Genomic DNA, 144,179 nt, shown 5'->3' on the forward strand with positions numbered 1-144,179 from the left:
ATATGAATATTTCGAACAAATTTTTCATTCATTGATCACATACATTATAATGTTACCACCTATCAGGTACTTGGAATCTGCAATATCGGTGAAATTCAGAATTCTATAATGCACTGACTGTTCCTTAAGCTTGTTCAGAATCGGGAAAATACCAAATTTTCTGTTAATGGATCATATGCGTAATAGACTGTTCATCTGATCGTGCGGTTTCCTAGACTTATAACCACTATCACGGTTTATCCAGTCCTGAAGGTTTCTGAATTTTTAACGACAGGAATTCAACATATCATTACGAAACTTTTTTTAAGAGAGAAACTATGGAATACATTTAAGAAGAGCGGAAAGAATCAATCACTGTTCCAGTTCTCAAGAAAGGCGACAAAACTGAATGTAATAATTATCGAGGCATTTCTCTTTACATTCTATTAACAAGATTGATTCCATACGCAGATGAAATTATTGGAGATTATCAGTGTGGATTTACGGAAATCGATCAACTATCGACCAGACATTTACTATTCGATAAATACTCAAAAAGAAATGGGAATATATTACCCAGTACATTAGCTGTTTATTGGCTTTAAAAGGGCTTACGACTCGGACAGGAGGGAAACATTGTACAACATTCTTACAGAATTCTGAATACCGAAAAAGCTAGTTAGATTAAAATGTGTTTAAATGAGTCCCAGAGTAAAGTACGAGTAGAAAAATTATTGTCCATGAGCTTCCACATCGAGAATGGCCTGAAACAAGGAGATGCGTTATCTTCATTATTGTTCAGCTTTGTTCCGGAGTACGCTATAAGGAAAATTAAAGATAGCAACCAGGGCCTGGAGCTAAATTTTATTTACCAGATTACGGCGTATGCTGATGATGTAAATTTAATAGGGGATGGTAGAACAAAATAGAAAGAAATGCAGAGTCCTTATTAAACGCTTGCAGCGACATTGGTTTAGAAGTAAATGCAGAGAACACTAAATATATGGAAGTTCACCAGGATTGTAATATGTCAAATTATGGATGCGTTAAAATACCAAATAATACTTTCGACAAAGTGGATACTTTCAAATATCTGGGATCAATATCACCAGACCAAAATCATATCCACAAAGGAATTAAATGTCGACTGAAATCAGGAAATTCGTGTTATTATTCAGTTCAAAGTATTTTGTCGTCGCGAATTCTGTCGAGGAATTTAAAGCTTAAAATATATAAAACGATAATCATGCCTTGCCTGTTGTGTTTTATGGTTGTGAAACATGCTCGCTTGAGGGAAAAACGCAGACTGAAAGTATTTGAAAATAAAATCCTGAGACGAATATTCGGACCCAAGAGGAAGGGGAATGAGGGAAATTTCATAACGAAGAACTGTATAAATTATACGGTTTACCAAACATGGTTACGGTCATCAAGTCTAGGAGGCTCAGGTGGGCAGGTCATGCAGCCAGAACGGAAGAAGGTAGAAATGCTTTCAAAGTTTTAACTGGAAATCCAATCGAAAAACGTCCATTAAAAAGACTTAGGTCAGATGGGAGGACAATATTAAAATGGATCTCGCAGAAATAGGAATACAAAGTAAAACCTGGATCTAGTTGGCTAAGGATTGAAGTCAGTAGAGAGCTTTTGTGAACGCGGCATTAAACCTTCGGATTCCATAGGTCATATATGTATAGAGAGAATATAAGCACAACTGCACAACAACCATGAGTGAGTGATTAGCTCTTGCGCTTCTATCGGGAAGTCCGGGATTCAACCCCGCATTCGACCATTTTGACAAAAGTTTTTCTTAATTCTATCTGTGAATGTAGAGATAATGCATGTACTGTGAGTTCTGGCCGACTTCCTTTCTTATCGTTTTTAAATCGTTATTACTAATTACCAGCAGTGACGGATTTGCGAAGGGAGTTAGGGTGGGGATGTTTTACGGGTGAAGATTGTACCCCGAAATTACAGGATTTCTAAAACAAACGAAATATTTGTTATGCCTTTACTCATAAACTTCAAGCTCTTCTCAAATAAAAATTAGGTATTTTTAGAAAAACTAAACATTAATAAGAAAAAAACCCTCTCAAAATACTTTTCTAAATCCACCACTGATTATCAGTATAAAATGGTCTTCATCCGGAAGGTTATTGCTGAATACACAAACAAAAGGAAATATTTGTTATGCTTGTACTCATAAACTCCCAAATAAAAATTAGGAAATATTAGAAAAAACAAACATTAAGCAAAGAAACATCTCCCAAAATGCTTTTCTGAATTCGCTACTGATTATTTGTATAAAATGGTATTCAAGTTTGTATCCGGAAGATTATTGCTAGATCATTGCACAGCTACAGTATAACAAGAATGTGGAAGTACGCTTTGACAGATATGCTGACAAAAGTACACTCTGACGGATATATTGAAAAACAAAAGTTTAACTTATGTGCTAGAAGCTAGAGTAGGCTTATAAAAAGAAATTATGGAGAAAAGAAAACAAATGTCGATAACTCAGAAGTTAAAATAAAGTTAAATATCTTCTACAGTTGTCCTCAAATACTACGTACTTTATGTTTAATTTAATTCATAAAACATGTGTTCCATCCATCATGATGGTGAATTCCAGAGCGAAATATAGCATTTAGGTCATGAAATCTTATTTAACTTTAGAGTATACTATAAGAAAGCTATTTAAATAGAAAAATCATGAAAATGAAAAAAGCCAAAATTTCCAAAATTCTCGTTTTTTCCCAAAAAAGCCGGCTTTTTATGTGCAAAAAACCATCGATTCAAAAAAGCCGGCTTTTTGCATCTATCTATCTATCTATCTATATATCTATATATCTATATATATATATATATATATATATATATATATTTGCTTCAAGAGTTATTAAGTTTTATTTCTTATTTTATAACTCCCCTCTCCCAAGTTTTACCGTCAAAGTGAAATGATGGAAACACTCCCAGGCCCAAACCTCATATATGTTGAAAATTTGATCGAGATCGGTCGGGTGGTTTAACCCTTCACAGGCCGAATTATTTAACAACATCCAAAAATTCCTTTTTGTGTTTATACGATATAATTTTGTCTCTAGGAACTAAAAAATAATCATTTTGGAAAAAAAAATGATGCACACTTTCCAGAAAAAGCAATGTGTATTGAAAATCACATTGGACGGTAAAGTTACATATACAGGTAAATCTACATATACGAATACGTTCCACAAATCTTCATTTATGCTTGAAAAAGTACAAAGTTTATGTGCTGTAACAACAAATATATATAAACACAGAGACTCAGAACAACAATTCTTTGTACGTTTGTAGAAGGAATATATTCCAGACATGTTCCAGGAACATATTCCAGAAGGAATATATTCCAGACATGTTTCACGAAATAGGTCTTCTTCTTGATGATGGAACACACTGAGCTGTTCCATTTCCTGCGTGCCGGATTGATGTTTCTGGTTGCTTGGTTAATGTACCTGATTACTGGGTTGATATTCCTGGTTTGTTTAAGAAGAATCGAGATCATTAGTTTCGATGTACGAATCTGCAATAGTAAATGAGAACAGGTTATACTTTACATTCCAAAATGTATAAATTTGTCATAAAAAGAACATACAAGCATTTCAAAAATATATCCGTATCTGTTCAGTTTTGTACATTACAACAAATTCCTAATTTTCAATTGTTGCTAACAGGTAGTCCAATCCATGAGTCTTTATCATATTATGTAAGAAAAAGAAATCCATTTCACATCTATAAGCATAAAGCAATGTTTACTCGTATAATAAATAAGGTATTGGAAGAACAAAAGAGTTCTTCACAATCAATTTATATATCTTATCGAATAATTCCATATATACTATATACATATTTATTCAAAAAATATTGAAACAAGTCACAAACAGTTTATGTGATTTTCAAATCACATACCTAAGTTGAGTTTTCTTCGGCTAAGATCTTTCTCTTTATCATCGAGACTTGGTAACATTGGATTTTGGAAACTGAAGTGAAAAATCAACACACCCTGCTACAGCGAAGGAAAACATGTTTTTAACGCTCTGTGTGACTTTAAAATCACAAACCTCATTTCAATCAATTTCTCAAATGCTATTTATTTTTATCAAAATACAAATTAGGAATTCGTGTTCTTTAGATACATACCTGCAACAGCAAATTTTCTTCCCTTCCGCTATTCGTTTATAACACCAAAACAACGCAACTAAAAATCACAATACTGCTGGTCGCTATGCACGGTATAGACTCTGCAACAAATGACCCACCTTTTGAGCTAATAGTTCATTAGTAGTATAGTAGAGGCGCTGACTCTTGAAGGGAAGTCCGCACATTCAAGAATTCATGAAGAACCGCAGCAAATCCACCAATAACACCACGTCAAATGTTATGACGTAGTTTATGACTTTAAATACTCTGTGGCCGGTACAGGGTTAAGAGATTAGGAGTCACAAACATGGTCACTTTCAATTTTATAATATAGATTTATTGTTGTGGTATAATGTTATATCGCTTAATCCTCGATGTGCCGCATACCTAAGGAGGCTAATTGTTATCTTGATAAACAATTATTCAACGTAAAGCATCCGCACATGAAATCAAACTTGCGGTCACATACACTAAGTTTTAGTCAATGTGATGAAAATGTTATTTCGATATTAATTTTATGAGCATACATTAAAAATTACCAACGAATGCTTGAGTCTCGGAGCCAAGGCCATACCCATGTAGTCGGCACTTATGGTGTACGGAATTACCGATGTTAAAACTACATTTGTCTTTAGTTTTGGAAGGAGAACACCACTATTCTTTGAAATGAAATGAAGTATCCAGCTTAACGTCCCATGATTATGCACCAAGGCTAAGGGAAACGGTGATGATGAGAAATCACTGAAATGGTAGAATGAAAAAAGTAGGAGGAAACGGAAAAACCGAGAAAATCCACGCACACGGTGTTTGTCCACCAAAAAAGATCTTGATTTGAAAACGAGTGATATCTACAGAAAATGCAAACAACCAATTCAGAAAACGACATACTGTAGTTATATTGCTTGTTACACGTTGCTTAAACTACTGGGAACACATTCACTCCAGCGACATTTTTACTGAACCCAAGATTTTTAAGTAAAAGGTGTAATGATTTCCCCCCTTCTTTTTTACATTCTATAAAAAAATTCAAGTAGTACTGGTACTTGTGCAAAACTCTTGCGAAAGAGTCTTGGTCTTGGTCTTGCATCCTTTTGGTCTTGGTCTTGCATCCCTTGGTCTTGGTCTTGCATTGGGATTCCTGGTCTTGGTCTTGGTCCTGCATGCAAGACTCTTGCAATAACTGCAAGACAAAGACTCTTGCGCTCATCATTAATTTTCATCTATCACTGGTAGACTACTTGTCGGGGAAAAAAATTAAAATTATATATAATATGATTCTTAAGTAACTTCTTCACCTTCACATTCCTACCGGTGAATTCTTGCGCGGTGTTCTTAAACGCATTTGCAGTAGTGTAGTTTTATAGTCCTCATATATTTTGATATTTAGGAAACAAAATCTTAACTCTCTGAAAGAAGTCTTACGATGGCATTTGATTTGATTGCGAATATCGAATTTTTGATTTTCATTCTTCTGCTGTATTCTTAATAAACTCAAAAGGTATATTATCTACCTTTTTGTTCTTCATTTCGCTGTATGTTTTTGAACTTGTCCAACGAACCATCCTCGTTTAATTCGTTTTCCGTTTTAATGTCTAAAATGTACAGTTTATTCTTGCTATCAACCGGCTCCTCAATGAATTCTTTCCATCTTCCTTAAGCTCAATTCATTCATTAAACACTTATTTCCATCTTTAGTTTCTATATTGTCATAGTAGTTGTCCCTTGCTGCCCTTCTACAGTATTCGCATCGAATTTACTCTCAACAATAATATTCAAATTTCTCTATATTTTAAAATTCCTTTTGTCACCTTCGCTTCTATTGTATATTTTCTTGTCTTTGTAATTTCCCTTCTTAATTCGCAGATAAATTTTCTATACATCCTTTCCTACCCTTCTCCAGTCTTCCTTCGTTATGGAAACCAATTGTTGCTGGTTAAGCAATGAAAAAATGTGTGCCTGCAGCCAGTGGCGGCGATTGGACGTTAAAAGTAGGGGGGCAAGACATGATCTGAATATTTGTATATCAATGTTAGTTTACCTGGTTGATACTAACACTTTGTTTGACGAAAGGTTGTATAACTAATAGGATACTATCTTTTTGAGTTAAAATACCGTGTATCGTATTTCATATTTTATTAAGTAAATTGACAAGAGCAACGGAAATAGGTACTAGCCCTTAGTGATGAGCGCAAGAGTCTTGGTCTTGCAGTTTTTGCAAGAGTCTTGCATGCAAGACCAAGACCAAGATCAAGGGGTGCAAGACCAAGACCAAGACCATACCTGCAAGACCAAGACCAAGACTCTTGCGCAAGTACCGGCACTACTTGCATTTTTTTATACAATGTAAAAAAGAAGGAGATGGATTTCTTGGCTTCAGTAAAAATGTTGCTGGAGTGAATGTGTTCCCAGTAGTTTACGCAATCCGCGTGAGTCGATCTGTCCCTGCAGCGTATAGCAACAGTATGTCGTTTTCTGAATTGGTTGTTTGCTTTTTCTGTAGAAAAAAATAGATATTACTCGTTTTCAAGCCACACAGGTGTCATCTCGCACCATGTGAGTTTTTTTTGCGGACAAACACCGTGTACGTGGGTTTTCTCGGTATTTTTTCGTTTCCTCCTACGTTCTTCATTCCACCATTTCAGTCATATCTCATCCTCACTGTCTCCCTTAGCCTTGGTGCACAATCGTGGGACGTTAAACTAGATACTTCATTTCATTTCAAAGCATATTAGTGGTGTTCTTCTTCTAAAACTAAAGAGAAATGTAGTGCTGAACATCGGTAATACCGTAATCATGGTTGTCGACTACATGGGTATGGCCTTGGCTCCGATATTTCAAGCATCCGTTGGAAATTTTCAAGGTGTCCTCTTAAAACTAATATCGAAATAACATTTTCATATTGACAAAAACTTAGTGCATGTGACCACAAGTTTGATTTCATGGGCGGATGCTTTACATTGAATAATTGTTTATTAATATAACTTTTAGCCTCCTTAGATATACGGTACATCGAGGATTGAACGATATAACATTATACTACAACATTAAATCTACATTATAAAATTAAAAGTGACTATTTTTGTGACTCCTAATCTCTTGAACCAGACGACCGATCTCGATCAAATTTTCAACATAGATGAGGTTTGGGCCTGGAAGTGTTTTCATCATTTCACTTTGACTGTAAAACTTAGGGGAGAGGAAAGAGGTAGTTATAAAATAATATATAAAACTTGATAACTCTTGAACCAAACGACTAATCTCGATCAAATTTTTAACATAGATGAGGTTCGAGCCTGGACTGTTATCTGTCAGTTCACTTTGACGGAGCAATGCAGGGAAGAAGGAGGAGGGAAAAATGAAATAAAATGAAATTTTTGAGATTTACGTCCCATGGTTATGCCGGTTAGGCTAAAGGAGACGGTGATTATGAGAAATGAATGAAATGGTGGAATGAAGAAAGTTGGAGGAAACGGGAGAACCCCGAGAAAACCCACGCACACGGTGTTTGTCCACCACAAAGTTCACTTGGCGGGAGCAGGGTTTGAACCCGCAACCCCATGCACCAGAGGTGAACGCTCTACCACTGAGCCACCGCGCCCCACATAAGGAGGAGGAGGGAGAAATGTACAAAAATCAATATAAATAAAAATAAAAATGACTAAGTTTGTGACTTAATAACTTTTGAACTACTTACACAAAGTTAAACTATATTACATTTAGAAACATGCATTGTATTTCGGTTACTAATGGCGCATTGTAGAGTTTATTATCCCTTATATCCATAGTAAAATTTACCTATGAAAAGCTTGAGATTTCTTAAATGCAAGACTTGCAAGACTCTTGTATGCAAGACCAAGACCAAGACCAAGGGTTCCAGTACAAGACCAAGACCAAGACTGCATGTGCAAGACCAAGACCACCCCGGTCTTGGTCTTGGTCTTGCATTTGCTCATCACTACTAGCCCTTTGTATTTTTAAACAACGAAAGTGTAAGAGGTTTGATTTCTTGTTCATGAACATCTTAAAATTCTGTCTGGAAAATTGTGTGATCTTATTATTTAATAACAAATTTGCAAAACAAATAAATAGAAAAGATAATATTAATCACAGTAATGAATAATGAGGCTTGTTTTGCAAAAGTTACATTGAAACCGGGGAATAATGAACAACTTATTTTTAATTCCCCACATGCTATTAAATGTATATTATTACTCTTAAAGACAGTAAATACTACGAGCGTATGCTACGACATTTAAAGAAACACTTTTGTAGTTTTCCGAAACATGTTCGTTGCCATTAGGTGGTTTTCACTTTCTTGGAATACATCTAAACTCAACATACTTAGAATCACTCCAGTTATACGAAATAATTCTGAAACCCAGAATTATGTTGAATTCACTAAATTTAATTGTATATATACTCGTACACCCCTAAACACACCACTTCTTATTACTCTGCTTTTATTCAACATTCCTTACTATTAGAAAAAAGAAAATACATTTTAGGAAATGTCAATTTTTATGCAATTAAAGAATAACTTGTGAAAGACTTTTTTTTTTTTTTGGACGAAATGTTATCTCAATTAGTTTCAAAGCGGCTGAATAACATTGTAAGTAAGAAATGAAAGTACGCTGCAATTATTGCGCTCCAATAGGTTAAATTTTGGACCTTTTTCCGTGGCAATTAGAACTCAATTCCTGTAGCTTTCTTAACACCACGAGAAGAGAAATAACCAATACGTACTCTCGCAACGGCAAATAGTATATGGCATCATTCTTTTCTATGAACCAGTAATATATACAATAACTTCACATTTCCAAAAGAACTATACACATCAATGGGTCACTTCAGAAAAGTGGGGGGCAACTGCCCCCTTTGGCCCCAAATCGCCGCCCATGCCTGCAGCCGAGACTACTTTGGCTAACCAAGAAGCGTAACACACACACACACACACACACACACACATATATATATATATATATATATATATATATATATATATATATATATATATATATATATATATAAGGTGACACACCTCATGCATCATTCTAAGCACAATAAGAACAGACATAACTTTTTTAATAGTTCTGCCTATGGTTTTACTTCTTCCATATAGATCTAAATACTTTTAGCATTCATTCAACTACTCAATTACTCATTCAACTACTCATTGTACTCAAAATATTTGGGGGGGCGGGTCCCCCTGTCCCCTCGTCAGAGACGCCTGTGCTTTTAGCCTATCTCATATCCGTGGGATGAAAAACTTAAAGATTTTCGAAGGCTATTTATGAATTGAGTTGTTGTTGTGTTTAACGTCCCGTTCAGCAGCGAGGCTATATGAGACGTGAACCTACTGAATAACGTGGAATCCGAACCACATGAGCTCCCGCCGGGAATCGCACCCGGGTCTCCCACGCCAAAGGCAAAGCTACTTATGGATATATAGAGGATGGATAGGCCCTATCACAAAGGTGTAGTGCGTACTTGATTGATAACATTTTCAATAGAGTGTATCTTAATCATTCTTCCATGCTGGGGGACTTCCTACAGCCTCATAGCTAACACATTCACTCTCATTGTGCGAGGCTACAGGTAAGCATGTTCTAACTGCTGGGAATAATATGTTGCAGATAATATTCAAAATTATACTTTAGATTCTAATACATCAAAGATCTCTCATATATTCGTAGCCTTCGAATAACGTAAAACAAAATCATAATAACACCAAGGGCGCCGATTACGGGGGGCATGGGGGGCCGGGCCCCCAAAAGCTCATGTGACCCCACCTCATCGTATTTGTGAATATATATTTAGCATAATTTGAATGCAATTTGTCTTAAAATCCTCATATGTGCCTTCTGCATCTGAATGCCTCCCCCCAAATTTACAGAAAAATCGGCGCCCTTGAATATCACTCACCGTTTCGCCCATCACAATCGTTAGGATGCACAACAAAGCGCATTGGCAGTGCAGTTCTGGTATTGCTAAGAAATTCACTTCATTTGCATATGTAGAAAGCTAGGAATTTGATATTCGTGAAATTTATAAATAGAATAACAAACCATTTTCTCATTATGTACATCATGTAGTACACAACTAAATAGCTAATTGGATGCTTAACTCTCTATCAAACTTTCCGCTTGAATATTAAACCCTTTGCGTTCTTATTAACAATATGAATATCAACTAATTTGATAATATTGTGTTCATTCTGACAGGTACTACGAAAGGTCAAAGATTAAAAACAGAATGCACATGAATAATTAATTATATCTTTCTCTAAATACTAGTAAACAGGGTAATTTCTTTCCCTGTAAAGTGTAGAACACTTGCTTTGCAATGCGTGCATACTGCTTTAGGTTTTTTGTCGTGTTATATTGTTTCAAAACTGACATTTGTGTCACGTGATACCTCCTCCTCCCAAACAATCAAGAATCGAGGTTGGGTCGGTCGACCTAGGAGAAACGAAGCTCGTGGCTTTGCCGAGCCAGATGGTAATTTCAGATAACGTGTAAAATGAACCACTGGATAAGTAAATAAAGAGAAATAAAGATTTCTTGTTTCCAGGTAAGTAAATGCAATACGTTAGAGATGATTGTCAGAGGACAGAGATAGATTATTTTTAATTTTAGTGTTCTAGTCACATCTTGTGTAATACGAAGTATCCGATTTTCAACATGGCTGACAATTCTTTGCATCGCGCGTTAAATTTTTTATACGTTGTAAGGAGTACTTGATGCATTAATGTGATGGACAACATAAAAGATCTTTTTGCTGGTAACTGTGTTTGTGATTTTCACAAGTTGAGTTAGTAATCATGTGTCATATTGCACTATAAAAAATATAAATGTATGTACGCTACAATGTTTATTATGAAGAGTTATTCCGCAAAACCGTACTTGAAATATGTAAAAATTCTGGTGGCAGCTGAAATTCAATAATAAACATATTTTAGAAAACAGATGTGGAGTGCAGCTTATAAAAGGAGGGTGTAAATCAAGTGATTCAGATGTAAACAATATTTGGTAGCTTTTAATGTTTTGTTTACGTTAGAGATAAATGTCCTTGTGCCATAAAACATTTCGCACGGTTGTCAATATAGCAACTAATTTTATAAACTCTATAAAGTTCTTGTTTTGTAAAGGTGAAAAATAGTGTGCATAAGTATTACCATATGTAATTACAGTCAGACTTTAATTTTTTCTCTTAAATGTTAACTCATCCTAGTTTAGTAACAATTTTACATTATCATGAAGTTAGTTTAGGTTAATGAATATAAATATAACCTATTGTTGCTTTGCAGTAATTCTTGTAATGCTTTAACACGTCATATTTAGTGTTGATCGTGCATTATATTGTCATGTTAGATCAGCTTAGGCTAAAATAGCTTCGGTTGGAGTACGGCAACTTCCATTACCTTTCTATAAAGAATTCAGATTATTACTCTGCCTTGCAAATTTCTTTCTACACTGTATATACATGTCCTTCGGAATTGGAATGAGTATGAAGTATGGTATGGATTGAAGCAAGTGCTGTACGAAATGCTTAGAGGTGCGTCCATTTTACACGAACTTTTTCTACTTTAAAATATACTTTAGTTACAAATTATTTATCTATTACTCTACTTGTGAATCAACAGATTTTGCCTGTAAAATTTCTAAGCTGCCCATTTTTCTATTCAACTCCCTAATTTACTGTGAATTGAAAATCAGTTTTTGCTTCTGTATTGGAGTAACACAGGAAACGAGATTTTCTCAACATCTATTTTGGTTACAGTTAAGGCCAATGTTTAGTTGAGGGGTACCAGGTTTTTCTCTTTTCGAATCGAATCTAATTATGAATTTATATATGCAAAGTTCAAACCTTTTAAAATATAGTAGTGTTTGAAATTAGAAGTTCCAAGCACACACGGATATTGGATATTGATATTTATGATTATTAATACCGTTTGTTCTTCCCTGTCTTCTTATGGCAGACTAAATTCTAAGTCGGAATAAATACACAAAGGGGAGAAGAGTGCTGTTTCAAGGTAGAAAACAGACAGAACAGTGTGCAAGTTCTATACGTACTAGTTTACTTTTGGCGCAACAGTAGGAAGAATTGTTGAAAAATTATAATTTTTTTCACTTATTTCTTTCTTATTGTCCCCTGAAAAGTTTCCGCTGGTCGACAAGAAAATATCTCTGCGTAGATAAAATTCAAGGGGCCACCAGAAGTAATTGTTGGAAATTTACAACTCGGATTTGTGCTTAAATACGGATTTTGAATGTGTGCCGTAAGAACAACAGTGCAAAAAAAAACACATTAATCTGTGCTAGGTGGCCACAAGGAAGCACGAATGCCATATAACCGAGTCAGCAGGACGAAGCTGGTGGGCCCGCACGGGGGTCCGTTCAAAGGAACTGGCACATCAACGTTGATGGGTATCCGCGTAACTGAGGGTAGTGAAAAGAAGTGGGTTTTGGCAATGATACGAGTTTCAGTAGCACTTGTCATAGTTACATACTAGTAACGCTCCACTTGTAAACATAAAATAAAGGTTCTATACATTCTGCAGAAATATACCGCCAGTGGAAAATAGATCTAATAGAGTCATCTTTCATATGGAGCCACTTGTTTTATGTGTTGTAAGGCACTTGTAATAATTTTACACTAATAACGCTACACTTGTGAACCTAAAATACAGCTGTATTTGTATTTTATTCTGTCGTCTCTAGAAACTTGTTCCTTATATCTTTCCATGGAAAGTAGGCCTATTCAGTTTTTCTAAAATGTGGTGCGCCAAAACTACACCAGCACCGTTCTGCATGCAGGAACTAAAACCCTGCTGGTAGCTTATACCTAAACATCAGGCATAATCGAGATGAATTCAGACAAACAGAAAAAAATCTTACCTTGATGTCCCAAATTTTATTGATTTTAACATCGTAAAGTTAAGAGGTCAAAGTAAGAAATTCCCTTTTTAGTGCTTTGTGGATATTTGGGAGTATTTTGTTGGTACGGGGATAGGTACTTTGTGTCAATGATTTCTTCCAGTTTCTGATAGGTGTATTCGCGATCATGGCTTCAGCACGGGCTCATCATCAAATATTAAGTTTTAACAGGGATATAAAAGCACCGGATTCGAGTTAAGTTCATTTTCTGTAAAGTTATTATTATTTTATACCTTTTGCCCCCTAAAAGAATCTGGCCCGATATACGGGCCAGTAAATGTGGCAGCATGACAATTTCGGGAAATTTGAAAATGCTCTGTCTCTGGAACGGTTCAAGATATTTTGTTGCTTTTTGTTTAAAAGATACTAATTTATTGATTCAAATCATATCCTCCTTTTGGAAATACATGTTTTCGTGCTGTATCCTATCAGTACCATACCTAACTGCATGCCCTGAAAAGAACTTCCACCTTTGACTTAATGATAAACAATTTAAAATTTTGCAGACATTAAGGCAGTTTCCATTACCACATTCTCATATTTTTCTCATGAAATCAAAATCTTGTTATATTTGACATGGCATTTTAATTCTTCATAAAGATGTATGTAACAGATAAAGTTTTCAAACATTTAAGCTTCCAAAATACGTGTGCAAGTTTCAATTCATATTATAGGTTCCAGAATATACTAGTTCTGTACACTGTGCTTAGAAACTAAAGTTAGCAATTCAGTGAACTAAAATGTGTTTAATTGGATCAGTATCTTTCTTTAATATTGAATGATACCTTCCTGTTAAACCAGTGGCAACTGGGGAATCCACAATCTTTAAAACATCGCGTATTGGAAGTTAGCGCTGGTGGTGGTGTTGCTGCTACCCTTCAGGTGGAAATCGATATCTAGCAGCCGCTCCATGTAACATTAAGAAGTTCACAACGATTTAGTTTAATTTCTGCAAGCCACCAGTCACAGTGATACACGCGTGCTGCAAACATCTCTGTATAGGTTGTGAATCGAAATATTCTGCCGTTTCTGGGTTTTGTCGGACAAGTGAAATTTCTTCTTTCTTGCTCTTTTGAAGTTCTGCAATTTAAGGCGCTCGTCACTTTGAACCCAGACATGTAACTACAGAATTCCGTTCACTGGAATAGTTTGGTTGGGCCATTCTTTCATTTTCTCGTGCCGGAATTCTTCAATTTTCTCTTTGAGCAACAGGATAAGGGCTGTTAAATACGTATGACTTCACCATGCTTGTAAAATCTTCGGCATTCTCAATTGCATCTGTACCTGAGCAGGAAAGATTGTGTATTGTAACGTGATGCTTCATCAGGCCCTCTACACTATCACAAGGCCCTTTTCCATTATCAGCAGCACTGTATACCCACTCCATTGGCACAAGCGACTTCGTCCATTTAAAGAATTAGTAACGATTTTTGAAGTGGCTAGAGTCATCGTCAGAAATAATGATGATCTTTTCTGCCTGTGATTGCAGCTATTGAAGAACTTTTCATAATACCGACATTGCACATGTCGAGTCATATTCTCTGTCATTACTTATAACTGCAACACTTGTCTTGTTTTGAAAATATGTGGCCTGTGAAAATTGAAACGTAGTCATTACCCCAGTGACTCTTGCACTACTTGTGGCAGAATCACAGACCACTTCTTAGCAAAATCACAGAAGCACTAAACAGTTATTCAAGCTCAACACATACCTTCACTTCTGCATTGCGTTGTTGCATTTTTTTCAGATGTTGATGTACTACTGATTTCACTGCTCCTTTTCCCAAGTTCGTCAATCAAGGTATCGATAGCAACGGTTTCGTAATGAATATATTTTTCTCCCAAGTTGCATATGTAATCTCAGAAGAGTCATCTGCTGTTTTCGATACCAAATGTCTAGAAGGTGAGTCCTCGTTTTTCAGGGCAGTCACCACATTCCTGAAACAAACAACCCTCTCGTTGTGTAATACAGACTAGTAACGACTTCACACATTCAACCACGGTATCATATGTCACGCCTTCAAGTAAGTTCTTCAAAGTTACGACGCAGAGTATAAAACTAGCACAATACACATATACATACGTCTCTAGGTGGATCTAGAGCCACTCATCTTCCGCTGTGGAACACTGAATGTTCATTCTTATATATGGTAAAAGTTTCTTTGATATTGCGGATCGTGTGTCTTTTCACTTTCATCACTTTTTCTTTTGCAAGTGTTAGTGATACTGCCTTTATTGGCACTTCAGTGAGAAAAGTCCCATTTATTTTCCAGATGAAATGACTGTAATTTGAACATGTGCTTCATTCGCAGGATGACCATAATAGGGATCCGGTTTTCCAAACATTTTCTTTTACAGACCTCACATTCCTTGTTATAGTCCACCAAGTATTTTGTTGCAGATAAAACGTAGTGCAGAATTTTTACCTTTCAAAGGGACATTGGGATAATTGTTAGAATTTGCAGTTTTGGTTTTAGGATTCATAGAATTCAACAGCTGAATTGATGTTTGATACAAATTGCCGGCAGGTCGTACAAGCTTCTTTGGTTAATTTTCTTCCGAAGATGGAGTTTCCACTTTGAAGAGTTTGATCAGTTTTGATCTAGTGTACTCACCCACAGCTGCAATTCAGATGCGTACAGCTTACTATTCACTGATCATGGTTTCTTAACAGAACTAACACTGATTCAGGGAATGTAATTTTTCTGCAGATAGAAAATCATCATCCAGACCTTGGGAGACTTCTTTTTGTACAACGAACATCACTGTTGATATTATGTCAAAGCATTTAGAAGACAGAAAGTCATCACTGGAAACATCTTGACTTTGAAAGAGAGTCGTGAAATGAGCACTTTTATTCCCAACCTGAAGACAGACTGTTGGCTTTGCTAGTCTCATATCACTCCTTTATGGATATACAAATAGTACACTTCATTCTCCTGTGACTCCAGTCAAAAAACAATCATTTCATAGAACACCGTACAACTCAGTCAGTAAGCAGGATCCTGACAGAAGCTTAGTTATTGTTCGACTACAAATTTGGTATGTTGCTCTCTTCGTTCGCCTGTTGAAAATTGAAATTTGAATTCATGTGTCCTCCCTTGTACATGCTAGACCAAATACACATGATTATCGGGATGGTTCCAGAATGTTTTAGGTTTTGTTGCCTTCTGGAAGGATCCAGATGGTTTCAGAATGTTCTAGAAGGTTCTGTTTCATTCTAGAATTATCTGGGTGATTCCAGACTGTGCTACAAGGTTCTAGTACGTTCTGGAATAGTCTGAATGCTCCTACATTGTTCCAGAAGACCTTTGATGATGTGGAAGGTTCTGTATAAAGAAAATCCAGAAGAATCAGAACATATCACCAGTTCCAACAATGTTTAACGTTAATTTATTGTCTTTATTATTCTGTTACATTGACCTCATCTCCTGAGTGTAGATTTTTTTTTTTCTTCGAGGTTAAGTGCTGTATCGCCGGACCGAGTTCAGGAAATTTACCGGGTCAATTTGAGAATTTATTTTGGTTTGTGAGGAAGAGTAAGTGAAAATCAGGTGAGGGGAGTTGTTGAATTTAAGAAACTGTGTGTTGTAGTTGGTTGTTTTTCCTGTAAGCGGGACTGTATGTAAAGGCGGAAGGCACTGCTTGGCGCAGAGGTACACTTGTTACGATTTAGTCGCGGGAAGGGCAATGTGGAAATTGCGCATATATTTCTACACGATTTTCTACTCATAATTGGAAAAGTTTACACGCCTCTGTTTTGAAGGTCTAAACTAATTTAATACATTTTGTTATTTGTTTGGACGGCCTTTAGTTTCTCCTCCAAATCCACACATAAGAAAAGTGTTTTATGCCGTATACTATGTTTTGAGTTATCCTTGTATGTGTATATACCCACCGTCGCTGATGCACCTGTTCCCTACTAACGCACCCTCCCGCTACCACTCGGGCCCCTCTGCTGGGCTCGTGTTCTGATTCGGTTAGCATTCGTGCTTTTTAGTGGCCACCTAGCACAAGTTGGTTAGTGCCTTTTGCACGATAGTTCATATCGCGTATGTACACTGAAGTCATCTTAAAATGAATCTGCATAGAAGAATGCAAGTCTACATCCTCATCGACGCCTCCGAAGCCGCTACTTGAGCCAGATTCACTACCAAGTGATTTGGGAGATATACTAAATGATGTTTTTTTTTTCTGCAAAAGTTTATACGCCTCTGGTTTGAAGGTGTAACCTAATCTAGCCTAACTAACCTAATATAACATCATTTAGTACTTTTTTTTTCACCTAATTTAGTACATTTTGGAACTTTTTTCGATTTTTCGTATGGTCCGGCGGTACAGCACTAATGCCAAAATTACAGAACGAAACTGACATGTTCAACTTTTCACGATATGTAGTACCTTTAGAGATACAACTCTTGTACAGTTCTTGGGATCGGTTTCTAAGACACTTCCTCACCAAACCCCCCCCCCTTCCCCGCAAATAAAAAATACAGCAATCAAGACGTTAGACATGGAGGTTAAATCATGAACATTGTTTATAAAAGGGGTTAAATTCAAAGGTTGAAGTTCTCGTTCTCAGAGAATGTACTGTATGGTGCTGATTAATAGGGGAAAAAAATAATAGTTTGGAGTTGACATTAAAAAAAAAAAAAAAAAAAAAAAGTAGAAGACTACAGTACGAGAACTTGAACACACATTCAGTAGATTCGAATCCAGGTCTGCCTCACCGTGCCGACGCTTTAATCACAATGCTACCTAGCCCTCTTCCCTAACAGCCATACATTTTATTATTTTTATAGTGGGTGATCAAGTACTCAGGCCGCATGAATAGTACACAACTACTGTTGTATCTGGACAACCCAAAGAGGAATTGGTGTAATATAATAAAAGCCGTTACTCCTCGTTTTATGAATAGAATTTAAAAAGGGTTAATTTTCAGGCAGTAATTGTGAAATGGTGCTTACAGTGAGATATTTTCTGAGTTCCATAAAGAATCTCAACTAATATCAGAATGACATATATTGAGATTTAAACTGCTTACCGTGCAGTTCATTTTCATTTTTTTCTTTCTTATTTGTAGGTACATAAATGGTAAAGCAACACTGAAACAGTCAAAATGCATCGTACTACAAGGATCAAGATAACAGATTTAAATCCACATCTTATATGTGTACTGTGTGGCGGTTACTATGTGGATGCCACAACTATTATTGAATGTCTTCATTCATGTAAGTACTCTGGACAAACGAAACAGTAAATGGGACATAATGTTTGGGCCTTTTCGTGAAACAATGGTTAAAATTTAAGTCGGAAGTGAATGTGTGTATTTTCCTTTTGATTTTTAATTACCAGGGTCATATTGTTTATTATAGCAGGCTTCACAGAATTTCTTGAATTGTGTGAAGTATAACATCCATCTAATGCTTCTGTAAAATTTGGTATTGTGATAATAATAAATAACGAAAATTTCCAGATAAATGTTTATAATTTTGAGCTTCGGCCATGTTGTTCTTCAGCAAAACTCACCATAGGATTCTTTGACATGAACTACAAGATATAGAAAATCTGAATGGATATTTATTTAGAAAATTAAAATATGCTTCACTAAATGTGTATATTACGCACCGGTGTATGTAATACATTATTGTCCATTGTCTCATAGATTGGTACTGAATATAAACGTATCTTCTAAGTGCCCCTTCCTGTTTGTGAGAATATTTTCTTCAGTGCGTGAACCTCATTATGTCGCTGCACTACACTCTTAAATAATTGTTTGAAGATCACATATTTGGATGGATGAGATAAATAGAATAGGAACTTAATTTTTATAGTCATTAATAAATTTTATTCATTAGGTGCGTTTTATTGTGTACAGCTATCATTGAATCGTCCGAGCTGAGTGTTTTGAAAGTCAGCTCGTAGCTGTAGGTCTGTAGTACTGATGTACTAGCGATAATATATATAGTATATATGTTAATGGAATCGAAAATGAATAAATTTTGAGAAGATACGGCATGCGCTTTTTGCGTGAGATATTTTGCCTCACAAATTAATAACCAAGTAATAGCTAGAAACACCAAATTCAAATTCACATACAAGTAGTCCCGGAAAGCGATTTGCAATGGTGGCAAAGCAGTTACGTCAAATTATCTTACAGAGAAACTTCTCTGTACAACATACGAGTATCATGATTGGAAGACTATGCTCTGTACAACACAGGGTTGGCAAAAACCATGGTTTTTATTAAAAAAAACCAAAAAAACCGGTTTTTTTGGTTTAAACCAGGTTTTTATGGTTTAAATGATTTGCTCTATATATTCATATCATATATGGACAGAAATAAGTTTGTTTCGCCTTGATGTTATTATGCAACAACCGGGTTATGCTGGAAGGGGTCACATAAACTTAAAGCGGAATAAAAACCGCTTCTCGAGTTACATCCGAGAGAAATTGTCCTCCATTTGAACTCGGAACCAGGACTAATTGGCCACAAATGCGATACGTCTGCCGATTCACACTCACTCACGAAGGAATCCTGATATATAAAAAAAAAAAAAAGATGTACTGATCTTTACATGCTTCTTAATATAACTGTCAAGAGTCATTTCAGAAGGACAAAAAGATAAACAGTTGCACAAGTGAAACCATTACACAGAATTACATATGAACAATTTCAAAGTACGACAGAGTACAGAAGAACTAATTTAGTTCAAGTTAGTTAACAACGACTTTTATTGGTCCAAATTAAAGAAATACACCGACTTAATCTGCATATCAATAAGAAAAGTGAATAAAGATACGAATTATTTGAGTCCACTTTGGCTCAGACTCATTTTACCAAAGATACTATTTCACTAAATGCCTCTCGCGGGGTCTGTATGACCCCCCCCCCCACACACACACACACACAAAAAGTGCGGAATTTTCGATGTATTTTATCAATAGTAAACATTGAAACGAAACAATATTTAGAATTTTTCTTCGATTGCAATCAGGGTGGAAAAAAATCATGATTTTTTTCAAAAAAATCATTTTTGTTGATTTTTTTGATTTAAATCGATTTTTTTGATTTAAATCAAACCCTTTTCTTCGTATAATACAAGTCGTGAACTGAAGAAAAAACATTAGGAATTAGTATTAAATGTTAATTATACCATTTAAGTGAAAGTATGGCGTTTTAATTTTGAATTAATTCCCAATCGTTAACCTATTTCAATCCCAAACAATGTTTCTTAAGCATTAAGGAAAAAGTACAGCAATGTATATCAAATGACACTTTTCTTTTCACGAAAGTTACTGATATTTGGCAGGGGCATATTTTTAAGCAATTGGAACTAGCTAGCGGCACGAAATACATATAAAGTATAAAAATTTCGCCTAAAATTAATTAACTCACTCTATGACCTATGGGAGGTTCAATGCCATGTTCACAAAAGCTCTCCTGACTTTCATCCTTAGTCAACTGAATCCAGTTTCTACTTTGTATTCTTATCTCTGCGAGATCCATCTTAATATTGTCCTCCCATTTGCGCCTATGTCTTCCTAATGGTCGTTTTCCGATTGGACTTCCAGTTAAACCTGAAAGCGTTCCTACTTTCTTCCATTCTCGCTACATGCCCTGCCCACCTGAGCCTCCAAGATTTGATGACCCTAACAATGTTTTGGTTAACGGTATAAATTATGCAGTTCCTCATCATGAAGTTTTCGCCATTCCTCATTACCGTTCCTTTTGGTTCCGAATATTCGTTTCAGGATTTTATTCTCAAATACTTTCAGTTTGCGTTCTTCCCTCAGCGTAAGCGACCATGTTTCACAACCATACAGCATAACAGGCATAATTATCATTTTATATATTTTAAAGCTTGAAATTCCTCGACAGAATTCGCGACGATAAGAGATTTTGAACTGAATAATAACACGAATTCCCTGCTTTTAGTCGATATTTAATTTCTTCGTGAATATAGTTTTCTGATCCTATATATTAGCCGATGGCAGAACTTTCTTTGTCTTTATGCGATGAGTTTTTGTAAGTCAAAAATTTTCTGCAGGAATTCCAAAATAAAAAATCAAGATGACCAGTTCCAGAAGAAGAAACACTTGTGATAGTTAAAAATATGCTTTATGTGACGTGAAAAACAGTTCAAATGCGAGTTGTCCGTGCATTTAAGACATCTATACACAGCAGGCACGTTTTTATACTTTTCTGTTAGTTATTTTATTTCCTCTGACAATTTTTCCTGCACGGGCACGACAAATTTTCTGCGATCACATCGCAGATCGCAGCATGTTCTGCAATGAGGTCAAATATCCACTTTATCAAAAGTATTATTCGATATTTTAATGCATCCAAAATTTGTCGTATTACGATCCCGAGGAACTTCTATGTATTTAGTACATAAATTTCGCCCAAAATTTTAAAATCTTTTTTTTTTGTTTCGGAGAGGGGATCAGACCCCTCTAAATACGTCCCTATTATCTGGAAACAAACAAATAGACGTGGACACAAAAGAGTTTTCATCTTAAATGTCCATGGTGATTTCCCCTTTGGAATAGAAATTTTAAAACCCTGTATAAAAAAAAGAAGAAAGTAGGGTTCACCCGTTACCCGTTCAGACGGGATTTTCCCTGATCGTTCTCTACATGATACTCGTTTTCATACTGTACTTACATACATTTGAGTCTCATTGTATTATTATTATTATCTTCCATAATCGAAATAACAGGACAGAAATGGGATTTTACTTACTTTCACTTCAAATTAATTCATTTCGGAATTTGATTTAAATCAACGATTTTTATTGAAAAAATCAAGTGATTTAAATCTTGATTAAAATCGTGATTTAAATCAGACTGATTTAAATCAATCCACCCTGATTGCAATTACATAACAATAATAACAACTTCAAGAAAATCACAAAATAAACATCTATAAACTTGTAAAAAAAGTTGCTTTTGTAGTATAATCTTTTTGAGTAATGAATGGGGAATTTAGGTCTGAATATAATACGAATAATATACGAGAGTGAAACGTGATAACCCACAAATGTGTGTTCATCAAGATTTTACAAACACTTACACTTTTACGAACATTTTTTTGTTTTTTGGTTTAAACCAGTTGGTTTTTTTTGAAAAAACCAGCTGGTTTAAACCTTGGTTTAAACCAGCCAACCCTGGTACAACATACGAGTATCATGATTGGAAGATTATGTATGTTCCAGGAGAACTGTAAACCGAACCCTACATGAGAAATTACATCTCAGGAATAAATTCAAAAGGCATTCACTCACCTTTTTCTTCTGTATCCTGTGTTATAATCATTTTTAAAAAATCGAATTTTCGTGAACTGCTGTCAAGATATGATTTTAGTGATGATATGGTGAAATTGATTAAAGAAATAACACTGTTCTACAAATTTTAACTTTTTTTTTCTTTCCAAAACGAAAGTAGGTGTTCTTTATGGTTTCTGACCTGCTGATCACGAATCTGAAGTCAGATATGCTGTATCAGGTCTACCTTTTGAGAAATGTTTAAATGAAAGTTAGAATCAAACTCTATATTTGGTGAATTTATGCATTTTAATAATATTATTACTTTTATGTACAATAGAAACCATTTTTTAAAAAAAATGTAAGCATGGCATATCTGGATATCACAAAGATAAAAGAATGCTTATACATTAGTATTTCATGGAGTTTTTCATTAACAATAAACTAAAATAAAGTTTAAAAAACACTAAAATTCCACATTTGGATTTGAAATGCCTTTATACATTGCCACCCAAACAAAAGTCATCTTTTGATTAAAACGTAGAGATAGATTGAGACATCGTAAGAAACGAAATACCTACGAAGATTTCCTCTTGTGTGATGTGGGGACAGTATCACGGGCCAATGTCCAGCAGTAGTCTGCGAGCATTGAAACACCAGATTTCCCTTTGTATCGCTGCTCCAGGATCTGAATTGATTGATGAAACCTCTCACCATGCTCATCAGACACATCTCCTAGGTTTTCGGGAAAGAAAGACAGGTGACTATGTAGAAAATGCACTTTCAGCGACATATTGCACCCCATAGTGTGTAAGTTTGACAACAACTCCTCAACTAGTTGCGCATAGTTCGCACTTTTGTTGTTTCCTAAAAAGTTTTCTGAAACACTCTTAAGAGAATTCCAGGTTTTCCTCTCCACTTCAGTTAGTTTTCCATCGAATACGTCATCTTTCATCAATTGGCGTATCTGGGGACCAATGAACACACCTTCTTTTAGTTTAGCATCTGAGATGTTTGGGAACTTTGTCTGAATATACTTAAATCCTTGTCCTTCCTTTTCCAACCCTTTAACAAATACCTTCATAAGCCCTAATTTAATGTGGAGGGGAGGCAAAAAAATCTTCTTGGGGTCTACAAGAGGTTTCTCTTTCACATTCTTAACTCCAGGAGTGAGGGATGCACGGGTAGGCCATTCTCGTTGTATGTAGTGCATTTCCCTGGCTCTACTGTCCCACTCACAAAGAAAACAGCAGTACTTTGTGTAGCCTAACTGTAACCCTAACACCAAACCAATCACCTTCAGGTCCCCACATATGTTCCACTTATGCTCATCATACCTCACTTTTTGCAAAAGGAGTTTCAAATTTTGGTAAGTTTCCTTCAGGTTTACGGAATATCCAATTGGAATCGAAGGGTAAGTATTACCGTTGTGGAGGAGAACACACTTCATGCTTGCTTTCGACGAGTCCAAGAATAACCGCCACTCATCAATTTTATACGGTATTTGTAATGCCTGCATCAGTCCTACAACGTCAGTACAATATATGCAGTCATCACTACTGCTGTAAAATTTAAGAAAGTCATGTTGTCTTTCACGGTAGAATGTAACTTTGGTTCCTTTTTGAAGAAGGTTCCAACCTTGCAGTCTTGAAGCTAGAAGCTCAGCTTTTTGTTTGGGTAAGTTCAAGTCTCTAACAAGGTCGTTCAGTTCCTCTTGAGTTATCAAATGTGGTTCTGTGACACGTTCACTGTATGTAGGATCTTCATTCTCACTACTCACACAACATTCATTCTCATCATCACTACTGTCTACTGTCCATACTGCTGGCGGCACAGGCACAGGAAAACCTTCGCCATGTGGGATGGGTCTTCTAGCTGATTGTAGATTTGGGTATTGAACCGACTTTTTACCTTTGGACGTTATTCCCTTTACATTTGAAAGACAAAAGTAACAGTCATGTAAGTGATCATGTGATTCAAACCATAACATTGGTGTAGCAAATGGCATACACTTATGAGAACCACGTAACCACCCCCTTAGATTCACAGCACAGGATTTACAACAAAATTTCGGTGCCCAGGGCTTCCCTACGTCGACCTTTGATGAGAAATACAGTTCGTATGCTTTCTTAACAATAGGCGTTATCTTGGTGAGTTTCTGTTTTGGAGTTATTCGCCCACACACATAACAGAAATTGTCACGATGATTCTTACATTTCCTAGGCATTTTCAAAATTGTAACACTTAATTTCACAATACCAAACGTTTCCAAATGTTAACTACTTTACAATGAAACATCTACCCGTTACGGGTCACAAAAACACACCTTTCAATGTTCTTTGTCTGCTATAGCATTCAAGAGGAAATAAAGCTCACCACACCAACAAGCAAAAAGTAAATATTGATAGTCAGTTGTTTCACCGTCATCCGGTGTTGCCAGGTCTATGTGGGGAAATTTCTTTCCGACGTCCAATTTTCCACTTTTTCCGCCAAATTTCTTTACCTTTTGTGTGTGAGAAGGGGTAGTCATGCGTTTTATATTAATAAAGGCTTGCATTTTATACATCAAGATGTATGAATAATGTATAGTGTCTGAAATATATACATATAAAACATTATTATAATAAAGTTTTTAAAATATATATTTCCCCGAAATAGTTCCACAAAATAGAAAATTTTAACTACATTTCCCCATTTTTCCAGTAACTGAGACCTGATACGCAAAAATGGATATTATTTTCAGATTCAGCAGAAAAAAATCTTTAAGAATCACCTATTAGTTTACAGGAAAGAAATTCAGTGTTGAACAGTGTAATAAGATATACACCAGCTTATCAACACTTGTACACACAAACACTTTTAAGTTTCTAGTTCGAGCTTTTCCTGTGTACAAATTTTAAGTCTTTTTTATCTTTGGTTGTTAAACGCCGAGAACATTACCAGAGTTCTGTCGGTGTAAAAAATAAATAAATAAATAAATCTTCCTGTCTAGGTGTTGTTAAATTCGTCATTGCGTACATTGTGATTGTTGAGATACTTTCGTGAATTCATCCGTGACTGCAAGGAAAATTTGCAGGGTTTGAAAAAACCCAACCCACCTGGGCCCATGTGGGTTTTTTCGGGTATTTTCGGTTTTAATTGGGTTTTTTCGGGTTTAACGGTTTTTTCGAAATATCTCAATGTCTTTGGGGTAAAAATGTTAAAATATGATTTACATTTCAAGACTGTCATTGTCACAACTTGAAACAATTTTCTATTCACTGCTGTTTTGAAAAAATGGCCGCTATTTTGAAATTTTATATTGGATAGCCGAAAAAATCTATACAGCAAATTTAGAATGTCTTGTGCTTCTACTCTCAAAATTTCAACTTAAGAAGTCCGAAAATTGCACCCTGTAGCATGGATACCCGATATTTTAAATAATGGCCGCCATTTTAAAATTTTATGCCGCCAAAATATATGCAACTAATTTAATATCTCGTGCTTCTACTTTAAAAATTTTAACTTGAAAGACCGAAAACTGCCCTTTGTAGCGTGGATATCCGCTATTTTGAAAAAAAAGAAAGAAAGGGCACCATTTTGTAATTTTACGTTGGTATGCCGAAAAAATCTATTCAGAAAATTTAGAGTTTCTCCAGCTTATATCCTGAAATTAAATTGACCAAAAGTTGAACACTGTGTGGTACAGGCAGACAAACGAACAAATGTAGAACGAGTAATCCCAGGAGCCTGTGACGTTCGCCAAATATGAATACCAAATAGCTACATCAATTTAAAGGAACAGTTCGAGTTAAAAACAAGTTTGGTGCAATAGAAAGAGTAACAAAAAATAAGAGACCCGTATTTTTTTATATCTTGATAGGCCGTCTCGTTCAGCTTCTACAGACATTTGTTTCTGATGAATCGTAACTGCTTACGTCATTGGTGGGATACGCGAGAAACTCAATGTGAGTCAGCAACCACTCCCTTGTACGCAGCTGATAAATCTTTAATAGTGCATTGGATTTAACAGATTGTGTTTTGGATTTGTTAATTGCTCTGTGTTGAATTGTTGAGGGAAGTTTTTGTAAGTTGTTTTTCCTATAGCATTAGTATAAAAAAAAAAGAGTAGAGAGAGAGAGCAGTAATTACGTTTGTTGTGCGAAACAGTGTTTCTTCCAGACATGTTTTTATGGTGGCACTGTCTCCCGGAGCTCTGAGAGATTCCCCCGGAGGAGACCAAAATAATACGTGTATAATGTAATAAATATAATAGTACTGTGTAAAAATAATGTGTCTCTCCGAATACTAAGTGTTCCTTCCCCCCCCCCCCCGGATTTTTTTTCCTGAAAAGAACACTAGTATGAAGTAGAAAACACGTGTTAGTACAGCGCGTGCTGTGTCTGTGAAGTGAAATAGAAATGCCTAACACCTGCTGTGTTTTCGGTTGTAATTCTTGTGCAATTGAAGCTAAGGACGTAAAGTATCTTTTGTTACGTTTCTAAGTCGTGAGAAATCACCAGATCGATATAAATTATGGCTCAAGAAAATCAATGGGGAAAAATGTACCAAATAAAATCACTCGTGTTCCAAACATCTTGAAGAGCCTGCCTTCGAGAAGTCAAGTTTACTGAAAGAAAAGTTAATGCCAGTGGCGGATCTAGACTGGGGCTGGGGGCTTAGGCCCCCCAGTTTTTGAGTGACAAAATTGATTTAAGCTATTATTTAGATATTTTTGAAAGTTTTTAGGAAACATGATATACATATCATAGTCTGGGTTCTGCCTCTCCCCCCCCCCTGAGTTTTTACCGTCTAGATCCACTTCTGGCTAATGACAGGAAAATTATTTACATGCAAACTGAGAAAGAATGCTGTTCCAAGTATATTATTGAAAGGTTTAAAATCCGAGCCATTGAACAAGCACCGATCTATGTCCAGTTACCAACGTACAAATATCGTACAAGACGCAATTGACGGTTGTAGTCAAGACGGGGCATTAGAGGGTAATAGAGACGATGTCACTCATGATTCTGAAGATACTGCTTTAGAAATAAGCTATACAATGTGAATTAGGGAGTGAAATATACCGGCTTGTAGAAGGAATCAGTGACGATGACTGTTCCTCAAGACATTGATTCATCGTTTAATTTCTCTGTATCATGTGACAATGATGATGAAACGGGTGATGAGAGTTGTTCCGCGGACAGCTCTGAGAATAAAAGAAATTTAACCGGTGAAGTGTTTTTCGTATTCTGGCAAACTTTACAGATGTTATTTCATTTTTGCCTCATATGTTGCGCTCCTGTACATACCTTGAAGCACAAAATTATAGGGTCAGCGTTAAAAATTGCAACAAAATGTGAAAATGAACATACTTATGTTTGGGAATCGGAAGAATGATTAAAGAAAAGGTACTTAGGTGTTGCAGCAATCTCGTCCGTCATCTATTTACATATTGGTTTCGATTTTTTTTTTTTTTTTAACGCTGAACTCATGCTTTATAGGATACGTTTTATAATATTATAAAAATGTTTGTACAGACCACCATCAGATATCATTTTCTACATGCAGATGATATTTGTAAGTCTTTGCATCCAGTTCTGGAAAAGGAAACCGCACTTAGAACGTGCCACCGCACCTCTCACAAACGAAATGCTTGGCACTGTGTAATATGTATTGTAAGCCTGCTCTCGCTCTTTGCCCACCTATGACGTCGTCACAAAATCTTTCTTCCTCTGTTACTCGCTAACGACTGAACGTATCGCGATCAAACAAACACCATTCCTTTTAGAATTTTCAACTCTACAAATGGAAATAAATTGTAAAAAATGAATTTCTAAGTCGAACTGCTCCTTTAAGACATAATTCATCAAAATGTATTATATGCAGGGTTTGAAAAAACCCGGGTATTTTTGAAAAAACCCAACCCACCTGGGCCCATGTGGGTTTTTTCGGGTATTTTCGGGTTTTATTGGGTTTTTTCGAAATATTTCAATCTCTTTGGGGTAAAAATGTTAAAATATGATTTACATTTCATGTGTGTCATTGTCAGAACTTGCAACAACTTTCTATTCACTGCTGTTTTGAAAAAATTGCCGCCATTTTGAAATTTTATATTGGATTTCCGAAAAAATCTATACAGCAAATTTAGAATGTCTTGTGCTTCTACCCTCAAAATATCAACTTTAAAAGTCCGAAAATTGCACCTTGTAGCAAGGATACCCGCTATTTTAAAAAATGGCCGCCATCTTGAAACTTTAGGCCGCCAAAATATGTACAGCTAATTTAGTCTCTCGTGCTTCTACTTTGAAAATTTCAACTTGAAAGACCTAAAGTTGCGCTTTGTAGCGTGGATATCAGCAGCGGCGGAAATTTGTCTTCAACATTGGGGGGACGGGTAAGACGGTATATATACATGGTGGTAGGTAACTCCACCGATAAACTTTGGGAGGTGATTCCTTATATGAAACGAAAGATAAAAGTTCTGATAAACATAGGTCGAGAAACGTCTCCTTTCAAAGTTATGAACCGCCGAAAATTCGAAAAATCATGTTTCGAAAGCTCTGCCTTAGAAACTATAGGACCTATCCCAAGCGGTTTAAGGAATTACACAGGAACTAGTATGCGATCTATCTAAATATCCATGTTTTAACATCCTCCGTTATCGGCGAAACGAACGCGCCATTAGTACTTAAAGGATTATCCCTATACATCAACTTCCTTTTTACAGTTCGTTTTGCCGATAACGGACCACGGTAGAACATGGATATTTAGATAGAGCGCATACTAGTTCCTTTGTAATTCCTTAAACTGCTTGGAATCGGTCGTGTAGTTTCTAAGACAGAGCGTTTCGAAACGTGAATTTTCGAATTTTCGGCGACTCATAACTCTGAAAGGAGACGTTTTTCATCCCATGTTTATTACAACTTTTTTCTTTCATTTCATATAAGGAATCGCCTCCCAAAGTTTGTCGGTGGAGTTACCTACCACCCTATATATATATATATATATATGCGATGTACAAAATATTTACGAAGGCGAAAAACAATGCTGAGGAAGGATTACCCATGTCGGTCCCGGCGTCCTCCACAGGGGACATAAAATACGACGATATTATTATTGCTTTACAACTTTAAAATCAGACTGGCAAAATTGAAAACTGTTTACAAGGGATGATCCAAATATGATCATTCCCTGTAAACAGTTTTCAATGTTGCCAGTCTGACTTTAAAGTTGTAAAACAATAATAATATCGTCTATTTTGTCCCCTTTGTGGGACTCCGGGACAACATGGGTAGGGGATCAGAGTTGTCTTCAACACTGGGAGACGGTCAGATTTGAGGCTTATTCTGGGAGGTATCAATTTCATCTCACTTTCCTTTGTGACAGTTGGACATAAATCATCACATTTCTTCCTAAAAGACACATTTCCAATCGGATTATTGAGGGGGACAGTTTCAAGATTGTAGGGGATATGTTCCCATCACCCCCCCGGGATTTTCGCCAGTGGATATCAGCTATTTTTAAAAAAAGCGCGCCATTTTGTAATTTTACGTTAGTATGCTGCCAAAATCTAAACAGAAAATTTAGAGTGTCTCTTGTTTGTATCCTGAAAATTTAAAAGACCGAAAGTTGAACACTGTGTGGTAAAGGCAGACAAACTAACAAATGTAGATTGAGTCATCCTAGGATCTTCAGTGACGTTCGCCAAATAGCTATATTAATTTAAAACAAAGACATAATTCATCAAAATGTCTTAAATATTCTATTTTTCTATGTCTATTTTGTTTATTTTTCAACATAAAATAAATGGTCTTATTGTTGAAGTTCACTTTCGATCCTTTGCGTTCAATTGCGGGAATTTCCCGAACACTTCTTTCACGACGGGTTTTCCCTGAAAATGCAGCTTGCTTCACTGTACATCGAAACTTCCGTTAATATTGAAGTTTGAATGCAGCACTTGAAATAGTAAGCGTTACGTAGTCTTCGGAGCTCCGAGCATTAAGCTTCTTAATTTTGACAAGAATTTTTACGTTATTGCTAGTGTTGATTCTACAGAATGCTTATTTGAAGGCTAGCAACAAATGACTGAACTTAACTGTTGTTGGAAAACCAAATTTTACTGAATACTTTTGTTACCATCAAAGGTAAGAAATAATATTAATAGTTTTACTAATGTATTTACATATTTACTGTTAGTACCGGCACCTATGACCTTAAACCCGTCAACGTATGAGGGATAACGTCCCTCGGCGGCGCCGAATCAGGAAACACACTATTCACGGAAAGTATTTTCTAAAATATACAATCGCTTACTTTACTTCAAATAGGCTATAAGCATAATCCGCACATTAATTTGTTCTACAATTATCTCAAGGTAAGGTGAGTTTTTTTATTTATTTATTTATTTATTCATTCATTCATTTAATGCATTTAGAGCTTTATAAAGTTCTTATGTTGAATATTGTTGTCTATCTTAACATGAAAGCGTATAATTCGCCCAAAGAAGGTTTAAAATCTGATAAAAATAACTTTCAATGTGATCACCTTAGTTATACCAATAATACACTAACAAAAAAGTCAAAAACCCAGGTGGGTTTTAAGATGGGTTTTTTCAGGTGGGTCCAACCCGAAAAAACCCGGTGGTTTTTTTCGGGCTGGGCCCACTTGGGCGAACCCTGATTATATGAAATAAATATTTTTCAATGTAAAATAAATGGTTTTATTGTTGAAGTTAACTTTGGGTGCTTTGTGCGTTCAATTAAGGGAATTTCTCGAGCACTTGTTGCAAAATGGTTCTTTCCTGAAAATTAACCGCTTAACTTATAATTTTCTTCGCAAAAGTCGTTCCAAATTTTATATTTTTTATTGTTTTGTACGTTGAAAGTAGAGGTACGTGGAAGCAAACATTACTAAAGCTGTCTAAAATTTAGGCCCGAATTAGGCACTTGAAAATCACCAATTTTAAAAACACGAGTATATTCGTTCGTAATAAAAACAGATGTATCTTGTTAATTTTACTTTTTTGAATATTTTTTTTGTATACATGAAGCGACAACGAATCTTTTAGAATGTTTTATTCAGTTCGTTCAATTTATTTGAACTACAAGCTGATCAAAATTGAGATTTAAATTTTCCCTCAAGAAATATTAAAATCCCAAATATGTGCGTTCCACAATAAACATTACCAAATTACACTAGCATCTTGAGAAAACGAAACAGTGGGGAAAATGAGTCCAGTATAAGTAGATATTCCATTCAATCTACTACGAATTTTTGTATTCTTTTTCTTTTTCTTTTTTTTTCTTTTTTTTTTTTTAATACCATTATTGCAAAGAGAAATAACAGACAAATAATTTCTCGGTACAATGTAGATATGCTAGTTCAGTTCCGTCATTTAGTCAATAAGCATTGGCCTCCAATGCAAAATATTAGCCGAAAATAGTTAAATGAATCTTACCCAAGGGCGCCGATCCTGGGGCCGTGACTCCCCCCAGCTCATGTGCCCCCCTAGTGTATTTATGAATATACAATATTTGGCATAATTTGAATTAAATTTGTCTTAACATCCTTATATATATACCTTCTGCGTCTGAATGCCCCCCCCCCCCCCGAAATTTACAGAGAAATCGGCGCCCTTGATCTTACCCACATAGCGGACACCCATATACTTAGCTGCGTATGGCGAACGTAAGGAATCGCCGTTTAAATTTATATTCAGATCATTTTTCTTTGCACGAATATATTCGTGATCATAATTTTAGGGCAAAAAAGTTATAATTCGTGGTTTTAAGTTAAGCGATTAATTTAAAACAATTAACAAAGATAGGCGGCATAATTCATATTTTATAAAGTAAATGTTTCTGAATATCTTAAATGAAATTAAATATCTTCCAGCGTAAAATAAATAGTTTTATTGTTGAAGTATTTACTTCCGATGCCTTGTGGATTCAATTACGGGAATTTCCCGAACACTTCTTTCACGACGGGTTTCCCTTGAAAATGCAGCTTGCTTTGATGTACATCGAAACTTCCATTAATACTGAAGTTTGAATTCAGCAGTTAAAATGGTTACGTAGTCTTGGGAGCTCCGAGCATCAGGCATCTTAATTTTAACAAGAATTTTTACTCTATTGCTGGTGTTGATTCTACAGAATGCTTATATGAAGGGTAGCAACAAATGACTGAACTGTTGTTGGAAAACCAAATTTTACTGAATACTTTTGTTACCGTGAAAGGTAAGAAATAATACTAATAGTTTTACTAATATATTTACATATTTACTGTTAGTACTGGCATCTATGATCTTAAACCTGTCAACATATGAGGGATAACGTCCCTCGGCGTCGCCGAGTCAGGAAGCAAACTATTCACGGGAATTGCTTATTTTACTTCAAATAGGCTATAAGCATAATCCACACATTAATTTGTTCTATAATTATTTCAAGGTTTTTTTTTTTTTTTTTTTTTAATTCATTCATTGAATTTAGAACTTTATAAAGGTCTTATGTTGAATGTTGTTGACTACCTTAACATGAAAGCATATAATTCGCCCAAAGAAAGTTCAAAATCTGATAAAAATAACTTTCAATGTGATCACCTTAGTTGTACCAATAATATACTAACAGAAAGGTCAAAAACCCAGGTGGGTCCAACCCGAAAGAAAACCCGCTGTTTTTTTCGGGCTGGGCCCGCTTGGGCAAACCCTGAAAATTTGTCATAGGATTTATGGTACAATGGAGTGAAGGTACAACAACTGGATAATTTGTGAGACGTTTAAAAGCTGCAAAATAGTAGTATCAGTAACTCGTGCTTTCACTTGTTTATATTGAAAACTTCACTCATTTATATAGAAGATCCGTGAACCAGTTTGTTTCTCCAAAATGTGATCTCATTATTACCTCCAAACTTCCGGTTAGTCTCTGCAAACATAAAGAACAACAATAGCGATCAAGATTATTGTATGAAGGGTTACAAGGTTTTCTCGTTTTCAAATTTGGTCATATATATACGCCACTCAGTCCTATGTGGAAGATCCGCAAAGAAGTTAACGATGCTGTTTACTTGCAAGACAGGCTCTTCGGTGAGGAATTTGTTTAAATGTTAGACGGCAGGGAGGTCAGGCCACAATAGTGATGCATTACTAGTAGAGAACTCCAATCTATGTTTCAAGGAGTTTGATTGATATCAACTTACCATTGTTTTCAGGTCCGAAATTATACAAGATAAACCGCTACAATTTAATATAGCATTCGAATCACTGAAAAGATGTTATAGAAAGGCTGATCCATTTCCACGCAAATAACTTGCAGACAACAAATGTCAAAGCGGGTTTCGTCGAGCAACAAAACTATCCATACGCGTGTATTAGTCTCTCAGCTGTTGTATAATTGGCAAGTTGTATAACAAAATGCCGCCAAAAATATTGTCTTGGGAAGAGTACGTCACGGCCCTTTTTCATGCAAACTTCCGCGTTTTCCACATAGTAAAATAGTGTCAGAACAATGGTTTTGTGATAGGACAGGCTACTGTTAGCGTTATAATTAGACGTTATGACAGCCGTCTCCTCCAGGATCCACATAACAAACGAAATGGTACCTAAAGAGTGCATCAATGAACCTCACAAGACCTGTTCTAATGAAGCTGCTTGTGACGATCCATTACGTCAGAGTGTTATGATCAAACGATTACACGTAACCCAGTCAACAGTGAATCGTGCAATCTCGGACAAATTGAGGCTCCAAACTGTCAGGGAGGCCAGCGTGCGTACGTTGACAGCATAGTGAAGCGAAAGCTGGTTGTTGGCTGTTGGCTGCTGGAAATTTGTTGAGAGTTAATGAAGCATAGATTTACCTAGGTGATTGGAAAAAGGTGATATAACTTTGTGGGCTACTAAGTTTCAGTGACTGAATGACGACTTTTATGTAAACCATTCCATCATAATATATAGGAATGGGATAGGTTGAAGTGCGAACTCACCTAAGAGAAATCGTTAGGATAAATGAAGTCGCTACACTCTTTTGAAGCGCCTCCTGAATCGCCTTTGCTTTGTGAGACGGTAGAAAGTTTGCTGGAAGATCACTGTGACTTAAAAACTGTATGAAGGTTCATGGTGACCATTTTGAAAAGTGACTAATGCTAAGTGCTCACCAACTCCCAGATAACACACATTAAAAGGAATTTATGACATCTGGAATCGTTTTCGTTTATAAATGCATCATGTCACAAATTATGATACAATTAGATTAGAGTAGATATTAAATAGGGTTATCAGATCGAATTCAGTTTTCAATTACAATTTTCTCGGTCATCAGGGTTTCCTAGTTCACTGGGTTATTAAACAAATACAGGATACAGTGTTATCTTTTACAGAAGTTGTTTAATTTATATCGGATCGAATTAGGAACACCACTTCCATCTGAAGAATGACGCCAGAACAACGCGTCTGTTGTGCCAGATGCCGCCTGAATTAAATCGTTATAGGGAAGTTTTTTTTCCCCTTCCTTGTTTTTGCTACATACACGTAGTGAAAGAGTGTCGAGAGAATGGGGAAAAAAATTGTTTTGTCCCACGCTTATGCCGTGTAAGCTAAAGGAGAAGTTGATGAGAAATGAATGAAATAGTGGAATGAAGAAATGGGAGAAAACGAGAGAACGCCGAGAAAACCCACGCACATTGTGTTCGCTCACCACAAACTTCACTTGGCGTGAGCAGGGATCGAACCAAGAACCCTACGCACCAGAGGTGAAAGCTGTATCACAGCTGCCGCCGCCCCTGTCGGGAGAATGGGTTCACACTTGGGGTAATTACTGCAAAAGCTCTTTTGTAGACCACAATACAAACTAGGAACTTGTGGCGAAACATTTGCCCATGAAAAGCGCCAGGAATTCTGCAGGAGCCCCGTCGATTGACGTGCCAAGAAATGCACCGAATCAACGTCGGATGGTTCATCGATTCAATTTGGCACCATCAACTGTGAAACAACCATTCGTAAGTGACTCCGGCTGAGGTGCGTTCGTAAGACCCGCGCCACTTGCAGAACAACAAACTACAGGAACTGTGTGAAATGCACTTGTCGAGTTCCAGATGCCAGACAGTCGTCACAATGAATAAGGTATAAATCTATCACTGCTAGTGGATACATTTGTACGCCGATGTACGGTGACAGTAATATCAAGTCCCTCTGCAACTTGGGTCAACACTATCGAGAAAGTTTTCCACTTGGTCTTATGGTTACGGGATTCAGTTCGCATGGAAATTGGTGATATGCAAGGTTGATAAAGACGTGAATGTGAATGCAAAATGCTTCCAGGAATCCATTATGGCACCTATCTTTCGGATCCACATCCCACAACTATACGGTGCGGACGTCAATCAGGTGAGGATTCATATGGATAAAACTTCGAGTCATACTCCAAGAACGTCTGTTCCTTTTTATTAGAAAATGAAACTGGAATTAGAAATCGGGTTATTTCGTTTCAAGTCATCCCTGCGAAGCGGCTTGATGCCAGACCAATCGATCTCTAGAGCTTTGGCTTGTTGAAAAGACATCTACAACATCGGCATTCGCGCACCGTCGCGGGTCTCTGGAAAGTTTGCAGGGAGGAATGGAAGCGAATTCCCTTGCTTGTGCTTCGCCGGAGTTTGGAAACTTCGATGTTGGGCAATAGCCCACAATCGCGGAGTTCCAATAAAACATCCATTATTGGCGGTGAGGTTTCTCGTAAGCTGAGTATCGTTTAAATAGATCCGGTATAAACTGAACCATTTTCTGTATATAACTTCCACGAGTGAATTACGTGCTGTTCTTACTAAAACTTCCTGCAATAAATACTTGTGAAAACCTCGATCCCAAATTCCTTTTGAAATAGATTCGTTTTGACTGTACACTTACTTCAGTGCTTCCATTGTAAAAAGCAAGTTTGAATTCAACGTTTGGCACAGCGAAATGATATCTCACTGTATTCATTATCCCCTTCTACCTTTGGAAAGATCCACCCTTCATTGAAAACTTCTACCAGAAGAACTGTCAGAATTTGCAGAGGTTCTTGTATAAATAGTAGTGTCCGGATCTGTGATGTTTTGTCAAGTCTGGATTAAGGTGAGCAGATTTGCGAAATCAGTGGCGTAAGTTTTTCTATCAGCGAATCAAGTTTCCGACCACCCTCTTCATACCAAGTTCTCACATAAAAGTCCATAACACTAAACAGAAATAAACACCTGTCTTTCTGATTGATGCGGATCGTTTTATATATAGGCGCGGATCCAAGATATGATCGAGGAAGGGCTAAACCATAGTTTGCCGCTTTATCCAGTGTAAAGAAATTAGGATAGAAGCCCATTTTATCCAGTGTATACCTGAGTGTCAAGCGGGGGGCCCTGTAGCCCTCCCCTTGGATCCGCGCCTATATACATATATATATATATCCCGATGGCAGAACTTTCTTTGTCTTTCTGCAATGAGCTTTTGTAAGTAAAAAATTTTCTGCAGGAATTTAAAAAAAAAATGTTACTCTCATATTTTTATTACAGCGTCACATGAAGCATGGTGAATAGTTTTTAGCGGTATTCCTAGTTATAGTTACAACCTGTGAAGTCACATTTTTTGAAAGAGTTTTGCTAAAACAAGCATATTTAAAATATTTATGATGTGGTACACCGTATTTTGTAATGAAAACAGCTTTAAGGAATTTTCTTGTTTTTCTATATCCTGATGGGAGTCCATTTAGGTAAATGTATGTAAGCTGGTTTGTTGTTCCAGTATCATCTCTAAGTCCATCCTTTGCTACTAGTAACCATTGAACCCCACACATTAGTAACCATTGAACCCCAGCATTCACATATGGCCTCAGACAATAGTATACTCAAACAAAACATCATTAACTTTACTGCAAAAGAGTATTTGTCTCGGAAATCTGTTACTGCAACTTTAAAGAGAGTCTTCAATTGAAAGAAAGAAAAAACTTCATTTCTTGAGCTGGTTACCAAGTTCACAGATTTAATGAAAAGCTTGTATTCAAAAATAAATAAATAAATAAAATAAAAATAAATAAAACAAATCTATCCTGATCTATATCTATCAAAAACTGAAATTGGAATATACTCACACTCAAAGATGTTTGAAAGAAGACGGAAAGTCCTTCTCTGCTTGCTCAACGGAAACGTTACTTCTTGGAAAAAGTTAAAAAATGCAAATTAAACAAGAATTCTGACCTAGACACTATCTGTTTCAAGAAGCTTGCGTCAGCATCAGGCTCATGTGTATAAACTTCAAATTGTTCCGGAAGAGAATTTAAAAACTTTTGGGTATTCTTCGGAAACGTGTGTTATTAAAGCAATATCTTTTTTTTTGCCAGATCTCAGAATTTTTGTACTGATGGGTTGGCCCATTAATGGAATTCTATAGAAATTACCAGTTTCCCATATAGAAGCGATCATTTTTGTGTTCTTAGAAACTGATCTGGTAACACCTTTATGTTGTTTTCAACACTTACAAGTGTGCTAATTTCTGAAAGCTTGTTCATTTGAAGCTTTAAACCAAACTCCACGAAGTCCATGAAACAGTGTCCCAAGGTAAATAATCAGTATTCTGCACAAATTTTGATACTTTACTCAACAATCAGTAAGTATGACTTAATAATAAAATAACACAGATATTGTATCTTGAGAGAAGTCGATCTCTTAGAGCAAAGTGATCAGGACTTTTTTCACAAGCGCTGACCAAAGCTTCATAATCTGCTTTTTCCTCTGGCAATTTTTCTGCTATCACATCGCAGATCACGACATGTTCTACTATGGGGATATATATATATATTTGTTTTAATAGAGATACACAGGTGTTGATGGCCCAGAACAACGTTAATCATTGTTCACCTTGAAATCTGTTTTATTCCTACATTTAAACTCTCCAAAACACGATGACACCTTCTACAGGAATAGGCAAGAGTCTTATGTACACTTGTGCTATTCAGCTTTTCGATTTCACAGTGAGATGCGGATAAAAATATCGCTGGTTTATTGTCATAAAAATAAAGACGTAAATACCCACTGTTTTTTATTTATTTATTTATTTATTTTATTTTAAGGTTCATTTTTGCACCCATGAGTGCACTAGTATGTAAAAAGACATTCCAAGAAATAATTTCTTTGTTATCTGCAAGCCTATATGAAAATAAATATACATGAATGTTCTGAGTTTACTTTCATTTTATATATCAGAAAAAAAAAAAAAACTCATTCCTCGAATCTAGATATCTTTAATAGAAGATTTTCTTTTTTCAGTTTGTAAAACCTGCATAGTGAGATATTTGGAAACAAGCAAATATTGTCCAATATGTGATGTACAAGTTCACAAAACAAAACCTTTGTTGAATATAAGATCTGACCAGACGTTACAAGATATTGTATATAAACTAGTACCTGGATTATTTCAAAGTAAGTATTTTAGTATTTAAGTGTCTATATCATCGTAATTTTTAGTAAATATGTGATGGTTGGTAAAAGAAAGGCTTTTACATGTGGTGTATTTATTTAATGTTACTTTTGAAATGTTTTTTCTTTGATCTCCATTTTGCTTTATTTGTTTTAAATGAAGAATGTTAAGATCATGGACACCGCAACAGGAACCTCAGTCCTGTCCCCTAATTTGTACCAAAGTAGCTCGAGTTCTTTATTAACTTGTACTGGAATATATTGTAATTCGATCTCGCGATATTCAAGTGAGATGCCGAAGAAAAATCCAGGGAGGATTTTTGAAATTACAGAGTTCTCACCACTTCAGTAATACGAGTTGGTATGTAGAACATTGTGGAGATTTGTATAAACTCTTGTGGTTATAGGCGTAATGGACGAAATTCTGCTGAAGTATGTCTTAATTCAACACCGAACCATCAACCTATTATATTTATTAATTCAGGGAAAATCCCCACCCGCGAGTTACCGGCACCTTTGAAATCTTGCATCAGTCCCTAGCAACAACGCCGTATGTTGTGTGCATGTGGTGGTGGTTTCTGATGCTGATACTGGCGTCTAAATTGTGTTTGGATTGTAATCACTGATTCGTGTTTCACCAGCCATGACACACACACACATGGATCTTATTATTTTTGTTTATTTATTTTTTTTGCAAGGTTTTTATCCAGGTTCCCACAGACCTGGAAAATCAGGGAAGCTAGTGAAAAGTTGATTAATTTCAGGAAAAACAAAGCGGTCGTTCTTGATAATGAAGCAACTTTGAAGTAATAAGGTTATTTGAGATCTAGAGATCAACAATATCATAATGTAAAATAATGGTTACAGAAAGTAATATCAAGGTATGTTGTGCCATGGTGTCTGGTTAGGTTTTAACTGAAATCAATTGAGCTACAGCATCTGGCATCCCTTAATGTAGACAGAATGTGGCGTTTTTTACCTTCTGAACTGAGATACATACCAACCGTCTTTTTAACCAGCTTGGAAAAAAGGATGAGATTCTCAATTCGACCCGTTTATATATGTGTTGTGCGTATGTTCAAGCATAAATCTTCAACACAGGTCTACCGATTTTAATGGTATTTGTTTGTTTGTTTGTTTGTTTGTTTATTTATTTATTTATTTATTTATTTGAAAGAGTATTCTTTTCCGGTTATTCCACATAAATTTCATGAAGTTCTAACCGCAGTCCTCTGAGCTAGACCATGAAACTTGTAAATGTCTGACAGTGTTCATGCTATAAGTGTGTATATGATCACGCACAATTTCGACATAGCTGTACCAGTTTTATTGATTCACATTTTGTTTGTAAAAATGTATTCTCGTGGGTTGTTTCACGTAAATTTCATTAGGTCTGATGATAGTCATCGGAACTATGCCATGAAACTCCTCAACGGTTGATATTGTGAATATCGTAATTAAATGACTTCATTCTGTGCATGCTCACGCATAACTTCAACACAGATGTACTGATTTTGATTATCCTTATTTTATTTTTTATTTATTTATCTATTTATTTATTTGTTTGTTTATTTTTTTAGTTTCAAAGAGTATATTTTCTCTCAGGTTCTATATAAATTTTTATCAGGATTTAATGACAGTCTTTCGAGTTGACCGTGAAACTCCTCAACTGCTGATTGTTTTAATACCGTGTGTATGTTCATATGTAATTTCGTATCGCGCAGACCGATTATATATAATCTATATAGTTACTATAAAGTGGAAAAATTAAACAAACTATTGACAGGAAAATAAGTAAACCTTTGTAAGGGAAAATAGTTTACAAATATCTGTGGGAACAATGTTATCATCCTCGTTCATGAGTACTCTTCCCGTACACTGAACGTCACGTAGTACACGAAGTTGCTACTTAATTCACTGATAACAATGAACGGTACGCCAATTTCGTGATCATTCAATACTCTGCAGATCTTTTAGCTTGCGTTTCCATTTGCTTTGGAAAATCATCGCACTTCAGCGCTCCGTGCTCCCCCTACAAGCCGTTCATGACAGCAACAAACCATTTGAGTTGCCAAACAGTGTACAGTTCAACCACCCAAGTGTCATCACTCCTGCACATCAACTCCACGAAACCCCACCGTTCTTCCTCGAAAACTGTATATGTATTTAAGTTCATCGTGAAGAGAAGCAGCGAAGAAAGACGTAAACAGGATGGGACGTTCAAGATGTGTAATTTGTATTCGTAAGAAATGTTAAAACGTGAATGACCAATGTATGCAATGTAGATTAGAGTAGGTTCAGAATCCCAGCACTGTAAATACAAAAGGATAAAAATATCAAAACGCGAAGTTGCTCTGGGTTTCAGGTGCAAAAAGAGGGAATACGTTGAGAGGTAAGATCTCGGAAATGTAAGAAAATAGCAAAATCAAAAATGAAAAGGATCTGTACAAAGACATAGGCGTACTTACAAAATGTTTTAGATAGATGTTGTGGTAGATACTAAATATACACGTGCAAAGGAAGGAAAACAAGCTGTGAAGTACACATTACTGAATGGGGTCCCAGGTTCAAACCCTGCTCCCGCCAAGTGAACTTTGTGGTGGACAAACACCGTGTGCGTGGGTTTTCTCGGGGTTCTCCCGTTTCCTCCAACTTTCTTCATTCCACCATTTCATTCATTTCTCATAATCACCGACTCCTTTAGCCTAACCGGCATAACCGTGGGACGTAAAACTCAAAAATTTCATTTTACACATTACTGAACCTTTGATTTGAGGAACTGTCACTTGTAGAGATTGAATCAGTTCCTAAAATATTAAAGATACGTAAATCTCCGAAAATAGATTCGACTCCAACCAAACTTCTCAAGCCGAAAAGAATCTCAGTATGGAAGAGATCTTAACAATTTCAATTTCATGTGGCAGATTCCTCAAACATGAGTGGAATCGATAATAATATTGAAACGACAAAACAGATAGCTGGAATTATCGCGGAATGTTACCTTTACGAATGTGTTACAAAATTGTGTCTAACATTGTTGTATTAGTTTGGCGTGAATGAAATGTGCGCTCCAAGCGTGTCATTTCCAAAGGTCAAAGAACTACACTGCCATGTTATTCACTTTACAGATTGCGTTGAGCCGCCGAAGGACAGTATATGTGTGTTTAATTCATCTGTAATGGCACACACTTTTCTAAGGAGTTCATCCTAACATGACATTGGTTCGTGACCACAGGTCTCATTTCGCAATGCTGTGGCACCAGAACGAAATGTGACAATCTGAGGACGAATTGTGCGTTCGTTCGCCGTTCCTGACTCAAATGCACTTCTAATATTTTTTGCGACCTGATGTGCAGAATATCTCAGTTTGAAGTAAAGAAGAATCATTCGCAATAGTATGTTCTCCATGATGCTACTAAATAGACTCTCTTCAACAACATACTGCCTTCTGGCTACTGTAGCTCTTTGCCGAATATGTACGAAGTTTATGACGTTGGACGCATAATCTTAATACATCTCTGTGTTGTGTTGTTGAGGTGAGTTTCCAACCAAACGTCATAGCTGACATCTTATTCGCACCAACGTAATAGCTTGGTTAACCATGTATCTAGACCTAAAATTGGGGATTATCTATGTGGACACAGACATAATAAGCTTAGCACTGAGTAAAATATTTTCGGATGGATATTAGAGAAGAAATGGCAATATGAGAGTGTGGTTCCCCAATTACTCATAGATTTAAAAAAAAAAAAAAAAAATGTTAAAAGAGCGATATCGTTTAATACCTTGAGAAATTCATAATAGAACAAAGTTATAAAAAAAAAAAGCGCGAGTAAAATTAACAAATAAGTTAACTTAATGAGTTGCGCGGAATTGCACAATAACTGCTGTCACCTAATAAGATACGGACAATAAATCTGAGCGTGTAAGGTGGGAGGCTGGACGAGCGGAGTCTATAGTCATAGTATAGAAAAGACTTGGTGACTTTTCGGTTGATCAAAAATAAGATGGGAGAATAACATAAAGCAAGATTCAGTGGTAATGAACGACCCTTCCAGTTTTTGTGCTTTCGATTTTCATGGAATCTAGATCAGAAAAGATATTCAGAGCCTTGAAAGCGTAGAACAGTTTTCAACTCTTTGGTTTCTGTTGAAATCATTGTACTGCCACTAACGAGACTCAAGAATATAACATTTTCTTTAGTTGAAGGGAAAATACAGAAAAGGAAGCCACATACGGTTTCTGTCCATTATAGAGGTTTCAAGTAGATTCAATCTATTATTAAGATCTGATCTTTGTTTTTATTTTCTCTATCAGATGTGCTCTCACAGGAAAGCAATTTGGTATCCTGTGAACAATCTTCTTGTTCACCTCAACCATAGGTTGGGGGCAATATGGAAACTTTAAAACTTCTCTCTCGCTTGGGAGAGCTGTTTTATACTTAGATAAGGCCTCTTCTTCGTAACTGCATTTAGATATTCTATCCTTGGTCTTCCTCTTCCTGGTTTTTCTTCTGCTTTTCCCTCTATCAGCACAATGATCCAATCGGAGCGTCAAATAAGATGGCCAAGCATGTTGTTTCTTCTTTTTCCTATTATCTTCATAATCTGTCGTCGATTAGTACATCTTCATTCCTTTTCCTTTCGGTTCATGATATGCCAGCATTCTGCGCCTGTGAACAATAATAAGTTATGCCCTGCATATCGACCAGCCACTTTCATATGAGACATTCGTACTTACTGTGTGAACTTCTGATGATTTATCAACCTTCTTGAGTATTCAATATGCTCCCGTAGTTTTGCCTTTCAAAGGTTTTCCGATTCATTCTTCGTGATATGTGAGTACGAGGGGTGACTGGAAAGTTTTGAGCCTTGGGGAAACTATAAGAAGTACAGATTTGGTAATACCTTTATTTTTCAACATAATCCCCTTGGACAGCAACATACTTGCTCCAACGGTGCTGCAGTGCTATTATCCCAGTAGGAAAAAAATCCTTGGATTGTGACCATAGAAACTCACCACGGCTGTCATGACGTCATTATCGCTTGCAAAACGTCGTCCTGCTAGAGCCTTTTTTTAGATTAGGGAACAAATGGAAGTCTAGGGAGGGGGGCAGATCTGGAGGATAGGGTGGATGAGGAACGCGTTCAAAGCCGCATTCGTTAGTAGTAACCATGGCCACTGCTGATGTGTGGTCGGGAGCATTGTCATGATGGTAGAAAACGCCTCTGGACATCATTTGTGGCCTTTTTCTGGAATTTGCACTCGGAAGTTTTTTTTTTATTTTTTATTTTTATTTATTTATTTTTTTTTTTCAAAAGGTCACTATAGTATTGTCCTGTGATGGTATGACCTCTTTGCAGATAGTCAATGAATATTACACCTTGGGAATCCCAAAAAACTTTGCCAGCAGAGGGGTTGTCTTCTTTGGGGTAGAGGAGGAGGGGTGCTTCCATCGTTTGGATTGTTTTTTTCCTGGCTGGTAATGGTGTACTCAACAATCGTCTATAGTGATGGATCGACAGAGAAAATCATCCACATTACATTCTTACAGTTTCAAATTGTCCATGGATAGGAGGTACCGATACAGTTTTTGTTCGGGAGGCAGAAGACGTGGAATCCATCGAGCAGGAACTTTCGATAAACCAAGTTCATTCTTCAGAATACGAGCTGCTCGCTCCTGTGACATGCCCAGCCTGTCTTCTGTCTATCGAGTTGACAATCGGCGATTTTCCATGATCATATCAAGTACCAGGCCAATATTTTCAGTGGTGGTAGCACTTGATGGTCTCCCAGATCTCGGCTTATCTCCACTCTGCCTACCACGCTTGAATTTCTGCACCTATCTTCTGATGGTGGCATATGATGGGGCAGATTCACCTGCGGTACTGATCATATCCTGGTGGATCTCAGACGCCGACATTCCTTTTAATTGAAGATACTTGATGACTGACGTGTACTCGACTTTTTCCATTTTCTCAACTTCTGCCATCTCACTCACCTCAAAAGTCTGTAAGAGACAAAAGAAATTACTTAGAACTAAGGGCTTGATACAAATCATCAAAGGTTGTACTATTCTAATACATATAATTATTCTATTCTAGATTCTTATTTTCTCTGTCGGACTCACAACCTTTCAGTCACCCCTCGTACTCTTCTAAGATTCCGTATTTCATTCTGACGAATTTTTAATCGTTTTCTGTGTACTTAAAGGATAATTTCAGATGTTAATTTATATTTTCATCAGTCTTTTACTTTTTTCTTATCTTATTTGCTTTTTTATTTTACTTTGCGATATTTCATTTTAACTTAGAAATGCATTCTTGTGTTGTTCTGGTCCTTGATCTACATTTTGATGGGTGCAAGTAATATTGCTACTAACACCTCTGTTCAACCGTTAATCAATCAATAAACAAGAAGACAGAAAATCTATGAAGAACAAAGACAAAAGTAATAGAAAAAGTCTACTTTTCAATTGCTTTTTATTTTATTTTGTCATAATTTTCGAGAAAAAGAAATGATATAACTTCAGCTTTCAACATTATTGGAATAAAATTACAATGTAGTAGTATGTTGTTAGACATGACAAAACTATTAAATTGAAAGCAATGTCAAAACGTTTATTCATTAAAATGTGGTGTTCCCTATCAATATTGTAAAGAATAAAACTAGTGATATTGAATTCGGAAGGTTGTTTAAAAAATCTGTCATTTGGTACATTCTTAACACTAAGTTGTAGATGAATTATTGTAGTACAGTAATTTCGTCCTTTTTTATGTATAATCTTTGGTTCTTTTTTAAGATGAAATGAAAAAAAGAAGAGAATTTTATGCCAAACATCCGGAAGCAAAGCCAGTTAACAGTGAAGATAGTGGTGAGGCAACAGAGCATACCTATATCTATTCTCCTGATGAGTCAATAAGTCTTTCTTTAGAATACAATAATAGGTTGGCGCATCCACAGTTGGACGCATTAACAAAGGTTAGTGCTCAAATTCAGTATACTTCTGGATAGTGTAGTAGATGACATTAAAATATAATGTGATTTTTCTATTCGTGTAACTTTTGTAGTTATTCTTCGTCTACAGGTTTCAGTCTATTACGGCAATTAAGAGGAAATTACATACTTTTAAAATATATATATAATAGGCGCAAATCCAGTACAATAAAACATCGCAGATATTCTTAATTAGAGGTTCTGTTCTGGATATTACCTTTTTGGTATTATTCCAGTAATTAATCCTCTTATCATCACTGATCAGTGATTTGTTAATCTTAACAAAAGTATGCTAGTCTTTATCTGTTCCTTTGACTTACAAAAACAATTACTTTTAGTCCGGAATTAATAGAGAAAATACAGATGGTGATCAGAAAAATGGAAACACTGAACGAAATTGCAACTTGTCAGATTAATATGGTGTCGGGCCACCTTTCGCCTTTAGAACAGCCTTGTTGCGACGTGGGATGGAGGCATAGAGTTCGTGAATGGTAGCAAGTGGAATTTTACACCATTCCTCGTGCAGGGCATCGGCCAGTTCTGAGAGAGAGGATGGAGGTGGAAATCGTCGCCGGAGTCGTGTTTCCAAGACGGACCACAGATTCAATTATGTTGAGATCTGGGGATTGGGCGGGCCAGGGGAGGTGTTGAACTTCATCCCGATGTTCCTCAAACCACGCTGCAACAACGCCAGCTGTGTGAATGGGTGCATTATCATCCTGGAAGATGGCGTCATTGTCCGGGAACAACAACATCGGGACCATAGAATGCAAGTGGTCTCCTAAAATTGCGACATAATCGTTGGCAGTGATTCGTCCGCTAAGTGTGACCACAGGACCCAATGAAAACCATGATATGGCGTCCCACAGCATCACCGAGCCGCTGCCATGTTTCACAATTGGGCGGAGACACTGCAGATCATAAGCTTCTTTGGGCGTTCTCCACACATAAACACGGCCCGTGGTTGGGAATAGGGTGAAGGATGACACATCCGACCATATCACACGTTTCCAGTCCTCAACGGTCCAAGTTGCATGGTCGCGGCACCATTTGCGGCGTGCGAAAGCGTTATGGTCTCTAATGAGCGGTTTGGCCCGTGCAACACGACCCCGTAAGTTCATGTCATGTAATTCGCGGCGGACTGTGATTGTCGAAACAGGGTGGGGGAAGTGCTGATTGAGTTCCTCCGCCATTTGCTCCGCAGTGGCACGACGGTTCTGCGTGACAATGCGCTTTAATACCCGGCGTGACCTGTCACTCATGATTTTCTTCCGCCCACTGTTCCGCTTCCCTGATGTGGTTTTCCCGTGTGTTATGTAGGCCGTCATCACCTTCGACACTGTCCAACGCGACACACCTAACACAGTAGTCACTGCCGTCACACTCACTCCACATAACCGCACACCAACAATTTGCCCTCTTTGAAAATCTGAGAGGTCTCCCATTTTACACTATCTCCGTCTGCTGCAGTGTAGGCCGTCATCACCTTCGACACTGTCCCACGCGACACATCTAACACAGTAGTCACTGCCGTTACACTCACTCCACATAACCGCGCACCAACAATTTGCCCTCTTTGAAAATCTGAGAGGTCTCCCATTTTACACTACCTCCGTCTGCTGCAGCCACTGGACACTGCTGTTCCACTGCGCCTGACGTAGTATGGAGACCGACCTAACACACCACCACCAGCGGTCCGGCGTTGCGGGCGCCACGACACCACTGCCAACCCATACATCTGACGTGTTGCCAACTACAGGTGTTTCCATTTTTCTGATCACCATCTGTATATGTATATTTTTCTGATAGCAAACTTCTGTAGAAAAAGAGAGGGGGAAGCGTTATTTTCATGACCTTGTTGAAAAAGGCAGTAGGTATGTTTCTTGTACGGATGATATACTTGCCTAAACATTATTGGCACCCCGTTAGTCTTACAACTAAAGTCTGGGTCATTCCACGTCACTTCAGCCAGGATTTTTCTCATATGATACCCATTTGTCGCTGAATGGAATGAAAAATTCATGTGCTTATGTAGTTTTTGATGCTGAATCCAAAAGTGCAAACCGGTTGAAAATCAGTCCATTGGTTCTAGACTTATTGACCTTTGAAGCTGAAGCCTGTAACGTGCGAAATAGTAGTTGCGAGAGCTAAGGGCACATTGAAAAGAGGGCGTAACTTTCTTCAAAGTTAACATAGAAGCATGAATTTTTGTTTGTTTGTTTCCTCTGTAAGTGTACTTTACAGATACATAAGAGTTATTTTTGAAACGGTAGAAGGAAAAGCAAAAAAATCATAAGTAAATTAAAAAAAAAGACAGGTAAAAAACACCTTACATTATAATTTCAAGAACTCATCGGCTCCATTTCAATTCGCATGAAATTTTTGTGTGAAGAACCGTAGCAACATACCCATTCAACAGTAAAAATGTCTTTCTCCTTTATCTGATTGAAGAAAACGTTCTTGGACTTCTTGTAACATTCGATGTTAACTGTTGTCTGGAACATTCGAGTATAATGTTTATCTGGAGCTCTGTAGATAGAATGTGTATTTACCTGTCTGGAAGTATCTAGAATGTTCTTTCTTTGTCTGGAACATTCTAGAATGTTCGTCCTTGGCCTGGAGTGTCTACCAGACAATGGAGCATTGATACTGATGAACTTAAGGGAAATTTTTTCCTGTCATTCAAGATGAAGCCCAGGGACTCCACGGTCCAATTGCTGTTGCCCACTACATGCTTGTTTTCTTTATTTCAAAGATGGCATTCTGCAACACAGGAATTTTTGTATGTTATGTGATGATCTAGATCACGTTGTCCAAGTGGTATATGGAACACAACAAGTTTTGACAAGTTTCATAAAAAGCAGCATCCCAAAAATGACAGAAATTATTTTACTGACAGTTGTGCATTACAGTAAATCCTTGAATTTCTGTCATCATCAAACCAGTTTTCAGTAAAAAGCCTGGTGGTCGTGTTTTTTTCAACGAGCCATGACAAGTCACTCTGTGATGGTATTGGTGGTACCATAAAGCGAACTGTAACTAAAGCAAGCCTTCAGAGAACTGTTAGTGGACACATCATAAATGCACAAGCAATGTACAGCTACTGCAGACAACTTCGATGGTGGCATTCGGTTTTATTTTGTAGCAAAAGAAGACATGCAAACTATTCGAGAACACTTAGCAGCAGACAGGTTTTTGGCTGCAAAGACAGTCCCAGGTACGAGGTGTTTCCATTGTTTCCAGCCAACTGGACAACTGGAGATTAGTGCCAAATTCGTGAATGTGAACAAAGAATTCTGTCAGCCGGTTTTTCAAGGGATGGCTCAGTAACTCCAATACCATGCAGAACATTACCTGTAATCAGAGTACATAACTATATAGCGTGCAAGTACTACAACAAGTGGTACATTGAGCTAATAACAGAAGTGTTCTCAGAAGAAGGAAATGCTGCTATGTTCATGCACCTTCATGACCCTTCTGCGTCATTTTAGTGACCACATAACATAGACACTTGTTTGGTGCCTTTCAAGAATGTTCTCTGTCAAGTAGATGTAACCACTGCCACAGGACAAACATACAAACTGTTAGATATTTCAAGCAATTTAGTGACAGAACAGTCCAGAGTACATATGCACAAGAAGATTTTCAACTGTACGTATTGTTAACAGTGTTTTTATGTCTTGATTTTACGCCAATATTATTTTCATACCTGTCATGACGAGGACATATAGCCTCGTTGCTGACGTCCCCATTAATCCCCCCTACACATTTTATTTGCATACCTGGGTACTTCACATGTCACAAGCTCTGAAATAAATCATTCAACTCATCACAAATTTATTTTTTTTATTTTTTTACGGTTCTTATGCTTTTTTTTTTAATAATTATTGAATGGGTATGTTGCTGTGGTTCTTCCCAGTAAATGTCATGCAAATTGCGAGGGGAGCTGATGTGTTCTTGCAATTATAATGTTAGGCGTTTTATTTTTATTTTTTATTTTATTTTATTTATTTATTTATTTTTTATTTTTATTTTTTTAACTTACTGATGATTTTTCCCTTTTCCTTCTTCCGTTGTGAGAATAACTTTTACGTATCTGTAAAGTACATTTATAGAGGAAACAGCAAAAAAAAAAAAAAAAAAAAAAAAAGTTAATTTTGAAGAAAGTTACATCCTCTTTTCAATGTGCTCTTCGCTCTCATGACTACAATTTTACACGTTATAGACTTCAATTTCTAGGGTTCATAAGTCCAGAACCAGTGGACCAATTTTCAAACGGTTTGCAGTTTTGGATTCAGTATCAAAAACTACATAAGTACATGAAATTTCATTCCATTCTAAGACAGGCGGGCGTCAGCCCCTGTGTCAAGTGATGTGGAATGACCCGTTTGAATTTCTAATCAAATTACCAATATAAATTCAGTGAGGATTAAAAATGGTAAACGATGTAAATAGCATTATTGAAACTTTCGAGAAAGAAATAGGGAATAGTTGAAATTTTTGACACTACGTCATTTGCCTATTTTTCTTTACTTTTAGATCACATTTTTGTCTATTTCTTTATACAAGTTAGGTTTATCAACATTACGGATCTACTTGCGTCAGTTAAGTCAGTAGTTGACTCATTTTTGTTAAATCTAAATCAGTAAAATTCTTCGTTTAATCTAAAAGCATAACAGCATGAAAAAATAAACATTTTCGTTTTACTGAATATACCAAAGATGGTATAAGAATTAATGAAAATAATAATGTAGGTACTGAATAGGAAGCGCAGTTTTCTTAATTGTACTAAGCAGAATGGCAGTAGCTATAGCATGTAGGTCGTCTTCATTTTTCTGGGTAGGCCCACAGTTTCAGAAGGTCATTCGTCAGTTCATTATTTTCTGTCATTTGTGAAAACAAATTTCTCGAGAAAGTTCAGCAGGCTTGTAATTTAGTACGAGAACACTAGAGTACTATAATATTACACAGATCGTTGATGTAAACCGTAAGTTGAGTCTGGATAAACCCCAGAGTCATTGGACCCACTGATTTTGGAATCTTTGGAAACATTCAGTTTAATTTTTGATTTCAGTTCAGTTGAAGCATCTGACATGGCAATGAATCTAAGAAATTCTAGGCCTCATGCGAGCAGCCTGCAGTGGCTTGGATGGTGGTTAAAATGATTTGCATTAAGATTTGTCTCTGTTGATTTTCAATGAATTCGAAGTCCATTACACAATTTGAGACTGTCAAGAGTAACAATTCTGTGCTCGCTGTGACCTTTGTAGATTATCTACTCATATGTTGAAACGTTGTTCTTTATTGTGTTACTATTATTAATATTTAAACCCTGTTTGTTTACTCACCCTACATTATATATGTATTTCGTTGCTGATCGATTCATTATCGTAACATGACACCGAGAATACAACACCCGTAAATACATTAGACATAGTACGAAGGGACTTACAAGAGGTCCACAAACTGTGTAAATTCCAGAAACCTATGAGATAAGCATATCATATCTCATTTGCATTGTGATTCCTTTTACTTTTGCGAATGTGCAGTTATGAAAGGTTCCTTGATGTGACAGTGGGCTTTCTTTCTTAATTTCATTGTGGCATTAAATTGTTTACACTGGTTACAGCTGTGTCATTTGTGGATGTTTCTCCTCAAATGATTCATTCTCGAGGATGTTCAGCTGACTTTTTGTTTAAAGGGATATTCCTAGAAAAGTAGGGTATTTTTTAAAAAAGCCGTTAATGTAAATGTAACGTGGGGCGTCATTAATGGAGACTGGTCTTGTAGTTTTGACATTTGTCAGTTAATGAACGAGCAGATTTTAACTTACCTGAGTGTTGTTTGAAACGGTATACAATCTTTCCGTGTTAGCTTGTTGTTTTAAAACTCTAAAAAATCTTTGGAAGTTGGGATTGAAGTATCCGTTTTTAGACACTTTTCTTGACTATCGTACTTATCACTTGCTATTAAAAAAAAAAAAAAAAAAAAAAAAAAAAAAAAAAAAATCATCATTGCATGCTTGTAATTTTCTTTTCATTTCTTCAAATACGAGTTACCTTTCATTAGTTCGTGTTGCATGGTTTTGCAGATGTCTTGGTATTAAATTTAAAGTACTTCTAAATATATTATAATTACAATAAACCTGAACATGGTGCCGTTTCTACAGGGTTCCCACCAATTTGTCTAGTCAAGAAATCTTAAATACGGATTTTTACTTCTCAGAATTCATTTCGTTTCTTGCCTTAGCTGGCTATTTGGTAGGGGATATTTTATAAAATAAATTAGTTTGTTTGTTTGCATGTTTTGTATACAGGTACATGCGTAGTACATAAGGAACCACCTAGTCGGAAAATATATAGTTGCTTTATTACATTACAGATAAACTGAAATTTCTAAATCGTGACCTAGAAAAGGCAGGGAATTCGTGCTCGTCAGATTAATGGGAACCCTGTTTTTAGTTCGATCCGTTATAAAATACATAACTTTGAGCAGAATCTTTGTATATCTCATGCTTTTATTGCTTGACTTTACCCCCCTCCCCCCCAAAAAATCAGTTGTACATCCAACGGTTATGCTCTGCATGCGGAAGAAGACGAACAGTTAATGAAGGTGAAGAATTATGACAGAAAATGATTGAATGGGAATGTGGGAGGAAACGGGAAAGCCTCGATAGAACCCATTAACATATTGTTCTTCACTACAAATTCACATGGCCTGGAATTGAACCAAAGACACCTTCCGCCAGAGGTGAGCGCCGTGCCACTGAGCCACTCCTGTGACTTCACTGACTTGTCCAAGTTTCATCCTGTATAATGTAGGTTTCTTGTTCCTTATTTATGATTGAAAATAAAATTCCATTTTACAGCAGTTCAGAAGCCATTTTGAGCACAAAATGATAAGAACTAATAATTGCCTACTAGCTTAATTATAATATAATGGATTATTTTTTAATATACTAATTCTTAGGGTATTTATTGTATTAGCATATTACAAGTTTGTGTTTCACAGATTGTTAAGATGTAAGAGGGCAAAGCTTAAGAAAAAGAATCCAGACGATTTTAGATCATAAATTTGCAAATGAAGATTTCGTTGTTAGTTGAAATATTAACAATCAACGTCATTAGAAAACTCCATACATGCTAAATCATTGTTCTTTTAACTTTTCAAGAATTCATTATCTCACCATGTGAGAAGTGAATGCTTTAGTAACAAATTATAAGAAATATAAAAGAATTGTCTCATAGTTGTTAAGGAGACTTTTAGTGTTTGCCTTTTACCCAACAAATATCGGTGTTGTGTTCAAATTCCTTGTAAGTACCCATTTAACCTGAAGTTGTCTAGAGTTATTCATTATAGACTTTTAGCCTGTACTCATTTTCTCAAATATTTCAAACAAAATGCATTCAGTATAAATGTGATATAAATCGTCTGGATAGTAAAACTAAATTTAATCTTTGATATAGTTTGTGACCTATCAAACTACTGAAATGAAATACAGGGTTATTCAAAAAGAAAGAACAGATTTCAAACATTTATTTCTTCCAAACTACAAAAGATAGAAATATGATTCGAACGTTACTTGATTAAGAAAAGTTTACTATTTATTGTTAGTAATTATGGTGTGCATTCAATATGAGTACCGTGTGTTACACGACAAATGTCAAAACGGTGGCTCATTTCTTGCCACACACGAATCAGCTGGTCTCTAGTTATCGAATTCACAGTTTGTATGGCTTCATGTGCAGACGATGTTTTAGAACTCGCCATACCGTTGGTTGAGGAGTATTAAGTTCTTCGGTTGCTCGTGATGTGGATTTCTTTGGGTTCCCTTCGTAAAGTGTACGAATACGCTCGACATTCTCGTTCGATGTGCGTGGACGTCCCATGCTTTTCCCTTTGCAGATGCAACCATCTTCTACGAATTTACGATGCCACTCGTAAATTTGCTTATGATGCGGCGGTTGTTTATTAAATTGACCGCGAAATGCTCGCTGAACTGCAACAATGGACTCAAGTTTTGCCAATTGTAGCACACAAGAAGGTTTTTCCTGTGGTGACGCCGCCATTTCACTACAAACTAACAATAACAAACAACAGCGCAAATGCAGCCGTCATTGGAACTTCTTTCCGGGCTGTTTAAATTGTAAACTTTTCTTAAGTAACGTTCGAATCATGTTTCTATCTTTTGTAGTTTGGAAGAAATAAATGTTTGAAATCTGTTCTTTCCTTTTAAATAACCCTGTATTAGATGTTTAAGATGTGTGGCATAGATGGACGTAATCATCTCACGCTGATTCTTAGCGATTTGTTTAAATTTTGACTCAGTCAGCTATGCAATATTGTAGTGGTGAAATTTGTGAATCCTTTTTATTGAGAAATATTACTTGTTACCTTATGTTTTAACAGTTTATATTTAAGCATAAAATTTGACTTTTATTCCGTTTTTATTACTAATAAAGCTTTGGAGTGTGTGTTCTGAGCGTTGTGAAGAGGAAACTGGAAAATAATAAACTAATGAAGTTAATTTTATTGTAGGACACCAATAGAAGGTACTTAAGATGCCCTGCAGCTGTGACGGTTTCACATCTCAAGAAATTGATTCGTGCAAAATATGGATTAGGTCTGGAACACAGGGTTGATATTTTATATGGAAACGAAGTTCTCGTTGATGAATCCACATTAATGGATATTGCATATACTTACATGTGGAAGAGGGTATGTATACTATTCCCCTTTTTGTAATATACAAATATGATGGAGTAGAGTAACAGACTGCTGATATTCTCACTTTATATTTTCGAGCGAAGAAAGGAGAGAAAAAGTGATCGTTGAAAAAATACAATTCGAGATATCAATGGATTTACACGTTTCATAACCTTACGTGCCTAAAAGTTACTTTTGAATGTCTGTCCGTATGTTCATTCTTGCAATGTATGTACGCTTGCTAGAGCTCATAACCATTCAACATACCTGCACCAGGCTTTAAATTTAAGGCTTTTATAAGATCCTCAGGTGGATATTTCGAATGACGTTCGTCCCCCAAAATAACGGTTGTTTCCTGAAGGGAGAAAAGCTGTTGAAAGTAATTCTGAACGATTTCGTTTATATTTCATACATCAATACGAGATCTCTCTAGAAAGAAACCGCTCTCTAAATATAATGGGCGAAACGATACAAATTTATCTCCTTCAAAATAGTTTCTTCTACTAGTAATACATCGTTGCCATCCTATCTTCCACTAGGGGTACGCGGTGGCTCAGTGGTAGAGCGTTCACCTCCGGTGCTTGGGGTCCCTGGTTCGATCCCAGCTCGCGCCGTGTGGACTTTGTGGTGGACAAACACCGTGCTCGTGGGTTTTCTCGGGGTTCTCCCGTTTCCTCCCACTTTCTTCATTCCACCATTTCATTCATTACTCATCATCACCGTCTCCTTTAGCCTAACGGGCATAATCGTGGGACGTAAAACTTAGATTTCATTTCCTATTTTCCACTACTGGAACGCACTTTTTATAATAGTCTGGAGGTCTCGTAGCGAACTGTTTGTTATCTCTTCTACGGAGTGGAAACTGCGACTATCACCAGGATGAATTTCAATTTGAAAAATAGAAAGAAGCCTGCATGTGCTAAATCAGGAAAGTAGGATGGTTGGGGTACAACAGTTGTAGTGTTCTTCGCAAAAAAAAAAAAAAAAAAAAAAAAAAAAAAATGACAAGCTCCGAATGGCTAGGAGCATTGTCATGATGTTGCATCCATGTTCCGTTTTTCTAGGCTTCCGATATTGTCTTTGTCACAGCCTCTCGCAAACGCCTCATGACTTCTCAGTGATACTCTTTGGTGATACTTTGACTACGTGGGACGTATTTATAATGAACAATACTACAAAAATCAAATAAAACATGAAGCATCACTTGTAACGTTTGAATGACTTGGACATGCATATTTTCCTACTCTTAGGGATGACCGTGCCTTTGTTTCAATGTCATAACCATAGACCCTAGTGTTGGCACTTGTTGAACTCCTTCGCGGCTATATTGTTAGCGTACGCACTTTTGGAGCGGAACACGCGAGTTTGATTCTCGGTGGGAGCTCATGTACTTCGGATCCCACGTTAAGCTCTAGGTCCACATCTCATATAGCCTCGCTTCTTGAAAGGGTGATGCTAAACTCAAATCAGACCCAAATCGTAACCTGTCATAATTGTTTTCAAGAAGTTATAGTCTTCGTTTGCTCGATTAAAAAATTAAAAAAAAAAAAAAAAAAAAAGAAAAAAATCCAAATGTGTTTCTTTCTGTTCATGTCTTACCCGTGGGTTGAATTTTGCAGCAACTGATGCATATTCAGTTTTTCTAACTAAGATCATATTAAATGACAGGACAACTTACTCAGCTATTTCGCGGGGAGTGAAACGAAACCGTACAATGTCGCTTATTTTCTTAACATGAACGTCATTACATGATGTTGATGGGCGTCAAGGCAGAATTACGTAGTGATCGTTAAAATTTTGAGAAGAATCCCACTAACAGCGCTGGCAAGCAGAAAGTCAAGGATAGTTTCGTTGATTGAATTTTTTGAAAATTCAGTTTCTCGTATTTCAAGAACAACCTGATACAGTGATATATATGTAGTTTCTGTGCGAAATATCCAGAAGGGGGTAGTTTACTTTTGAAAGATAAGTTATTTTTGGATGTACTTCATAAATAAATGTTTATTAGTAATCTGACGATATGGATAATTCATTTGTCCAGATACAATCCAAAAGGAAGTTTACTCTTGGGGGTGAGTTCTTTTGGGACGATTTTTTTTAACGCATAGGCGATTGTTCATATTTCATTTAAAAAAATCCACAAGGGATAGTTTACTGTTGGAATTAAGTTTCTGTTCGGACGATTTTGTCAAAATGACAGGCGATTTTGTTCATATTTCATAAATAGATATTTCAGTAGTAACTCTGTGATGTTGCGAAAATTACTTATGGAAATATCCAAAAGAAATAGTTTACTTTTGGGGTGATTTTCTAAAACAATTGTCTCAAATAGACTCATGCTATTTTGCTGATATTTCATAAACTAATATTTCATCAGTAGCCCTAATATATGACATACGTCATTTCTCATTAAAAAATTCACAAAGGCTAGTTTACTTTTGGGGATGAGTTTCCTCTGGACTAAGTTTTCCGGAAACTCCTTTCAGTGTTTCAGTAATAACTGCAGCATAACATGCTTTAAGAAACTGGAGCTAGAATGTTTAGCTCGTACCTTTTGTTTAAGTATTTTGTGGTATTGTTTTCACCGTTTTGTGGCAAGTTAATTCGTTTATATATACACAGTATCTCGGAGTAATAACGAAACCTCTTAAATTAAACAAATCGAATTAGATGTTTTTTTATTCAGAATACAACTTTTTCGCATCAATACACCGCTGGACACGTTCAACCAGTGCTAGCATAAGGCTTTTAATGTCCATTTTCGGAATTGCCTCAATGACCCTCGTCCCGGCAGACTCCACGTGTGTAACATTGTCATAAAATGTTCCTTTCATAGACAATTTAAATTTTGGGAATAGGAAATAGTCACACGGCGATAAGTCAGGCGAATACGAAGACGTGGATATTTGTTTGTTATCCAAAGAAGTCACGAACTGCGACGATTCTGTGACATGGTACATTGTCATGTAATAGTGACCAAATCAACATTGTTTTCTCACGTGACTTTTGGAAACTTTTTTTTTTTCTTTCTTTCGGGGAACTTCCACGTAGCACTTCGGCGTTTTGTTTGCGGGTCGTACTTGAAGAACCAAATCTCATCGCCAGTTACAATCGATTCCAGAAATGTTCTGTTCCATCTGGCTGTTTAATCAGGTCCTTGTACGGAGTGTCTATCGGTCACGAAAGTCATGAAATCAGAAAACGGTCATGAAAGTCAAGAAATTTAGCTTTTGGGTCATGATTTTTTTCATTTGTACTAATATAAGTGTAGACTGGAAAATTTTGTTTTATAAAACGTCAAAATTCACCACCAAAAATGTCTATGGTCGGCTTCAGACGCTGCCAAATCGCACGCTTCTATCGCATGCATGAAAATTCGGCTCAGTTTGCACCTAAATTTGCTTTTCAAAATGTTACCAAATTTTATGGTTAGGGAAAGAAAAGGTCACAAAATTTCATTTTGGAATTTTAGTAGACACCCTGTTGTAATGTTCAACGAGAGGAAATTTCTGGTCGTCAGTTATGGTGTGCGGAACAAATCGACCACAGACTTTCCGTTGAGTCAAATCCTTGGTCAAAATTTCGTGAATAATGTCTTTCGTTGTATTTAATTCTTCCGCCATCCATCTCACAGTCGAATTTGCATCGTGGGCAATCATTCAAGCAACTGTTTCACCAACTCAGCGATTTTTATTTTTCGGTCTGCCTGGCTGTGGGTCGTCTTCCAAGGACTGAAGACTGTCCCGGAATCGGGTATACTACTCGGAACACACGTGTACAGATAAGCACTCATCACCATACACTTGTTGCATCATTTCCAATGTTCGTGTAAAATGTTTTACCTAGCTTGAAACAAAATATAATATTGGCTCTTTGCTCCATCGTATTTTTGTGACGAGGTGACACCAGATAGACTCATTTTTCTTGCTATAACTTCATACTCCGTTAATTAGTTCTCATGATTGTGGTCTCGTTTTGTTGAGCAGATATCCAGCTTTCTGATGGATGATATGTTACTTCAGTAGATGGATAAGCGGTTAGCGTACACACCTTTGGCGTGGGAGACCCGGGTTCGATTCCCGGCAGGAGCTTATGTGGTTCGGTTTCCACGTTAATCAGTAGGTCCACATCTCATATAGTCTCGCTGCTGAACGGGACGTTAAACTCAAAATCACCTCACCTCACCTGAGTAGATGGAACTAGTGGTTTTCTGTAAAGAAAAGAGGTCCGTTACTTCTCCGACATACTGTGTTATGTACAACTCGAATTTAAGCGTTCTCATAACGGGCCTAATTCTATGTATCTCTGTCTCAAAGGTGCCACCCAATTCTCAGCTGACATGGGACAACAACAAACATCATGCATTTCTGCGTATATTGCCCTCTGAAACTATGTAAGAGTCCCAATAAGTCTTTGTAGTGATTATCAATCTACCATTTTTTTTTTAATAGCCTGTTTCTATTTCTGTTGAAAACGAGATATTATTGTATTTCACATGAAATCAATAAACACACCCCGTTGAGTTACAAGATTAGGTGTACAAATTAACTTCTTAAATATTTCTATACGTATATTCAAGAACATACTGAATCACACATGTCTACGTATTTTTATCCAAATCAAGTCTTCGATTCGTCTTTCCAGGCTAAACCTTCAACTATGGCTAAATAACCAAAATTAACAGCTTCGAATAAATTTAAAACTTATAACACAGGCAGTCTACGAACAATAAACAATCCTTGACCCATTAATGCATGTATCCGGAAACTCAGATGGCGTGTTTATTACTTTTAAATTCATTATAATCACACATTCAGAACTTTAGGGGACAGAATATTGTTGCGCGAACCTTTAACAGTCTTGACAGGGTTATTCTCTGGTAGCTTCGGGTTTACGGAGTAAATGCTTCAAAAAATACTATTGTTATTGAAGGGACAATAGCGTTTTAAATAATGCCAATTTATAGTCAACAACTGAAACTTGACCAAAATAGCCAAGTGTTATTTTTTTATGGAGAATAAAGTAGTATTTTTTATTATAAAAATATTGGTAAAATATATTACTCCCACATATTTCTGTGCATGTGATCAGATTTTTCGGATGGTACATCCCGCCCACTCTCAATCAAAATTTCAGGTAGAATTCGTTTAAAGTATTGTAAACTTACCTTAAAATAACAAACTGCACACAAAAATTACATATAGGAAACGATGCACTAATGGGTTAAAATATGAAAACATCGTCCTCATATAAAAACACTTCCCGCCCATTTGTTATAAACGTATACTTTTAAACTTCAATTTAACTATCCCAACAGTTCTACAGAAGTGCTTGGAAGTGCTGATCTACTTTCATTTTTGATTTTCGTGTGTTGGTGAACACTTGAATGAGAAAAGTAACATGTCCCCATGGCAGCGGTGTTTCGTTTCCAGGTTTATTGGAGACAGCTTACAACTCGGATTGCACAGTTCTATTTCACGAATACGAAAATTGAATGAAATAGCGAATATGTGAAATAATATAGATATCTGTGTAACTTACCATTTATATACTACCATTATCCAGCAACTTGGAAAAAGAAAAAAAAAAAACTATATCTCAGAATACTTTGTACTCATAAATACTCATGAATTTTCTTTTAGTTTTATATTGGTATTAGTTTTTGAGAAGTAAAATATAAGAATACTAATGCAGTATTTCATGAGTGTAGTATTTCATTAATAATATCAATAATAATAAGATTATTTACTTTTGCATGTTATATGATTTAGTGAATAAGACTAAAAAATTAATGGTACCGTATTTTTTTTTCTTTTTCAGAAAGGGCCATTGAATTTATATTACCGGATTTTTGAAACTCCAAATAAAAGAATTAAGTTGGATATTGAAGAAAAAGTAACGCAAGAAGAGCAGCAACAGCCAATGGAAGTAGAAGAAACTCCCCCACCTCCGAAGGTGGAAAGCGAAAAAGAAAGTGAAGTGAAACAAGCGACAGAAAATGAACAAGCAAAGGAAGATAAGCCAACGGAGAGCACAAAAGAAGAGAAAATAACTTCTGAAGATTCTGAGAAGAAAGAAGAGGGAAAGGATGCATCAGAAGAATGGAAGGAAGTTCACCTACAAATCAGTGAAAATGGTGTTATGAGTGTGACGAATATAGAAAGTATTCAATCACCGAAGGACACAACAAGTCTGCCGTTTAAGGAGACTGTAATAAGTTCAGGCAAAGCAGACGAAACGCCGGGAGAAGGGAAAGAAATAGTGACGATGGAGGAAATAAGTGATTCGACAACAGTTGTGTCAGAAAAGAAAACTGCAGCTGAAACATCAGAAAAAGCTGAAGTGAAACCTAGTGAACCTACATGTGATACTGTTACTGAAACCAATAATGCAGAAATATTACCAGCACAGAAACCTAATGAACCTGTAGTACCTGTACCTGTAAGTGTGGCAGCGCCGGTGGAGGAACCTCAGCCGAAAGTAGTAAAAGACGTGAAAAAAGATGTGCCTAAAGTTCCCAGTTTAACTGTGACAAAGAAAAGTTCTTCGTCTCCGATGGGTTATAAGACACTGAAAACTCCGCCGAAGAGTTGGAATCCCAGTATACCTCGAACGACAGTTCTTTCTAATCATTCATTTCCAAAACCTGCCATGGGTAGCCTCAAGCCAGATGGAACTTTGGCTGATCCTTCGAAAGCAGGACAGTCGCCTACGAAACCTCCGCGATTTTTTAAAATGCGAAACTTGCCGCGATATTTAGGCAATCCCTCCTCAGGCGTAAAGCCTTTGTATCAGGTTCATGACACAGTTAATCATGGTTGTGGGCAACCCAGGGCAGAAATGGTTATGAAAATTGACCCGAAAACATTGTGTCCAATCCCAGTGACTTCGCCATCAAGTGCTACCGCCACACATACGTCAGCGATTACGACAGGAACCAAATTACAAGCAAGAACTACTAAAGTGCAAATGACTCCCAGTACAACAGTGTGTGATCTGAAACAGTTAAATGCTCCTATTATGAAAGGGGTCCCTGACATGTCCCATAATAATAACATGCCGTCTCCTGCTTTTATACCAACCCAACATACCACGACGCAAAATTCTCACGTTTTATATAATTACTCGTTCGTTAATCCTTCTAACAGATCACCTGGACCACCACCTCTTATCAGAGCATCTAATATGCCTCCCATGTCGAACCCCTCCGCAACTGTTGTTGCTAGCAGTAGTAACAATTGCACAAGCACCTCTGCTTTGTCGATTTCGTCAGTTCTTCCGCCAGTGTCATCCGTGTATTCTACAGCGCCAGGATATCACTCGTCCCTTCCTCCCAGCATTAGTATGATACTCAATCAGCACAGACCGCAGGATCGTTCGTTTGTTCAGGCGCCACCTACTGTGCAGCGTGTTCCTGCTAATGTTCACTCCCAGAAATCTCCGTCTCCAACATTACCTGTTGGGTTTTCGCCACATTTGCCATATTCACGCCTAACTAACCAATCAGCGCCAGGCAGCTTCTTTCCCGTGAGTGTAAATGTGAGATCGCAAACGACAAAAGTTAATGGTGAGAGTAGGGACCAACAGACGTTAGAAAAATCCACAGACGTGAAAAAAACAGAAAAAGTCGGTCCGATACAGGAGAGAGAGAAAATAATAAACAATCAGCCTTTAACTGTAAATAGTGTAAAGTCTGTTAACGAAGTCGACAAAAAGGCAGAAAACATTTCTGGCAGTACTGAAGGTTCAAAGGAGCCAATAAACGGAGAAGTTGATACAGTGAAAGACAAATCATTACCTGAAGAAAACAGTGTGCCTCAGAAGCAGCAATCGTGAATTTTTATATACGTGCATGTTGCCTTCCACTAGATTTCACGTATAGTGTAGTTGGTGATATTTTCATCTGTGATTTTTCCTGCATAAAATAATGCATTCCCTTAATCCCTTTTGCATGAAAGACTAAGCATTACACCTCTTGTTATATGACAGAAAACTATAGTTCTTTTATCTGTTAATATGAGAAATTGGCAAATGTAAAAAAAAGAAAAAGTTTTGTTTATATAAGATTTCTAGTCTCTCGACTTGTCTATATATTTTGATACAGATGTAAAATGTAAAAAAGGAATGAATCAAGTAATTAAGGATCTGTTGATTGTTGTAAATTGAAGTTTGAAAATTTTAATGAGATTTCAGAGTAAGATGTAAATAATGTTTTAGTCTCAAAGAAAAATGCAGTTATTTTTTTGTGTAGTTAACTGCTTTCTTGTTAATGAAAACCAGTACGTTGTACAGAAGATCTTATTAATAATGTTTAAAAAAAAGAGACACTGATTAAAAGATCTATAAAACAGTTATTTAACGTGACTTTTTTTATTATCAGTTCGTGTATTAGCCATCCCAATATGTTGAACTTGTTAACTTGTTTGTGTAAGCACAAAGCTGTACAACATGTGGGCTACAGTTTAACGAGGAATCTAATAGCGTATACTTACTGAGTATAAACTTGTAAGTGTATCATTTCAATTTCTTGTTCGAAGATTCAATTTTAGTGAAAATCATTACTCTGTAATAGTTAACAAATCTTAGAGGAATAATACGGAACAGCGTATGCAAGTTTTTCCTCTCAGTATACCTTAGCTTCCACTTGTAAACTCTTTAGTACGCAAGGAACAAAATACATTCGGTTAAGATCAAAACTGCCAATCAAAATTCTATTGCTAAATGAACAAGTATTTTTGTCAGAATCTTCTCCCAAGTAATAAGATTTCTCGTCCGTAAGACTCCTAAAACCCAGGAATACAGAAGGTCAATTCACCTAAGGTGGCCAATTTTGTAGAGCTGCTGACGAGCACAGCGTAGGAGAAGGAAACAGAAGTCAGTAGCCCGTGAATCCAGTAGTGAGTCACGTACAACGCTGTATGGAAGTTGTGAACAGCTGTTATGTCTGTTAACTCTTTGCGGCATAGTGATGCATAGTGATTTTTTTGCATCACCGTTTTATTAAACGATGTTGCATGGTGATGCACTTATTGCATCACATTAGTGAACGCTCAGCTGGTACTTGCCCAGTGATGCAGATTTTGAATCACTTATTCGACGTAGTTACGATGTTTGTTACTAGGTGGCTCGTCATGTTATTTTCAGTCAAATTTCATATTCCCGCGTTTTGTGATTCTGTGATGATTTTGTTTGCACGTAGTGAATCCGGGGATAATTAAATTCGTAATGTTATTGGTAAGCATGCTAATTTATGTATTTTGTCTATGAGTTCTTGTATTTTAGATTCTTAAGATGTAGTGCAGGTGATGTAGAAGTCACCCGGGTTAATTTCTTTTTGTTTGTTACGTTATTTGTTGTGATGCAAAAGTTGCATCACTGTGCAACAAGCTGATAAAAACGATATTGGTTATTTGAAAGTGTGTATCTCATACGACCCAATTTATGTATGTTAAGAAAATGATAGAATACAATAACCAATGATGTAATCCTGGGGAAGCTCCGAGGGCACAGTCCTGCCTCAGAAATTATTTTATATGAGAAGATTCCTTCCGAACCCGAATCACCAAATGAAACTGAAGATCTCAATGTGAATATTTCGCAAACCGATTCATGTGGTCCAATTTCAGACGCCGAAGGTGACAACAATCCGGAGGCAACAATACTACAGCCAGTATGCTCTTCTATAAGGGACCCACCCGACAGGAAAGACGTCAAGACCTCACCTTATAAACTTTTCACACAAGCAACAAATATTGTGCAAAATTTAAAAGATCCATCTCCAGTTAACTTGTTCAGACTGTTAGAAGATGAGTCTATTGTAGACTCAATAGTATTTCAAACAAATCTGTACGCAGAGCAGTCCAATACGGTATATTCCCACTACAAAGGACGAAATTGATACATTTTTAGGAATTAATATTTTGATGTATTTTAAGTATCAACTCTTCGATCATCATCTTCACCAACACGAACAACTCAACAAAAGAAAGTGAAGCCAAATGTTCCACTAGATTTTCGACGATCTGGGTCATCACACCAACCTAAAAGGTCTACTCGAAGATGATGTGCTTTATGCAGTACCAGAGCTAAACCAAGACAGACGTTTTGGATTTGTGCTGTGTGTGACGTTCCTCTTTGCTTAGGAAAGACGCGAGACTATTTTCAGAAGTACCACAAATGAAGGTTAGCAAAGTTGTCACGAGAAGAAAAGTTATGTAACATATATTTCATACAATATTTTTGTTCAAACCTTTGTATGGATAAATATATCTTACTTAACAGTACGTTCTATTTATATCATAATACGTAGTATATAACACATAGTAATTCGTGTTATTTTAAAGATTCAGTTTTAGAGTTTTAAAGTGCATCCTATTTATGCAAAAGCATTAGTGTTGTTGCACAGTGATGCAATAAATGCATCACCCCATTTTGGTGCCAATAATTATAAACTATGATAAAATATATTATCACTGTATTTTCTAGGGTCTAATATATTCAAAAATACATGCGGTTTATATTTACTAAAAAAATTATTTTTCGCGTGCAACATGGGGGTATAAAAAATAGTTCGTGCCGCAAAGAGTTAAAGAGGCACCTTATTGGGAAGTGTACATATGCCCACTTTCCGATGCACAATTCAGTGCGTCAGTGATCGTGAAAATGTGCGGGGCAAGGGGCAAAAATATCAGCAGGCGTACAGTAGCAAGGGTAAGCCAGCACTGTAAAAGCACCGGTCCTAAATATCAAGTCGTGAGAGTGAAAAGGAAACGGGCGTGTTCAGCCAGGACACCACGCATTGTGAGAAACATCAGGGCATTAGTTATGAAGAAAAACCCATCTACCCAGAGCAACCTTGCCACCTCATGCAGGATAGGTCACAGTGTGTCGTGTCATAAAGGACAATTTGGGATTTAAAAAAACTTCATAAGGCGATGGGGCATAAATTTATCACCAAGACACATTCAAGACAGATTTGCGAACAAAGTTATATGAACAGTACCTCTCAGGTGACAAATGGCAATGGGTTGTCACGCTGGATGATGCCTGAATTACCTTGATACCAGTAAGCCCAGGGCCATTTTTTATTCGCCACATGATGCGAACGGCTGCGGCGAGTTCGTCCGTGAATGTCAGAAGTTTTCGAAAGGCTTCATGGTGGTGGCAAGTTTCTGCGCCCGTGGGACGTTGCCAATGCATCGTGTGGATACGAAGGCCAAGGTGATTGCAGCCTACTTTCAAACAAACATCATGGAACCCTTATACACAACGCACATCCAACAGTTGTATGGTAGGGACACCCGGAAGGTGTGGATTCACATGGACAAAGCATCCAGTCACACTGCTCACAGTTCTGATGCGTATTATTGGCGTATAGCCAGAGAGACTGGTGTGTCTGTGTTATACCCTTCTCGTCCATACCTGTGAAGTCACCAGATTAATCGTCAATGGATTTCTGCACCTTTGGCCTTCTCAAACAAGGCCTGACGCGAAGGCGTCCCACCACCATAGCGGGGCTCTGAAAAGCTTGTCAAACGGTGTGGTCTACAATTCCCCTTATACACCTTCGACGTGCACTATTACAGTGGAAATTGCGTTGCAGGGTGATAGTCCAAGCTTGTGACCACTACATCGAGCACAATCATTGGAAGAGGAAGGGATTGTCGTCAGCATGTGAGCGCACAAACTTTGGCCATCTTAGGTAAATTGACCTGTAATTATTATGAGATTTATAAATGCATATCATTATAATCTGTTTAATTCTTGTAGATGATTTGGCCGAATTGAAAGATGGCTATACTCAATTTGCTTCCAAACTCGTTTAAGGGCATAACGTTTAAAGGAACAGGACAATTAGAAAATAATAAATATTTATGAGATTGTAATAACTTCGTCTTTCATTTTCCAAGAGTTGAACCAACGAATTATAATGAGAAAAATTAGAATTATTCCGGGCTTCCTATTGTATACAAGTTTTGATATATTTGAAAAATAGTAGAGGTTATTTACATTTCATGGAGTTTTAAATTCTTTGCGAAGATGATGTCATCTGCGAAACAGATACAGTTATTCCTTTTGTTCTCTTGAAGAGTAAGGAAGATGGTTTGAGAATGAGTATGAAAAAGTCGAATGTGGTGTTCGACAACTTCGCAAGAATGCGAAGGATTGAAGTAGAAAATATCGAATTAGAACTTAATATCTATGTTCGTCTGGGACAGGAGATATTCTTGAATGGCTGGCTAGATTAGAGAAGAAATCAACAGACGTATTAAGCTTGACAAGTGCATTTGAAAGAACAGCTTCATCTTGAAAATAAAATGTCAAAAGTGCAAAGTTTTCAATGTATGTATTAAGTATGGATCGGGACGTGGAAGCTAATAGAATAAGACATGCACTGTGTGCAAACTACACAACGAAGCACGGACAGACGTATACTAGAACTCACCCGCAAAGGTAGGAAAAGAATAACACGAATCAGAAAGATGACAGTAGTAACAGGTATTATAATGAAAATAAAGGCATTTAAGTAGCGGTGGGCTAGGCATATTACAAGAAGAAATAATTGATGGAAAAAGCAACATATAGAGACAAGAAATTTCCATATTCAAGGCTAAAACGGTACAGTAACATAGAAGAAAATTAACCAAAATAGAGGGCAGTAGAGAAGAATTGAAATAAAATATATGGGTCGGCATCCCACGAATATGCACCGAAGCTAATGGAGACGGTGATGATAACTGAGGAAGTGGAAGAAGTCCGAGAAAACCTACGTACACGATGTTTGTCCACCATAATGCTCACTTGGAGCGGGCTGGGATTGAACCAGGGACTCACTCGGGGTGCCCTATGACAGCTCCGCGGCCCCTTAGAAAATTGGAAAAATTCTTTCTCCAGCAGTGGTTGACTTACAATGGTGATAATGATGATTTCCATGTCATTGGAATCGAAGATTAAGAGGTGACGTTGAGCAGCTTAAGAGTTAAAGATACCTTGGGAAGAATTGCAGCAAAAGAAAGCGCGTTTTTAACTTGGGATTCAGGCATTTTCTCTATTCCTAATGAAACAATTTCTACAGTATTAATTTAGAAACATAACATTTGTCATGTCTATCAGATAATAGCTCAGTTAATTTTCTGATTAAAAAATGATGTTGACATAAAAATTCACTCAACAAATTTCCAAAATTAGCAGGAAACTACTTTCTTTATAGACTAACCATACCAACATCTGATTTCATTAGTTCTATAGAATTTTCACTCAGAATTCATCTATAGAACGAAAAGAACCATCATTCAGATTCAAAATTTCAACTTCTATCCCAGCTGCTAATCCTCTTAGGACATCATCTAATTTCCCAATATTTCAGTCCTTCCTGGGATCGTGTTTACTCGCAGGTGTAACATACGTCGGAATCTCTGTAATTACATTAGACATAATTTTGTAATCTAAAAGGTAACTCCAAATATTCCATAATGCACTCATGTCAGTTCTGCTCAACACTTCTAAATTGTGTGTGCAAACATTCCTGGAATATTATGCCCTGAAGAGGATCGGCAGCTGGACAGGGGAGGGGATACAAGATAAGGACCTGAGTTTTGAATATCGTACCCATTAGCACATTACCATATTTAAACCATTCGGATTCTTTAGGACGTCTACCACCATGTTACCTTGTGAAGGTAAAGAAATACTAAAGTTTCAACAAAGAATCGAACTACTACTTGTCGGTTCTCGATATGCCTTAACTCTTTGACCAGTTGTTCGTATAATATTGGAGAAAGGAGCAAAACAATAAAAAGAGAACGTAAAACACATACTGAGGGCTAAATAAGTTTTAATGGCATCAACTATTCGCAACGCCGTCCTTAAGATGTGAGAGAAGAAATTTGAAATTCTTCAGAAAATGCATTGTAATTCTCTGCTACTAAGGTAGATCTCATAGGCGGAGTCATGACATGGTTTGCGTAACTGTTAAACTAATAGAAAGTCTCCAAACTTAAGAGTAGTTAACTAAATCCGAAGGATCTTTCTTACAGTGCAGTAAATGAAGCTCAAATTTTAATGAAGAAAGGAACAAATTAGTAACAAACTTAAAATTGGTATAAATGTTGGGAATGATGTTCTAAACAACATACTAAAAGTCCCCTGAAATCCCACCATATTTGAAAATGGCCGCTGGAAGTGTCAAATGAACAATACCCAGATGCAGGGTGACAATGAACTTTATGAAATAAAACCGTCATAATTTCTGAACGGTACAGCGTGCATCAGCGTATAGCACTTGTGAAGACCTATTATATGAGCAGTAACAGTTCGGTTGCGGCGCAAAGGAAGTTCGCTCCCTAGTACAAGTTAAAGAAGACAACCAGTCCAAGTGAGCTAACAATCAAGAATTTGATTTGCAAGTTTGAGAAAACAAGGTAGTGTTTGTAATGACAGTGTTGGCCATGTTGGTCGACAAACAAGTGTGCTGTGTTTCAAACTAGTCCACGGACATCGATCAGACGAGCTGCAAAACAGGTTGTAATCAACCAGGAAACCCTGCGACAAATTGTTTAAGATTTGCATCTCTTCCCATACAAAATGCAAACCCCTTAGCCATTAAGCCCCGTCACCATGGTACAGCGATAGTTTTTCGCCGACACTATTATTCAGAGAATTGAGGACCAGGATTTGATGTGAATATGATTTCGTTTAGCGACGAATAGGCCCGTATCTAGGAGGGCAGTCCCGCCCCATAAATTTTTCTCCCCCCTCCTAAAATTTTCACGGTAGGCTTGCAAATGAACTATAATATGGTGATGAACTATCATATGGCTGGATCGGGCTCCAAGTGCTCCGTAAACCGTTTTCGGTTCCTGTGTGGTGTTCATAGCCGTAAAAGTCTACTCGTTGCGCGTAGTCTGCTCCGGAGGAACAGGTACTGGAACTTGAGTCGGAACTGGAACAGGAACGGAACAGTTTGGGCATGCGCAGTGGGTCAAAAAGTTCCCCCAAGTGTCACCACCCTACTACAGCGAAACCGTTCATTTCGGAAGTACAACGTATCAAAGCAAAAAGTGTTGTCTCAGGTTCACCCTCAGGATCCCAGGCGGGGACCAACTAAAAAATTAATGGTACGGGGTTCAAGTAGCATATTGTTGGAGAGCTGTTGGGAAATGAAAGAAGACTGAAGAGGTCTCGACTCTAAAATTACCCTGTGCAAAATGGCGGCTGGTCAAAATATCAGCAAAAACGTCATTATAAAATCTCTGACCCCCCCCCCCCAAAAAAAAAAAAAAAAAACTGAAACGGTGAGACAGATGTCAAAACAGGAAAACACGTTTGTCATTTCAGCAGTAATTGAAAGTAAAAATATTTGTCCCAGGATTCCAGACGGGGTCCTACTCATAATTTTCAAATGGCAAGGAGGATCAAGTAGCATTTAGTTGAAAAGCTGTTGAGAAATGAAAGAAGACGGAACAAGTCTCGACACTCTAAAATTACCCTGTACAAAATGGCGGCCGGTTAAAATGTACATCTTAATTTCGGTTCTCCGAGCGCATTTGCTTTCCATTTTGCAATCGGCGCTTGTTGTCACTGAGAGGCACTTATACGCAGTGTGCGAATTGAAAAATTTTCCCAGGGGGGGATGAATTTCACCCATAAGCGCACCCAGTCCTCCCCCCATATATATATATATATATATATATATATATATATATATATATATATATATATATATATATATATATATATATACACTAACAAGTACAAAACAGTTGAGATGTGAGATCTTTCAAAAATTTTCACTCAAGTAATATTTAGGTTAGCTACGCAAAGTAGACCTACTTATCTTTATGTCCACTTAAAAATACTCCAGAGGGGGAAAAAGTTATCCCTGCCAGGGATAAAATTTTTCTTCTCCAGGGTGGGAAAGATTTTTGTCAGGGGGGGAAATCCCTGGCATCCCCCCCGCCAATTCGCACCCTGCTTATACGTATTCGCTGTTCCTGGTCCAAGAAAATTTTTGTTTGAATCATACGAGCATAAGTACCACTACTGTACATTATATATTAACTAGGAGTCCCATACTTAAAGATGTCAAATGTTACTTCTTTTCTTTATATCTTAATTTGTTTATACTTTATTATATTTATTTATTTATTTAGACCTTATTGGGCCCAAAGAGCAGAATCTCACAGTAGGGCTATTTTCTTTCTTTCCGTTGAGTACAATAATTAAAGTGAAAACAAACTACGACTCGACTACAGAATTAAAAACTAAAAAACAAGATGTAAAAATGAAATGAAATATTTGAGTTTTATGTGCAATGGTTATGCCGGTTAGGGTAAAGGAGACGGTGATGATGAGAAATGAATGAAATGAAGAAAGTGGGAGGAAACGGGAGAACCCCGAGCACGGTGTTTCTCCACCACAAAGTCCACATGGCGCAAGCTGGGATCGAACCAGGGACCCCAAGCACCGAAGGTGAACGCTCTACCACTGAGCCACCGCACCCTCTTTAAAAAACAAGATGTTTGTACAGTGTTATCGTAGAGCGTCCAGACTTACTCCATCTGCTTTAACAACAGCTTTCAAACGATACTTGATCCCCCTTTGCCATTTGAAAATTGAGTAGGACATCGTCTAGAACTCTGCAGAGGACCCTGGGACAAATATTTTTACTTTCAATCATTGTACTGTTGAAATTATGACACGTGTGTTTTCCTGTTTTGACATCTGTCTCACCGTTTCAGGTTTTTTGGAGTGGCCATAGACTTTATAATGATGTTTTTACTGACATTTTGACTGGCTGCCTTTTTGCACAGGGTAATTTTAGAGGGTCGAGATGTGTCCCGTCTTCTTTCATTTCCCAACAGCTTTTCAATCCCCTGTTATGTCCATACGTTACTTGATCTCCTTACCATTTGTAGTTTTTGAGTTGGACCCCGCCTAGGATCCTGTGGGTGGCCGTGGGACACTTTTTTGTTTTGATACGTTGTACTTTTAAAAGATCAAACACGTGTTTGTTTTGACATCTGTCTCTCCGTTTGCGATTTCTAAGGGTGGCAACGGACTTTCTGAACACACTGTATATTCATATAACTCGCACAGTATATGCATTCGGAAAATTTTTATTACAATTTCGTAATAGGCGTCATTAGTGCTTTCAATTGATGTATAAATCATCTTCCACTTCGATATATAATCTCCACCTCTTCCCTTGTAAGTTGTTGAGCACGGCATTTGCAATTGACAACACATCGTCCTTTGACAACCACAATATACCACTTTTAAAACAGCTTCTGGGGCGCATGGAACATGACTTAAGATAGGAAAATAATCAGTTCTGCTCTTTTTTCACCCAAACGTGGATGGGCAGACATACAGGTGTGGAAGATTAGCCCGTCGCCAGTCCATCAACTGGTAGTGAGGTCTTAATACTTCTGTATGTGTTGATGTAAAAATGGGCTTGTTGGCGGCAAATTTTCACTTTGATCGTCTTTTTTGGTAAACAGTCACCACCGGAAGTTACCAATATCTGATTTTTATTTTATTTTTATTTTTTTAAATTTTTTTTTTTTTTTTTTTGGCATTGTAAATACATGCGACAAATGAACCCTTCTATCAATTTTTCATCCTTAGATATAAAACTTTCTGGACAGCCTAATATATTAAATGCCTCTAGAACATTTGCTTCAGAAGACTCAAAAACTTTCCAGAAAGATTGCTTCCCTCTGTTGTTGAAGTAACCTACTGTGTCGCACCCAGACAAAGCATGAACTTCTAATAATGCCTTAAATTACTTGTTATTCGGGCAAGAGTAAATACGATTAAGATCTATTGACCTCCTATTAGCTCTAGTCTCGGTCACAAACACGTCTGTATCTGGTGCGTAGATGTGAAGGATAGAAGCACGAGTAGATACATGTAAACGGTGTAAAATAATACTTGCATCAGCTTCCTTGTGACGGCTAGCAAGTTGTGTAACATCATTTCCAACCGAAGACTTTGCCTCGTTGCTCCAACTAACAACTTAATTTTGCTTTTATTTTCTGTGCATGCAATAATATCTTATGAGTGAGGTAATCTGTCAACATCTTTAGTCCTGTGATGAGGCAGTAAGGATCTCAAGATTACTTTCCTTATATTTGTGGTATGTGATTTTATATTCAACAGATGTTGTTTGACTAGCCCTTTTCTTTCTCACTGAGTTCTCCAGTGAGTGTTCGACGTACGTGTCAAACACTAAGTGAATTTCCTCATATTTCGTTATATAGCGATCCGTCTTCTTGAACTCAATTGAAAGGTCCCAACATGTCTTTACACTTGAATCTTTTCACGTGCATTATACCTCTGCCATGCCATCAATGCTTACTACAGTGTTATATGGGAGTGGTTTGTTTTGACTGAGCTGTTGGTTTATTGTAGGTAGGTGAAGTTTGTTGATTTGCATTGGCAATATACGACTTCAAGAATTTTCATCAAATTGCTCTTGTTGGAAGATAAAATCATTGATCTGTCTAAATTAAACTTCATCGAGGAACTCATAACCACTAATACATTGCTGTAGATCAATATCGGATCGACCCCTCGAAATAATTACTGACCTAGTGAACAGAGAACTATCTGCCTTTAACTGCAATACAGTATCCAACAATTTCGTCAATACAACTTTGTGGACTTTACTACACAACTGAAGATTTGCTGTTTTCGTTGGTGCCCATAGACTACATTTGTCTAATTTAATCCTTTCTTGTTTGAAAACGTAATACATCTGAGGTCCCTTTTCAGACATTCTTGTTGTGTCATTCTGGATAAATTCTGAAAAAACAGGTTTGTTGAGATGGTAATTAGTTCTTGTTCTTCAAAAGTTAGGGATTTGTCATTGTCGTAAGAGAATCTTTTGAGCATTTTTATTCTCGACGCTCTTATGCACTTAATATACGTATGTATTATCGCACACGTAACTCATAAATAAATAAGATAATGATTCAGGCCACTGTGTGTTTAAGAATTTAAATACTGTATTTCTTATAATTTTATTATGTAACTAAACATGTTTATACTAGAAAATATAAAGTTCATTAAAAAAGGAGAAGACGGATTTAGACCATCCTACATATATTTAAAACTTGTACCTATATTTCAGTTCGTTCCTGTACACGAGACTATGTACAACGATGGTATCTTTGTGCAAATACATTTTCTTTTGTGGAATGACTAAACCCAGACAAATATTTTCATACACAGTGTGTTCAAAAATTGACGCAACCTTATGGGGAAATCTCATGAATTGTTTTTACTTCATTATATGTGCTGAATAACAACAGACACGAACTATGCATTGCTATATCGTATAGTTACCTTGACAGAATACATCCGCACCAGGAGTTACGCTTTGACCCAGACAGCCTATACAGAGAACTACAGGAACAGATGCTCCAAGAACTACAGGAATTCTCCATCGAGCGGCTATACAAGTCCATAAGACAGGTAGTACTGTAGTATGCGCTGAGCAGCAGTCAACAAAGGTTGTTAACAGAAGAGTAACATGCAAGGATCGATGTGCAAGCTACATAGAATCCCAAAATAGTCAGTACGACGACTTTCAAACCAACCCGACTTCTACATTAGCAGTACCCACGGGGTCTTGCGCAAGTGTTTGAAATCGTACCCCTATAAAGTTAAAGATATCCAGCATCTGCTGTCTAAAGACATGGATATCCGAAAAGATTAATGTCTCTGATTTATGGAATCTGTAACGCCAGGAGAGAAGGAACTCGACTGATCGATACATTAATGCCCATAATTCTCGGTATGGGCCAGTGACAACCCATATGTACTGAAGGAGTTGTCCCTGCATTTACAGAAAATTGACGCTACATTACGTATATTGGCGTGTTCATTATTCTTTGAACAGACAGTGACCTCCGAACGCAATAATGAGGAATGTTTTCCCATAAGGTTGTGTAACTTTCTGAGCACCCTGTACTAGTAATAAAATACATTAAGAAGATTATTAACATTTTGGAAATTATTACTTAAAAAAAAAAAAAAAACCATAAACATACGTATATGAAGTATTTTTTATTAGATTTATTTCACATGATAAATAATGTTAACTAGAATGCCAGGCTATTGATAATATTAAAGGTTATTATAAAAATGCAATTTATTTGTGAATGCACTGAAAGGAAAATATGGTTTGTGTTTTAAATTTTCACCTGGTTAAATTGTTCACATTAGAATCTCCTATTAGGCGATGATTCTTGAAAACATCTTATACGAGGGTTAGAAAGAAAATACTAGCAATACTGTCGCGACATTGCTTCCTAGTATGTACCGGAGGTATCCATCGTACCCAGTGTCGATCGCGCAGTGTGTCTGTGTGCTTACAGGCGAGTCACTGATGTAAAACTGGACCGCCATAACGGCATATTTGCGAAGTTGGAGTAGATTCAGAAGGTTCAAGACAGACATGCGAGAACACCTTACAGAGGTTCAAACGTGGACGCATTATACTCTTCCAGTGATTATTTGGAACGTGGAAAGCAACTCGTTTGCAGACCTGTATCATCGGCATGGACAAAACCCTGGGAGCCATCACACGAGCCACAATTGAAATGACATTCCAACGAATGGCCTGATAAATTGTGTTAAGAACTCGTGATTCTGAAAGTAATGCTGATAATGGTGCACAATGTGGAGGATGTCATATTCTATCACGGGGTTTCTTCAGGCCAGAAAATTAATGCCACATATTACCGTCAATTAATAAAACATATTTTTATTCTATTTTGGGAAGGAAATGGTAGCGATTCAAAGCACGTCCACGTATTGTGTTGTTATGTGTCACATTACTGCTTTTGAAGAGATTTACCCCAACGATGAGGACGTTCTTGAACATCTCCATACACTCCAGATATGAACACTTGTAACTTTGATTTCTTCTCCGGATTGAAGAAATTCTTTACAGGACAGCGCTTTCCTACAAGATATGCCATTCTACAGGCGATAGGGCATTCTGTCGTAAACGTCAATAAAACCGAGACTGTTAATGTTGTCCAGTGTCTTCTGGTAGTGAGACAGCGGGTCATAAATATGGCTGCGGATCACACTGAATTAATATAAATGTTCATACGTTCTACAATGAAGGGTTTGCACTCTATGAATGTGTTGCTATGACTTTCTTTCCAACCCTCGTATATATACTCACTGCTGAAGCTTTATACAGTAGTAACTTAGAAGATCATATAATACGAAACATCCATTTCAATTTTTCTTTATCATTAGTCACCTCTGAGACAAAGTTACACAAATATATACATGTATCAAATAATAAACTTATATACAAGACGTTACAAAAGTTGAAAACAACTAAGAATTTGCCACTCTTTCCACGTGTTTAACTGCATCTCTTAATTTTCCAACAAGGTCCTGTAACTCTTCTAGTGAGCACGAAAACTGAATATGTTTTTCTTTACCCTCTGCTTCCTCTGTGTGCAAATCTATCAAGTACTGGTATGACGTCACGTGTTCCATACTGCTACCCTGCAAAGAAACGAGTATTTTATTGAGAAAATACAAAGAACACATAACGGCATTTGTTTTGATGTGTACGACTTTAATCAGATCTATATGACCTTGACAAGTTTTTTTTCTCGCTTAAGGTCTAAAGGCGCTGTCCTCTGTTGACGTAACGTCTCTTTAACGTGAAAATGTGTGCGATAGTCGCAATAGCTGGAAATCGACATAATGCCTTACAAAAAGTGATTATCTAATTGACAAGCGTTTGGTGACTTCGCTGTGAATCCATAAGCGTCATGGTCAATTTTGCTGCGCGGACTGAGAAGGCAACACCGACGTAGAAGAGGTTGCAACGAGAAAAGGCTTTTGAAAATAAACAGCACAATTTCCAAGTTCCTATGCTGAAATGAACATTATTATTTTTTCCTCTGATGATTTTTTCCGATTCTTACCCGGAGATACTAAAGGGAGAATATTTTCCTCAGGAAGAATCATCATTATGTTTATTGTCCTCATTCGTTCATCTTGGAGAAAAATAATGAGATAGTATTCCTATTACCTTTGCATCCTTCATGCCGTAGAGCACCTTGTGGTTCATCTGCGTTTACGACAATCTCCCTTCCTAAAGACATGATGGTACCTAGACCTCTACCCGCTCATCCGCTCTCTGAGGTTGTTGGCCCCTGGTACAGTTTGACTGACTCCTTAAACCAGGAGTCAATCGTCTCCATCAATCAAAGCCAGGTTTAAGTTATTTCATAAATAAAGCATACTATGGCAACACTGCAGAGTGGATGATCAAATCGAGGTAAACATTTCGTCAGTTGAAGCTGAGGTCTTGAGGCAGCAGAACGTATGCTTGTGCGCTCTCCAGTATACCAGTGTGGCTGTGACAAGTGTTGGAAATGAAAGCGGCAGGTGTCTCGAGTAACGTGTCTCTTGAAGATCAGAGGTAGTACATAAAGATTGAAACTTTACGTGGCAAAACCCACAGACATTCACAGTGCTCGTTGGGCTACTCGTTCCTGTAGTAGTCGTGTGAGCATAAAGGATGATACAAGACCAGGAAGGCCGAAATAATCAACCAATGAAAGAAGTGTGCAACTTGTGGCAGATGCACTTCAACAAGATCGTCGTGTGACATGTGAGTAACTTTCTGATATCACAGGAAATCCATCTGCGTCAATATACAGAATTCTGACAAGTGATTTACGGAAGACAAAAATTTCGGACCAATGGATCCCTCACTTCTTGACTGCTGAACAGAAGCAGACACGTCTGGACAATGCGACGGTACTGAAACAAAGATTCAACGTTGAAGGTGGATACCTTCCGAGTCACACTATTGCTATTGATGAAACGTGGATCAGAGACTATGAACCAGAGTTAAAATCACAATCCAACGAGTGGAGAGCTCCATCTTCTCCAAGACCAAAAAAAGTGTCGCTGACCTCAATCAAAGGTCAAGCAAAGGATGATTTTTGCTTACGACTACCACGGAATTATAATAACGCACAGAGTTTCCTGTGGAAGAAGTGTCACAACAGTGTATTATTGTGAATTCCTGCTGAAACTGCACAAAACCCTTCCCAGTTACTCAGGGTGGGTCCACTGATTCTCCATGACAACGCTCCCGCACATCGCTAGTACTGTGCATCAAAAGCTTCGCAAACACGGTTGAGAAATGTTACGTCATGCTCCTTGCAGTCCAGATATGAGTCCATCAGACTAAGACCTGTTCCCAAAGTTGAAACAACGTATGCGTGGACGTTGGTTTCCATGTCTGGACAAACTTTCTGCACCCGTTCCCAGAATCATTCGACAACTTCACAAAGAATACAGAAGTTATATGGATGTAGGGATTCCATCATTGCCAAGCATGCAGATTATATGGAAGGCCTGTAAAGATATTCCCTTCAAACAATAAACGAGTAACAACAAGTCACTCACTCTCTCTCTCTCTCACACACACACACCCACACACAAAAAGTGTACACTATTTATGAAATTACTTTCGCCAAGTGGAAACTGGCTCATTGGTAATTCAAACAACTGCACGATAGCCTTCATGACATTACTGATATGTATAATTCCATTCTGCAGAATTTGGCGATACGATGTACATAAAAGTGCTAGAGTTTTTGAGATTAGGATAAAGTTCGCTTTTCGGTGAAAGTTTCTCACTAGCTGGCAAACCGCATTGTTATACCAGTAGCAAGTCTGTTATGTTGCCGCATCAAATTCAGAAGAACTAAGTTATACACGAAACATACTCCCTACAATAAACGAAATTACAGGAAGAAGTGAAAAATTGATTTGTCTTTCCTTCATTATTTTCATTCTCAAATGATTAAGTTTGTTAATTGTGCCTTATAATCTGAATTGAGAAACTTTCTTGTAGGTGCTGGTATCAAATACGCTCATTCTATGATCTAAAAAATCAATAGTTTCATAGTAACAACAAAACCTAATAATTTGTTCCTATCCTGTACGAAGACATTCTAGCCAGGTTTGAAACCACCGCTCAAAAATCCTCCTTTAAACTGTCTTCCCATCTTTGTGGTTTATTTAAAAATGTCGTTCCCAACGTTTCAGAATCTTATACACCATTTCACATGCGAATATCGTATTCTCTCATCCCAGGTGTCTTAATTATATTAGCTGTATGCCATTTGATCACTGTGAAGTTTTAGACAAACTTTCTTTAGTCACACATTCGTTTCTTCTTGCTCCAAGTATCTATTCAAATGTAATACTTTTTAACAAATATTGTTATTCTAAACATATACAATAATGAATAATTAAATATTCTGATATCCAAACCTGACGAAAGAAGTTTGTTTCAGATCCCACCCTGTACTACAGGTCGACGTCTTAGATCCATGGTCAGAAATGGAACATCAACTTACTTTTTTCCCATTTCTTTTTTTATATATTTATACAAATGATTGGTTGGTTGGATTGGGGCTTACCGTCTCTTTTAGCAGCGAGGCTACATGAGACGTGGACTTCCAGCTTAAAATGGGATCCGAACCGCATGAACTTCCGGCGAGAATCGAACTCGGATTTCTCGCGCCAAAGACTAGTACGCTACCCACACAGCACGAGGGAGCTCTCTATATAAATTATATATATTGGTATATACTTACCAGAAAACAGTGCAAACATTATCACACAATAGTAAATATGTACATTTTAACAAAGAGCTTTTAATAAATGCTTGATCATATACAGAAAAAGGAAGAAATAGCAAAGAAAAAATGAAGATGGCTGTCTGTTGAAGTTTAGAGTCCTTGTATGAGACGTGGACAAATGCTTTCCCACCGGAAAATCGGACCTGAGAGCCCGTGCGCCACACACTAGTCCAGCGCAAAGGGCAAAATGTAGAAAAGTTGCTATGAGGCGCTCAAATAAACATCCGATCTATGCGTACCTTAATGCAATATTCCTGTCTCCAGCTCGCATCGATGATATGTGGAGGGTGCACCCCAACAGCACTAAGAGCGGCTTGAAGTCTTGGCTTGTGTTGTTGATACAATTTGACCACTTTCTCTGCTCGGCTAGGTTCGAAATTGAATTCTTCTAACGTCGATGTTAAAACTGAAGGTTCTGTGTCATTTCGTGCCGCTTCCACAAGGAAACTCATTAACACTGCATAAGCCTCTTTCATAATATCTTGCTTTGGTCCTACTAATTGTGTTGGTCCTAAAATATTGAGAGAGAAAGGAATCATCATGAGATTATCTATTAGGCAGTCAAATTAAGCAATTATAAACAACATATTTACGATAATTAAACTTTTCTTGATAGTACTTTCTAATACTTGACCGTTACGGAACTTAATTTTGCATTTGTCTTTTGTCTCCGCATCATTCTGAAAATTGTGAAAATACACTCAATCCACAAGGTATCATTTTAAGGGAGAGAGAGAGGAAAAAATCACTGGCTGCAATACAGAAAGGTCACTCTGCGCCTAATTCAAACCTTCAGGCAACACAAAATAGAGGGGAGACTGCTGGAAAGATGAAGAAGCAGGAAAAGTGGATTTAGTCTCTCTGATTTGGCAAAATGCTACTTAAAAAAAAAAAAAAAAACTGTTTGTCCTTGGCCTATGCCCTGTAAGCTAAGAGAGACGGAAACGGATTGGGAATTATATTTCTGAGTTTTCGGTATCTATGATCATGTTAGCCCGTCACATATGAGGGATGTCATTCCTCGGCGATCACACTACCCGGGAAACTAGGGAAAAAAAGGAAGCGGTCTGGGACCATTATGTAAGGTATCATCCCGGCATTTGCCTGGTATTAATAAAGAAAATTCAAGAAAACTCCACTCAGGATGGCTGGCCTGAAAAAGCTTTTTACACTTTGTCGATCGTGTCCCCACCGGAATCGAACTCGAGACCATCCAAAAGGAGATGGACTATTAATGAAAGAAAGTAAGTGATTATGAAATAATAATGTACCAGAAAGCGGAAAAATCTCGAGAAAATCCATGAACACAATGCTGTATACCACATCTTACATGGCCTAGGATCAAACTAGGATTCCTCGCATTAGAGGTGTGCGCTCTACCTCAGAGCCACTATGCATCCCTCAAAATGCTACTCATACAAGTTCCAATTATTGATTATCTTGGTGCCAAAAAATAACTCTCATTATTTTAAAAACTGGAAAGGGTATACTTCGTTAATAAATTTACATTATTAAGAAAGAAAACAAAGGAAGTTCAAGATGTAGTGCTGGAAACGAATGATGATTGTATCTTGGACATAAGAAAGACCAAAAAATGGAGGCATAAAAGTAATAGGAACTCAGCTTGCCCTCTAATCTTCACTGTGCTCAATTGATCTGAATTTCTGGAATATTTCGTGTTTAATTATCAAGGAAGAAACACTTACATAATATTAATAACAACTATGGGAACCCGAAGACACACGAAATACTGAAGCGAAATGAATAAAAGAGATTACGAAACTGAAAACAAGGAAATCAATGGAAAACTACGAAATAACAGACCAAGAAGTAATACGAGAAGACACAATTGGAAAGTGCCATGAAATGATAAGATCCTAAATTATTGGTATAAACAACTCAAAACACTACACAAACACTACATGAACAACCTCACAGAAGAAACCCAGCAGAAATGCTGAAATTTCTTACGAGAGGAAGGACGTACCTAATTCAAAAGAAACAAAAAGACAACAAGCCTAATAACTACAGACCATTAACGTGCTTGAACACCATATATAAATCAACGACAGCATGCGTTGCGAACGAAATAAGAAAATACCGAAGAGAACAATATAATAGCACAACAGCTGAAAGATTGTAGAAAATACTCACAAGCATGTAAAGAACAATTAATAATAAACACGGTAAGAACAATCCACGCTTATGATAAAAACAGAAACATACACAGAATCCATAGATTATGAGAAAGCATACGACTCAATATCGTATTCTTGGATCCGCTACTGTTTGAAAACCTATGGACTAAACAAGAAACTGATGTACTTCGTACAAAACAATATACGCAGACGGAATACAACTTTTATATCTGAAAGATAACCAGATAGAACTAAAGATAGAGGAGAGGAATTTTCCAAGGAGATAGCATAAGCCCACTATTCTGCTTAGGGCTCAACCTACTGTCAGAATTACTGGACGAGACGAAACATGGATTCAACATAAAAGTAAACAAAGAAACAGAACTTAAAATAACGCATCTGATATATATGGATTGGATATATCGAACTATACGCAGGCACGGAAAATCAACTGAAGATCACCGAAATATTCTCAACAGACGTAAGAATGAAGTTTGGAACAGAAAAATGCCAAATAATGCACGCTAATCGAGTAAAACAAATAACCAAAGAATATAAGTTAGCCACAGAAGAGACAACAGAAACCATGAAGCAGAAGGAAGTATTTAGGATTCAATCAACCCAGAACACTAAAAGGTAAAAGCAGAAATACCACAAAACTACCAACAGAAACTGAAAAATATATGCAAAACAAACCTCAACAATAAGAACATTAGTAAAGCCATTAATACATTTGCAGAACCGGTTCTCACACACTCGTTTGAAGTAAGAATAGAAAGAAAGAAAACAGAATATTATACCCAAGAGCTGCTAAAGAATGTCATTACCACGAAAGGGAGGAGGACGAGAACTAATCAACATCCAAAATCTATATTACAGACAAATTCAAATATTAAGAAATTATTTCTACACAAAACAAGAAAATCAAAATTATGCAGATCAATAGTAGCAGTAGACTACATATATACGTACACCACTTCACCTAAGCTAGACGAGAAAGTAGAATCAACATTACAAACAGCACAGCACATAAAGAAGCAATGGAGAGAAAAACACTCCATGGGCGATTTCCAGAACAAGTCAACCAGAACATGTAGATAGAAAAATGACATTTCAGTGGATGAAAATAGGAGATTTGTACCCAGAAACAGAAGGATCCATGTAACGAATACAAGACCAGGTAATAAATACAAAAAGCACATTCTGAAAAACATCGCAATATAAGATGATAAATGCAGAAGATGCCTAATATATCAAGAAACAATACAACATATATCAATTGGATGCTTAATGATAACATAAATCGAACCCAAGGAAAGACACGACGAAGTAGCAAAAAAATCATACATCACGAAATAACAATAAAACAGAAAATGATACCAGAAGAAGTATCGTATTAAAAAATACCAAATGGAAGCTATACTAGAAACAAACTTTACTAGGACAGAACAATACTAACAGATAAAGAAATACATCATAAAGGCTAAACATCACACTAATAAGAAAAGAGAAGGGATAGATACATCTAATAGACATCACAACACCAAACAAATCTGCAGAAGGTACAAAGGGACAAAATAGAAAAATACAAACACAGGATTTATAGCGGTCTGGTCTCTTCTAAATAGTTGAAAAGTGGTCAAAACCACATGAAAAAGTGACTAAAATCTATCAAAAAGTAATTTTAAGCCTTGATGCCAAACTTGGGCATAAATTGAATTTTACATTTTTTTTTTCCAACCAAAATACAGATCATAGCTGGACCATAGCTGAAATACGTAACGTGTTAAAACATGTTACGATTAAAAATTGTTTTATTTAAGTTTGTCAGCTAATAAAAAAAATGGATTACTTGTGTTTAGAGGTTCATTAATTACGTACTTCGCACGGTTTTGTATTTCAACTTAGATCTGGATGGGTTAAGGCCAAATTTCTATATTTTCATTATGTCCAATAATACAACATTAATGTAATTAATACATAGCATCTAGATTACCATTAACTGGTAATAAGATTTTGTTTTGTACAATTGGTTTGTTACAAAGTTTGTCTTGGTACCACATGATTAATAAACATACGTATGGCTTCTACCAACATTCTGCATACAATGAAAAATAAACTGTAAACACTTAATATATGTCATTCTCCTTTAACACAATAAGATCAAAGCAAATACTTTGGATTATGTTTATACCCTTATTATGAGCTTTTAAAATGAATTACAAATGTTAACTAGAAGAAAGAACAGACACAGAAGGGCTCTCAAATTCACCTTGAGAGCTTAAGCACCCATCAACCACCCATTGTGCTTTAGAAAGAATAAAGATTGAAGTGAGAATATAGCTGACTTGATTTACATGTGGCAGCACAGCTACACATGGCAGCAAGTACTGAAGTTTTCAGAAGAGTAATAAGTAACAAGTTTCTGCCTTTTTCCATTTATTTTTATAATATTTTTCTTAGAAAACTGCCGATGCAAAACATAAATCACAGGAAAAAATTACTTTACCCCCACAAAAGTAACTTTTAGTGACTTTTTTTAAAAACGTAACTTTTAGTGACCGACTTGAAAAAAGTAACTTTTATTAAAAAAGTGACTCGCTATGAGCCCTGCAAACAGCTAGCCCAAAACATAAAAGAACAATGGAAAACCAAAAATGTAAAAATAACACGAGTAGTAATAGCGGATATCGGAATGGTCCACAAGACGTTGAATGTACTTGAAACAACTGGAATTGAAGAAAAAGTCATAAAGAAAATACAGAAAAACTTAATACTAGATACATGCAGAATTGTAAGAAACTTCCTGTAAACCCCAAAATAAAGGGAAAAACAGAGAGGAAAAGAATCGTACTTGAGTAACCCGTATATTTCTATAGCGCCTGCTCAGACAAGGAGTGGAGAAAATAAATAAAAACAAATCAAAGGAAGGAAGTAGGTCTTCGAAGTTTTCTCCTAAACCGAAAGTTGTAAGCAATATGGAAGAAAAATATTTTATCTATTTGGCGCTAAGATATTTAACATGTAGATACGGCCGTCCTTTCCTACTATTGTCCAGATATTTTGTCCAGTTTTCCCTTCAATTTTTTCTTCCAGCATATTTTCATTCGCACTGAAGTTCAAAATTACGTAGAAGAATTTACTATGATGGATTCCAAGTCTTATCCAGAGCCGTCCCATGTCAAATCAAAGACAAAATTTACCTTACCATCTCAGATTGTCATGAAATTTTGCAGAAGGGTACCACTCATATAGACTAAGAAATATATCAAATTTCATCTTTATATATTAACCATTATTACAGATAAGGCTATGTAAAGTTTCAAAGAATTGCCCAAAATAGTATGTTCAATGTATTTTGAAATTGGAATTGCAGCTCCCCTAACTGAGCTAGAGACCTGGTTGAAGTCTCATTTTATAGTATGTTCCATGCCCTTTCCTGTGATATACAACATCGTATAGGCTTATAGGCTGATACAGAATTGTTTTTTCAAAATCAAAATCAAAATTTTACTGCAAAATTTTTCAAAAATACATATTTTAACATGTAGATACGGCCGTCCTTTCCTAATATTGTCCAGATATTTTGTCCAGTTTTCCCTTCAATTTTTTCTTCCAGCATATTTTCATTCGCACTGAAGTTCAAAATTACGTAGAAGAATTTACTATGATGGATTCCAAGTCTTATCCAGAGCCGTCCCATGTCAAATCAAAGACAAAATTTACCTTACCATCTCAGATTGTCATGAAATTTTGCAGAAGGGTACCACTCATATAGACTAAGAAATATATCAAATTTCATCTTTATATATTAACCATTATTACAGATAAGGCTATGTAAAGTTTCAAAGAATTGCCCAAAATAGTATGTTCAATGTATTTTGAAATTGGAATTGCAGCTCTCCTTACAGGCTATTGTGATGGATCTTCTTCAAAGTAATCCCCTGCTGAATGAACACACCGATTCGATTTAAAATTTTGAAATTAATTCCATGAATAGATAGTATTGTTGTAAAGCACGTAGCAAAGTATGAATTTGGGATGACAATGGGTTCATTGTTTAAAAAATTCAAAACTGAGTTTTCATTAATACCCTGTACCTAGCTAAAAAATACAAGTATGAAGGTGTTTTTTTTTTTTTTTTTTAATTTACTTATGGGAATAAATATGAGGAGTAGAGTAATGGTTCTAAAACATATCATACAGACTTGTAGTCTACCGATTACCTCATTCTCTAAGATTTTTAACTTAAAGCTAAGTTAAAGTGATGATACAAGGTGTGATTGGAAAGTTTTAAGACTGGGTTTGTAATTTAAAAATGGCAGTACTTACAGGCTATTGTGATGGATCTTCTTCAAAGTAATCCCCTGCTGAATGAACACACCGATTCCAACGGTGTTTCCACTTCTGGAAGCATTCCTGAAAATATTTTCCGTGATGGTGTGAAGCACTCTCCGTATTTGCTTGAATGTCCTCAATTGAGTCAAAAAATCTCTTCCCTTTCAATGACAATTTTAATTAGGAAAGAGGTAGAAGTCGGCCGGAGCCAAATCTGAGGAATACGGGGGGTTGCGGAAGCACAGGAATGTTAAATTTGACCAAAAACCTGGGTCGAGAACGCACGATGCGCTGGTGCATTGTCGTAGTGGAGAATCCAATTCTTTTCTTTCCGGAGGGCAGGCCTTTTCTGCCGCACATTTTCGCGCAGACGCTGAAGGACACTTTTGTAGTATTCCTGGTTGACTGTCTACCCTCTAGGGGCTAATTCATGATGCACGATACCCTTAGAATCGAAAAAAAAAAACATCAACATTGCCTTCACATTCGACCGACTTTGTCGCGCTTTCTTTGGTCTTGATGAATCTGGGCACTTCTAATGAGAAGATTGGGCCCTTGTTTCTGGGTCATACCCATAAACCCATGATTCATCACCTGTTATTACCCTATTCAAGAAATCTGAGTCCATTTCAGCTGGATTAAACAGTTCTTGGGACACTTCAAGTCTGTGTTGTTTCTGCTCGTGTGACAACACTTTTGGAATGAATTTCGCGGACACTCGAAACATGTTCACATCATCAGTTAAAATTGACTGAACCACATAGAAACTTAAATTCAGGTCTTCAGCCATCTCCCTAATTGTGAGTCTACGGTTCGAGCGCATTAAATCGCCAACTTTCGCAATGTTTTCGTTAGTTTTTGATGTTGAAGGCCGGCCCGACCGGGGTTCATCCTCTACTGAAACCAGATAAACACGTTTGACCGGCTCAGACATTTGTCTTCAAAAGCTGTTTTTAAGAGTTCGTAAGTCGCCGAAGGAGATTTCGCAGTTTTAAAACAAAATTTCACACAAACGATGTTCCAATTTTTCATCCATTTTACGCACTTAAAAATCCGCCAAGACACACACACGCCAGCACTCAACTGGTTGCTACGCTGTACTGAATAAAGATATCTCGGTGCATGTTTCAACATGTCTCAAAAACACATCAAGCCAACACTTCCATGCTAACGGACGATTATATCTACTCCTCCTGAGCAGTGTTGCCAATTGTCTTAAAACTTTCCAATCACACCACGTACTTTTGAACTTGAGTTTTATAAAAGTTAATAAAATAATATTAATACGTTTCACGAAAGTGTTACTGTACATAAACCTGGTTAGTAAAAAGTGTACATCTAGCACTGGTACAACAGCAGGTTGACTTGTTTAAACCAGGTGTTTTTTTTATTTTTATAAAAAAAGGTGTAAACAAAAAAATGCCACAAATCGTGTGAATTTCATAGTGACCATTTCACATATCTCGAATTATCTGTGTTATTAGAATCTAGTTTTCGCCTTCTAATAAAGAGGTCTCGAAGAGTCCACAAAATTTCTACAATCTGGAAACAGAGTAGCGGTTTAGATGCCACTTTCAGTAATATGTCTAATTCTTCATAACCTCGCTCTTACATATGGAAGTTAAGCCTAAACAAACCAAACGAACTGAAGCATCTTCATCTGTAGGCCCGGGCTTACCCCAAAATTTTGAAAAATATAAACGTCTAAACGATACTGCGAAGAAACAAATTCTATACATTTATATTTTTTTAAAGAAAATAAAAAAAAACATTGCCCTACTCAAAATTAAAGCCCTGAAGCCGCCCGGCTAACGCAACAAATTCTATCTTATCTATCTGCTTGCCTGAATGTCTGTTTCATACTTACCAATATTTTTAACTTTGCTTAAATATACTGATAAAAAGTAGGCAACTTTATCGACTACATCTGTAGCTTATTAACTGGACTTTCTAATTTTCTTCAATGATATCTCATACTAAATTTTTAATATGAGCTAATAAAATTCCAGCATTCATTGTTTGTATAATGCCATTTTAGCGCACTGGTTATCAGGGACGTATGCAGAATTTATTTCGGAGATCCACATCTTTTCAGGGGGAGGGGGGTTCAAATTCAATATGAGGGTAAGTGCAGGGTTAGGGAAAGGAAGTGCCAAAATATCCAAATAAACTTCAATTAGAGGACATATCAGGCTATGTCACTGCTGTTTATGAAGGAAATTTGTGGCTCGGGTATGTTTTACAGAAAAATTAAGAACTTGATGAAGGAAAAATAACTTCTTCATCCACCTGGGTCATCTCCATCATTCTCATATCCAAGAAATGCTGATATTCTGTGGATGTTAGTAGTGGTCGTTCTGATAAAAGTGAATCCTGTAACTCCCATTGGAAGAGGTTATCTTCTCTTTGAAAGTGATGTATACAGAACAAATGTGGCCTTTTCAAACTTCAAATGATAAACATATCCTACTACTCATTGAAAAGTTTTACTATTGACTTATCTCTACTCTTTCTTCAAGTAACTGTTCATTTTTATTTTCCCAGAAGTGTAAAACTTAGCATTCTTGTGTTATTAACCTGCGTACAGAGTATTCTTGAAAAATCAAGTGTTATTGTCGATTTTTTTAACAATGAACCCATCATCATCCGAAATTCATATTTTGCCATGTGCTTTGCAACAACAGTATCTATTCATGAAATTAATTTCAAAATTTTAAAACATGTACTTTTTGAAAAAAATTTGAAGTAAAATTTTGATTTTGATTTTGAAAAACAAATTCTGTACTATTATATATGATGTTGTATATCACAGGAAAGAGCATGCTGTAAAATGACACCTCAATGACAATATTGGTAACTATGAAACAGACATTCAGGCAAGCAGATAGATAAGATAGAATTTGTTGCGTTAGCCGGGCGGCTTCAGGGCTTTAATTTTGAGTAGGGCAATGTTTTTTTTTATTTTCTTTAAAAAATATAAATGTATAGAATTTGTTTCTTTGCAGTATCTTTTAGACGTTTATATTTTTCAAAATTTTGGGGTAAGCCCGGGCCTACAGATGAAGATGCTTCAGTTCGTTTGGTATGTTTAGGCTTAACTTCCATATGTAAGAGCGAGGTTATGAAGAATTAGACATATTACTGAAAGTGGCATCTGAACCACTGCTCTGTTTCCAGATTGCAGAAATTTTGTGGACTCTTCGAGACCCCTTTATTAGAAGGCGAAAACTAGATTCAAATAAAACAGATAATTCGAGATATGTGAAAACGTCACTATGAAATTCACACGATTTGTGGCATTTTTTTGTTTACACCTTTTTTTATAAAAATAAAAAAAAACACCTGGTTTAAACAAGTCAACCTGCTGTTGTACCAGTGCTAGATGTACACTTTTTACTAACCAGGTTTATGTACAGTAACACTTTCGTGAAACGTATTAATATTATTTTATTAACTTTTATAAAACTCAAGTTCAAAAGTACGTGGTGTGATTGGAAAGTTTTAAGACAATTGGCAACACTGCTCAGGAGGAGTAGATATAATCGTCCGTTAGCATGGAAGTGTTGGCTTGATGTGTTTTTGAGACATGTTGAAACATGCACCGAGATATCTTTATTCAGTACAGCGTAGCAACCAGTTGAGTGCTGGCGTGTGTGTGTGTGTCTTGACGGATTTTTAAGTGCGTAAAATGGATGAAAAATTGGAACATCGTTTGTGTGAAATTTTGTTTTAAAACTGGGAAATCTCCTTCGGCGACTTACGAACTCTTAAAAACAGCTTTTGGAGACAAATGTCTGAGCCGGTCAAACGTGTTTATCTGGTTTCAGTAGAGTATGAACCCCGGTCTGGCCGGCCTTCAACATCAAAAACTAACGAAAACATTGCGAAAGTTGGCGATTTAGTGCGCTTGAACCGTAGACTTACAATTAGGGAGATGGCTGAAGACCTGAATTTAAGTTTCTATGTGGTTCAGTCAATTTTAACTGATGATGTGAACATGTTTCGAGTGTCCGGAAATTTATTCCAAAAGTGTTGTCACACGAGCAGAAACAACACAGACTTGAAGTGTCCCAAGAACTGTTTAATCCAGCTGAAATGGACTCAGATTTCTTGAATAGGGTAATAACAGGTGATGAATCATGGGTTTATGGGTATGACCCAGAAACAAGGGCCCAATCTTCTCATTGGAAGTGCCCAGATTCATCAAGACCAAAGAAAGCGCGACAAAGTCGGTCGAATGTGAAGGCAATGTTGATGTTTTTTTTTTTTTCGATTCTAAGGGTATCGTGCATCATGAATTTGCCCCTAGAGGGTAGACAAGCAACCAGGAATACTACAAAAGTGTCCTTCAGCGTCTGCGCGAAAATGTGCGGCAGAAAAGGCCTGCCCTCCGGAAAGAAAAGAATTGGATTCTCCACTACGACAATGTACCAGCGCATCGTGCGTTCTCGACCCAGGTTTTTGGTCAAATTTAACATTCCTGTGCTTCCGCAACCCCCCGTATTCCTCAGATTTGGCTTCGGCCGACTTCTACCTCTTTCCTAAATTAAAATTGTCATTGAAAGGGAAGAGATTTGACTCACTTGAGGACATTCAAGCAAATACGGAGAGTGCTTCACACCATCACGGAAAATATTTTCAGGAATGCTTCCAGAAGTGGAAACACCGTTGGAATCGGTGTGTTCATTCAGCAGGGGATTACTTTGAAGAAGATCCATCACAATAGCCTGTAAGTACTGCCATTTTTAAATTACAAACCCAGTCTTAAAACTTTCCAATCACACCTTGTATCATCACTTTAACTTAGCTTTAAGTTAAAACTCTTAGAGAATGAGGTAATCGGTAGACTACAAGTCTGTATGATATGTTTTAGAACCATTACTCTACTCCTCATATTTATTCCCATAAGTAAATTTAAAAAAAAGAAAAAAAAAAGAAAACTTCATACTTGTATTTTTTAGCTAGGTACAGGGTATTAATGAAAACTCTACTGTTAGTTTTGAATTTTTTAAACAATGAACCCATTATCATCCCAAATTCATACTTTGCTACGTGCTTTACAACAATACTATCTATTCATGGAATTAATTTCAAAATTTTAAAATGTGTATTTTTGAAAAATTTTGCAGTAAAATTTTGATTTTGATTTTGAAAAAACAATTCTGTATCAGCCTATAAGCCTATACGATGTTGTATACCACAGGAAAGGGCATGGAACATACTATAAAATGAGACTTCAACCAGGTCTCTAGCTCAGTTAGGAGAGCTGCAATTCCAATTTCAAAATACATTGAACATACTATTTTGGGCAATTCTTTGAAACTTTACATAGCCTTATCTGTAATAATGGTTAATATATAAAGATGAAATTTGATATATTTCTTAATCTATATGAGTGGTACCCTTCTGCAAAATTTCATGACAATCTGAGATGGTAAGGTAAATTTTGTCTTTGATTTGACATGGGACGGCTCTGGGTAAGACTTGGAATCCATCATAGTAAATTCTTCTACGTAATTTTGAACTTCAGTGCGAATGAAAATATGCTGGAAGAAAAAATTGAAGGGAAAACTGGACAAAATATCTGGACAATATTAGGAAAGGACGGCCGTATGAACAAGTTAAATATCTTAGCGCTAAATAGATAAAATATAATTCTTCCACATTGCTTACAACTTTTGGTTTAGGAGAAAACTTCGAAGACCTACTTTGTTTTCTACAATCTTAAGATTGGAAACATTCTGTTTTGGAATAGATTTCCTGATCTTTGTTGGATGCCAGGTTAAGGCGTCAATACCTACATCACATAAAAGACGAACTCTTTGTTTTACCCACGAGGTAAGATTTTTTACATTTTCAGATTTTTTGGGAGCAGTTAGTGCAACTAATGGAAATAGAAACATGCTGATCCAATCTCTTTCGTCATTTGAAATAGTTACTCTATGTAACACATCGGCAAGTGCATCAGCAACTGTAGCTCGAGCACCTCGAGGGACACGTCTTAAAATATGTGTTGAGGATCTTAACGATATTAATATTTTGCCCAAGTTAGACAACGTCAAATCCTCTGTGCTTTTATTGCGGTTAGAGATGTTAGTTCTTCTAGTTTTATAATCAGGATAGCTATTATTATAGATATGACAACATTCTTCGTCCCCATTTATAACCTGATGCTTTTTACCTATGTGTATAGCTAATCCTCTGGAATTCACATAGTGTTTTCCACATTGAGGACATGGTAACAAATTCTTAGAGTTAGTAGATAAACGGCCATTACTAGGCCTGCTAATGTTGGCAACTGAATCAATCTTAAGTATATTAGATTCACCTGATTCGGCTGATTCAACCGATGGAACACTTGAACCGTCACTTGATGATTCCATTAGTTCATTCTGCAATTTGTTTAAAATCGTTGAAACTTATATCATTTTAAAAAATATTTAAAATATTGTTCAAAACTCTTCATTGTTGAAAGTTGCAAAAAGAAATTACGTCATAACGTTCTGTTAATCCAAGATAGTTTATGGAAGTTTATTTTACTAATACTTAACGGATATGGAAACCGATTTCACAACTTTCTCTTCTTAAATCTCATGATGATGCACATTAAAATATTTTTTCACTATTTAAAGTTAATCTATCACTTTTTGATTGCAACCTCAGAGTCGATCTTACCATTAACTGAATACCTCAACAATACTGCAACAATTTTTATTTTAAAAAATCAAGTGATTTAAATCTTGAATTAAATCGTGATTTAAATCAATCCACCCTGTAATTTAGATAGGGGTGCGGCCTATTTCCCACCGCACACAATATACTGTTCTACGATTATACACAAACCCTACACGTAAGTGTTCAACTATTTTATGTGGAATTACTAGAATTTTGCCGAGAACGGTAAGAACACAGACACATGCATATGTATGTATTATTTTAAAAATTAACTGATTGATTGTATTAGCTTTCCCCATGCTACTATTTCATTTTAAAAAATAAATAAAATAGAAAAAAAAAAAACTAAAATACACTAGTTTAACCAACTCGCACACCTTAGTTTTCATACTGTCTAAATCTATTATAGAACAACCTAACAGTACTTAATTCTTGTTATTTATAGTATTACCTTTATCTCTGATATTGGTATGCTGTATGGATAAATCCAAACTTTCACATACGCTGGAAAATACAATGTTTTACGTACTACCCTATTAAGAAATTGAAGTGCAACAATACGCCAAACTCTTTCTCAACATAACCTCTGTTAACGGCGTACAGGTCCGTATTTAAGCACAGGCAACAGACGCTCAGGAGAAATGAAGAGAGAGATTAATGGAGGTCTCGATTTTGAAAAATATGGTTAATGTATTTGCCAGTACCAAAGCAAAATCATAATTTTGTTAATGGAATTATAGGTATTGCTGGACAGATTAACTGTACTTGGAAATTTATTGGCAATACTATGTTATATTTTTCTGTAGACCACAACTAGTTGTTTTAGTAATTTTCCCTTTTATTTGTATCCTGAGCAGGGTTCGCAAAAACCATGTTTTTTATTGAAAAAACAAAAAAAAAACCAAGTTTTTAGGTTTAAATCCGTTTTTTTGATTTAAACCAAGTTTTTTTGGTTTAAATAATTTGCTCTATGTATTTATATCACATATGGACAGAAATATGCTTGTTTCGCCTTGGTGTTAGTATGCAACAACCGGGTTATGCTGGAAGGGGTCACATAAGCTTAAAGGTGAATCCAAACCGCATCTCGGCTTTCCAAGAGAAATTGTCCTCCATTTGAACTCGAAACCTGGACTAATTGGCCACAAATGCGATACGTCTGCCGACTCACTCACGAAGGATTCCTGGTAAAAATACGTTGGGCTAATCTTTACATATTTGTTAATATAATCGTCAAGAGTCATTAGTACAGAAGGACAAAAAGATAAACAATTGCACAAGTGTAACCATTATACAGAATTACATATGGACAATTTCAAAGTACTACAGAGTACAGAAGAACTAGTTTAGCCCAAGTCAGTTCACTACAACTTTTATTAGTCCAAGTTAAAGAAATATAACGACTTACTTTGCATACCAGTAAGAAAAATGAATAAAGATACGAATTATTTGAGTCCACTTTGGCTCTGACCCATTTATACATAAATAGTTACCAAAGATTCTTATGATTTCGATAATTGCCTCTCGTGGGGTTTGTATGACCCCCCTCCCAAAAAGTACGGCATTTCGATGTATTTTATCAATAGTAAACAAAATTAAAATGAAACAGTGTTTAGAATTTTCCTTTAGTTGCATAACAATAATAACAAACTATTAAAAAAAAAATCACAAAAGGAACATCCATAAAGTTACATAAAAAAAAGGTTGCTTTTGTAATATAATCTCTTTGAGTAATGAATGTGGAATTTAGGTCTGAATATAGTACGAGTAATATATGGGAGTGAAATGTGGTAACCCACAAATGTGTGTTCATAAAGATTTTGCGAATAGTTACACTTTTACGAACATTCTTCGTTTTTTGGTTTAAACCAGGTTTTTTTTTTTTTTTTTTTTTTTTTTTTTTTTTTTTTTTTTTTGAAAAAACCAGCTGGTACCAGCCAACCCTGATCCTGAGACACTCCCTACGTTTTGTCTTTTGTCAGTTGTGTGTGTGTGTGTGTGGGAAGGTAGGGGGGGGGGGGGGAAGGTGAGAGTGTTGTTTCTGGTTACACATGATTCGGCACAATTTTCTTGGACCCAAAGGAATATCTGAGTAGGAACGCTTAGCGAGCAAGAAAGAGCGTCTCCCATGATTAGAAAGAGGAAAATATTCCGTAAGATTGCATACCATCAATTAAGAGGCCTCATCCCGGCAAAATTAAAATACCGCTAATTTTACAGTAATTATGTGATATCTTCAAATAGATAAAAGATAATTGAAATGTGGAACAAGAGCGCTCTAGACAATATTATTTTGCGTGAGGTACCGTTATCACAAGTCACCTAGTGGCATTCCGTTATCAGCCGTTTAGAAACGCGAAAATAAATGCCGATTTTCAAAATGGCTCGAAATTGAAAGTAGATAAGTGAGTCGTGATAACGGTATCTCATGTAAAATGATATTGTCTAGGGCGCTCTTGTTTCACATTTCGATTATCTTTTAGCTATTTGAAGATATCACATAATTACTGTAAAATTAACGGTATTTGAATTTCGCCGGGATGAAGCCTCTTAATAGTTGGATTTACCCTTCTTTATGACAAGAGTATTTAAGACAATAATAGAAGAATATCCCTTTCTCGCCCGGGAAGAAAAAGCTTTATCAGGGTGTCTATTAAAATCTGATTCAAAATGAAGTTTCGTGACCAATTCTTTACCAAACGATATTTCGAAACATTCAAAAACTAAGGCTGTTCCCTGGAGCGATAAAATAGTCTTCTCATAGTTAGATAAACTACTTAGATGCATAGATGGTTTCGACGATGCGATGCGATTTGCATCGCCACTGCTCAATGATGCCAACTGAAGGACAATCTCAAGAGCGAATTTTCATGCATGCGATTTGGTAGCGTCTAAAGCCGACCACAGACAATTTTGGCGGTGAAGTTTGAGGTTTTATACAACAAAAGTTTCCTGTCTCTACTTCTATGTGTAAAATAAATAAATAAATAAATAAATAATAATAATAAAAAAAAAACCTGACCCAAAAACTATGTTTCGTGACTTTTAATTCACTTTCACGATCGTTTCCTGAGTTCGTGACCGATAGACAGTGACCGTTTATGAAAATTATTTGAAAGATAAACTTCTTTCTCTGGTTTCAAAATACTAGTTGATGCGAGTTCACTGTTACTGGAGTTACACCGCTGACGTTTTCCAACTTAGGGCCATATTTTATAGAACTCCCTTACCGTTGACCTAGGATACAAGGCGAATATTTATAAAAAATTACAAGGTTTTACACCAAATAGTTTCAGATATCGGAAGAGCGGCATAAAAACTTTCAAGTTCCCCTTTCACGGTCACACTTGCGAAATTTCGTCTTACCTGCATCCGAAAACAAAGACATTATTAACATAGAATTTCAAATTCCATGCTTAATGGTTTTGGATATCTGGAAAGCCTGAAAAAATCTTAAGTCACTATTTACCCCTTGGAAGTTATATTTCGCAACACTCCATTGTAAATTCGGGACGCGGATAATATTTATACAAAAATTTCAACAACTGGACTAGTTTATAACTTCTTACCTTTCCACCACTCCAGTTTTTATAAGACATGCGTTGTTTATAACGAAACTACACAATGGCAAATTGTCCGCTTGAAGTTAATGTTGTAGCAAATTGACCTACACTCTTTTATGTAGACACTAATTTGCTAAATTTACAGAAGAAATATATAATGTTTTTTCACAAGAGCAATGTATAACTACTAAAAATATATAATGATATTACCTGTAACGCGATAAATAATGTAGAAAAGCGTAATGCAAAATGTATCCTTTTAACCGCACATTACTGTATAAGGACGCCATGATGAACTGAAGTCTATGTGAAGGCAACATTGGGGGCAATGCACGCTCTTAAATTTCTTCTCATATGCGACACTAGGTTTTTAGAATTAAAATATAAAGAACTATCTTCGTTTACGCGTATACCCACAGTTGCTAACGCTCGTGCTCCCTCAAACGAACCTGCTACGTACCTGGATTGACTCGGTTAGATAACATCCATGCTTATAAGAGGTAACCTAGTTTTTTTTTTCTTGGGGGGGGGGGGGGTTAAGTGTCAAAGAGTATGTCCAGAAATATGTAAAATACGTCCAATGGTGAAAAGAAATGGTGAATTTGTTATTTTTCGAGAAATTTACGCTAACTATACAACTTTAATGTGATAACTATTTTAACATGTGAAAAGCTGCGTGTTTTTCGTATTATTAGTTCCCTGTATTCAAACAAGATGCCTCTCCTACGTAACATTTCGATTTTGAGTCTTATAAGAACGTATGTTAGTGAAGAAGGGTTACTGTGTTTTGAGGAGCGGCACGGATTATTGAAACTGAGCAGAAAGTTTAACAAATGTATGAAGGCACTGGAACTAAAGAAATGGAGAAACGTTACATATTCAAGAGTGGACATTGTGTTGATGCTGTGGAAACATGGCACGTTATGAAATATGGCAAAGTGAGAACATGGAACGTTATTTATCAGAGTACTTATTCAAGTCCCACACCGAGCTTTTCCGTGGCTAAGCGGTTAGCATACGCGCCTTTGGCGTGGAAGACCCGGGTTCGATTCCCGGCGGGAGCTCATGTGGTTCGGATTTCACGTTAATCAGTAGGTCCACGTCTCATATAGTCTCGCTGCTGAAAGGGATGTTAAAATCAACTCAACTCAAGTCCCATACTAAAACGAGTCAGTTGTCCATAATTCCTTGAATGCAGTGTAGGAACTATATAAACCGAAAACTTCAGTAATTGCAGTGAACGTATTAAGAAAGGAACTAACCTAACGTAACGTCGTGTTTACAGTGACATCATCGTTTACGCAGATACCAGTTTGAAAATACCTGGGTATTTTTGAAAAACCCAACCCACCTGTGCCCATATGGGCTTTTTCGAAATATTTCAATGTCTTTGCGGTAGAAGTACTAAAATGTGATTTATATTTCAAGATTGTCATTGTCGCAACTAGCAACAGTTTTCTGTTCACTACTGTTTAGAAAAAAATGGCCGCCATTTTGAAAATTTACATTGGATAGGCGAGAAAATCTATACAGCAAATTTAGACTGTCTCTGGCTTCTACTCTCATATTTTCAACTTAAAAAGTCCGAAAATTGCACGCTGCAGTGTGGATACCCCCTATTTTGAAATTTTACGTTAGATCACCGCTAAAATATATATATATATATAGCTCATTTACAGTGTCTCGTGCTTCTACTCTGAAAATTTCTATTTAAAAAGATCAAAAATTGCGTTTCGTAGCGTGGATACCCGGTATTTTGAAAAAAGGTCGCCATTTTGAAAATTTACGTTGGTATGCCGCCAAAATCTATATAGGAAATTTAATGTGTCTCGTGCTTGTACCCTGATATGAATGTGGACCCTGTAATATGTATGTGGTAAAGACAGACAAACGAACAGATATAGATGGAGTCATCCCAGGAGTCCTAGTAACGTTCACCAAATATGAATACCAAATATATTAATTTAAAACAAAGAGATAATTCATATTTTATAAAATAAATGTTTCAAAATGTCTTAAATGAAATTAAATATCTTCCAGATTCGATGCTTTGTGCGTTCAACTGCGAGAATTTCCCGAGCACTTCTTTCACGACGGGTTTTCCCTGAAAATGCAGCTTTCTTTACTGTACATCGACACTTTCACTAGGACGGAAGTTTAAATTCACACTTGAAATAGTAGTGTTACATAGTCTTCGGAACTCCCAGCATGAAGCTTCTTAAATTTGACAAGAGTTCTTACGCTATTGCTCGTGTTGATTCCACATAATGCTTATTTGAGGAGTAGCAACTAATGACTGAACTAAACAACTGTTGTTGGAAAACCAAATGTTACTGAAAAATACTTGTGTTACCATTAAATGTATTAAATAATACTAATAGTTTTACTAATGTATTTATAAATTTACTGGTTATACAGGCACCTATTGCCTCGTCAAATGTATGAGAGATAACGTCCCCCGGCGGCCCGAGCACACTATTCACGGAAAGTATTTTGTAAAATATAAAATTGCTTATTTTACTTCAAATAGGCTATAAACACAATCCATACATAAATTTGTTCTATAATTATCTCAGGCTAAGGTAAGCTTTTTTATTTATTCAGTGCATTAAGAACTTTACATAGGTCTAACGTTGAATGTTGTTGTATACTTTAACATGAAAGCATCTAATTCGTCCACGGAAAGTCAAAAATCTGATAAAAAATCACTTTCAATGTAATCACCTTAGTTGTACCAAAAAGTTTATGTTTTAAAGCTATTCTTCAAAGCCTTTGTATTTTAATAAGCCTTCTCCAAAATCAATGCAAATGAATTGTGCTTTAAATGAATTGTGCCATCTTTGGAGTTATTTTAAACCATATGTTTGTGGCCAATCCTTTCGACACTTGAGATCTCGGAAATTACAGGCTCTAGAAAGATGACGTTTTCACTGATGGATTGCAAATTTTACATAGACTGTTCAGTTCTAATTGAATATTTAAAAAAAAATGGCCATTATTTCTTTATTACATTTTTACGGGTACACTGGAGGTGTTGAATTTAAAAAAAAAAAAAAAAAACTAAAGCATCATATCCTACGCATTATACATTCCAACACCACATTGTTGTATATACGGGTTGAATGTCTCAGGCATTTGTTTCCTGGCTATATAATACTGAAAAAGGAAGGATAACCATTTCTCCAGTCTAAAATGAATCTTTATTTTTGGAGTGTTCTGCCCAGTGAACACCATATATAACACATTATAATTAATTATGTATGTAACGTATTTGCTCATTACAAACTGCATGCAAGAAAGAAAACACTGGTCATACATGACTTAGAAACTCCAACAGGAATTAGGCTTAAATTTTGCAAACGGTGGAAGATACTGAGAAAAAAATAATCGAAAAAATCTCCACTTTGTGATACTCCTTGACATCTTTCACTTGTGTCTGTAAAGGAATATCTATAGATGTTGTGAGGAATGAGATTTATGCTCATATGTGAATGATGCGCTGTGTAGAGAGCGCAGGTTCAGCTGGTATATTAAGAAAAAACTCAAAAACCCAGTTGGGTCCGACCTCACTTGGGAAAACCCCGGAACATACCCACTGTCGCTGACGCGCCTGCTTTCTTTGGAAGCGCCCTACGCTGCTCCTGGAGCAATCCTACCCAGCCTTAGTTACATAACATTGTTGCTTTTGTGGCCTAGGTGGGTTTGTGGCTTTATGAGATATTTCCGGACGCAGTATTTACACACAAAACAGTGAAGCATTCATAAGTAAATGTGCACTGAGGAATTTTTGAGAAATACTTTCTAAGGTAGTGAGAGTGAATTTCCTGATAAATGAGAAAATTTTACCGAATTTAATTCTGAAGATTCTACACACTGCGGCATAAAAGCCGTTTGGCTTGTGTAGAGCCCGCTCCCCCCAGTTCTTTGTCACCGGAACTGGAGGAGTCACTACTACTACTACTTTACTACTCTACTACTACTACTACTTATATCGAGAACAGAACCCAACCAACCCCTGCGGGGCTTCTAACCCGTTCCTACTACTACTACTACTACTATTGCTACTAACTACCACTACTACTACTACTACTTATACTAAAGCTTCCTTACCACAAGATTTACATCTTAAATCTCTATAACATGCGATTCCGATTCATTATGAACTAATACGAATCGTTAGAATCACTATGATTCGTTAAAAATCACTGGGGGAGCGGGCTATACTAAATCCAGCCGTTTTTTTTGGAATTGCAGTCACTGTATTTATACCCGTAACAGTTTTACCTCCTAAAGTGAATCAGCACCAAGGAATGTAACTCCTTTCACAAGAAAAAACCTATTATGTACTAGGAATGCATTTCTTGATGGAAGACCTACATAAATAATGAAATTATGTTTACCTGAAAGAAAAAATGAAATGAAATCTTTGAGTTTTACGTCCCACGCTTATGCCGGTGAGGCCAAAGGAGACGGTGATGATGAGTAATGAATGAAATGGTGGAATGAAGAAAGTTGGAGGAAGCGGGAGAACCCCGAGAAAACCCACGCACACGGTGTTTGTCCACCACAAAGTTCACTTGGCAGGGGCTGGGATCGAACCCAGGACCGCAAGCACCAGAGGTGAACGCTCTACCACTGAGCCACCGCGGCCCCTTGTTTACCTGAAAGAGAATAAGGCAAATCTTTAGTTTAGGCAAGGCAGTGACAGGAACTGATTGCATTAAGTACAAGGGCAATATTGTAGTAAATTAAAGAACCCTTATTACTGCCTTTTTAAGGTCGTACATAGTCTATGAATAATCCCTAGCAACAGAAAGGAACCAATGAGACCTGTGATTAATACTAACAGTGACGGGATATCACTGCCTTGCCCAAAGTAAAGAGTTACCGAGAATAGTACAAGAAATGTTCTTAGTTGTGGGAGTCGAACTTATCCTACACTAAAATAATTTATTCCTTATGATTTGTGTTTTCCTGTAATGACCTGTGTACGTAAAAGCACATGAAATTATACTAGTTTAGGTTGGATTCAGTAGACCTATTTATTGTTTTCCACTTTAACTGTGAGGCCTTTGGGCTGCAAATTAAGTCCAAAATGTTAAGGTTATAAGTTTACCCGTAAAATCTTACTAAAAGGACAAAAGGTACCTTGCAAAACATTGTCACTACAAAGACAATTTGTGGTACTTTCTAATAATTTCATAAAAGATTCTTCAGATATTTTTGACGAAGATCCTACTAAACGTAAACCACTCATTATATTCTCCGCCATATCCATTTTAATTTTCTTCTTCTTCTTCTTCGTCATTGTAAAAAAAATTTAGTTGCAAAGATGGTACGAGCTCGCTATAGTAGTCATGCTCTCTATTACGCTGAGTATTGTAGTGTCAAAAATGTGTTAATTACAAAAACGTGGCCTTGCCTCAGCAGGACCAAAATGGAGCGGATTGCAAACCCGAAGTCGCCTTGTGATAGGCAAATGGTAATGAAATAAAAGAATTGTAGAAAAAGTAGTTTAATTTCATACATAGAAAAAGTAGAATTAAACGAAAAAGCACCAAAACAGCACTGTAGAAAACGAACACATAAAGCCCTGTATTCACTTGGTCGACTTGGTCGCACGACTAAATCGACTCTCTACATTTGCGACTAAATCGAAGCGACTAGGCCGAATCTGATCGTTGAACGTGTTCAAATATTTCAACCGAAATTGAATACTGCTTGTCGACTCGCTCTCCTCTGGTCGATTGGAAATCGACTGGCATATTCTAAAGATGTCTAAGCAAAAAGTAATTGATACAATTTGCGGTGTTATAACAGAAGAATTAATGCACGAAATTAAAATACCAGTGACAAGAAAAAAAAAAGAAGAAAATGGTGTTGGATAAGGGAACTTTTATTAAGAAAACAATATTTAGAAGCATAGTATACGTGTACTTTGGTGAAAGAATTTTCAGTAGAGAATCTTTGTGTAGGTTTAAGCTTTTGTCATGGTTCCACAGTAATAACTAAAATTGTAAACATAAAATATATTTTCCTACATTATAGAGAAAGACTCCCGCTGGTGAAATTAATATATTACACATTCGTCTTTCATATGGAGTCACCCATTGTAACTGCAGTATACCACTTGTTAACATAAAATACTGCTTACTTCATTTTGCAAAAATGTTCCACCAGTGGAAATCAATTTCGTATTAATCTACTTTCATATATAGCCAAAAAAGCTCACCGGACATAGCTCTACGTTAAGGACCTACGTTAATACAAAAGCGGACAAATGCTCCCAGACATAACCTGACCACTAATAATTGTACACCCATATTATAAGATAATTAATGCAATAAAGAATACAATAATGATACCTAATTACAGTTATAGGTTAACTAATTTAATTGCAAAGGAAAATAAACCTGAATAAAATAAATAAGCAGCAGAAAAATGACAAACTGAAAATATGACAAAAATGAAAAATAGTCTTTGAATATTAATATGAAATAGATTTTGAATATAAAAATATAAATTGAAAACAAATTTGGACAAATAAAAGAATACTACTTTCTTTTACTGGAGAAAGTAATGTAACCCCCTCCCATGTGCTGAATTTTCAAACTAAAAATTTTTAAACAAATAATTTTACGTTTCACGGTTAAAGGCGGATTTTCATGTGTCCTTTACCTCCGTGAGTTGCGAGCGATTGTGCTAAACAGCCAATGAAATCACGCATCGGAGATGGCGCGCTACACTCGCGTCAGAGTAGAAATTTGTTCAATTCTGACGGAAGTAGCGCGCGTACACTATTGTATTCACTGACTAACATGGCGGAGGTAAGAACAACGTTTGAAGAACTGCTCGTAGAACAAGTAAGAGAAAACAAAATTTGGACAACCTTAAGTATCCGAAATACAAGGATTCAGTATTAAGGACAAAAACATGCCATCAAATTGCTGAAAATATTGGTATCGATGGTTAGTACTTTTATATTTGTGTAATTAATTAGTTGTATTACCGGGAACAATAGATAGTTCATACAACAACTGGTATGTACAAATTATCAATCCCTATATAAAATAAAAGCAATGTAATTTGAAACATGCTTTAGTATGATTTATAAATATTTTTATTTGTTTTATAAAATTTATCCGGATCGGATTTTAATTCAAAGAAAAGGTTCCTGTATATTCCGTATTCTCGTCGAAGCTGGAAAATGGGGTGAACCCACCACATTTTCCTAACATACTTCTGACCAGGGGTGGATCCAGAGGGGGGCGATCGGGGCGATCGCCCCCAGAAGAGGAAACTTTCTTATTTTATATATATAAATAAAACCCATCACAAAGTTTGGAGCCCTTAAAAGTAGCAGTATGGCAACCCATCGCCCCCCCCCCAGAAGTCGGTCCTGGATCCGCCCCTGCTTCTGACGGCGGCGTTTTGAAATATAATATATTCCAGCTAAAACGATAGCTCTCCTTCGGGAATCCATTATCACATACTAAAGTCGCAAACTTTCTATTTTACGCATGCGCATTAGCTAGCGAGTAGTAATTTGGCGCAATATATGCACGGATGTATGAAAACGAAAATAATTTACGATGAATACGCTACATGTGATGCTTCCGTTCTAACGCGGGCATGAAAATCCGCCTTAACAGTCAAATTTTATCCGGTTTTTAACTATTCGATTAACAAATAAACGATTTTTGATCATGTTTATCAGTGAGTGCAAAATGTTGAACGTAAATGTTCAAACCAAGATTTTTAAACAATAATCGATAAATGTTAAACAAAACTTAAAACTGAATGCAGCAAAAATTTGAAAATCATCAACCAATCAGATTGCGTGAAAGATAGTGATCAACCAATCAGATTGCACGAAAGATAGTGATCATCCAATCAAATTGCATCAACAATAACTTTGCCAGTGTCAGATTACATCACCTTGTGACTAAATTTCAGTGTTGTAGAATGTATTGCCTTTAGACTATGAGTCAAAGATTCAATAAGGTTAGCTATCAGATTTCTAAAGCTCAAGGGTAAATCAACCACCACCAATGATCTTAGACTATGAGCTGTGACTAAAGTTCAAAGTATTGTTTCAAATTTCGCGCCTTATGTTAAATTTCTGTTTATCACAATTCCCAAATTTAAAGAATGGTCCTACGTACCTCTCTCGATATGCCTGGCTTAAAATTAACCATATCATTATATGTTCAATAAGGTCAATAATGTCCGTCAATTGTTTTCCTTAGCAGAACCAACTGTTTTCTAGAAGTGTGTACTCAAACTTAAGAAGTAACACAACATAGGAAATGGTTCCCTGTATAATACCTCATCAAAGTCAATCACGTTGTACATCGTATTGCTTACGTTTATATTTGATCCATAGGCGAGAATAATCAAAACTAATCACGTAATTTCATTTTGACAATTCTCAAATTATCCTACAAAGTTTCAATGTACCAATGTCCTGGACTTCTAATCCCATCATAGGTCAATAACTGACCACGTGATCATACTAATATTTGACAATGATTTACCCAAAGAATGAGATACCACCCAATTCTAAGAACAACTACCAATTATTGATTTAACAATAAGAAATATAAGACTCCCAAAATTTAAGATTGGTATACAAGTACACCTGTGTCTTATGAAAAAAGTAATAAATCCTATACTTATTCAATGATAAAGCCGTATCAAAGAAGATAAAAATAGGTCAATTACCTTCGAAATTTCAATATTTGGCCATAAGAGGGGCACCAACATTTTTCAAAGGGTCCTAGAAAACGCTTACCAAATATTGTTATTTGATAATTCCCAAATTTAAGGAATGGTTCTATGTACCCCAACAAAATTTAAAAGGGAAGAAAATTTTAAATCTGTACATACCCATATAACGTGCTAAATCCTTATCAAAGGGAATAAATTGAGTCAATAATCGAACACGTGGTCATACTAATTTCTGGTAATTTTTACCCATGAAAGGGAACGTAATTTATAATGGTATATATTAAGAACCTATATTATTATACCAAATTGGTCAATTTCCTAACTTTAAGGGTGAGCCAATGTACATCTACCAAATTTTAAGTTGAAAGCATCGATGTTCTCATGCCTTATAAAAGAAAATAAACCCCTGAACACATTCATATGTTCGTATAAGGTAATAAAACCGCATCAAAGGAAGTCAAAAACCTCCGAAATTTGAATTTTTAACATTTTTTATCCATAAAAGGGAACAAAAATGGACCACCCAAAATTTATACTAATACATATTAGGGTCCTATAGTACTATATTAAATGTTTACATTTGGCAATTTCCAAAATTTAAGGTGGGTGGCCAATGTACTCCTTCAAATTTTTCAACGGATGTACCAATGTATCTATATCTTAAGAAATAGAATAGACCCCTAATCAGCCCATATAATCATATAAGGTAATAAGACCACATCAAATGCAATAAAATGGGTCAATAACCTCCGAAATTTGATTTTTGGTAGTTCTTTACCCATGAAAGGGAACGTAATGGATCACCCAAATTTATAGTGATAGATATTGATGTCCTATACTATAATACCAAATGCTTATATTAAACAATTTCCAAGATTTAAGGGTGGGCGAAAGTACCCTTCCCAAATTTTAAAAGGGTGCACTAATATACCTTTGTTTTATGTAAGATAATTGACCCCTATACATACTTATATAATCATATAAGATAATAGGATCTCATCAAAGGGTATAACTTAGGTCAAAACCAACACATGGTTATACTAATTTTCGACAATCTTTTACCCATGAAAGGGAACGAGGTGGACCATCCAAGTTTATCATGATACATATTGAGGTCCTGTACTATAATACCAAATGCTTAAATTGGAGAATTTCCAAGGTACCCCTCCCAAAAATTTAAAGGGGTGCATCAATATACACATGTCTTATAATAGGAAATGAATTCGTGTATACACCCATATAATCATATAAAGTAATAGAACGTCATCAAAGGGGATAAAATGGACCTGAAACCGAATACGTGGTACAACGTATTGCTTACGTTTATATTTTTGGCAATTTTTGGCAATTTATTTTCCACCTGTGGCGTATTCCTGCACAGTGTACAGGATCTCTATTTTATGGTTAAAAATGCAGCGTTACTAGTATGAAACCATAACAATTGCTATTGAAACTCGTATCATTGCCAAAATCAACTTTTTCCCACTACCTTCGATTGCGCGCACACCTACCATCGCTGGCACTCCTGGTCCCTTTGGACTTCCCCCCTCTGCGCTACCACGCGGACCCACCAGCTTCGTGCTGTCTGAGTCCGTTTAATAGTATTTTTCTTTCAGTGGCCACCTAACAAAGGTTGGCTTTCGTTTTTAACTAGGTTTTATTCTACACACCCGGAAGCCGTATTGATACGTAAATCGTAAAATAATTGTAATTTTTCAGCAATTACTTCTTGTGTCCCCTTCGGATTTTATCTATGCCAAGTGAGGTATTTTCATGGTGCCCAGTGAAAACTTTTTAGGTTATAATAAGACCCAACGACGTGTAATGTCAATGCCAAGTTAATACGCTGTTGCACTGTGAATTTTACTGAGCTCAGACATATTGGTTACAAACAATCTGTTTTAATGTGGTTGCTAAGGCAGTTTCAATGGCGTTGTATGTGGCAGCTATGAGTCTTGTGAAAGATGAACTTAAAATTATATATATAAAGCTACATGTTCACGAATACGAGTGAATATATTTACTTTATACGTATAGGAAGGCTATATTTATCATAATATGAAATAAAATTACTCTACATTTTAATTCCTTCAATCGCCAATAACTTGCTGGACAACAAGTGAGTAAGAATCCACAGCATGTAAATGAGCGCCTCTTAATAATAATTTTAGATTTAGTTTAATTAAAATTATTGATAATTGTTATGCTCTATACTTCTGTCATATTGTTTGTTTAGCTTCAGTAAAAATGTTTACAGAAGTAATATGGAAGTAGTAGGCCCCCCCGTATGGCTAGCCGAGTCAGCAAAAATTTTCTCGATTCTGATTGGCTGAGAGAGGTCACGTGACGTTAGACCCCGCCCACGCGGGAAATTTAAATTTTCCAGGTCACGTGGTATGACGTCATGAGTCACCCTGCGGGGAAATCCCTCACCCGGGATTTTTGAAATTTGTTCCCTTTTACGGTAAGATGAGTGCTTTGATACCTCATTCTGATTGGTTGACAGCTGTCACGTGATTTTAGACCCTGCGATATTTGAAATTCGTTCCCTTTTACGTGTAAGATGAATGCTTTGGTACTACGATGCTGATTGGCTGATAGAGGTCACGTGATCTTAGGCTCAGGGATTTTTTAAAATTCGTTCCCTTTTATGGGTAAGATGAGTGGTTTGGTACCTTGAATTTGATTGGTTAATAGCGGTCACATGATCTTAGACCCTGGGATTTTGAAATTTGGGTATCCTCTTTGATGAGTACTTTGGTACTACGATACTGATTGGCTGATAGAGGTTAGACCCGCTACACGGTGAACAGGTCACATGGTATGACGTCATGTTTTACCCTTGCGGGTAAATCCATCACTAATTCGTTTCCTTTTACGGGTAAGATAAGTGCTTTGGTACCTTGATTCTGATTGGATGATAGAGATCACGTGATTTTAGGTCCTAGGATTTTTGAAATTAGGGTGTCCTTTCTGGTATACGTTGGTACCTCGATTCTGATTGGTTGATAGAGGTCACATGATTTTAGACCCGCCACACGGTGAACAGATTACATGAAAACCCCTCACTCATTTGTTTCCTTTTACAGGTAAGATGAATGTTTTGGTACATCAATTTTGATTGGTTGATAGAAGTCACATGATCTTAGAAATTCAGAGTGCTATGACGGCGATCCATCCTAGACCGGGATTTTAGAATTTTGTTCCCTTTTTTATGGTTATCCTTAAAGTTCCCATGGAGGGTTCAACCCCCTCCTTAAATAACCCTTTTTTTGTATCATGATATTGTACTGAAGTTTACATTAAATATTATCGTTCTCTTTGACAGATAAGATGATTACCAGCTTTCTTACGTTTTTAAACAATGGTGAAAGAGGGGGGCATCCTTGTCGCTTGTAGATTTCTTATAACACATTGTTGTGAGTTTAAGCGATTTTTTAAACGCTCAGTAAGTGCTTCATTAATGGAAACAGTGTTGCCAGATTTTCTAACCTAAACTGCTCCGATTCTTTTCGAAAACGAAAACAAACTAAAAAATTGAAACAAAAATTCGAACTAAAAAAATTTGAAACTAAAAAATTTCAAAAAAATTTCGAACTAAAAAAATTGAAACAAAATTTTGTCGAACTAAAACATTTTTTTAAAACAAAAGTTTCGAACTAAAGATGTAAATCACATCTAAAAATTTTCAAATCAAACTTTTTATCGAACTAAACTTTTAAAATTTTCGAACTAGAAATTTAAACCAAGTTTTAGAAAACTGAAAAGAAAAATCCTAAGAAATGTTTCTCCAGGAATCGAACTCAGGTCTTTCATCCAAAGATGTGTATGCTAACCGTTTAAATGAGATCGGATTTAATCGTGCTTGGTGGGTTTCGAACCATGGTCCTTGAAAAGGATACACTTATACTTTAAGAAAATAAATCTGACAGTGTAACGCTTCCGTTCGTGGATTAAAATAAAATGCTGATAGACTTCTTTGTGTGTTGACATAGAACCACATATGATTGAAAATGGAAACGTCAGCGAATGTTGTATCGTATTACTTTTGTTTTACTACGAACGTGTCAGCATGATTCATGGAAAAAAGCAAACATTGACATTCTCGTATGGAATATGAGGAAAATGAAATGTCACAGTTACGACAGGTAGTGACATGTAGAAATCATTTGGATGATGTCATGATCAGAACTGCGATACTAGATGTTGTAACTATTGAGAAACATGAATGACGTCACGATCGATTGTTACACATCGTTTTGGTTCGTGATTCATGACAAAAGCAGCGAGCGTTTTGATTGGATCGTTGTGATGTCATTTTATAAATTTCCTCGTTTCTGATTGGCTGACGGTGACGTCGTTTTCATAACGACCTAAATAAAAATCTAAATTTCATTTTTCAAATCCTACACCACTCTCAACTGTCAAGTGAGAAGGTCTACTTTTTTAGAAGTGTCTTCATTGCGCCGACTTTTTGTTCATTGAATTGAGGTAAGTTCATTTTATTTTTCACACAAGATTCGAAAATCATTTTTATTTCATATTTGTGGGCGGATCACGAATACACTGTTTTACTATTAGTACGAAATATTTAGGCTATGTGGAATTAGTGGAATGGGAAAGTGGGAGTACGAATCAGGAATCCCCACACATTAAAACTAAGCACGAGAAATGATATTGTTTAGTGTCCCTTCAGCTTAATGTTGAATCTGAGCGCCCGTCGGGAATTGAACCATGGCCAGAAAATGTGTATGCTTGGTTTTGAAAAGAATGCATTACAAAATTTTAAACTCTATGCCTGAGAATAATATGGTTCGATTCCCTTTGAAAGCATTATTTTAGTTTAGCGTCCCCTTCAGCTTAACGTGATATTCGAGCAATCACATGGGATTGAACCAAGGCCAGAGGTGTGTACGTCAACCATTTAGCTTAGTTTTGAAAAGAATGTATGATAACGCATGAGAATAACAAATTTCAGAAAAGGTTTGACAGCGCTCCGACGTGGAAAGCAAACCCACCGAGAATTGAACCAGGGTCTTCCACGTTAGAAGCATGTACGCTAACCACTTAGCCACGAGTGCATGAATATTTGGTTAAAAGTTTTACGCTATACAGATTTTGTTTTGACAATTACATATGCGTAACGTTAATGTTTGATGAATCTCTTCAACTTGCAAACGCTTTGTTTTAGTTTAGCGTCCCTTCAACTTAACGTGATATTCGAGCAACCACCCGGGATTGAACCAAGGCCAGACGTGTGTACGCCAACCATTTAGCTTAGTATTGAAAATAATGTATGATAACGCATGAGAATAATACATTTCAGAAAAGGCTTGACAGCGACTCGACGTGGAAAGCAAATCTACCGAGGATTGAATTTGGGCCTTCCACGCTAGAAGCATGTACGCTAACTGCTTAGCCACTATGAAAAAAAAGAGTGCATAATATTTGGTTAAAAGTTTTACGCTATTCAGATTTTGCTTTGACAATTACGTATGCGTAACGTTAATGCTTGGTGGTTCTCTTCAACTTGCAAACGCATCATTTAAAGGTCGTTGTGAGTGGAAAAAATGCTTACGCGTATTTTATCACATCTCAGCACTGTTGAAACATTCATTCATTTCATGCATTCTTTTTATCACTATAGAATGGTAGGTCAGTTATATGCTGATGCAATGGTCTCGAGTTTGACAGCAATAAAACACTCATTTCAGTAACATAATTATTTTTTAAAAAAACTTTGATTTCTAGTACGTGTGCTTTCATAATGAGATTCTAAACGTCACCGCCAGGGAATCAAACTCAGGACCCTTACATGAATTACTTAGTTAAGAATTTATCATGAATGTTATGATTTCCTGTTTATCAGGTGATTAAGATTTTTCTTTCTTCTTTTCTTTTGTAGTAAATTCACGCTGGTCAATTCCTTTTTTCCCCACATTACATATTTGTTTTACCGTAATTGTTTGTTTGTTTTCTCCTTTTTTAACCATGGCCGAATCGGGTTTTACTGTTCGTAATGAAATCACTCGTCATTATAGACGATTTAACATTGAGGGCAGAATGCTCGAAATTCAATTTAACGCACCACCCGTAGGAACCGATATTATCCAATACGTGCATAATAGTTTCCAAGCAATGCTAGACCATTTATTAGCCAATGTCGACGATGAGGCGATGGTTGGTTTATCGGTAATATCACCACGCAATACCAATAAGCCATTTTGGGTGTGTTTTCGCCAAGCACGAAACATGACACTGGAAACGATGTGGGCCTCGTTTGAAAGAGTTTTACAAAGTAACAATGCATTTCTCCCGCACGAACCATTCACCGTTCATTTTCATCGTGTGGATATTCCACGTGGCTACGGCGGTTTGCGGCAAGGAATACTTCAAAATGAAGAATTGTTACGAAGCAAACGAGGGATTGTACGAGTACAAAATCAAGATTCAAGGTGTCTAGCGTACGCCCTTGTTATTGCTATTGGCCTGAAAAAAATACAAGAATGTAGATGTGAAACGACATAAGCAGTATAAAAATCAATCGAAATGTGTTGTGGACGATGAAGTGAATGCGTTATGTGCAAATGCAGGAGTCAATTTGAATCATGGTGCCAGTGTAAATGAAATTCGACAATTCCAATCATACCTCAAAGAATATAAAATTACTGTGTATACCAGTTTCACAGGCCGTGACATCATGTACAAGGGACCCAACGATGAAAATCGCACTCCCATAAATTTGATTTGTTTGGCTGGCCACTTTGACATCATTCAATCTTTAACTGCTTGTTTTGCAACCAAGTTCTACTGTGAAGCGTGCCATAAAAAGTATAGTAAACGTAATGAGCATGTAAAAAATTGTCCTGTAACATGCTCCAAATGTCTACAGAGACCTCTATGCGACAAGAATCAAACGCTGGTGCTGTGCAACGACTGCAATCGTCAATTTTATGGCGAAGAATGTTTTAATAATCATCGTAATGCTCCATATCATCAAGGGGAACCTGTATGCAAAATGGTGAAGCAATGTACTAGATGTTACAGAGTATATTCTTTTGTACGAAGTGGACAACGCATTCATGACTGTAATGAGATCTTTTGCAATGTTTGTAAGAAGATTGTTCCAGGATCGCATCAATGTTTTATGCTTCCTGATCGACAATGCTTAAAACCTGGTGTTCCTTCACTCATGCACGCAAAGAAAGCCTTATTGATATTCTACGATATAGAATCTATGCAAGACAAGAATATTGACGATAATATGTATGTACACGTTCCAAATTTATTGGTTGCACAACAAGTATGTTATGCATGTGTTGAAAACGCTAATATCCAGCAGTCTTGCAGCACGTGTGGTCAGCGCCAACATATTTTCCAAGGAGACGATCCAGTTTATGATTTTCTCCAGTACTTGCGGGAACGTCGTCCCAATATAAATAGGATTTTCTGTCTCGCTCACAACTCGAAGGGCTACGATGGACATTTTATTCTAAAGGCTATGGTAGAACAATGTCAATGGAGGCCTGACGTCATATTAAATGGGACCAAGATATTGAGTTTAACCTTGAATAATCTGACGTTCATTGACTCGTTGAACTTCCTGCCTATGGCATTAAGCAAATTGTCAAAAGCGTTCAATTTACCCGCAACCAAAGGCTACTTCCCGCATTTCTTCAACACCAAAGAAAATCAATCGTATATTGGACCACTTCCAGAAACGAAGTATTATGGTGCAAATGAAATGGCCGTCGAAGACAGGAACAAGTTCATGCAGTGGTACAACGATCATCGTAATGACACGTTTGATTTCCAGAAGGAAATTATCAACTATTGTACTCAAGATGTCAATGTACTGCGACAAGCATGCGTTTCGTTTATGACGTCATTTGAAGCAGAAACCAAAGTGAATCCCTTCTTGGAGACAATCACGATTGCCAGTGCTTCCAATTTAGTATTCCGCCGGAATTTCCTCAAACCCAACACCATTGGAATTCTACCGGCACATGGCTATCGATGGAGAAGTACCCAATCGATCGCTGCAATGCAATGGCTGGCCTACATTGAAAAAACCGAAGGAAAACAAATCTTACATGCGACCCGACAAAAAGAAGTGTTTATTGCGGGATTCCATGTTGATGGCTACTACCAAGATCCTGAGACGTTAGAGAAGCACATCTACGAGCATGCCGGCTGTTTTTATCACGGGTGTAAAGTGTGTATTACTACAGGCCGTAATCAACCCATCTACGGCAATCCAGAAGACACCATGGAATTCCGTTATGAACGAACGCAACGAAAAAAATGCAAGACTGCGTGAATTGGGGTACATTGTACATGAAATGTGGGAGTGCGAATTTAAACAGTTCTTGAAACAAAATCCAACAATGGCGACGTATCTGAAAAATCATCCGTACATGAACCGCAGACCATTAAATCCAAGAGATAGCTTTTTTGGAGGAAGGACCAATTGCGTGAAATTGTACCACCAAGTCGACGAAAAAGCAGGAGAAGTAATAAAATATTTCGATATTGTCTCGCTTTATCCTTACATAAATAAGTGTGCTAAATACCCTGTAGGCCATCCTAGAATTTATCTACAGGGTGATGAAAATATACCACCAATAAATAAAGTCAATGGTCTGATCAAAATGACGATATTACCAAGTCGCCATCTTTATCATGGTCGTGTTAGGTGCATTTACAACATGTCAGGCACGTCTGGAACTGTACAAGTACCTGGAAATGTTGCAGGAACGTGTTTTATATTTCGACACGGATTCTGTGATTTTTACAGAAAAGCCTGGGGAGCCAACCATTGAACCTTCAACATACTTGGGATGCTTATCGGATGAGATGGAGTCTTATGGACAACGCGCGTACATCAAGACATTTGTTAGTGGAGGGCCGAAAAATTACAGCTTAGAAATATACAATCCAGACACCAACGTCACCAGCTACATATGTAAAATTAGAGGATTTACATTAAACTACAATGCAGGACAGCAATTAAATTTTAACACGCTAAAAGAAATGATTACAAATCAATGCCGTGGACAAGTCACCATTACCATCCCCCATAAAATATGCAGGACCAAAGACCATACCATCGTCACACGCAAAGAAGAAAAAATGTACAGCATCCAGTACACAAAACGTCGATTTAAAGAACTCAATTCCTATGATACGGTTCCGTACGGGTACGTTAAAAAACGGAAGTTGGAACTGGAAAAAGAAGATGAAGAAGAAAAAACTGTTAAGACCCAATGAGGCCGCCATTTCTTTTTTCCTTTTAATTTTTTTCCTCCTTGACCAGAAAGCAGCAACACCAAGAAGAAAAAAAATGCAGTACCCAGAAGAGTTCATAAACCACCAACATCACCATCAGTGGAAGAAATGTAGTCATCTCGTATCCAAGGAGGAACCTTGACCATAAAGCAGCAACACCAAGAAAATGCAGTACCCAGAAGAGTTCATAAACCACCATCAGTGGAAAAAATGCTGTCATCTCGTACCTGAGAAGGAAGATGGAACAAAACACATCCATCTTTTACGAGTAAGTTTTATTTCTCTCTTATCAATATTGACTCGTTTTTATTGTTTCAGAAAAAAAAGTAATTCATAAAGTAATCCATTGTTTCTTCTTTTTCTTTACAGGATACGTCTACAGGATTCGAAGATGATGACACGTCCAAAATATTCATTTACTAGATCCTGTATTTATTATGTTAATAAACTTGTATGGGAAGAGCATATACCTTTCGTTAAAAATACAACAAGTTGAAAAAAAATATGTTTTATTATTTCTGGAAACCTTGAACACATGTTTTCAAATAATGGTAATCTTGAAAATTTAAGGTGGAAAATATATCCAAGATTTGGTTTACATGATTTTGTTCGAAAAATTAATTAAAGAATTTTTTAGTGTCCAAAATTTGATTTTTAATTTAGTTCGAAAAAATTTTGATTTGAAAATTTTTAGATGTGGTTTACATCTTTAGTTCGAAACTTGTTTTTAAAAATTGGTTCGAAAATTTTTGGGGGGGTTCGAAATTTTTTTTCAAATTTTTTGTTCGAAAAAATTTTGATTTGAAAATTTAGGTCGAAAGTTTTTAGTTTAAATTATTTTTTTCGTTCGAAAAATTTTTATTTTTTTTAGTTCGAAATTTTTTTGGGTTAGAAAATTTTTAAATTTTTTTGTTCGAAAATTTTTGATTTGAAAATTTAGTTCGAAAGTTTTTTGTTTAAAATTTTTTAGTTCGAATTTTTGTTTCAATTTTTTAGTTCGAAATATTTTTAGTTTTGAATTTTTTTTTAGTTTGAAAAATTTTAGTTTAAAATTTCTTGCACTCTGCGGAACCGTTTTCGAAAAGAATCGGAGCAGTTTAGGTTAGAAAATCTGGCAACACTGTTTCCATTAATGAAGCACTTACTGAGCGTTTAAAAAATCGCTTAAACTCACAACAATGTGTTATAAGAAATCTACAAGCGACAAGGATGCCCCCCTCTTTCACCATTGTTTAAAAACGTAAGAAAGCTGGTAATCATCTTATCTGTCAAAGAGAACGATAATATTTAATGTAAACTTCAGTACAATATCATGATACAAAAAAAAGGGTTATTTAAGGAGGGGGTTGAACCCTCCATGGGAACTAAGGATAACCATAAAAAAGGGAACAAAATTCTAAAATCCCGGTCTAGGATGGATCGCCGTCATAGCACTCTGAATTTCTCGCATGGACTGTAGCTAAGATCATGTGACTTCTATCAACCAATCAAAATTGATGTACCAAAACATTCATCTTACCAAAAAGGAAACAAATGAGTGAGGGGTTTTCATGTAATCTGTTCACCGTGTGGCGGGTCTAAAATCATGTGACCTCTATCAACCAATCAGAATCGAGGTACCAACGTATACCAGAAAGGACACCCTAATTTCAAAAATCCTAGGACCTAAAATCACGTGATCTCTATCATCCAATCAGAATCAAGGTACCAAAGCACTTATCTTACCCGTAAAAGGAAACGAATTAGTGATGGATTTACCCGCAAGGGTAAAACATGACGTCATACCATGTGACCTGTTCACCGTGTAGCGGGTCTAACCTCTATCAGCCAATCAGTATCGTAGTACCAAAGTACTCATCAAAGAGGATACCCAAATTTCAAAATCCCAGGGTCTAAGATCATGTGACCGCTATTAACCAATCAAATTCAAGGTACCAAACCACTCATCTTACCCATAAAAGGGAACGAATTTTAAAAAATCCCTGAGCCTAAGATCACGTGACCTCTATCAGCCAATCAGCATCGTAGTACCAAAGCATTCATCTTACACGTAAAAGGGAACGAATTTCAAATATCGCAGGGTCTAAAATCACGTGACAGCTGTCAACCAATCAGAATGAGGTATCAAAGCACTCATCTTACCGTAAAAGGGAACAAATTTCAAAAATCCCGGGTGAGGGATTTCCCCGCAGGGTGACTCATGACGTCATACCACGTGACCTGGAAAATTTAAATTTCCCGCGTGGGCGGGGCCTAACGTCACGTGACCTCTCTCAGCCAATCAGAATCGAGAAAATTTTTGCTGACTCGGCTAGCCATACGGGGGGGCCTACTACTATGGAAGAAACTTGTTTATAAAATTAGTGATCAGATATTCGGAACAAAGGAGTACAGCGCTAGAATAACCAATCCATTTTAGAGCATAGAGTTACGAATGCATAATCTCAGTAACTTAGCATCTTCGTGGAAACAATTTTCTAATTTATTCTTCATTCTTTTGTTAGCGGGTGTCCATTCTTTGCTTGGCACTGGTAAAGTTGAAATGCGTCACCATAAATAATTAAATAATTTAAAAGTTAAATTCTCTAACGGGGATGCGGCACAGGATCGACACGGCATACGACCGACAATTCAGCTCAGAAACCTGTTTCGGTCCTGTGCCGTGTCGATCCTGTGCCGTTTCGGTCCTATGCCGTGTCGATTCTATGCCGTTTCGGTCCTGTGCCGTTTTGCTCTCACGCCGCTGCTCTGAAATAATTTAACTTTTAATCATGTGCCTAAAAAAATAATATTTTTATTATCTGTTTAATCTTTGCTCTTACAAATTATAAACTCTTGTCGATTCTATGCCTGTGCAAGTTATATGCATAGAATACGTACGATCGAAACGGCATAGAGCCGACACGGCATAGGACCGAAACGGCACAGGATCGACATGGCATACGAACGAAACGGCACAGGATCCACACGGCACAGGATCGAAACGGCACAAGATCGACACGGCGCAGGACCGAAACGGCATAGGACCGAAACGACGCACGATCATCGCCACTGCGTAGGATCTATAAAACCAAAGATTTATTTCTCAAAAAAGCAATCAGAGCCCTGTCAATTGATTTTAAAATATAAGAATTATAAGATATTTACTATATGAATATATGGAAGAACAAATAAAGATGTTGAGGAGGAGCAGTTCGGGTTCAGAAGAGGCAAGGGCACAAGAGATGCTATTGGATTATTAAGGGTGATCGGTGAAAGATTTATAGAAAAAGGGAAAGAGGTGTATGTTGTATTTATTGATCTAGAAAAGGCTTTTGACCGCGTGAATTGGGAATTGTTGTTGGGAGTTCTAACAAAGATAGGGTTGGAATGGAAAGATAGAAGACTGATAAGAAACTTATACATGAACCAACAAGTAAGTGTTAGGATAGGGGATAGATGGAAGAGAGTGCAATTGGAAGGGGAGTTCGACAAGGATGCTGCCTCTCGCCAACACTATTTAATGTCTATCTAGAAGAGATGGTGAAAAAGAGCCTACATGATGATGATGGCATTTCGGTAGGAGGTAGAATGATTAGATGCATAAGATTTGCAGACGATATGGCGCTTGTTGCAGAATCTGAAAAGAAAATCAATAAAATGTTAGAAAAAATGAGAAGGGGCTTTGAAGAATAGGGATGAAAATAAATGTTAGAAAGACAAAAGCCATGATGATTGGAACTAAGGGGTCTGTGTCAAATATAAAAATAGGAGGGGAGAAAATAGAACAAGTGAATAGTTTTCGATACCTGGGTAGTGTTCTTAGTAATGACATGAAATGCGAACGTGAAATAAAAGCAAGGATAGGAATGGCGAAAGAAGCCTTTAAAAGAAAGAAAAGTCTGTTTTGTGGGACCTTGAACAAAGAGTTGAGAAAAAGACTCATAAAATGCTTCGTGTGGAGTGTTGTGCTGTATGGGGCGGAAACGTGGACATTGCGTAAGGGTGACGAAAATCGACTGGAAGCCTTCGAAATGTGGGTGTGGAGAAGAATGGGAAGAGTTAGTTGGTTCGAGCGGAAAACGAATGAGAGAGTGTTAGAAATGGTGGGTGAGAAAAGAACACTTTTAGATATTATTAGGAAGAGGAAGAGAAACTGGTTGGGACATTGCCTAAGAAGAGATTGTATCATGAGGGACGTCCTAGAGGGTATGGTGGCGGGAAAGAGAGGGAGGGGGCGAAGGAGACTACAATTAATGGATGATATTAAAACAGAAAGATCATACGCGAAGACGAAAAGTTTAGCGGAGGACCGTGGAGCATGGAAGCTTCTCAGCTGCGGCAAGTGACCTGCCAATAAAGGCAGAATACCTATGATGATGACTATATGAATATTAATAATTGTGAGTGACAAAAGAATGATAGTGCTAAATGGACAAAATATAATTTCTTGTGTGCTTGGTCAAAAGCATTTCTATATGTATGGAATATTTATATTTATTATTATTATTATTATTATTATTATTATTATTATTATTATTATTATTATTATTATTATTATTATTACGTTTTAACTCGTTTTGAAATCATGGCCTGATTACACTAGAAAGCGAAAGCCATGAGAAATGTAAGCTAAGTAGTAATATGGAATACTTTTAATGTTGCTCCCTAGAGGAAACACTGCTCGCATGTCATCTCGTCTCGATATCGAGACCACAAGAGATTTTTTAATAAGAAGCTCAGTTGGGAAGTAATAACTGAGCCGATGGCTCGAGCCGGCTCGCTTGGGGTGAACCATCGGCTCGAGCTGGCTTGGTTGGGATGAGCCATCTGCTCGGTTCGGCTCATCTGGGCCGAAGGCTCTAGCTGACTCGGTTCGATGAGCTGTTGGCTCGGCTCACTTCTCGGTTCGGGTCGATAGTGAGTGCGCTGTGAGCCGAGCTGCTCAAGTTGTTGACAATTGTAAACTCGGAGCGAACAGTTTTGAAGATATTTGGCCAGTGCCCTATAACTTTTAACAATGTTTGGCTCGAGCCCGAATACTCAACCTAAACCCTCAACCCAAATTCACAAGCTCGTGAACAATATCCTTGACTCCTAGAATTCACGACTACCGAGGTTAGCAATCAACTAGTTTTTTAGTATTCAAATACAGACCGCGTATCTTTCATGTTTAATCACAGTGTTGTTATAATTATAATTATTATTTATTATTAATAATAATAATAATAAAAGTTGTACTAGTATCATTGATAACCTATATTGTCTATGCAAGATACTTGAAGAGAATACTCGAAACTACACACCAGATTTGGCTCGACTCGAACCGAAGGCTGGTATAAAGGAGAAACCAAGCTCTCTTGAAGCAAAGGAAAAGAATTCTAGGTGTAAATAGAGGAACCGGGCTCTATGTCCCGCCTGCACACTTGATTATAAAGAATTCTTCACATGACCCAGGGATTCCAAATATTGTGTGAATACATATGGGGCAAAAGTAAGCTGCATTAAACGGTTTCCTCCTCGTAATATGTAATTCCGTGGAATATGGTACTTCTGTGCACAGAAGCAACAAAAGTGGAGAAACAAGGGATGTTGTACACGTTGCATAAGGATGCCAAGAAGTGCACTGGAACAGTATACTTGATTTATCCGTTAGGTGAATCTTCTCCCAGGAATACTTTTGATGGCGTTTTCCCCTTCCTTCGAGTTGGCAAACCTCAACTTTTCCCTGAGCTATGAAAAACTTCATTGCTATTGTGAATATACCAAAATACTATCCTAGTGTAGACCACTTACATTTTGATTTTGTCATTGCTGGAGAAATTTTCTAAAAGGAAGCTCGTTGAAAGTACATTTAAAAAAATGGATAGTCTTTTTTCGACATTCTAATGTACAGATGGTGATCAGAAAAATGGTAACACCTGTAGTTGGCAACACGTCAGATGTATGGGTTGGCAGTGGTGTCGTGCGCCCGCAGCGCCGGACCGCTGGTGGTGGTGTGTTAGGTCGGTCTCCATACTACGTCAGGCGTAGTGGAACAGCAGTGTCCAGTGGCTGCAGCAGACGGATGTAGTGTAAAATGTGAGACCTCTCAGATTTTCAAAGAGGGCAAATTATTGGTCCACGGTTATGTGGAGTGAGTATGACGGCAGTGGCTACTGCGTTAGGTGTGTCGCGTGGGACAGTGTCGAAGGTGATGACGGCCTACACAACACACGGGAAAACCACATCGGGTAGGGATGGTATCGAGACGAGACGAGACGAGACTTTGTACAGTCTCGGTCTCGTCTCGGTAGATAAGTAGCGGTTTCGGTCTCGATCTCGTCTCGAATCAAAAATCGCCGTCTCGGTCTCATCTCGGTCAGCAGATGCTTGTCTCGATCTCGGTCTCGGTCTCGTCTCGAAAGACTCGAAATAAGTAGTGTGAAATTAAAATTGTGAAAGTGTTATTATCGTACAGTCTGTCGTTTTCGCTTCTTATTGTTTGCCTTCATTCGTGATTTAGAATTATGGTATGATGTACCTCTTCGTAGCTAATTTGCTATCGCTAATGCTTTCCATACGTGTGTTCCAGGTTCAATCATCAGTGTGGGTATAATATACCTGGGATAAAACCCTAATAGTAACCCATATTTCACTTTCAGTAATAGATTTTGTCTCATATAGCCTCAGTACTGCCTATACAATTAAAATCTATTAAATTAACTCCAGTACTATACAGTAGTTTATTTCCTTCCTTTGAAACAGAGTTGTTCAATACCTCCTAACGGATAACGCAACACATAGCACCACGAATGTATTTAATCGTACCGAAATTGAAATTTTACAATTTCTCAGTTACTATCCAATACATTCTGCTTTGACTGTCATTTTAAAAACAGAATATAACGGTCATTATCTTAACAAATAGAGTAAATTATTATTACAATATATTTTGTTTCAAATTGATCAAATGCTTTATTACCGTTTCACATCTCAGTGTTTAATTGACACTTTAAAACAGGCACTTCCTTAACCTTGTGGTGGAAGCTACGACACTCATCTTTGTTGCCTGTGGTCTCTGGTTGGATCACCAAACAAGTTAAATTCAAAGTCCGATGCTTCATGCCAGGGGCGTCATTTAGGGGGGGCATGGAGGGGCAATTGCCCCTTTGAGTTTGAGATTTCTATAGATTTTATCAATAGAATAGTAGTAAATCAGTGAAATATGCAAAACTTTACTTATATCAAAGGGTTTTGCCCCCCCCCCAAGCAAAATCTAAAATGACGCTCCTGCTTCATGCGTCTCACTTTAAGTACATTCTGTTTTGTGAACAGGTCTTCTCGGGCTAGCAGCCAGGTAAATACTGTTATATTTTGCGACGTTTTGAGGGCTGACATCGTCCTCATCTTCAGGCGAATATGATGGTGCAATACGGAAATACGGAAATACGGAAATAAATTAGAGATAAAGAGGGCCCCTTAGCAAGACAGCTCGCCCCCATGAGTGATGCACCAACCTATATCTACGTGCACCTCCTACATGCAGTTAGAGATCTAAAGCAGCATGTCGAGTGTTGTGTCGCTTCACGGTTTTTATCCAAAGACATTTACCGGACAGTGTGTATTAGAGAAAGAAAGAAGGGTAAAAGAGAAGATAGGAAAGTGCGTGAAGATTTTTCGCCTCACCATTGGCTTGGGTAGTAGGAGGAGAAACCTGGAAACACATGGAGTCCAGGAAAACCCCCTTTATCGGTCATGCTCGTGCTCAAGTATTTACATGGCAAAACCACACTAAGAAGGGGTGGCAAAAATCCATGTAAAAGCATCTTTACTGTCTGTATTGATTCCCTAACTTAAAAAGTCAAGTGTGAGTTATACTATTGTGTTAAGTTGTCTGTAGTTTGGTGGACAAGCTTTGTTATTGGGACTTTTGTTATTTTTTTTTTTTTTCATGCAAGTCTCTCGTCTTCTTCATCCTTGGACTGCGTCAATCTAAAATGAGACTAAGATATATACATATACACGATTATGTAGTATTTAGTTATATTATAGTATTTGGGATATGATTGATATTAGTATCCTATTGGACTTGTCAGTTTTGTTAATACTAGTGATATATCAGTAATTTAAGTAAGATGTATTAGTTATTTTTCTGCCTAACAGGCCTCGTCATACCTTTTTACGTACATATTTACATTTTCTTTTTCTTATTATTCTCAAAAGTGTTTTTGGATTTGTTTCTATTTTAGCGCATGAAGCGGGCGTTTGTATTTGTAGTAGCTTTCTGGAATTGTGTAGCTACCCAGAGAGCACACAAGGTCGTTTTCTATTGTTTTCACAGATTGATAGAAGTTCCTTACTAAATACTGTATGTGATCTTCAATCAGAGTCAACCCTAGACGCTGCTGTAGGCGCAGAACAGGCAAATATCGGGGAGAATTTGTTATTATGCGCACAGCGTTGTTCTGAAGTCTCTGCAGAGCCCGCGTATAACAAGGTGCAGAGAAAGGCCATGCTGGCGCAGCGTATGTGACTATTGGCCTAACTAGCATTTTGTATAATATAACTTTGCTCTGCGTATTGAGGGCAGGTGAGCGGAAAAGTCCGGTTAGGGTTCGTAGTCTAGCACTAGCCTTATTTCTTTGGGAGTTCATGTGGTATCTAAGGGTAAGCCTTTTATATAGTATTACTCCCAAATATTTAACTTTATCTTTCCATTCTATTGGTGTGTTATATAGAGTTAATTGGTTATTTGGTTTTCGTTTGTATTTCTTAGTAAACTGTATGGCTTCACATTTTTCAGCATTGACTTTGATTTTCCAACGTTTAAACCAGGGTTTGAGTTCGTTTAGGTGATTCTGTATATACTTTGTAACTTGATTTGGCAAGAAAGATGATGCATACACGATTGTGTCATCTGCATACATTGCTATCTGTGTTTTGGTTGTTTTTGGAATATCATTAACATATATTAGAAAAAGAAGTGGCCCTAACATAGATCCCTGAGGGACTCCTGCTTTAATGTCTTTTTCCTTGGTGGTTTTTCTTTCGTGTTCAACGAACAATTTTCTATTCTTAAGGTATGAATGCACAAAATGGGTTAGATAGTCAGGAATCTTATATTGTATCATTTTATATAGGATTCCCGGAAACCAACACCTATCGAATGCTTTCTCAACATCTAGCAGGGCCGCGCCTGTTATTTGTCTTTTATTATATTTGTCTGTTATAAATTCTATTACACGCACTAATTGGTGTGTCGTAGAATGTTGCGCTCTAAATCCGAATTGTTCATGTGTGATTATATTATTTGTTGATAGAAAGCTTCTGAGTCTTCTAAACACTATGCTTTTAGCTACTTTGGCCATTGTATTCAGAAGACTTATAGGTTTATGGTTCTGAGGAAATTTAGCATCCTTATTGGGCTTAGGAATGCTGATCACCTTGGCTATTTTCCATGCATTTGGAAAATAGCTAAGTTTCATTATGTTGCTAATGATGTGACTTAAGTATGATATACATGCGTTAGGGAGGTGTTTTAAAACTATATTCTGTATTTGATCAGGACCTGGTGCTTTCAGTGGCCGAAGCCGTTTTATGATACCATTTAACTCTGCAGTATTAGTCTTCCTAATTTTGTCTAATGGGGGTGCTTTTAAGAATTCCCTTACGGTCCGTTCAACTTTTACATCGTGCCTACGATCTTCAAGCTCATGATTTGGTTTGAATGAACCCTCCAGGAAGTCAGCCAAAGCTTCGGCTTTCTCTTCTGAGGAGTAGACTAGTCCGTTCTTTCCATGTATACATGGCGCGTTAATGTTTTTTGTAGTTAAATTCTTAGTATATTTCCAGACGCTTCCGTCTTTTAGTGACATTTTTGAGATTTTGTTTTCAAAGATACGGTTTTTATACGCGGATATTTCTTCTTTAATGCAAACTCTATATCTATTTACGATCGCTTTATAAAGTGGGTCTCGAGTTTTGTTATATTTTTTGTGAAGTCGGTTCCGCGTTTTTATCATATCTAAAATTTTGGGGGGTAGTGTTTTTAAATCTATCTTATTAGTTGTAGAGGGTATAGTTTTTTCTGAAGTAGTTTTAATAAGTGTGGTGAGAAAATTTACGGCACTATCTATATCTCCTTTTGTTTGTATTTCAATCTTTCTATTTAGTCCTTCTAATATTAATTGCTGGAACCTGGTCCAGTCAGCATTCTTATAATTTAGTCTCTTTAGTGGTGGTTCTTTGTCTTGTTCTGAATTTACTGTGACAATAATTGCTGTGTGATCTGAAAGGAGATCATCATCAGCAATTATTGAGAGCGGTAATTGAACATTCCTGTACAATGCATAGTCCAAGATATCTGGATTACTGTTGCAATTATGAGGAGTTGGTTCATTTTACGTGAGTATTTCAATGCTTGATGTTTCTAGGTAATTTTGCAACTTTTTGCCATTTTCGTTAGCTCTTTTTGATTTGAAAACAGAATGCTTGCTGTTCCAGTCTCCAATTAATAAAACTCTGTTTCCCAGGCGGGAAAGAAGCGTGACATCGTTTGTGTCTATGATTGTATTGGGTGATTGATATATGCCAACTAATACAACCGGAGTACTTTTAACGAATATTTTAATTGCGATGGCTTCCATTGTTTTTAATTGGGGAATGGGTACGTATTCGTGTTTATAGTCGGACTTAACCACTACCAAGATTCCTCTTCCTGCATTTGTATTTGATTGATCATGTCTGAGAATACGGTGCCCTTGGATATACAATTTGTGGTGCGTTGAAAGCAGTGTTTCTGACACAAAAGCTATAGAGATGCTATTTTCATTTATGTAGCTTTCCAGTTCGCCCTTCTTTTCGGAGATGCCCTGCGCATTCCAAGCTAATATTTTTGTTTGTTTCCTAACGCGGTGCCCCATCAGCGGTTTGAGCGACTCTGATTATGAAGTTTATGACGTTTAAAAAGAATTCATGTTTGTTTTCAGCGCAAAACTCTAACAGACGTTGAACGTAGAACAGCGTTTTACGCCTTTCATAGTGAACACTGAAATCATGAAGCATTAACGTAAGTGAATCTAAACTTGGTTGCAATGACCGAAATGCGTTGTCTGCGTTATCTTTTATGGCTTTGGCGCGCTGTTGTCGTATTCTAATGTTTTTCCTCCTCTGTTCTGGGTCTGTAGTGGCTACAGTGGGTGAGAAAGTATCACTGTCTGTGTTAAAGTGTATTTGTTGTTGCGTATGTTCTGAGTTTTTGTCTTTGTGTATGTTTCTGCTGCTACCTTGTGTACTCTTAGGGGTATTATCTCGCACGACCCCAGACGGAATATTTTTATTCTGGGTTAATGGGGTTAATATATATAGGTTTAAGGTACCGAATATGGAATACTTTTTGTTTCTTCTATATTTCTCAGAAACGTGTATTCCAGAATAAAAATATTATACATCATAATACTTGTGGTACCTTTGTAAAACAAAATACAGATATGAAAGTTTGTTCCACATTATTGATTTTTTACAATATTACAAAATTGAAAGAAACTTAATTTCCCATATTAGGCACACCCCGCTCCTAATATGGAACACTACCTGTACTTAAAATGGAATACTAGAACAAAATATGCGCATCTGCCTACAATGCGACATTTGGATAATTAGAGATGGGCAATGCATTCGAGCAATTTATTTGCTTATTTAAGAAATAAATTTATCTATTAGTTCAAGAAAAGGAGCAAAGACCCAACTCCGAGATCACATCGGCCCTTAAGATAAGTCTACGAATTGGAAAGGACTCGATCCTGACCTCAGGGAAAGAACCATTCCGACATACGCCTGATAGGACTGAGGAAAACCACAAAAACTTCACTCAGGATGGGTGGTCTGAGCAGGGATCGTGCCCATGATCGAATTATCCAAATGTCGCGTTGTAGGCATTGTAGCCTATATATCATATTTGGTAGGTCTATAAGACAAGTGCACATAAAATTACATAACATTCTTAAGATAATTAAAATATAAAACAGCAGAAATACCCGAATTTTACGTAGTACAAAGATAATTATCGAACTTGACTTGACTTCTTCATTATTAGGTCTATGTTTGTAATTACTGTAATAGGCAGTATTACAGTAATTACTGTAATAATACTGTAATAAAATATCTACTTATTTTAACTTTTGGAGTAGCTATAATATCTTTTAACTTGGATTAAGTATGTTTACTAGCTACAACCAATAATAAAAATAATAGAACGGAAATCAAACTACGTGCGACAAATAAAGTAAAAAAAAAAAAAAAAAAAACTATAAAAGAAAAAGTTCAAACATACTGGATTAGCATGTCTTATGGCGTCTAAATTTTGATACCAATTTTACTTTGCAGAACAATGGCCACAAACATATTTTTCTCCACCTTTCACGGGAGACATTTCGTGAGATTACCTTTTACAAACTGGGCATTTTAACCAATCTCCCTCCCCTGCACTGAGCGACTACAATTTACCACAATGTCCGCTTTCCTCATCATCGTCAATATCATCAGTAGGATCACTTAAACTGTCACTACTTTCGTTCAAGTCATTCCCTGATTCTTCGGATTAACTATCTAATTTGTAGTAGTGTGAAGTCCTTCTATTTGGCTGTTTTGATTGGATTTTGTTGGGTGGGGTTTAGAAAGCTAAACATCTTTTTAATTACTTGCAATGATGAGGTAAAGGCCCGTTGTGATGAAGTAGAGGCAGCTTCTAAATCGTTTTTGTGTGGAGTACTCGTAAGTACTTTTGTCCACCTTGCTTTCGACTACGTGTGCTGCGATGCTGCGGCTGTAGTTGTGGTAGCGGACTCACTACTTCAACCGGTACTGTTCTGCTGTACTCTTCACTTAACACTGTATACGACACGGCAGTTGAGACATTTGAATAAATAATTAATCTGTGAAAGTTTTATTCGAATTGGTTGATGTGCTCTGGAGTTATCGCGAGACACACAGACACACACAAACAGATACCCACACACAGGGTGTCCATAAAGTCTAGGCAAATAGGGAATTCTAGTAATTTGTTTTTATTTTTCCAGATTGAATAATGACTGACTAAAGAAGAACGAGTCGAGTTGGTACTCTTAAGTGGACGAAAAGGATGATCGTATCGCAAAAATGCGCAAGAATTTAACCTTCGACACCCTCATTGTCAACCTATTTGTTTTACTGCCGTCGGGAAATTAATCACCAAGTTTAAAGTCATTTCATATTATCTTTCTTACATAAAATAATTCATGGTGCAATAGATTCAGAATATTTGTTATCAGAAATCAAAATTCGCATCCCACATAGAGCAACGAGACCCCATAATGACATATTCCATCTTTCAGCGCAAAGGACTAATGCATTAGATGCATCGCCTATCAGAAAAATGTGTATATTGTATAATAAGACGTCACAAGAACACCCAGATATAGATGTTTTTAGTTACGAACAAAATTTTCACTCTACATAAATTTGTTGTATCCTGTATATCGTGCTATTTGTATTTTAACGTATATTTTACTTTCATATTATTATTTTATTATATGTGTATTTTAGAGTGTATTATAATAGAATTGAGGTCATATTAGTATGTTATTATATATGTATTTTAAAGTGTATTAAATACACTTTACAATAAGGGAAAACTGTAATTAGGCATTTGCCTGTTGTTTTTCCGAAATAAATAAATAAATAAATAAATAAACAGGCAGTATGTTTGAGAAACCCCGTTCCGTGCTAGGACCTTTCTTCTTTGATGAACATATAACTAGTGAGACTTATCTAAACATGATGAGAGACAAACTGATGTCTCAAATTGAGCGTTTGAGTGAGGGACTTCCAGGCTGGTTTCAGCAGGATGGGGCCCCTGTCCATTTTGCTACAGCTGTTAGAGATTGGTTGAATGACAATTTCCCTCACTGGATTGGGAGAAGAGGTAATGTGAAGTGATCCCCTCGTTCGCCACACCTTTCTTCACTTGTTTTCTTTTTCTGGGATATGCTGAAAGAGAAAGTTTATTCGATGAAGATTAGAAATTTTTAATCACCTGACAGAACGCATTACCAATCGGCGTGCTGAAATCGACGTCAATTCAGACCTATTACATCGAGTTCACCTTACTCTTGCAAAGCGCATCAAATTATGCATTGAACAGCACGGAAATAATGTAGAAATATTATTCATTAGCATTAAATTTACTAAATTATGCTTTTCCCCATGTATCCAGACTTTATGGACACCCTGTAGACAGACAACACAAATGCGAAACATTTCGACTAGGAGACTTCCCTGATGCTCGGTCTAAAACAATGTCAGGTCTAACATAACTTACAATTCAGTTATTCTTCTTAACTTCTAGTTCACATACGTATGAACCTATTTAGGAATATTCCATATTAGGATCCTGCTGGTATTCCATATTAGGAAAATCGCCATTTTGGATAGTTATCTTCCTACACACGCTTACGTGATTCTCTGTGTACTGAATCTTTATGTCCTTATGGTACATTATATATGTAATCTAAATATCACAAACTCAACAATAATATATGCCTCTTTGCGTATATTCAGCAGCCTTGAAATATACGCCCGAAAAACTCAAGTTCTTCAAAAAACTATTCTGCAACAAAAGAAATGTTATGTTATCGTTCGGCAGCAAACCACTCATGCACAGACGGAGGCCGTCATAGTGCACAAGTTTACGTAAAGTCTATTCGGTGGCAGCACATAGCAGACAAAATAGATTGGTATTTCATATTAGGAACGTATTCCATATATGGCGCACCCACCCTATATATATATATATATATATATATATATATATATATATATATATATATATATATATATATATATATATATATATATATATATACGTGGATCCAAGGGGCTATATTCCCCCTTAACGCTCAGTTATACACTGAATAAAATGAGCTTCATTCCTGCTTTACACTGGATAAAGAGGCAAAGTATGGTCCCGGCCCTCAAGCCCCTCCCTTTATCATATCCTAGATCTGCGCTTATATATATATATATATATATATATATATATATATATATATATATATATATAGAGAGAGAGAGAGAGAGAGAGAGAGAGAGAGAGAGAGAGAGAGAGAGAGGAGATTATGTACAACAGCAGTGGATTTTGTTTCGGGAGAGGATTGAGGAACGGGTAAGAAACCTTTGTGTTGTACGTGTAATGCGAAAAAATGATCATAAATATATTTCGAGAGGGGCTTGAGCCCCATACCTACCCCCTAAATACACCACTGTACATCAGTCAACCGTTCCCATATTAGCTCACACAGCAACGAAACAAATTTTGAGTAAAGGCAAAATAACTATCAATATTCGAGACGAGACCAAGACTTTCGAGACTGACCAAGGTCTCGTCTCGATTTATAGAGGTCTGTCTCGATCTCGGTCTCGTCTCGTTATGTAAAAGTCCGTCTCGGTCTCGGTCTCGTCTCGGTATATAAAAGTCCGTCTCGGTCTCGTCTCGAATTATCGAGATGATACCGAGACGATACCGAGACTAGTCTCGGTCTCGGTACCATCCCTAACATCGGGGAAGCGGTACAGTGGGCGGAAGAAAATCATGAGTGACAGGTCATGCCGGGTATTAAAGCGCATTGTCACGCAGAACCGTCGTGCCACTGCGGATCAAGTGACGGAGGAACTCAATCAGCATCTCCCCCACCCTGTTTCGACAATCACAGTCCGCCGCGAATTATATGACATGAACTTACGGGGTCGTGTTGCACGGGCCAAACCGCTCATCAGGGACCATAACGCTTTCGCACGCCGCAAATGGTGCCGCGACCATGCAACTTGGACCGTTGAGGACTGGAAACGTGTGATATGGTCGGATGAGTCATTCTTCACTCTATTCCCAACCATGGGCCGTGTTTATGTGTGGAGAACGCCCAAAGAAGCTTATGATCTGCAGTGTCTCCGCCCAACTGTGAAACATGGCGGAGGCTCGGTGATGCTGTGGGCTGCCATATCATGGTTTTTATTGGGTCCTGTGGTCACACTTAGCGGACGAATCACTGCCAACAATTATGTCGCAATTTTAGGAGACCACTTGCATCCTATGGTCCGGATGTTGTTCCCGGATAGTGACGCCATCTTCCAGGATGATAATGCACCCATTCACTCAGCTGGCATTGTTGCAGTGTGGTTTGAGGAACATCGGGATGAAGTTCAACACCTCCCCTGCCCCACCCAATCCCCAGATCTCAACATAATTGAACATCTGTGGTCCGTCTTGGAAACACGACTCCAGCGATGATTTACCCTCCATCCTCTCACAGAATTGACTGATTCCCTGCACGAGGAATGGTGTAAAATTCCACTTGCTACCATTCACGAACTCTATGCCTCCATCCCACGTCGCATCAAGGCTGTTCTGAAGGCGAAAGGTGGCCCGACACCATATTAATCTGGTAAGTTGCAATTTCGTTCAGGTGTTTCCATTTTTCTGATCACCATTTGTACCTTAGAGCTGTATGGAATACCTACACGGAGGAATACCTACGGAACTATCGTCCCTTGTGTGCCAATTGCGAGTGGCTTGCAGAAGGCTGTCTTGCAGTTTTATTGTGGAATGGCATCAATTAGCATGGCTGAGTTGTAATAAGCATCTACGCAACTTGTGAGTGATATACATAGTCAGATGCTCTACTGTTACACGTGTAATTGCTATATAACAGAATGGGAAGTGTTGCGTTCAACGGTAGAGGGTTGTGTCCAGGTATTTAAGGTCGTGTAAAAGTGTAGACGTTGGTGTTTAAGTAAAATTGATTGTGTTAACCTGTACACGCCTGCGCAATGGAAGATAACCCTGTCCACGAGCTGGCAGATATGCAAGTCATTTATGGAGTAGCAAGGGGCAATAGCCCAGAGGCGAGGCGTTTATATCGTGACCGTCGCCCTCAAAAGAGAGTAACTTTCCTTGTATTTTTCCACGCCTCCATATTCGACTTCGAGAGAGGGGTCCCTTCAGTTTCTCGTACGTGAAATCGGAGGAAATAGCCCCATATGGACAGCTGAACTTGAAGACAGCGTACGTCGAATGATCAGAGACCGTCTTGAAACTATCATGTGTATGGCGTACAAATCCACATGCAACTTTAGTAAACGATCAGCAGCAGAAATTTGGTGTGGTATGGTGGATAATTTTGTGGTAGGATCTTATTTATTACCGGCCTGCCTGTGTGGGAGTACGTATCTTTTATTTTTACGTAATTTTCTCCCAAAATTGATAGAACATGTGCCCTTGAACATAAGACAGCAGATGTGATTTCAGTATGACAGTGCACCTGCACATTTTGACAGGAATATGCAGACTTACCTAAATGAAACATTCCCAGATCGTTTGATTGGGAGAGAAAAACCTGTGTTATGACAACCTCGTTCATTCTACCTCACGCTGCTTGATTTTTTATTTCGGGGATACGTATGAAACTCCGGCCACGACAGTCGAATAAACTGTAGCTCGATTTAATATAGCTGCGGCAATCATCTACGAAATTTCAGATGTGCTTGACCACACGCGGAAAAATTTGCTTCGCCGATGTCATCTTTGTAATGCGGTCAACGGTCGACAATATCAGACTGTGAACTGTTATTCTTCATAGCTGTCTCGTGTACACATACTGCATTGCACAAATACTGTACAAGGTACCTCTGAGTATTTCACAGTTATCCTACCTTGTACGAAACAGAATAAATCGATAATTTGAAATTGTATTTCTTTCTTTCCTTGTGCAACACGCGCAACACCTTGAGTATCGTCGAATTTCATTCCTTCTGTACTCGTAGTTATTATCTTCCACGAATTTACGCATTACGGGGAGGAAATCTTTTAATGCAGCTTACTTTGGCTCAAATTATATTCACATAATTTGTGCGAATCACTGTTGTTATGTGAAGAATCCCTTATACTCTAGTTCATCATACATGATCTTTTGCCCCTGACTGTCTTATGCACAGTCGTTATAAACCTACTCTGGATCAAAGTTGTTTTTTCCATTTTTACACACTCTTAAGTTGAACAGGAAGCCGTTCATTGATCATCCGTTACCATTAGCATAGAAGTTATAATTGTGATAAGCTAAAGACTTCGTTTCATTTAAATTCTTCTTCCGAGTCCAGGAATCACCTCCAGACGTTCATTACATTAATTAAGTTATACCCTATATATATAATGATAAAAAATAATACCGATATTAGTGTCGATGAAATAGTATTTGGAGTCACTCAGACGAACAGTAACACTTCCGATGCAGTTTAAATCCATACTCAGATACCATTGCCCTTTATGCTCAAAATGAAACTATTCTCCCCGTGCGAAGAACGGGTATTCTGTTAATAATTTATTATTAAACATCACAACATAAAATACAAAGTGTATCACGTAATGTACACGTTATACTGTTACTTGCTTAATGTATAAATGGAGGATGAAGGACTATTATTGGATCAAATGATACAATATATTTCAGACAAAAAAATTCTTGTAGGCTTTATATCTGGAGAACAACATATAGTGTACCCAAACCTAAACTATGACTGAACTCACAAGGAAGGGTCACGCAGCGGCTCCGCTGAGATCCGAACGAGACAATTGTGTTTGCATTTGAATATGTTATAACTAGATGAATCCCAAAGTTATACGTGCCACCGGGAGGAATATCGTGAGTTACAACATATTCTGTAATGTAAGAACTACAAAAAAATTACATGGCAGAATAGTTTGAACCGAGTCATTTGTTCGGAAACGGTTGGGTAAGTGGAAAACTCGGCCAACACGTATCCCATCATTTTCAACGACAAACTTTTTGGGGTAAAAAACTTTGTCCCAGGGTCCCCCGCAGGGTCCCAGACGGGGTCCAACTCAAAATTTTCAAATGGCAAGGGGGGTTAAGTGGCACATCATTTGAAAGCTGTTGTAAAATGAAAGAAAATGCAGCAGGTCTCGACTCTCTACAACAACCCTGTGCAAAACGGCGACGGGTCAAAGTGTAAACAAAAACTTAATTGAAAAGTCCATGGTCACCCCTATAAATCGGAAATGGTGAGACTTGAAAATAGGAAGGGAGTCTGGCATTATGTTCAAAGTACAACAATTTAAGTGAAAACGTCTTGTCCCAGGGTACCGACAGGGTCCCAGGTGGAGTCCAACTAAAAAATTTCAAATGGCAAGAGAGGTAGAACATCGTTTGAAAGCTCCTGTTAAGTGAAAGAAGATGGAGCACATCTCGACTTTCTACGACAACCCTGTCCAAAATTGCGGTGGGTCAAAATGTAAACAAATTGGAAAACAATCCAAGATGGCCGCTTAAAACCTATATCGAAAGGATAAGCATACAAAACTGCTGAAGCTAGGAAAACAAATTTGGCATTAATGTTGATTAGTAAGTGACTAAAATATGCAAAATGTTCAAAAACGCGACATATTGAGTTCAAAATGCCGCACTATGTATCGAACGCATATCCAGCTCACACCACTGGTGTTGGAGAAGTGAACGTTTATGGTTAATAGTCCACAAAATATCAAAGAGTATAACCTGTAATCCAATATGGCTACCAGCGTGAAAAATGAGTTTGTATATAAACATGTTATTTCTTGGAATACTGTGACCAAGCCAACAAAGTTTGACGCAGTTTGATGTACTGAAATGACTTACATATGTTTGGTACTACTTGCCAATCTTGCAAATGATTTTTTTTTATTATTTGGTATTGTTTCAAGTATTGAGATCAAACCAACGAATGACATACAAATGTAACCATCACGAATACGTTACAATAGAGCCCTCAACCTACTGGTGCAGCAAGTTCTTTCTGTATGAACTACGTATGACAAAATTAGAAAAATACCCGAAGGTATTCAACTTTTTTTTTTTTTTTACTATGAGTAGGAAGTCATAGTTGTGTGTTCATCGCATATTCGTTATATTCAAGTAAATAATGCCGAGAGAACCGTGACGAACGTGCATTAAGAAGAAACCATATATATGTTGTTACCGAATGAAATAATAGTTGAAGTGAATCGAAATTTAATTGTTGTTTAGTCTTCCTAGTATTTCTAAATACATAATAGAGAAAAATAGAGATTTAGATTTGTACGGTTATCAATGACAGGTTTTAAGCACCTTGGATTCAAGGTGGCCATATTTTTCAATTAAGCTTTTATTTACATTTTGACCCGCCACAATTTTGGACAGGGTTGTCATAGAAAGTCAAGACTTGCTCCATCTACTTTCATTTAACAAGATCTTGCAAACGATGAGCTTCTTAACCTCTCTTGCCATTTGAAACTTTTTAGTTGGACCCCACCTGGGACCCTGTGGGTACCCTGGGACAAGACGTCTTCACTTAAATTGTTGTACTTCGAACATAATGCCAGACTCCCTTCCTATTTTCAAGTCTCACCATTTCCGATTTATAGGGGTGACCATGGACTTTTCAATTAAGTTTTTGTTTACATTTTGACCCTCCGTCATTTTGCACAGGGTTGTTGTAGAGAGTCGAGACCTGCTGCATTTTCTTTCATTTTACAACAGCTTTCAAATGATGTGCCACTTAACCCCCCTTGCCATTTCAAAAATTTTGAGTTGGACCCCGTCTGGGACCCTGCGGGGGACCCTGCGACAAAGTTTTTTTTACCCCAAAAAGGTTGTCGTTGAAAATGATGGGATACGTGTTGGTCGAGTTTTCCACTTACCCAACCGTTTCCGAACAAATGACTCAGTTCAAACTATTCTGCCATGTAATTTTTTTGTAGTTCTTACATTACAAAATATGTTGTAACTCACGATATTCCTCCCGGTGGCACGTATAACTTTGGGATTCATCTAGTTATAACATTTCAAATGCAAACACAATTGTCTCGTTCGGATCTCAGCGGAGCCACTGCGTGACCCTTCCTTATCAGTATGATGTGCTTAGTGCCTGAAAAATACGAAAACTCGATTTAGGGGCCATTCAAAAATTCTGTTGCCCTTGATCCAAAAAATCTAATATATTTCATTTAATAAAAAATAAATCTTGTACGTCTTATATCTGAAGAACTGCATATAGTGCAGCCAAACCAAAACTATCACTTAACTCAGCATGATGTGCTTATTCCGAAAGGAATACGAAACCTTGATTTAGGGACCGTCCAAACGTTTGTAGCCCCTGATCCAAAAAGTTCAATATATTTCATTCAATCAATAATTTTATTGTATGTCTTATATATGGAGAACTACATATACTGTAACCCAACCCAAGATATCACTTAACTCAGTGTGATATGCTTATTGCGTAAAAAATATGAAAAGACGATTTAGGGACCGTCCAAAAATTTTGTGGCCCGTTATAAAAAAAAATCCAAAATATTTCATTAATCGAAATTTTTCTTGTACTCCTTATACCTGGAAACTACATATCTGGAGAAAACTCGATTTAGAGACCGTTCGAATATTTTATGGTAACTGATCCAAAAATTAATATTAGCCAAGATCATAATATTTTGATCCATTTTTTAGATCATTCCTAAAATTCTTGTTTTTATCCAATCTTTCTTTTAAACAGTATCACTCTCTTTGTTCTCAATTTGAAATGTATCAAGCAATTATAAAACATTGCTTATTATCCAATTTGTATTCGGTGTAGAGCTTCAATTTTCTCGAAGTTTCAAATAAGATAATGAAATATGATTTACTATCGGAATTCGTGTCAGGTATTATTATTACTTTTATTGGTGTTTTCCTTTCTTTCAATTGTTAAAGCAAGGAACTTCCTTGCACTGTCATAACATATGTGCTCTTTTCCAATAGCATAATAAGTGCTCATATAATTTTAAAATTTGAAATTAAGAATTGAATCAGTACAAGAAGTACAATTTGGATAACGAATGATTTATAATTGATGTTTAGTGGCGTACTGAAGGAAAGGGATTAAGGACTTTGAAACCCCCCTTGAGCAAGGTATTATGCAAAATTAAGCACGTTTATCATATTAGCACGTATATATATATAAACACTTGAAATTATATAAACTTGTGTTCCTAAAGCACCTGAACCCCTAAACATTTGCGTAGAGTACTGATTGTGTTTCTCTTATTATTTTAACCGTTTTATGCTTTGAACGAAATTTAAAGTGCAGGAACCCTGTGAAGGTGACCACCTTTACTATCAAAATTTCTTTAATGGTTCTCAGTTTTTCTTCAAAACAATCAATAACGAACGAAAAATAAATGATTGAGTTTGATTTTGAATCGAAATTTGAAATACCACCAAAAAGTTGTCCCACCCAACCTTATTTTAAAATGCTTCTTAATAATTTTCAAAACAAACTATTTTCTCTTCAAACCAATCAATAAGAAAGGAAAACACGTTATTAGCTTGAGTATTGAATCGATATTTAAGAGCAGAAAAAACAGTATGAAGTTGACCACCAAATGTATCCTGCAAATAGATATATTTTACTGGTTGTTTTGAAACAAGTGATTTTTTCTTCAAAATAAGCAACCCGCCCCGAAACAAATCACCTTCATCAACATTATTTCTTAATTATATTCTTATGTTTTTCGAATCAAATTACTTTTCTTCCAAACAAGCAACAACAAATCCATATCAAACGATTGATTTTGGTCTTGAATCGAAATTTGTAAGTAAAGGAATCAGATTGAATTTGATCACATTCTAAATTTATTTTGTAAATCTCTTTCTCTATTTTTTCGAAACAAGCGATTTGCTCTTAAAAACAACCAATAAGAAACGCTTGGCTTCGGTTTTGATTCGAGATTTGAAAGTGGAGCCAATATGAAATTCCATCATCCATTTCTCTTGAAAAGACTCTTTATGTTCTTCGAAACAGACTATTCTTTTTCAAAATAATTAATAGCATACACATATCAAACAATTGATTTTGATTTTCAATCAAAATTTTAAGTGGAGGAACAAGGGTAAATTTGGCCATATACCAACTTTATTTTGTAAACATCTCTTTATGTTTTAAGAAAGATACGATTTTTACTATGTTTTCTTCAAAAAAGTCAATAACAAACGAAAAACAAACGATTGGCTTCCAATTTCAATTCGAAATTTGAAAGAAGGCAACTTCACATAGGTGCATTGATTCCCTTAAAAAATTCCAAATTTCCAAACGCAAATTCTAAGCCTACAGTTTTAAAATTGCAGTTACATGTACATACTTCAACTTAGTATACATAAAAAATTACAGCATTATACAAATATCAGACAAATAATATTATTTATTCGGTATTGAAAACCTCAAATCGACTATTGGAGTTATTTAGTGTCATTTTTTTTTAATGTCACAAAATTAAAGGTGTGGGACATGGATATATTACGAACAGTATTTTTATACAATTTGTATATATATATATATATATATATATATATATATATATATATATATATATATATATATATATATATATATATATATATAATTTTTTAAAAATAGACCATTTAGAATTATTTATCCTTACAATTTTTTATATCCACAAATTCAAGGTGAGGGATATGCGATATTGATATATTCAGAAAGTGTTGACCACCCTACAGGAATGTCGATCCTATGCCGTTTCGGTGCTATGCCGTGTCGATCCTACGCCGTTTCGTTCCTATGCCGTTTCGATCGTATGACGGTTCTCTCCTATATATCCTTAAGAAAATAATTGTTACTTAATGTTGCGTAATTATAAAATAATGTATCTTTTATTATTTCGACCGTATGAAAGTTCTGCTGTCGATCCTATGCCGTGTCGATCCTGTGCCGTTTCGGTTCTGTGCCGTGTTGATCCTATGCCGTTTCGGTTCTGTGCCTTGTCGATCCTATGCCGTGTCGATCCTACGCCGTGTCGATCCTATGCCGTGTCGGTCCTGTGCATGTAACCCCTCTCTAACTATCCTATATAATGTCCTAATATTATCTGAATTATTTTCTTTGCTTTTACCCAGGGGCGTCATTTCAGATTTCGCTTGGGGGGGGGCAAGAGCACCACCGACATAAGACTTTCACGTTTTGTACTAGTATGTTAGTAGACAATCGATTAAAGAATATGTATTTCTCAAACTCTTGGGGGGGCAATTGCCCCATCCTGCCCTCCCTAAATGACGCCCCTGCTTCTATCACAAACGATGTACAGATTTGTAACATGCCAACATATACATGTATTAAAATTCATAAGGGGAACATGTACCAACTTACGCTTGGTGGTCACTTCACGTAACACTACATCTATGATGATTAAGGGCAGCTTGAAGCTCGAGCGCATGTAAGGATGCATCTGTAGGGAGCAGGCGGACCGTGAAGTTGGGTATACGTGAAAGAAAGACAGGTACGAAAAGCTTGCATTAGCCAGGACTTGTAATCACTACAAGTGGATTTGTATTTCAATTTCTTAGTAACCATGGCACATTTTTAACGCTGTTTCTATGTTCTCCCTCTACATAAGAAATTTTCTTGCACAAAAGTATTTTCGTAGATTAGACAAATTTTACACATAAATTTTCAAATAATGATCCCGTATTTTTCATGCGTATTTAGCGTAGATCGATAGGATGGAGCAATTATATTTTTTGTCAAACGGGATGAGACAAATTAACAAGTCCTGTTTAAACTTTACTATATTGCCTGTACTATACTTTTACCAAAATTCATATGCGGTAAGGTACGGTTAGGTTAGGTTGTGATTACTTAAATTCGATTGTCTTACATATATGTCTAATGCCGGCTTACCAATTTTAAAATCATCCATTGCCTGCAAATCTCAATTGCATCATGAGTTTCAAATTTTTACACATATATGTAATCACAAAGGTAAAATTGTTATCGAACTTAACGCTGGTGAGGATCGGAAAGAGCGGAAGCAGGCGAGTATCACACTCCATGCTGGAGCAGGTTCGTAGATTATACTATGCCTTTAAACGTGTGATTCAATTATCAGTTTACTAAGAAACGATTTTTCAGTGTTCTGAGTATTAATATATATATAAACAGCGAAATTAGCCTAAAAATGTCACAAACAAACAAACAAAAAAGATAGAGCAAGGGAGCTTTGGTAAAAATATATGTATTTTAATTTCTTTCTGCCAGAATATCCAAGGAGAGAAAGTGTTCTTCAAAAAGATTGAGATATATCTGTTCGCCCAATAAGTAATTAATCACTATATCGCTTGTTGTACAGTGTGGCTTTGTTTTTGTTTCTCTTTAATATGTTATATAGTACAATATTTCTAATTTCATTCTTGGAAAAAAAAAAAAACATTGTATGTACCTCTTAAACTGTTATGGTTATATCCGAAAACGAAACAAATTATTTTCATAGTTGTGTACCATGTAAACATCTTCATGTAACCCGCTCAAAGCTGATTTGTTTGTAACCAACTAGCTGAGCAGGAAGCGGAAATGACGTTTACTTCACCAGCGAATTCTCGTCACCAGAGATTGGGGAATTGAAAAATAAAATGACAAGAATTACTGAGATTTGTGTCGAATTCATAATTTTCGGAGTCGAGATTTATCTGACCCGTTTCAAATGACTTTGGGAAGAGAGTACCTACTTCAAGCTAGGATTTTAATCAGATCGATTTGATTGAAGGCGTATTGTGTGGGGTAGGATGTTTCAATATTTACGTATTCCTAAAGTAGAGTATTTCTTATATTTCTATCATTACAATTCCATTAAAATAAATATTCTACGGGGGAAGGAAATTCAAATATTTCCCATAATCCTATTCTTCCCACACGAAGAATGGGCATTTCAGCTGTAATTGTATATATATATATATATATATATATATATATATATATATATATATATATATATATATATATATGCGTATGTATGTGTGTGTGTGTATGTTCCAGCATAACTCTGGAACAATTTTAAAATAACTTGATACCAGTGGCGTCGGAAGTATTTTTCAGGTGCGGAGCGGGCAAACTGATTTTGAACTACTGTCTTGAAAATAGAAGCGGGAAAGTGACGTTGGTAAGATAATACGAATATACGTTCGTAATGTAACAATAATATTTATTTCAATTTACAGTATATTTAATGACAGTTTACATGGATAACATATTTGAATATTGATGAAATATAAAACAAAAGAACTCGTTAATTAATACGTATATACATAATAAAAATAAATTATTGTAATTTTTCCTGATTTACATTTTTACTAACATCAATAACGCCTAAACTCTTCTTTGTCTCTCTACTTTCTTATTCGCCTGTTCTACGTGCCTCTTGTTTCGCTTTGCTGGCCTCACAAAGCTTCCTAACATACAAGACTTCTCGAATTGCAACCCATTCAGCATGATCGGAGATATTTTCCAAGAAACCACAGCTCGCATACACAACTGGTAATGAAGCTTGTATCCAAGAGTTGTTATCAAGAGAACAATTGAGGATGGATTCCAGTCCAGTTTTAAGAGTATCGTCAAACTTTTCCAATAGGACATCTTCCTTCCAAGATGGAAAGCATCGAAGGAAATAAAATAATTTCGGCATTCCAAATGAATCCCTTAATAAATAAAATGCAGAATACGCTGAAAGCTTGGAAAGTCGTGACAAAAAAAAATCTAGTTTGGAGGTCTTGTCTAATAACATTTTGCTCTGTGCTTCTGTTGAGATAGCTGAACCTAAAAGCTCTGTATTAGTTGGAGTAAGGAGCTAAATACCAGGTGCTGGTTTATTAAAGATATCATATAGGTTCTTAATTTGTTGTTCTGTAGCACCGAGGATTCCCACTTCACATTTGGAATACCGTAATTAAGCGATAAGCCAATTGATGATGCATGTGTACGAATGTTGTCTAATGTTTGTAACAATAATTGGATTCGACAATAATAATAACATAATAATAATAATAATAATAATAATAATAATAATAATAATAATAATAATAATAATAATAATAATAATAATAATAATAATAATATATGCAACTGAAACAGTTTCGTGAGGGTAAAATTACCATAAACGAGAAGCATCTCGGATTCACAGGCAGTGCTTGGATTACATCTTTATGATTAATTAATCCAGTGCTAGTGCTAACATATAAAATAGTAAAAATTGTACTACTTACAAAAAATGGCTGTAACTACAATTTTTATCATTTTATATACATATCTTTAACTGTGTTAGAAATGCCTACACGGGCATTATTCGGACAATGGAGTTCGCTTTTCTAATGTGCTCTGAATTTGTTTGTGGCCTTTTTCCAGTTCTTGAATTCTATGGCAAGAAAATTCAATTCAGCTCCTTGCATCAGCATTTTACCTGTCAAATGACATGCCTCATACACAGGCCCGTATCCAAGGGCGCCCATGTTGTGGTTTCCAAGGGGGGGCAAATTAAGCGAGGTTTCAAATATAGTTTCAAATTTTCCTATAACTAATGTAAAAAAATCTATTGGCCTTTCAATATTCCCAAGTACGATTTCCTCTTAGGGGGGGATCGCCCCACCTTGCCCCCCCGTGATGGGCTCCGTTGCCCGTATCTATATATTGTACGCCCTGTGCTCTAAATAATTTGTCGCCCCCGAAAACGACCAATATTAGAACTGAATTCATAGCTTTTGGGGTCGCTGAGATGAACAGTGACAGTTTTAATCCAATTCAACTTCAAGGTCATACTCCACTCCTCAGGGAGGGAGCGAAATTTTAAAAGTAATCGAAAACGACAAATATTAGTGTTGAATTCAAAGTTTTCGAGGATGTTGAGTTTAACGGTATCAGTTTTCATCCTCATCCCTTGGAGTCGGGGCGGGAGAGGATGACTTTTTAAAAATAATCAGATAAGCTAGCTAATTAGTAACTACTGTAATTAGAGCGAATTAAACACATGAACGTATTTTCTCGCGCTTGCATGGGACTCTGCGGGTAGCTAGTTTTAAATATTACTTTATTGAGAATCTCTCACTGTATCATGATGTAACCAGGGAATGTATGAAACCATCCCGTACGACAAGATCGGCGTGCAGTTCGTGAAAAATTGAAATCCTTAGTCGGCTGTTTTATTTTCTAAAACAGGAATTTCAAACTTTTTCTCGTGATCCGTTACACAAGATATTTCATCAAGTTCTTTAAGCAAGTCCTGTGTAGGAGTGTTGGGAGAATTTGTCGTAATTTGTTCAATTTGCTGCTTGGAAGTGCTCGTGGAATCCTGTACTTCAAGTGAGGCATATGTATTTCGTTGTGAACTTTCTGTACCAATGCTAGCACTGGTTGTTTGCGAAGTTTTTCATAAACACCAGGCAGACTTGTATTTTTCGAAACTTTCTTTGTTAATGATGTTAACCATGTTTCAAGAAGGGTTCTTTTTCGGTCAGATATAAAGTAAGAAATTAAGTATACCCTAAGGAACACATTTGTAATATTGTGTAATATATGTATTTCCTTGCATCTCTATATAAACATCAAACGATTTAGTAACGCAAAATTAACTCTTTTATTTCAATGTCAGGCGTAAATGAACGTTATGTGATTTGAGAGTTAGAGGATTCAGGCGATCTAAAATGCGTAAACTGAGTGCTCCTTCCGAGAATTTAATCAGTGTTCACTTTGCTTTCTGTTTTGTCTGTAAAGCAACCATAAAAGAACCCAAACACAACTATCACGTGAACCAAAATTTCAACTCGGTGAGTAATAATTGTGGACTAAAAATTTTTGCTAAGGTTCGCCAACTAGTAATTAGACCATCGACTTTGTGAATGGGATAGGATTTGAATTTTTATGGGTCCTTCAGCAAGTTTGGCTATATCGACCCTTCACGTGACTGAGGGGATAACGTCCCTCAGCGAGCACACAACCCGGGAAGGGTACAGAGGAAGAAAAGGAAGAAGTAATTTAGAAGAGGAAGTAACGGCCTCTAAAAAACGTACCATCTGAGCATAAGGAAACTGTGAAATAACCTCAGTCACGATGGCTGGCCTCGGGGATCGAACCCTGGTCCTCCCGAATACAGATCCGTAACGCTACAATTGCGCCATAGTTGCTCGTTATCGACTTTATGGGGTCGATAAACTAATAATAACATTGCTTCCGATATTCTATAATCATAAATCATTGAGTTCACAGCAAACAGAAAATTATTTAGAGAAATACCTATATTTTGAATTTTAATCCAAGAAACTAAACATAAAGGACATGTTTCTATCCTGCTTTAAAATTTAGAAGAACTGTTGCATGTTAAAAATACCTGTTGTTGATTTAGTGTATCTTGGGTAAAATGAGGTGGAAAATAAATTCATTGTTAGATATAGGACACTCTGTGCTTCAAAACATTATACCGTATTTGCATAAAAAAAGATAGACAAACATGGGGAAAACAAAATTCAGAAAAGTGGAACCCCAAAACAAAAACACCAATGTGGTTGCTGCACTAACTCATCTACGAACAAGTATACTATATAATTTCTAAATGGTACGATATTATTTTAAAAACATCTACACTGTATATATATTGATGCAATGGCAATTTCTGATTCGCACTCTCTTATCTCTTTTTGTTCAAGAATGTTAGGAGCGTGTCTATTCCAAGTGTGCCCTCGGAAACTATGCGAACTATACTTCGGCTCAACCCCCGCCGCCCTCTGACGAAGGAAACCCTCCCTTTGCTTAGGGAAAAGAAGTGACTGACCTCAGCTGTATTTCCAATTTGTCATTCAGTCGCTTGATCTTGACGAGTGAAGATCATAGGCTACTTAGAGTGACTAATAAGACAGTGCAAAGAGAAGTCCATGAAATAATTCATTGTGACAACGCTCCCGCATTCAACAATTGAAAGATCTCGGCCGCAGCAACTTGTCCCTCCTCTTTCGAGCGAGGTACGGGAAATCACATATCGACAGCAGCGCCAGCAGGGGCACAGTTGAGATGGAAAGGCTCTATAGAGTTTTACTATAAATAAAACAGTACTCTCGAACTGCGGTATGATTATTGCAATTATTCCATTAGCGTTCCCCCAATGATAATGAAAAATATTGACTATGATATTTTTACAAACTACTCGTACATAATTAAGTCATAGAGACAACAATTACTCCTTAAATATAGTCCTTTGCACAAAGACTACAATAGACTTTTGCTACTTTCCGAAGAATGAATATAAGTTACTCATTTTCCTGAAAATAATTACATCCAGTTCTATATTTTTATTTTACTCTTTTTTTTGGTCCAAAAGACATATATCATAGGCCTAAGTATCACCTCATGCTTGCACTTTTAATATAAAAATGTTTAATAATTA

At 36.7% G+C, this 144,179-nt stretch overlaps 2 protein-coding genes across 3 annotated transcripts; one reads left to right on the forward strand and one right to left on the reverse strand.

Moving 5' to 3' along the window:
* Positions 1-10,569: 10,569 nt before the first annotated feature.
* On the forward strand, positions 10,570-62,826 carry LOC145671188 (uncharacterized). 2 transcript variants are annotated; one of them, XM_081740038.1, is made up of 6 exons: positions 10,570-10,725; positions 18,175-18,322; positions 38,621-38,773; positions 45,573-45,751; positions 54,305-54,484; positions 60,293-62,826. In XM_081740038.1, exons 2-6 carry the CDS (start codon positions 18,211-18,213, stop codon positions 62,306-62,308), a joined length of 2,640 nt encoding a protein of 879 aa, XP_081596164.1. In that variant the 5' UTR covers positions 10,570-10,725; positions 18,175-18,210; the 3' UTR covers positions 62,309-62,826. The 2 variants fall into 2 exon arrangements, with proteins under 2 accessions (XP_081596164.1, XP_081596165.1); XM_081740039.1 differs by lacking the exon at positions 10,570-10,725 and adding an exon at positions 10,919-10,935.
* Positions 62,827-73,578: 10,752 nt separating this feature from the next.
* Positions 73,579-101,216, reverse strand: LOC145671189 (COMM domain-containing protein 3). Its single transcript, XM_081740040.1, has 3 exons — positions 101,042-101,216; positions 79,419-79,690; positions 73,579-76,009 (listed from the first exon to the last, which is right to left on the reverse strand). Exons 1-3 carry the CDS (start codon positions 101,199-101,201, stop codon positions 75,836-75,838), a joined length of 606 nt encoding a protein of 201 aa, XP_081596166.1. The 5' UTR covers positions 101,202-101,216; the 3' UTR covers positions 73,579-75,835.
* Positions 101,217-144,179: the final 42,963 nt, after the last annotated feature.

This window comes from Thermobia domestica, chromosome 15 (assembly GCF_964235325.1).
Source record: "Thermobia domestica chromosome 15, izTheDome1.hap1.1, whole genome shotgun sequence".
Lineage (NCBI taxonomy): Eukaryota > Metazoa > Arthropoda > Insecta > Zygentoma > Lepismatidae > Thermobia > Thermobia domestica.

What these genes read in the sequence shown, in the direction of transcription:
- LOC145671189 (XM_081740040.1), bottom strand. Translation starts at nt 101,201, where the DNA reads ATGACGAAGAAGAAGAAGAAGAAAATTAAAATGGATATGGCGGAGAAT. An exon ending in TAGTGACAATGTTTTGCAAG is followed by an intron (nt 79,691 to 101,041) that starts GTACCTTTTGTC and finishes TCAATATTTTAG; the next exon opens with GACCAACACAATTAGTAGGA. An exon ending in GACAGGAATATTGCATTAAG is followed by an intron (nt 76,010 to 79,418) that starts GTACGCATAGAT and finishes GTTTCTTTGCAG; the next exon opens with GGTAGCAGTATGGAACACGT.
- LOC145671188 (XM_081740038.1), top strand. Translation starts at nt 18,211, where the DNA reads ATGCATCGTACTACAAGGATCAAGATAACAGATTTAAATCCACATCTT. An exon ending in TATTGAATGTCTTCATTCAT is followed by an intron (nt 18,323 to 38,620) that starts GTAAGTACTCTG and finishes TTCTTTTTTCAG; the next exon opens with TTTGTAAAACCTGCATAGTG. An exon ending in AGTACCTGGATTATTTCAAA is followed by an intron (nt 38,774 to 45,572) that starts GTAAGTATTTTA and finishes TTCTTTTTTAAG; the next exon opens with ATGAAATGAAAAAAAGAAGA.